We start from the raw sequence: 144,179 nt of genomic DNA on the forward strand, positions 1-144,179 counted from the left end.
CGGCTTGTGTAGATTTCAGAAATAATTTATACATGTTTTCTACCATAAATGATGATAAATATGTAGGACAGAAAAGGCCCCACCACTTTTTAAAATAGTGCCGTAAATGGCTTAAAATGGCTAAAAAAGTTGCAAATTTATGTGCAAAGTACCGCTTGTGCAAATAATTATGACTTTCTTTTATACAAAACTGGTGTACAGCTTAGATAAATCCCTCCCCCCCCCCCCCCCCCCCCCTCAAGGGCTAGACTGCCATTCTGGGCCAGATGGGCCGGTGATGGAGTGGGCTGCCTCAGGCTAGGCCGATATATGCAGGGCTTGGGTTCCAGATGTTTTGCTCAGGGCCTAAATATAGTGGACACTGCACAACTATATTGCCATATTCAGAAAGGCGATACAGTTGAATAGTGTGGTTGGACATGCAAACCAATGGTTTCCAGTTTCCTTTCAGTTTTATTGGCCACAGGCCACTAGACAATCAACATCATCATGACCAGATGGTGGGGACACTACAGTGGGGGCATTATAACTACTGAGGGCACTACAGGGTGACTTATAACTACTGGGGGCACTACAGGGGCATTATAACTACTGAGGGCACTATAGATGGGTCTTATTACTACTGGGTGCTTAAGATCGGGCCTTATGGAGGGACTTTGTTCCTACTAGGTGCACTTTAGGGTGCTTTATCAATACTGGGGAATTATTATCACTGGGGGTTCTGCGGGGGCATCATTATTGGCCACAATATGCAGGGCACTACCACTAATTGGGGCATTCTCAAGGAGCGTTATCACTGTAGGAAGCACTATTACTAATGAGGGCACTCTGGGAGAGAATTATAATTGGTGGGACTTTCGAAAGCATTATTAGTATGTGTGGGACAATCTCTATGGTTCTGTGATTGCTTCAGTGTCGTTTCTGGGGCCATTGTGAAGTACAACAAGGACAGCATTGGGGTGACAATGTTGTGGCACCAGAAGAGGGAGGAGGATGGAAAAGTGAGGAAACTAAAATGTCTGTGTGACAAACTCTGCAGAGACGAGACATGGCTGAAAGATGTTATCTTAGCAGTTTGTTCCCAATGGAGAAGATGAGGAAAGAGAACATCTACCTTAGAGGAGACATCACTGGATGTAATAGGAATGTGGTACTGTATTCTCCTGTATGTTTGGTAGTACTGAATACAATGTACACAACGGCGCACAAACACTCACCACACAGTAAGTGAGCCTGTCTGTTTTAAAATGGCTGGGCTGAATTTCAGTCACAGTCCAGCCCTGCCCCCCAAAAATTATTTTCAAAAAACGACTATTTTTTTAATCAAGTTTTTATGTTAAAAATAAAATCCCAGCTGATATTCCCACTATTTGAATAGCATTTCAGCAGGAATTATACTGTACAGAGGCATATGTGTAATGTGTGGTTTCTATGCAATTTTCAGTACTGGAAAAAAAAACGCACAACATTGCCACATAAAATATACACTGCCCGGGGGCGTATGAGAGCAAATAGCTGGAGGTTTCTGACATTTCTTTTTCTTCATCAAGCACTGACTTCTTCATAAGAAATAAGAGGGAGCTAAAGATGCTGTAGGACAAGCATAATTCAACTCTGAGCAAGAACCATGTATTAATTACCATGTGAACGCAACAAAACTCCCTCAGTTGTTTTGGGAAGTGTTTTTTTATCAGGTGTTTGGCTCTAAATACAAGACACCTATATATACAGTGGATATAAAAAGTCCACATGCCCCTGTTAAAATGTCAGGTTTATGTGTGTGCTTTAAAAAAAATAGACAAAGATAAATAATTTCAGAACTTTTTCCACCTTTAATGTGACCTATATACTGTACAACTCAATTAAAAAACAAACTGAAATCTTTTGGGTGGAGGGAAGAAAACTTAAAAAACTAAAATAATGTGGTTGCATAAGTGTGCACACCCTCTTATAACTGGGGATGTAGCTGTGTTCAGAATTAAGCAATCACATTCAAAAACATCCAAGCCAGGCTACATTTTGCAAAAACACATCTGAAGTCTCCCAAAAGCATGTGGGGAAAGGTGTTATAGTCTGATAAAACCAAGGTTGAACTTTTTGGCCATAATTCCAAAAGATATGTTTGGGGCAAAAATATCACTGCACATCACCAAAATAACACCATACCCACAGTGAAGCATGGTGGTGGCAGCATCATGCCAAGGGGCTGTTGTTCTTCTGTTGGAACTGGGGTCTTAGTTAAGCTAGAGGGAATTATGAACAGTTCCAAATACCAGTTAATATTGGCACAAAACCTTCAGGCTTCTGCTAGAAAGCTGAACATGAAGAGGAACTTCATCTTTCAGCATGACAACAACCCAAAGCATACATCCAAATGAACAAAAGAATGGCTTCACCAGAAGAAGATTAAAGTTTTGGAATGGCCCAGCCAGAGCCCAGACCTGAATCCCATTGAAAATCTGTGGGGTGATCTGAAGAGGGCTGTGCAAAGGAGATGCCCTCGCAATCTGACAGATTTGGAGTGTTTTTGCAAAGAAGAGTGGGCAAATCTTGCCAAGTCAAAATGTGCCATGCTGAAAGACTCATACCCAAAAAGACTGAGTGCTGTAATAAAATCAAAAGATGCTTCAACAAAGGCCTCATGCACACGGCCGTTTTTTTTTTGCGGTCCGCAAAAACGGTTTCCGTTGTTCCGTGATCCGTGTCCGTTTATTTCTTCCGTGGGTCTTCCTTGATTTTTGGAGGATCCACGGACATGAAAAATGAAAAAAAAAATCTAAGTCAAGTTTGCCTTTGAAATGATAGGAAAAAACGGACACGGATCACGGACGCGGATGACAATCTTGTGTGCAGCCGTGATTTTTCACGGACCCATTGACTTGAATGGGTCCGTGAACCGTTGTCTGTGAAAAAAATAGGACAGGTCCTATTTTTTTCACGGACTGGAAACACTGATCACGGACGCGGATTCCAAATGGAGCATTTTCCGATTTTTCCACGGACCCATTGAAAGTCAATGGGTCAGCGAAAAAAAAAACAGAACAACGGCCGCGGATGCACACAACGGTCATGTGCATGAGGCCAAAGTATTAGTTTAAGGGTGTGCACACTTATGCAACCATATTATTTTATTTTTATATTTTTTCTTCCCTCCACCTAAAAGATTTCAGTTTGTTTTTCAATTGAGTTGTACAGATTATAGGTCACATTAAAGGTGGAAAAAGTTCTGAAATGATTTATCTTTGTCTCATTTTTTTACATCACAGAAACCTGACATTTTAAGAGGGGTGTGTAGACTTTTTATATCCACTGTATATTATCCTTGTGTGAACTGTAGTTGGATCAGAGATACTTCTACTCAAATACATTTTTAGTACTGGGTTTAAGAAACTTGCTTCTAATTATGTAATTATACATTCCAAAAAGAAAGGTAGCTTTTATTTTTTAAGTGAGTAACATTTTGGAATTTTTTTTTATTTTTTTTTAAATTCACCTTTGCTCTCCTCCCGGCATACATATGTGAGTCCTGTAGACGCATGGATTAGCCGAACTGATAGCATTGTTTTTCACATTGTCAGTCGTACATAATATTAACTTTAATCAAATACACTGTATTAACATAGCAAGCGAAATAATCCTAGTTTCTGACACTAAATATATTCAGTTACCTAAAACTAATCATAAAATTTCAGGTGAACTCTTACATATGGTACTCTAAAATGACCTACCTCTCCTTATGTCTATTGACCTAAAATGAATCCAGGGAAAGTAGGATCCAGCTATAAACTGCTCTAATTAAAAAACGACATTGGAAAGATGGGTTGCACCCTAGCATTAGTAACATTTATAATCAATATTGTGGTTTGCAGGATTCTGTTGCATTATCGCATTGCCGATCAGCTGTGGTGAGCACTGCAGCCTCTTCCTAGGCCAGTGATGTCACGTTCATCAGTCACGTGGGCTAGACGCAGCTCAGTCCCATTCAAGTACCAAGTACAGGCTTGTTTGGTATGCTGTGAGGAGACTCACCTCTTCAAACAGCCAGACTCCCACCAGATACTGATGACCTATGCGAGGATAGGCCATCAATATTGTACTCATGGAAAAAACCCCTTTAAGAAAGGGGTGATCTCCCATTCAATGGGAGAATGGCTACAAAGAGCATCCACAAGTCCATGCAATATATGGTCAGCCCATTGATTTCAATGAAAACTGTGAAAGGCGAGGTCCAGATGTGGCAGAATTTGCACTGCAATTTACATGTACAATAACTGTGGGCAGGGGCAGACTGGCCATAGACCCTACAGGGAAACTTCCTGGTGGGCTGATGTCCCATGGGCCACCTGAGCCCTACTCACGGCCGGCCAGTGGCAGTTTTAGGGATGCATTTTGTGATGTACTGTTGTATGTGCCAAAATATAATATTGCTGGACCTGTCTACTTGTTTTGGCCCTGCCTTCTGTCCGTTTGGACCTGACTACAAAATGGGGCCACTTTAATTTAATTTTTTTCCAGGGCCACTTTAAGTTCCCACTCTGCTCCTGCCTGTAGGTGGGGTTTTATCAATAATAATAATCTTGATTGGTATAGCGCCAATATAGTCCAAAGCACTGTAAAACTATCAGACATTGCAGAGTAAGTAATGAATCAATTCAAACAACAGGAATGAGGACCCTGCTCGCAAGAGCCTACAATCCATGAGGAATTAAGGTGACACAGGAGAAAAAAGAGGTTGTTTTGTACAACAGGTCCGGCCATCTGGTTTAAAGAACAAGATAGTAACCATAAAGCTCCATTAGCCAGTCAGCAGCCAGAATCTGTGAGGGAGATATATCAAACTGGTGTAGTTGCCCATAGCAACCAATCAGATTCCGCCTTTCATTTTTCACAGCTCCTTTGGAGTATGAAAGGTGGAATCTGATTGGCTGCTATGGGCAACTAAGCCAGTTTTTCACTTTGCACCTCTTCTCCCCCTTTGTGTTTTGGTAATGGCCAACATTTACTAAGGTCCTTGTGCCAGAATTCTAAGGCCTCTTTCACACGAGCGTGGCGTGTGAGGGCCCGATAAGATGCGGGTGCGTTGCGGTAAAATGACGCGTGAGTCAAAGCGTTTTAATGCGTTTTGCACGCGCGTGAGAAAAATCGCCATATTTGGTACTCAGACCCAAACCCGGACTTCATCACTGAAGTTCAGGTTTGGGTTAGGTGTTCTGTAGATTTTATTATTTTCCCTTATAACATGGTTATAAGGGAAAATAATAACATTCTTAATACAGAATGCAAAGTAAATTAGGGATGGAGGGGTTAAAAAAAAATAAAAAAAAAATAAATAAAGTTAACTTACCTGCTCCAGAGCTGCCAGTCTCTGTTCTATCTTCAGGACCTGGCAGAAGACCTGTGGTAACGTCACTGTGCTCATCACATGGTCTAATCACATGGTTCATCACCACTGTGAGGGACCATGTGATTGGACCATATGATGTGATGTCACCACAGATCCTTAGCCGGCAGCTCAACATTACAGAAGAAGACAGAGATCTGCAACTACGCGGACTCGGTGAGTTAATTTTTATTTTTTTTATCCCCTCCATCACTATTTTACTTTGCATTCTGTATTCAGAATGCTATTATTTTCCCTTATAACCATGTTATAAGGGAAAATAATACAGATCGGGTCCCCAGCCCGATCGTCTCCTAGCAACCATGCGTGAAAATCACACCACATCCGCACTTGCTTGCGGATGCTTGCGATTTTCACGCGGCCCCATTTACTTCTATGGTGCCTATCGTGAAAAACTCAGAATATAGAACATGCTGCGATTTTCACGCAACGCACAAGTGATGCGTGAAAATCACAGCTCATGTGCACAGCCCCATAGAAATGAAGGGGTCCAGATTCAGTGCGGGTGCAATGCGTTCACATCACGCATTGCACCCGCGCGGAATACTCGCCCATGTTAAAGGGGCCTAAGTTGTGGCTCCCTTTTGGCACAAATTGGTTTTAGACAAATGTATTACTGATATGTACCAAAAAAAGAAAGGAGGCATGGTTCTGTTGAGTCGTAAAACATGCCAGATTTATTACTGGCATCACACGGCAAGCACCATTATGAAAAAGTTGCACATTTTGTGACTGCCTAGTCTAAGCTTACACTGTTAGACAGCATTCAGAATTGTGGGTCAGTATCGAGCGTATAAAAGTAATTCAGGGTAAACCTTAACAGTCTTAATTTGCTCCAGATTTATCACACTGGCTGATGCTGGATAATAAATCTGGAGCACCTATAGATTGTCTAGTCTAACTGTATACCACCTATGTGTTGGATTCATTCTACTTCAAAAATGTTAATTTTTGGCGCACAGTGACACATTTAAGCCACATCCCTTTCACATTAAACAATGCCTCCTTTCCGCTAAACCACACCCCCTGTTTTGAGGAAGGTGTAAAAAGGTTAGAAAATTGTCTAAAACACTTGATAAATGCAGGACAAAGCATGTAATAGCACAATAAACTGGCACATTTTTTATAGTAAATCTGCTCCTACGTTTTTTAAACCCCACATAGTGCACATAGTTGAAGTAATCAGAGCAGAACTATGAGCATGTTGCCGGCTGCCAAATCTGATAGGAAGCCATGTCCCATGCATGTGATTGAGGTTTTCGCAAACATGTTTGCATGCTGCGGAAAATTTACGCCACCTAAATAAGTAGAATGTTACCTATTTCAGTTGGAAACGCCAAAGATTAGTTTAATTGAATGACAGTGCTAATCCAAATGTGAATCTGCTGCAAACCTTCAACACATCTGTGGCAGAAATGTGAGTGTCAGCTATGTTTTTTGCAGTGAATTTTAACCCCTACATGTATGGCAGATATCAGGTCTTTAGACACCTGGTGGCGAACTCCGTGATCGAAGACAACTCCTAAGATGCCATGGTTATTTGCAAGATAGTGGGAGCCATCCAGATACTATGGCACCCCGGGGCCTTCTGAAGGCTCTGAGGTCTGCCATGGCAAAGTTAATATCAAGCCCTGCTTGTGGCAGGGCTTAATAGAAACGTAGCAATTTTCCCATAGACTGCAATGGTAAATCATTGTAGTCCATGAGAAGGGAGAAAAGACCCCAGGGGTGCGGAAAGTGAGAGGGGGCAGTGCCCACCCAATGTGTCCACGAATAGCACCCCCGAGAAATAACTCGGCACAAGCTCCCGAGTACAATGGCAGAACAACAAAAGAAAAAAAAAAAGAAAAGGAAAAAAGAAAAAAAAAAAAGGAGCCCAAAGTGCCAAATGGTAAATGATGTAAATATAGAATTATATTATAATGTAGCAAAACAAAATTAAAATTACAATTACATGCATGTGATGCCGGAGGACAGGGAACAAAAAAGGAACAGGGAAGGAAAAAACGGCGCCACCCTGGGAAGAACACACCGGTCAAAGATTCGTGAATGCATGGGATCAGCAGGGATGTATATGGTATAATAACCCGCCCTCAGATCACATGTATATATATGTAATAAATGGTGAGTCACTAGCAAACTGCAGAGAACCAAATACAAACATGAAAAAAATATGGGACAAGAGGCTGCGAGTTGAAAACAAAATGAGCAGCAAGCCACACTGGGTGTAAGACTGAGAGGTCAGTAAACATCCAGGTAATGGAAATAAAGGAGGGTTAACATGCAGAGGAGACTCACCTAAAAAGGACCGGGAGTGTGACAACCAGGATGGCTCTACCCCAACGCGCGTTTCGGCGTGCCTTCGTCAGGGGGTAACGCCATCACTGTGAATCAAATGCTTTAAAGTCTCTCTGAGCCAATCAGGAGCCAGTACTTACTTGTCCCCAGGTGCATATGCTAATCGGCGCGCGAACACTGCAGCGCAAACACATCCGGCTACCCCGCGGCCGTTACATATTTGAACGTTTTTTTTCCTTCCCTGTTCCTTTTTTGTTCCCTGTCCTCCGGCATCACATGCATGTAATTGTAATTTTAATTTTGTTTTACATTGTAGTCCATGGTACAACCAAACAGATAATCGGATGTTAAAGTAAAATAAATGTAAGGCTACTTTCACATATGCGATTTCCTTTCTGGGTTTGCGATTCGGCAAAGGATCTCAAAACCGGAGAAAAATGCTTCAGTTTGATTTAATACAAGCGGCTGCATCCATTCCTTTCGGATGTGGTTGTATTAAACCGAAAGTGAACAAACGGATCTGGCATCATTGACTTGCATTGTTTTATTGACGGATCCAGCTTGTTCAGTTTCACAAACCGGATACAAACCCGCTGTTTGCTGCAGTTTTGCGTCCAGTAACAGAATGCAACAAACTGGAATGGAATGAATTCCGTTCTGGTTTGTTCAGTTTTGTCCCCATTGACAATGAATGGGGACAAAACTGAAGCGTTTTCCTGGATCTCAAAACCGCATAGGAAATTGCATATGTGAAAGTGGCCAAAAATAGTCAAATCACCCCCTTTCCCCATTTTACAAATAACAAATAAACAATTAAAAATAAAGATCATTGGTATCACCGTGTCTGAAAATGCCTGAACTTAAAAAAAAAAAAAAAAAAATTCCGTATGGTGAATAGCGTAATATAAAAACTATTTGCCATTTTTGGTCGTCTCACTTCCCCCAAAAAATTAATAAAAAGTGATCAAAAAGTCTTAAGGTGCACTCACATGCTGCAGATTTTGTTACAGAAATTTTCATGACTGAAAATCAGATCGATTTACCTAAATGGGGCTTGCAGAAATCCATTGCTTGCTGCCCCCCAAAAAATGAAGTAAAGACAAAAGGAGTATAAATTGACAATGAAAAAACAAAAAATGGCTGCATCAGGAAGGAGCTAATACATTATTGTAATGTACCCTACCAAATAATACAAAGAAGAGTTAAATGAGATTTTTCATTTCAAAGTCGTAAAACATGCATATATTAAAATGATAAATGTGGCTTCTATGTTTCGAATGCTTCTGCAGAAGTAAATACTTTATTTTTGTGTTCTTTTATATAATATGTGCTAACTGTAGTAAGAGTGCAGCCCATGGACCCATCTGGGGTGTCTTCTTCTCCGCTCCTGACTATGGTCGGTGCACAGAGCGTCACTCTTGTAGGTGTAAAGTGCTGCTGGTGTCTGCTGTCCTGGGCTATGGAGGAGGAGGAGGAGGAGGACTGCTGTGTGATGGGCGGTGTTATTCTTTGCATAGCTTCAGCATCTCTCATAAAATTTTCACAACACAAACAGAGCCTATCAGATTTCATCTTCTGATTTTTCCATGAGCTCTTCTTCTCAGTAACATCAAGCCTTCTTCAGTTCACAACCAAAGCAAGTTCTTTGTTGGGCTCAGTATCTCTTATCAAACTTGGCTGCAGCTGTTCCAAGCATTCATGTGCTGAAGACTGAAGGGAATTGTCTTCTGTCTGCAAGCTGATGGTGACAATGAATGGGTCGGAAGAAATCCATCAGTTTGGCTTTATAGTGGATACAATCTCCTCGAGCCAGGTAAGAATTAAGGGACATTGTTACCATGTATAGAAGTATTTGCTGTTTTAGTATTTGCTACGCTCATTATTTGTGTAGAACCAACATATTCCACAGCACTGCGCCCATCATAATCTTTACAATGTCTCAAAGCTCATGATGAATGTTCCTAAGGCTATGACCACACTGTCAGGTTTCTGCATGCAGTTTGGGGAGCAAAAACCAGGAGTGAATCCAAAAAAGTGGAGAAGTAGTATATGTCCTTTATACTTTCTCTCCTGATTTTGGCTTCTAAAACTGCATCAGGAAACATGACTATATGGCCGTACCCTAACGTTGTAGATTGATAGGAACCATTCACAGTTGTACAAAAACCAGACCCTTGCCACACCCTGCTTAAATGGCAACAATTTGAAGCATTGTGGGTTTGTTAGCAAACAAAAGTCTTAGCTATTAATTTCACAGAAAGTCAGGGTACAGGAAGGGCATATAAAATCTGTGCAGATGTTGCCCGTAGTTAGATTTGAACCCAGGACCACAGAGATATGCCTCAAGTCACCTGTGGCAATTTTTACGAGCCTGATTCATAAATTGGCCCCCTCCTCATGTAATCTTTCTCTCGCTTCCAGGTGAGCTCACAATCTAATAAGCTGATGCCATTTACTTGGCGGACAGAATACCACTTGTTGAAATCCAACATGCCCGACCCTTCTCTCCCTCAACCTCTGCCATGGGATGAAAGTCAGGAGGCCCCCATACACACTAGATGGTTGGCTGATCCAGACGAAAATAGCAATTATAGCCAACATACTTCTAATGTGTGTGGGCGCCATGAACATAAAATAATTGTCATCTTTCAATACTCAATGTACATATACATACTCGGCTCGGGCAAGCATGTGTGTTGTGAAAAGGAGAGGGAAGAAAAGACAATGCCCCTTATGGTGGACATCTTGTTCATTTTTACTCCGGTCTTTGAGTTCCCCATGTGCTTCTGCGCATAATTTATTACAAGGCGTGCATCCCGTCGTAAATTAGTTAGATCTACAGCAATCCGTGTGCTTGGAGTGAAAAATTACTCCGCTCCCTGAGTGTAGTTATTCACCAACATTTATGCCTGTTTCCAGACGTAAATGTTAGTAAATTTGCCAGGCCGTTTTTCCGGCCCCTGCCACCCTGCCACTCCCAAGTGGCAAGGACTACATAAAAATGCAACAAGCTATTGTTGCACTGTCGTTATAAGTGGCAATAAGGTCTTAAGGGATGATGGTGATTGTGGTTGCATATCACGGGCACAATGTGAGCTAAGTACTGCACAGAGAACGGGATCTTTGTACGAACTGAGGGGATCTCTGTGCCAAGTGTCACATCATCCTGAGTCTTGAAATCACTGATAACAAGTTGTTTGTCCACAGGGCTAATGCTTGCAGTAGCAGGGCACTTTAGCCGCATTATTTTCACTTCTCAGAAATAATACTTGCATGCGATTTCTAAATTGCACACACTGCTATAATATGTTGCCTAGCCAACACACTTGGTTAGTACTCTAGCAGCAATGCTTGGGATTATTTTTTCTACTGGTGTTGTTTCGGTTGACAGATACCATCACACATGTGCTCATACATCCTGGATCATCGGCTCTCCAGCTTGTCTGACAGCTGGTAACTCTCTGCTTCCAGTTCACTCACTGCTAGGAAAGAAATGTTATAAAGGTATATACACTGAACAAAAATAGAAACGCAACACTTTCGGTTTTGCTCCCATTTTGCATGAGCTGAACTCAAAGATCTGAAACATTTTCTACATACACAAAAGACAACCCATTACTCTCAAATATTGTTCACAAATCTGTCTAAATCTGTGTTTTAGAACGCACTTCTCCTTTGCTGAGATCATCCATCCCACCTCACAGGTGTGACATATCAAGGTGCTGATTAGACAGCATGAATATTGCACAGGTGTGCCTTAGACTGCCCACAATAAAAGTCCACTCTGAAATGTGTACAGTTTTGCCTTACTGGGGGGGGGGGGGGTCAGAAAACCAGTCAGTATCTGGTGTGGCCACCCTTTGCCTCACACAGTGCAACACATCTCCGTTGCATAGAGTTGATCAGGTTGTTGATTGTGGCCTGTGGAATGTTGGTCCACTCCTCTTCAATAGCTGCGCGAAGTTGCAGAATATTGGCAGATACTGGAAAACGGGGTCGTATACGCCGATCTAGAGTATTCCAAACATGCCCAATGGGTGACATGTCCGGTGAGTATGTGGGCCATGTAAGAACTGGGATGTTTTCAGCTTCCACGAATTGTGTACAGATCCTTGCAATATGGGGCCGTGCATTATCATGCTGCAGCATGAGGTGATGGTCGTGGATAAATGGCACAACAATGGGCCTCAGGATCTCGTCACGGTATCTCTGTGCATTCAAAATGCCATCACTAAAATACACCTGTGTTCGTTGTCCATAACAAAAAACTGCCCATACCATAACCCCACTGCCACCATGGGCCACTCGATCCACAACGTTGACGTCAGCAAACTTCTTACCCACACATGCTGTCTGCCATGTGCCCTGAACAGTGAAAACTGGGACTCATCCGTGAACAGAACGCCTTTCCAACGTGCCAGACGCCATCGAATGTGAACATTTGCCCACTCAAGTCAGTTATAACGATAAACTGCAGTCAGGTCCAGACCCCGATGAGGACGACGAGCATGCAGATGAGCTTCCCTGATATGGTTTCTGACAGTTTGTGCAGAAATTCTTTGGTTATGCAAATGGATTGTTGCTGCAGCTGTCCGGGTGGCTGGTCTCAGACGATCATGGAGGTGAACATGCTGGATGTGGAGGTCCTTGGCTGCTGTGGTTACACATGGTCTGCAGTTGTGAGGCCGGTTGGATGTACTGCCAAATTCTCTGAAACACCATTGGAGACGGCTTATGGTAGAGAAATGAACATTCATTGCGCGGGCAACAGCTCTGGTAGACATTCCTGCAGTCTGCATGCCAATTGCATGCTCCCTCAAACGTTGCAACATCTGTGGCATTGTGCTGTGTGATCAAACTGCACATTTCAGAGTGGTCTTTTATTGTGGGAAAACCTTAACACCTGTGCAATATTCATGCTGTCTAATCGGCACCTTGATATGCCACACCTGTGAGGTGGGATGGATTATCTCGGCAAAGGAGAAGTGCTCACTAGCACAGATTTAGACAGATATGCGAACAATATTTAAGAGTAGAAGAGTAAGATTGAGGCGGCTCTCTATTGACAAAAGGATGGAGTAGGTGCTCTATCCAAACAAGGCGTACCCAACGCTTGTGGTGAGGAAATATAAGTGAAAGTAGAGGGATGGCACTCAACACCTGAGGTGTATGGAAAAATAGTGTTTAATAAAGAATAGCTGATGTTAAAAATATATTAAATATAATGGCTGTATATGTACATAATTAGATAAGTAAGTACATGATGGTAATAGAGATTAAAAGATAAAAAACACAAATATAAAAAATACAATAAAAAATATGAGTGAAAAATATTTTTCTTTTAATCTCTATTACCATCATGTACTTACTTATCTAATTATGTACATATACAGCCATTATATTTAATATATTTTTAACATCAGCTATTCTTTATTAAACACTATTTTTCCATACACCTCAGGTGTTGAGTGCCAATATTTAAGAGTAGCAGGTCTTTTGTGTATGTAGAAAATGTTTCAGATCTTTGAGTTCAGCTCATGCAAAATGGGAGCAAAACCGAAAGGGTTGCGTTTATATTTTTGTTCAGTGTATATATACCTCTTGAAAGTTTACTTTTGAAAGTGATGTTCTACTTTTGTATCCAACATGCGAGGTAAAAAAAGCTGGGGCACGAAATGACACCTTAGCATAGTAGTCAAGACCTGTACTACTATAGCACTACCAAGCCTGCAAAACGAATGTATTAACATTTAGCCCCTTGTACACACAACGTAAAAGTTTTGCAAACAACCAAAACAGATGTGTATTGTTGTGGTGCAAAATACTGGAGTTTAAAGGGAGTCTGTCGGTAGTTTTGAACCTGCTAAACTTCCAATTGCACTAGGTAGAGGCTGGGGAAGGCAGGACAAATATAACTTTTCAGGAGCTTTTATGGTCAGGAGTAATGACAAATTGAACTTGTATTCTGCCAGATTTTGCTCCTGCAAGTGCACTGGAGGTGGATCTTTACTAGGAAATGTTTAACGCATTGAGCTGTTTCACAGCCGCATCCCTCTGTTCTGAGTGACATCTGTAGTGGCCTCCTCGTTGGATGCTATATCTGTCAGAGCAGACAGGCTGTGAAGCAGCTCAATGCAGAAAACACTTCCAAGTAGAGTTCTATCTTCAGGGAACTTACAGGAGCAGAATCTGGCAGAATAAAAGTTCATATTCACACTACTCCTGATGAAAATGCCAATGTTTTTCCTGCTCTCCCCAGCCCCTACCTAGTGTGAACAATGCCTAAGTCACATGTTGTTTGGTACAGACTTTTACTGATACAATATTTGGGGCACATTTATTAAGACCGGTGTTTTAGATGCTGTTCTTAATAACCTCTATACCTGGCGGTGGATTCGCCGAAGATGCGCTGCCCTCTACATCATTTCGGTCGATCCGCTGCCTAAAACAGACATAGAAAATGATGAATGAGACCGGCCTACTGGCCCGTCCCCTTCCCTGCCACCCACTTATTTAAACCTTGCGCGAGCAGGAAGAAGTCGCAAATTGCGGCGCAAAGATCCTTTGCGCTGCAATCTGCACCCGAAATTCGCCTAATTTAGGTGTATTTATGTTTGATAAATTACCTCCTATGTGTTTGAGCATAAGTGCATTTTTATTTTGCTCATTATTATTATTAGCTATCATTATTATTACTCATGCTATATAATGTGCCTTGTGCCATTGGACATTATTAAAAAAAATATATAGCCAAAAGAAAATATTAACACAGAATTCAAGAAGTTCTGTGAATGTCAAGTGTGAGAAGCCATTTTCACTTTGAAACACATGCGTCACATGGAAGATATTATGACATGTGAAGAGCAGAAATGTAATGCCAATCATGGCAAAGCCTTGTAAGACTGGCCATACTTTAGGAATGTACAGATTCTGCACAATTTCCCCTTCATGGTTGCTCTGTGAAGGTTGACATTAGTGATGGCCTTGCAGTTCGCCCGGCGGTCGGTTTGCGGCGAACTTTGCTCGTTCGCGATTCGCCGACCATGCGAACATATGGCGATATTCACTCCCGCCATATTCTTTTACATTGTGAAGAACTTTGACCCATGACACATCCATTAGGTGGTACAGGACAGACTATTAAGACAGTTCAGCACATGGACATACCCCCTATCTTATAAGTAGACCCGATCTGGCCGCAATTTTACATTCAGTCTTTTGTCAGTGTAGGGAGAGGTTGCTGTGTGGAGCAGGGACAGATTAGTAGGGACAAAAATCTATCAAATAGGTCCAAAAAAGTCCTTTTAAGGACTGGTATAGGTGTGCTATCGATAGGTGTGCAGTACACTTACTTATCATATACTTTCTAACATAAAAAGCATATTAGGCCCCTTTCACATGGGCGAGCTTTCCGCACGGGTGCAATGCGTGAAGTGAACGCATTGCACCCGCACTGAATCCGGACCCATTCATTTCTATGGGGCTGTGCACATGAGCAGTGATTTTCACGCATCGCTTGTGCGTTGCATGAAAATCGCAGCATGCTCTATTTTTCCACGCAACGCAGGCCCCATAGAAGTGAATGGGACTGCGTGAAAATCGCAAGCATCCGCAATCAAGTGCGGATGCGGTGGGATTTTCACTCACGGTTGCTAGAAGACGATCAGGATAGAGACCCAATCATTATTATTTTCCCTTATAACATGGTTATAAGGGAAAATAATAGCATTCTGAATACAGAATACATAGTACAATAGCGCTGGAGGGGTTAAATATATTTTTTTTAACTCACCTTAATCCACTTGCTCGCGCAGCCCGGCATCTCTTCTGTCTTCTGTGCTGTGTGCAGGAAAAGGACCTGTGGTGACATCACTCCGGTCATCACATGATCCATCACAATGGTAAAAGACCATGTGATGGACCATGTGATGACCGGAGTGATGTCACCACAGGTCATTTTCCTGCACACAGCACAGAAGACAGACAGAAGAGATGCCGGCTGTGCGAGCAAGTGGACTAAGGTGAGTTAAATATTTTTTTATTTTTTTAACCCCTCCAGCCCTATCGTACTATGTAGTCTGTATTTTATTATTTTCCCTTATAACCATGTTATAAGGGAAAATAATACAATCTACAGAACACCGATCCCAAGCCCGAACTTCTGTGAAGAAGTTCGGGTTTGGGTAGCAAACATGCCGATTTTTTTCACGCGAGTGCAAAACGCATTACAATGTTTTGCACTTGCGTGGAAAAATCGTGCATGTTCCCGCAATGCCCGTCTGAAAGAGGCCTTATAGTGGATTTGTATTGTGCAGCAGTGGTGAGCGGTTCTGCAGCGATACAGAGGGGCAAATGCAATTAGAAAAAATTATTATAACTGGTGTGATATACCAGTCGCCCCCCCCAAAAAAACTGATAGAAGCAGGGGTGTTATATACCAATAATATACTTCCTATATAGTGCATTTGGGTACAGCAGCATTTGTTTGCGGTTTTACTGCTACACACAGTGACAAACGGTATTGGAAAAAATAATTATAACTGATGTGATATACCAGTCGCCCCCCAAAAAAAACTGATAGAAGCGGGGTGTTATATACCAATAATATACTTTCTATATAGTGCATTTAGGTAGAGCAGCATTTGTTTGCGGTTTTACTGCTACACACAGTGACAAACGGTATTGGAAAAAATAATTATAACTGGTGTGATATACCAGTTGCCCCCCCCCCAAAAAAACTGATTGAAGCGGGGTGTTATATACCAATAATATACTTATTGGTATATGACACTTGATGTTCGTCCATCACTAGTTGACATCTTGGATGGCTGTGCCATAAGTTAAAACCACAAATCACTGATTTAGCTCTCTCGCTATCTATGGCCTAGTCTGTCGACATGAACGACTTTTTAACTACAGCACCTTGCAAAGACTGAAAAAAATCCAACACAGCAGACCAAACTTTCCTCTGATAATTGCCAACAGTCAGATGTGGTTGTTCAGGTCACAAAAAGATACAGAAAATGGTTAAAACTGGCCTTTTAAGCCATCTAAATTCTCTAGTTAGGCCAACATAGGGTTCTAATATTTGACTGAGTGAAACCCGACCTATAGCTATGTTCACATATACGTTAGAGCCTGCATCATAAATTCTTGGACACCACAACTGAACCTTAAATCATTAAGGGTCCGTTGGCATATGGATGGTATCTGTTGTACAATTGATCTGCCAGTGTGTGCCAGTTTCCATTAAAAGTGGAAACCACAATGCAGATGTTACCAACGTCCAAAGGCGCCTTTACATGGGATGAGTAAAGGGAACGAATCATCGTATGTTTTCTCCCTAATTGGGTGAGAGCATCTGCTGCCCAGAAACAATGAATCTGTATAGGGACAAGCAGTCGCCGTAGCTATCGCTCATCTAGAGGGGATCATTCCTGCATGTAAATTCCAGGTGTGAATTCAGTCTAATGGTTTAATTCACGTAATTTCAAAATCCTATTCATTCTGTGATTAAAAGGGTTTTCAGAACAATATCTGTTTGGCGGGGGTCCGACAGCTGAGACTCCTGCTGATCAGCTGTTTGAGAAGCCATCAGCGCTTGCAGTAGCGCCGTGGCCATCTCGCAGCTTTGCCTAGGCCATGTGACATCACGTTCATCGATCACATGGCCTAGGCGCAGCTCGGCCCCATTGAGGATAGCTCATCAGTTAAAAAAATCCCTTTAAACATCATTACCGTAGGCAGCTTTCAGTTAGAAAATCTGAATTCAAACAAGCAATTGAATCCATCAAGCTCAATAAATTATACATTTCCATGAATATGCATTTGGTTAGACCTTTCTTATTCTCCTTGACAGTTCTGCGTTTTTTGACCTCATGAAAAATGTATGTATTTGTGTATGCATTCCGGGGGAATTATTTGTGAATGCTTCATATGCAAAATTAGAATCTCTCACAAAACAGGTTTTCTCATATAAAGTTGGTTTCTCCTTGAATCTACATCTAGTTATAACTATAGCATCGGTCATGAGCGGAGACCTCCACCTTTCCCCACAATATTAAGGAGCTATGGTGCTTAGTGAGGTAACTCAAGTCGCTGGGCTCCGGTTGGAGTTTTCCGTAAGTCCTCTTCTCTGTAACATTGCTTCTTCAGTAGCACCATTGCTTTTATACACTCTGTACATTAATATCAATGGCACTAAAGAGGTGGTTGTCAGATCTCGTTGTCTTTGGAAACCGTATTCTTCAAGCTGAGATACCAGTTCTTTAAAAGCTTCATTCATTTTCTAGTCATATCATACAAGCTTGAAAAGTAGTCATTGAGCTCACAGACTTTTTGCAAAGAATGGCTATGTTTGAGATACTGAAGTATGAAAATGCCCCATCAGTAAAGTGAAGCAGGCCATGCAGTATTTGCCAGTGTAGTGCCTCGCCCTACAGTGAGCTTCGTGTTGGCATTTCTCCTACATAGACATTAGAGCCACTTATGTTGCTAAAGAGGCTAAGGAGTGCTTCTCCCTGGCTAAGATGGCACAATGAGAGGTAGGTAATGCGTTAGCAGTCATGAACATTTATTTTATCACCCCCTGTCATTCACTAGCTAGGTTTTATTGGGGCATCTTACAGATTTAAAGGGGTCTGCTTTGTCATTTACTTCTTAAGCCTAAATGCACACGACCGTATGTGTTTTGCGGTCCACAAATTGGGGATCCACAAAAAAAAATAAAAAAATGACGTCCGTATGGCATCATTTTTTTTTTTTTGGCGGATCCATTGTAACAAGGCCTATCCTTGTCTGCAAAACGGACAATAATAGGACATGTTCTATATTTTTTTTTGCAGGGCTACGGAACGGAGAAATGGATGCGGACAGCACACGGAGTGCTGTCCGCATCTTTTGCGGACCCATTGAAGTGAATGGGTCCGCACCAGAGCCTCAAAAAATGTGACTCGGATGCGGAACCAAACCACGTTCGTGTGCATGTAGGCTAAGGCACATTGACATTGGACTATTATCCGGAACGAACATTCACACGAATGCTTGTACCCAATAATTGCCCCTTGTAAAGGTGCTGCCTATCATCAAGGGAATTCATTGTTTATGCGGACACCTAAAGGCCCCTTTACATGGACAGATGCATTTGCTCGTTCATCAGGTGATCACCGGCAAGTTTTACATAGGACAACCGGGAACAAGCGTTTATACCAATGCTCATCCCCGATAATGGGCATTGCAGAAATCCAGAAATGTTCTTTCCACCAAAACAAGCCCCTTTAGGCCTCTTTCACACTACCGTATGGCTATTTCAGTGTTTTGCGGTCCGTTTTTTACGGATACGTTGTTCCGTTTTTGTTTCCATTGTGTTTCCGTTTCCGTTCCGTTTTCCGTATGGCATATACAGTATACAGTAATTACATAGAAAAAATTGGGCTGGGCATAACATTTTCAATAGATGGTTCAGAAAAAACGAAACAGATACGGAAGACATACGGATGCATTTCGGTATGTGTTCCGTTCTTTTTGCGGACCCATTGACTTGAATGGCAGGCAATAAAAGGACATGTTCTATCTTTCAAAGGAACGGAAATACGGAAACGGAATGCATACGGAGTACATTCCGGTTTTTTTTGCGGGACCATTGAAATGAATGGTTCCGTATATGGAACGCAAAAAACGGCCCGCAAAACGGAACCAAAAAACGGTAGTGGGAAAGAGGCCTTAGATGAATGGAACTGATTTTCAATCACAGACATTTTCTGCAACAGAATCTGCCATGTTTGAAGCCTCCATATATCACAATTTCTGGGCAGCAGATAATACTGTGTAAATAGGGATCTGCTACCTAAAAAACAATAACTCTGTATAAGTAGCCATGGCTCATCCCTAATACAGTGGAGGTGTCAGCGCTTACCTCCTCTGATGAACAAGCAATTATCAGGAAGGAATAGTTACTCCCCAATAATTGCCTGCTCAGTTGGCGTGTGTAAATGCACCTTTACTCTAAACCAGGCGTGGCCAACCTGCGGCTCTCCGGCTGTTGTAAAACTACAACTCCCACCATGCCCTGCTGTAGGCTGATAGCTGTAGACTGTCCGGGCATGATGGGAGTTGTAGTTTTGCAACAGCTGGAGAGCCTCAGATTGTCCATCCCTGCTAATATCTTATCCCTCTGATCTGATGGTTACACAGCAGATTCTGCAATTTGCAAGTAGTCAGTTTTTCTGTTCTGTAGCCGGTCTTGACCTAAAGCTTATGGTAACCTGGGCCATCGAGTGCAAATAAATGTTATGAAAGGCGTCCGATGGCTGCTTTACATCTCATGTGTAAGGCCCGTTGTAGTGTCCTCCTAATATCAATACATGTATATATTGTAAGAATACATATGCTGCTAACCTGTGTACATGTTACAAGGAGAATGGCGGTCATGACATTACTAACCATTATAAAAAGCTCATGGGTTGGGTTTTGATCCTGTCTTCCTGCCATTGATCGTTCCAGCATATACTGATGTTATTTTCCTCATTAATATTTAAAGTCTGCGTTGTCCTGGGAGAAATGAAATGTGCGTGCATGGAGTTTTGGCATCGAACCCTTTAACCCTTCTTCCTTCTGAATCTCAGTGGTCTTGATGAAAAGTCTAAGTTTAATACACATTAAACCTACTTCATTGTGTATATATAAGGGGACGAAATGTCACCTTTATGCCATGCAGCACCAGTAGCTGACAGAGATTGCAGGTGTAATTTATGACAGTTTTCTGGCTGTTTAGGAGGAATTTGTGCCTTGTTCATCTAATTCTTATTTTGAAACTAATTTTAGAGGTGCTTTGCTCTGTTTTGAGGGGTAACGTGTGAATTTTTATTGCATTGAAAGAGATAGCGATGTGACTTTTTTTCCAGTCAATTGTGCACTTTTTTCATGTGCAAACCAGTGAGACAAGTCTTAGTGAATATGAACCTGTCTTACTAGAAAACAACCACTAGAGGTCAGACTTAAACAAAAATTAAAGGGGTTGTCCAGGTTCAGAGCTGAACCTGGACAGCCCTCCATTTTCACACCAGCAGCCCCCCTGACATGAGCATCGGAGCAGTTCATGCTCCGATGCTCTCCATTGCCCTGCGCTAAATCGCGCAGGGCAAAGGCATTTTTCAGAGTTCCGGTGACGTACCGGGCTCTCCATGGGGCTGACAGGAACCCCGGTGACGTCACCGGCACTGATGGGCGGGATTTGGCTCTGCCCTAGCCAGTAAAACGGCTAGGGCAGAACTAAAGCCCGCCCCTCAGAGCCGGTGACGTCACCGAACACACTGCTGGGCGGAAGTTACCGCCCGGCAGTGTGTTATTGAAAACACAAGAGCCTGTGCCCTGCGCGATCTAGCGCAGGGCACTGGAGCGCATCGGAGCATGAGATGCTCCGATGCTAGGCTCAGGGGGGCTGCCGGGGTGAAAATAAGGGTATGTCCGGGTTCAGCTCTGAACCCGGACAACCCCTTTAAGTTTTTTTATTATGGGATCATACATTTGAGGCAATTCAAAGCCAGGCATTTCGTATAAGCCAGTCTTTTTTTACTCCTAAAAAAGGCAAGCTTAATAAATGTGCTAAAATCTGCCACTGATTCTGCAGTGGAAACGGGTGTTTACAACTACTAAATCCACATTCAAAACCCTGAAATTCATCATTGACTTCCTCATTTAATACAAAATGCTTGAGGCTGGTTTCGCACAGAGTATTCCGGGAATGGATTTTGTCTTAGATTCCGCGCCAAAAACGCAAGCAGAGCTTCACCATTGATTTCATTCGGGATTCTGCATGTTAAGGCCACCAGCACATGTTGCGGAACAGATTCCTGTGCAGAAAAAACTCAGCATATTACAGTACCAGCAAATTGTATGAGATTACACAAATCTCATGTACATGTTGCATATTTATTCCATGTGGAAATTAATCTGCCATGCGTATTTCAAAATCTGCAGTATGCCAATTATGTTGCAGTTTTCGCTGTGGATTTCTCCCTTTTAAATGGAAGGTTGAGATCTGTGACAAAACCGCATCAAATCCGCGCCAGAAACCGCTATTAGACATTGCAGATTTTGGTACAGATATGCTGCAGAAACGCACATAAATCCACACAGAAATTCATGCCGATCCTATGTGCGTTCACCTGCACCCGTTTATCCTGCATGCGCTTTCAAAAACTGCATCGCGGAAAAAAGAAGAGTCTTGTCCATTCTTGACGCAGATTCCGAGTCCAGAATTCCCATTTAAAATGGGAAGGAGTGAAGATGATCGCTGAAAACGCGCCAAAAACTGCAGATTCTGCAACAGGTTTTTTCAGCTCACAAAATCCTCTGTATGGAGTTAGCCTGAGAAGAGACATGTTACTTCTTTGAAGCAGATTGATTATGGATTCCATAGAAGTCCATGGGGAAGCAGAAAAACCTCAACCAAAAACTCCTCTAAAACAACCACAAAATTAGAAACCTGCAGCCAAAAATGACTTGATTTCAGCTACTGATCTGCTACTGTTTTTTATGCTGCGGATTTTAGCCGTGTGAACATACCCTAAAAATGCTGCTAAAAAATGCTTCAAGAACAAAAAAAATCCTATATGTGAAACCAGTCTTTAGGGCTCGTTCACATGACCGTGTGAAGCCCGTGCCTGTATTGCGGACCACATTTGCGGATCTGCAATACACGGGTCCCGTCCCGTGGCCATTCCGCATCACGGATGCGGACCAATTCATTTCAATGGGTCCGCAAATCCGGAGATGCGGAACGGAACCACGAACGGAACACTACAGAAGCACTACGGAGTGCTTTCTGAGGTTCCATTCCGTGCTTCCGCACTGCAAAAAGATAGAGCTTGCTCTATCTTTTTGCGGAACAGACGGATCGCGGACCCATTCAAGTGAATGGGGCCGCAATCCCTATGCGGTTGCCACACGGCAGGTGCCTGTGCTTAGCAGATCGCAATTTGCGGTCCACAGCACGGGCACGGGCTTCACGCGGTCGTGTGAACAAGCCCTTACACTGTGGATTTCTGTGCTGCAAATCCACAGAGATGTACAATACCAGCAAAGTGGATGACATTTTAAGATATCTCATCCACATGCTGCGGAAAAGCGCAAACGGACCTGCGGTACGGATTTAAAATCTGCAGCATGTCAATTTATTCCACCACTAATGTTATCCTTTGCAATGCACAATGCAAATCTATGGCAAAATCCTCACCCCATGTGGCCGTACCCAATATTCTGAAGTAATAAAGCAATTAGAAACCAAAGGTACAATTTGAATGTTTATAATACTGAACTCAAAGAGCAATTTTGGTAAAAACCTTGTTTTAAGCATCGGAATGTCCTGACGGCAGGGTCACCCCTTGACCATATTCACACCCTTTGTCTATCGTTAGAGCTTGATTCCATTCAGTGAACATTTTCTCACATTGATTACCAATGGGAAAGTTGTTCTGTGAATAGGACATGAGCAGATGCCTTCCATCCCCCACTCACATAGCCTCTAAGCTCCAAAGGGTTACAATCTCAAAAATCTGCTCCTACCAGAGGAGATATCCTTATATAAATATATAGTGCAGTGCACATAATTAAGAAAGGCTCAAACATACACGGAATATTGTAATGAGGTCACAAAGGGAAGAACAAACAACCTGCACGGCAGCCGCCCATCTAAGTAAACAGCGTGTCTGTGTCTATCCGGTACTGGCAGGGGAAAAGTGCGCTGCGTGCAACTAAGTATATCCCAATGCTAATACAGCGCCAAGTCATTCAATCTGCAGCACTAACACTAGGGCCAATTTTGTAAAAGATTAATCAGGGTGTCTTCACACAAACATTCTTCTGCAAAAAATACGGATGACGTCCGTGTGCATTCCGTTTTTTGCGGAACAGAACAGCTGGCCCCTGATAGAACAGTCCTATCCTTGTTTGTTATGCGGACAATAATAGGACATGTTCTATCTTTGAATGGAACGGAAAAATGGAAATACGGAAACGGAAGGCATACGGAAAACGTGCAAGAGGCCTCAAATTAATGGAACTGATTTTCAGTCCAACCAATTTGTGCAACATAATATGCCGTATGTGAAGGCACCCTTAGACCGTCATTATGAGTGAAAGCTGGAATATCCCCATGCAAACTCTATGTAGATATTCCCCTTAGAGCTCATGCACACGAACGTGTGCCGGCCGGGCCCATGCCGCGGACCGCAAAGTTGCTGTATTGAAAACAAGCACTTTTTCTAGCGCAGGCCTCTGCTTTCCATAGAGATCCATGGCACAGGGCCACCAGAGAGGCAGCAGTGGGTTCACTATATGAAGGTAAGTATCTACACAGCCTAAGGACTGACAACGATACATAGATGGCTTGTCTAAATACCACCTGGAATGTGCTATTCCTGCTTATAGCCCATGGCTCTATGGCTATGGTAACAATATCATTCATTATGGATTTGGAAAAGCCGATCCATTTGTCTTAAACATTATTAGGCCTCATGCATCCGCGGCCGTTGTTCAGTTTTTTTCCGCTGACCCATTGACTTTCAATGGGTCCGTGTAAAAATCGGAAAATGCTCCCTTTGGCATCCGCGTCCGTGATCTGTGTTTTCAGTCCGTGAAAAAAATATGACCTGTCCTATTTTTTTCACGGACAACGGTTCACAGACCCATTCAAGTCAATGGGTTCGTGAAAAATCACGGCTGCACACAAGATTGTCATCCGCGTCCGTGATCCGTGTCCGTTTTTTCCTATCATTTCAAAGGCAAACTTGACTTAGATTTTTTTTTTTCATTTTTCATGTCCGTGGATCCTCCTAAAATCAAGGAAGACCTATGGAAGAAAAAATGGACATTGATCACGGAACAACGGAAAACGTTTTTGCGGACCACAAAAAAAAACTTCCGTGTGCATGAAGCCTAAGGCCCCTTTCACACGGGCGAGTTTTCCGTGCGGGTGCGATGCGTGCGGTGAACGCATTGCACCCGCACTGAATCCTGACCCATTCATTTCTATGGGGCTGTGCACACGAGCGGTGATTTTCACGCATCACTTATGCGTTGCGTGAAAATCGCAGCATGCTCCTCTTTGTGCGTTTTTCACGTAACGCAGGCCCTATAGAAATGAATGGGGTTGCGTGAAAATCGCAAGCATCCGCAAGCAAGTGCGGATGCGGTGCGATTTTCACGCATGGGTTCTAGGTGACAGTCTATTCACTGTATTATTTTCCCTTATAACATGGTTATAAGGGAAAATAATAGAATTCTGAATACAGAATGCATAGTATAATAGGGCTGGAAGGGTTAAAAATAATAAAAAAGTTAACTCACCTTCTCCTCTTGTTAGCGTAGATCCCGGTCTGTTCTTTAGCTGTGGCTGAAGGACCTTTGATGACGTCAGATCACATGCTCCATCACCATGGTGATGGACCATGTGATTGGAGCATGTGATCTGACATCACCTCAGGTCATTCAGTCCACAGCTAAAGAACAGACCGGCATCTGCGCTAAGAAGAGGAGAAGGTGAGTTAACTTTTTTATTATTTTTAACCCTTCCAGCACTATTATACTAAGCATTCTGTATTCAGAATGCTATTATTTTCCCTTATAACCATGTTATAAGGGAAAATAATACAGTCTTCAGAACATCAATCCCAGACCCGAACTTCTGTGAAGAAGTTCGGGTTTGGGTACCAAACATGCGTGATTTTTCTCACGCGAGTGCAAAACGCATGACAATGTTTTGCACTCGCGCGGAAAAATCGCGCATTTTCCCGCAACGCACCCGCCTCTTATCTGGGCAAAAAACATGACGCCCGTGTGAAAGAGGCCTAAGGCCTCCTGCACACGAACGTTTTTTTACACGGTCCGCAAAAACGGGGTCCGTAGGTCCGTGATCCGTGCCCGTTTTTTCTTCCGTGGGTCTTCCGTGATTTTTGGAGGATCCACGGACATGAAAAATGAAAAAAAAATCTAAGTCAAGTTTGCCATTGAAATGATAGGAAAAAACGGACACGGATCACGGACACGGATCACGGACACGGATGACACTCTTGTGTGCATCCGTGATTTTCACGGACCCATTGACTTGAATGGGCCCGTGAACCGTTGGCCGTGAAAAAAATAGGACAGGTCATATTTTTTTCACGGCCAGGAAACACGGCTCACGGATGCGGCTGCCAAACGGTGCAGTTTCCGATTTTTCCACGGACCCATTGAAAGTCAATGGGTCCGCAAAAAAAACGGAAAACGGCACAACGGCCACGGGTGCACACAACGGTCGTGTGCATGAGGCCTTAGACAGAGATCATGTTTGCAGATAGTATGGGCTCATGGACACATGCCAGTTTTGTTGCTTTTTTTACATAATAAAAAACAGATTTTGCAAAAGTTGTGTGAATAAGGCCTTATTAAAAACTAGTAACATCTATAACCAGTAGAACTTCCTCTGTATTAAATATCATAGCAAGATAGTTTCATAGATTCTTAGTATGTGCACTGTCTGGTTGCTCTCATAATAAAAACATGTAGGGTAATTACTGGAATTTGGGCAAAGCTTTTTTTTTTCAAATATCCTTTTTTATTGAAGCAGATAAGTCAGATATCATATCGCAAATACAATTACAGTGACAGTAATCCTGCAAGATACAAAAATTTCATATTTATTACACTGCAATCTGTATACAGTCAAAGCTTTTTGTTGATTGCACATGGCATTCATATCATGAAGGGGCATCTGTCAGCAGATGTGTACCCATGAAACTGGCTGACCTGTTACATGTGCACTCGGCAGCTGAAGACATCTGTGTTGGTCCCATGTTCATATGTGCCCGCATTGCTGAGAAAAATTATGTTTTACTATATGCAAATGGGCCTCTAGGAGCAACGGGGGCGTTGTCGTTACACCTGGAGGCTCTACTTTCTCTGCAACTGCTTACTTTGATTGACAGATGCTCTTTAAAGGAAGGTTAATATTGTGTGCCTGTGGTGCTGTGCATTGTCCTTGAATAGGTGGAATGGAACAAAGCATTAGGCCTCATGCACACGACCATGTGTACCATCCATGAGCTATCCACATTTTTTGCAGACAGCACACTGATCCATTCATTTCTATGGGTTCATGCACACTTCCATATTTTTTGCTGATTCATGTGGCCGTCCCACAAGGTTTAGAATGGAATAGAATACATGTCTTATTCTGGTCCATATTGCAGACAAGAATAGTCCTTTCTGTTGATGGGAGTGAGAAAAATGCAGAATGCATGTTTCGGATCCATTTTTTACGGACTGAAGTGCTGACATTGCCATATGCATGAAGACCTTGACCCCTTAGTTACCACTAGAGATGAGAGAATTTTGAAAAGCTGATTCGCCGAATTTTACAAAAAAATTTGCTTCGTGACGATTAACTTTTTTTGTAAGTATACATCACCACGCACTGGATTTCGGCCGAGATCTTCAATCAAGATGGCAGCTGGCAGCCGTCGGGAGCAAATGAAGGAGGCAAGTATGAATTTTGTAGTTTTTTTCACGATTTCAGGTTAAATCAATTCGCTAACATGAAGCACGAGGAAATTCAGCTTCGAGGCGAATCGAATTTATCCTAAAATTCGGATCGAATTCCACTTTACACTGCGGATGACACACACGGCATCCACTCGTGTGAAATAGCCCTAAGGGGTTAGAGCAGGAGCGCGGCTCTCATGTGAAAGTCAAGCCCTGGTCTCCGCTGCACTGGGGAGCATGCTCGCACGACACTAGTCACCAGCAACCTAGGGAGACATTTATTAAGACTGGTGTTTTACATGCCCTGGTGGTGTCAGATCTGACCAGATCTGAGCCATAATTGAAATGTATGCCTAGCAAGGTACTTGCATAGATTTCCTCAAAAAAGTGCCAGACTGCAGAACACCTACCCCTTGGCAAGGGGGATTGCTGAAAGAGGGTGCTCTGGGGAACAGTTGCGGGCCTGTTTGGTGTGGCCCGCCTTCTCCCTTTTGCCACCCCACTGCCTCTTCTAGCCTGTTGCGGTGCTGCGGATCCCTCCCCCTCTGTACTACTTGCCACCTTCCGAGGTTGGGTCAGGGATTTCATTGTCCACCATCTCCTTTTCCACTTCCTCACTCTGGTCATCCTCCTGACTTGTTGACCTAACATGAACCTAATTTATTGGCAACTGTGTCTCATCCTCATCATCAACCTCTTGAGACACTAATTGCCGTTGACTTATTGCCAACTGTGTCTCATCATCATCATCCACCTCGTGAAACACTAATTGTCGTTCCCCACCGTCATCTTCTTGTGACTGTGGATTCTCAAAAGTTTGGGAATCAGGGCACAATATCTCCCCCTCTCCCCATGTCCCTCTTCCAGCGGACGAATGGCGATGAAAAGAGCTCCTCGGAATATCCGAGTGTGGGATCACTTGTTTGCCAAGGCTCTCCATGGTAGGAGGAAGGAGAATCAGGGTGAGGATTCTGTTGACCAGACTCATGGCTACTGAGACTGGACTTTTTGGAAGACAGGGTGGTGCTTAACCAACTGGAAGCATTATCTGCTGCAATCCAACTGACCATCTGGTCGCACTGATCTGACTTCGAGAGTGGTGTCCTGCGCTGCCCTACAAACTGGGACATGAAGCTAGGTATCGTGGATGAGTGTGTTTCTTGTGCTCTGGCAGCAGGCACAGTTTCACCGCGCCCAGGGCCACAGCCTCTGCGTGCACCATCAGCAGCACGGCCACTTCCCCATCCCTTACTGCTCGCCTTACGCATGGTATATATGCTTGCAAGTATGTCACACGTACAGTACCGCAGGTTTTGTAAGTGTATGCACCAATAAAGTACAGGGAGGGCCATTTATATGAAGATACGAGATGTGCAGCACCTGAAACTACGGATACTGGAAGCCTGTGCTAGCATTTCTCCTGCGGTGTTGCTATCAGTGTGTGAAGAGTGGGAGAAGAGGGTTGCATTGACAATCCAACACAATGGGCAGCACATTGAACACATTTTATAAGTGGTCAGAAACGTGTAAATAACTCATGAAAGAATAAAGTTACGTTAAAACCAAGCACAGCATTGTTTTTCTTGTGAAATTCCCAATAAGTTTGATGTGTCACATGACCATCTTCCGATTGTGTAAACAAAAGTTGGATTCAAAATAGCCTGCCATGGTCACCACCCATCTTGAAAAGTTTCCCCCTCACATATACTAATGTGCCACAAACAGGAAGTTAATATCACCAACCATTCCCATTTTATTAAGGTGTATCCATATAAATGGCCCACCCTGTACACAGAATGTCACAGATATTTTTTAGTATGCGCTCACATTAAATAGGAGGTATATCGCAAGTAATGTCGCTGTCACCAGCGGCTAAGGGCTCTTTCACACCTGCGTTATAGTCTTCCGGCATAGAGTTCCGTCGTCGGGGCTCTATGCCGGAAGAATACTGATCAGGATTATCCTAATGCATTCTGAATGGACAGTCCGTCCTTCAGGATGCATCAGGATGTCTTCCGTTCCGGAACAGAACGTTTTTTGGCCGCAGCAAATAGCGCAGCATGCTGCGCTTTTTGCTCCGGCCAAAAATCCGGAACACTTGCCGCAAGGCCGGATCCGGAATGAATGCCCATTGAAAGGCATTGATCCGGCCTTAAGCTAAACGTCGTTTCGGCGCATTGCCGGATGCGACGTTTAGCTTTTTCTCAATGGTTACCATGGCTGCCGGGACGCTAAAGTCCTGGCAGCCATGGTAAACTGTAGTTGGGAGCGGGGAGAAGCATACTTACCATCCGTGCGGCTCCCGGGGCGCTCCAGAGTGACGTCAGGGCGCCCCAGGCGCATGGATGACGTGATCGCATGGATCACATGATCCATGCGCATGGGGCGCTCTGACGTCATTCTGGAGCGCCCCGGGAGCCGCACGGATGGTAAGTATGCTGCTCCCCCGCTCCCCACTACTACTATGGCAACCAGGACTTTAATAGCGTCCTGGCTGCCATAGTAACACTGAAAGCATTTTGAAGACGGATCCGTCTTCAAATGCTTTCAGTACACTTGCGTTTTTCCGGATCCGGCGTGTAATTCCGGCAAGTGGAGTACACGCCGGATCCGGACAACGCAAGTGTGAAAGAGGCCTAATAAAAAATTACACTGAATTAATGTCACTGATATTTCAGATACGCAAACGATATACAGGAGATGTAGAGCAAGTAATGTAACTGTCCGCAGCGGACACCGTGTACAGAAAAAGTACACTGGATGTCACAGATATTTTTAGGCTGCGCACACGTTACACAGGAGATGCAGCGCAGATAATGTCGCTGTCTGCAGCAGCCAAACAATTGCAAGCTATTTAGTGCAGGTTGCGCTAAAAATATATATTGCTGCCAGATACAACAATAGTCCTTAAAAGGACTTTTGGGTCTCTAACAAGTTTTTTCAATAAATATATTAGTATTTCACTCCCTACATTATCTGTCCCATCTTCAGCACAGCATATAGCACCCGATGACGCGTTCCGGCCAGCCAATCACTGTAATACCAGTAGCTAACATGGCTATGGCTTTACAGTGAATGGCAGTACTTACCTAAACGTTTATTGGCTGAAACGTGTGGGAAGGAGATTCGAGCATCGCGCTTGAGCACACGTGGTATTCGGCCGAACACCGCGATGCTCAAGTAAAATTAGTGTTCAGCTGAGTATACTCACCCGACACTAGTCACCGGCAACCTAGGGAGACATTTATTAAGACTGGTGTTTTACATGCCCTGGTGGTGTCAGATCTCAGCAGATCTGTGCCATAATTGAAATGTATGCCTAGCAAGGTACGTGCATAGATTTCTGGTATAATTTACACTTTCTTAAATTATAACAAATGTGTTGGGCAATCTAGGCCTGGCCTGCTCTGCCCACTCCCCCCACTGTGCAGCCCAATATTTTCAAAAGTTGGAGGGCAGCGCATTCTGCTAAAAAAAGTTGCAAATTTTTCTGCGAGTGGGGGTTGTGCAAAAATGTACAACCTTTTGGCGCCATAAAAGTGGCATTTGATAAATGTGCCATGGGAGAAACATTGACGGTCATGCTGTAATTTGACTATGATCCACTTTGTACCCTAGCCTGATTGTATGATCACACTGAGAGTATAAGTGCAAACTCTTCATAATAATTCCATGCGCTTTCCAAACTGCTGTGGTTTTTCGTGTGAATTTTAAAAATTACAACCAGAAATGAATATGTTGCTTTTTTCAGTCCACACATGGAGAAAAAAACACTCCATATGAACTACACTAAAGATTTCCATTGAAAATGATTGGAGGTGAAATTCTGCACGGATTTTCGTGTGGGAAATGCGAAATCAACATGGAAAATCCACCATGTGAAGTGGCCTAAGGATGTGTGTACAAATCTTATTGGTTGTGATTTCTTTTACATTCTAGTAAAGAAAAGGCTGCGATTTTGTTGCCATTGTGAAATTTACTGCAAAAAAAAAGTTTATAATTGCATTATTCTGAGAAATGATCTGATATAATTGAAATAACCTACTTTACAAGCAACAGAAATTCAGATAATACATTCAAATGCCTTTAATGCTCCCCAGCAGGTACCATCTGTGTAATACAGACCGTTTATAACACCCTGGATTTGGTGAATGGAAGTCACATATGCTGTCACTTTTCCCACCAGATGTATGCATAAAAATGAATGCCATTCACAGCGTACTGCTCATGGTACCTACAGTGGGAAATTTAGATTTTCCTGGCACCACCCAGCTCTATTATTGGAGTTGCCCTTTAAAGAGTATTGGTGGCAAGGCCTCTTGGTAACGTCTGCAATAAGCTGTGGGCTATGTGCTAATTATGACACATATTTACATGGCACATTTACAATGGTTCCTACATTATTTGTCTATAGTTGTCACTATATAGATCAATGTATATTGCATATCACAGCTTATACCTATGTGTTGGGTGAGGAGTAGAGTTTTACTTGGCCCTGTGCATTGATTTGGTAATGGTAATCGATTGGTTGCTAAATATCCATATTTAACATACAGTATCTGATTTATGCTTATCAAAGAGCCCTGTGTGGGTCAAAACTTAGTGACTTTGATGGATGTGTTATAAATATGATTTTTTTTTTGCTGCACAGATATTGTCACTTCTACATACAGTCCACAGAAAGGAAGATTGTATGTGTTCCTATATTAAATGCCCCATCAAATGGTTTAGTCATTAACCCTTTCACTGCCAGGGGTATTTGGACATTTTGCACCTCTGGTAGCCAGGGCAATTTTTGCAGTTTTGACATGTATAAATAAAACCTAAATTACAAAATAATAAAACATACTGACCCTGATTCCTAAATATTTTTTAAGAAACAGATACCCGGCGCATTGTCAAAATGCTACTAAGCACTTTGTACACACAGACACCTTCATGCACCTTTGTGTTAAAGTGTAATTTTTCATAAAAATTGCATAAAAGTTGATGTTAGTGGGTAAAACTGTAACCCAAGCAGAAAGTTAAATTCGCCACACCGCTTAAAGATAAACGTTCAACATGTTAGATTCATACATATCACTGCTAGGGCTCATGCACACAAACTTATTTTTTGTCCGTTCTGTTTTTGCGGCCTGTATGTGGAACCATTCATTTTAATGGGACTGCAAAAAAAGGGAAATGACTCAGTGTGCATTCTGTGTCCATATGTCCTCATGTCACCTCATCCTGTAGTTTCCAAAACGAGGTTACATTTTGGGAGTTTCTACTGTAGGGGTGCATCAAGGGATCTTCTGAAGCGACATGGCAACTTAAAATTATCCCAGCGACATCTGCTTTCCAAAATCCGTATGGTGCTCCTTCTCTTCTGCACCCTGGCTTGTGCCCATACAGCAATTTATGACCACATATGGGGTGTTTCTGTAAACTACAGAATCAGGTTAATAAATATTAAGTTTTGTTAATCTGTTAGCTGTTAACCCTTGCTGTGTTACAGGAGAAATAAACTAAAATGGAAAATATTGAAGTTTCACCTCCATTTTCCTTTCATTCTTGTGGAACATCTAAAGGGTTAACAAAGTTTTTAAAATCAGTTTTGAACAACTTAAAGGGTGTAGTTTCTAAAATGGGGTAATTTATGGGTGGTTTCTACTATGTAAGCCCCACAAAGAGACTTTATAACTGAACTTGTCCTTAAAAAAGTGGGTTTTAAAAATGTTCTTAAAAATTTTAAGAATTGCTTCTGGACCTATTTTAAAGCTGAGATTTTCAGCTTCAATATCTGGGGGCATTACACAGCCTGCAATCCAGCCATCAGTAACAAGGAAGTACGAGGTACCTCTTTGGCTACTGAATTGCTACTCTGCAAAGACATATGACATACATCTTTGGCAGGGAAAGGGTTAAAGATAGAAATGCCTAATTAAAGTCCACTCGAAATCTGCATCTATGAATCAAAACAGCTCTATACGAGTGGCTCCCTTCTGAAGGACCCAAGCCGTCCTTGTGTACATTTACCTGAATGGGCTCCATATATTACTAGTTTAGTTTCTGGAGGACTCAAGCCATCCTTGTGCTACATGGACAGCTATTTATCTGAATGGGCACCATGTAATACTACTTTTACAGTTTTCCACAAAAATTATAGTAAATTCGTTGGCGTCCTCCTCATGCTAAACACCACTCACTTTTTAAAAAGACCCATGAAGCGCTTAAAAATAACAGTCATAACATTTTTAACCATTTTTAAACCAGATCATAGGTGCCCATGAAGTGAACAGCGTCAACTGTGCGCTCGTTAAAGGGAACCTGTCATCAACTTTATGCTGCCCATACTAACGGAAGAATAAAGTAGAGACAGGTGAGCGGTCTGTCATTTATAAGTAAAAAATAAGTGGTTGCCGAGAACCAACATCACAATCATTGCAGACTGGGCCTGGAAAAGAGTCAAATCTACCTGAGAGGAGTTCTGGTTATTCATGACTTCCTGCTCTCCCGTCATCCTGCTGATGACTGACAGTCTTCTACCTAGTTTTCTCACTTTTTTCTAGAGAGACCTGCCAATCATCAGCAGATGGGCAGGAGAGCAGGAGATTATGAATAACCAGGACTCTTCTCAGGTAGATTTGACTCTTTTCAAGGCCTGGGCTGCAGTGATTATGATGCTGATTCTCGGTAACCACTTACTTTTAGCTGATGAGTGACACACCGCTGAAATCAGCATTTCTGTCACTAATTTTTGCTGCCCTCAGTGAGGTCAGCATAGAGTTGATGACAGGTTCCCTTTAATGGGCCCTGGAACTTTTGTCAGCATCATCTAACCAATATTTACCATTACAGATATGTTTGCCTTTGGACCATCAGTTTATGAGTCAAATACCAAATAAGCTGAAGCTGGCCAGACACATTCAGTACATGTTGACCGACAGCTATCTCCACCAACTCCCCCATTCACTTACACGTTTGGTTTGATCCAGTGTAGATATGTTATCAATGAGAGAGAAGAGAAGGCCATGGTCAGACATATTTATTTCCTGGAGAACAAAAGTAATGAGAGAAAATATTCACTTTGCCCCATCCTTCTCTAGGAGAGTTGGCAGCTCCCCATACACATTAGACCGTTCTTGGTGGGTTCGGTCGACAATACACTAATGTGTTTGAGGGTCTTAAGGCAGGTTCACAATGGGTATTTGTGTGGTACCTTGCATTTTTTAGCTAGTGCTGATTGAATGGGAAAATATCAAGGAATTGCTGATAATCCATATGGATACCATTGCCGAAAACAAACTTATTATATACTAGCACCAGAAAGATGGTAAATAAGGAAGTTATGATCTGCCTGCACTGCGCATGCCAAGAATACCGGGGGCATGGGTTCTGCTGGTCACTGTGGTTCTAGAAAGCCAGCAGTACTATATAGCGGCCACATATGCACATACTCCATCGCTGCATTTCCTATCTGTAAGTGGGTGCTCATGAGTTCACATGAGTCCACAGACTAGAGGAGGCTGTCATGATGATAAGTTTTCCTTAATGGCTGGGAATGACATCATGTTCACAGTCGAGCAGTTAATGTCTGTTCCCTGCCTCCATATTTTCCGAGTGATTCGTTCCTCTTTCTGTTCCATTCCTCAGTGAAAGAACCCTATGTTAAGGAACTTTCACTTCCTCTTCTCAAAGACGTCATATGAAAAACAAAATTTACTTAGAAACTGCCCATAGTCTTACTGTGTATCATCCGTCTTTATGTTTATGTGACAAAACAGGAATAAATGACACGATTACCGTGTTTGTTACTATAGAGTAATACAGCAGAGGCGGCATCAGAGGCTATGCTTTGCTTTCAACCTCCCTTTAAAGGGAATATTTAACCTATAATTTGTATTTTTTTGCCAGTTTAAACCAAATAGTGACAAATATCCTTTTTATCTAATCAGTTTTTTTACTTTATGATTGTGGATTTTTTATTTTTATTCTATTTCTTATACATGATTAGGGGGCAGCCATCTTGCCTGAGCTGTAGAGATATGCTTTACAGCAGCCACCATATACACAATGAACTGGAGCGGACATGGACTTCCATGGGAAAGCTTTCTAGGCATGCTCTGTGACCTGTGCAGAGGTCAGGAGGGAGTAAATAAGCTGTGATATCACCTATTGTGAATGGTGGATCCTGTAATATCTATGTATAGGTGATGTCTGTCATTGTAATCCTTTCTGTGATAATGAGGTGACTACTGAAAAGCGGCACCTATTATTAGGTTTAGTGGCTGGTGTGAAGAATTTTAGTATTCTTTTTAATATAATGTCATGGAGAATTAAATACAATATCCCCCATTAAAAATCTTTTAAAATACATTTAACATAAAAGCTTGATTCAAACAATACGTCATTATCTAATAACATATTCCCTTTAAGTTAAGGGACATGGATTGTTTCAGCCATTATTTATTTTGCAACCCAGAATAATTTTAAAGTACCGCAATTTAAAAAAAAAGAAAAGAAAAGTTGAAAAATGCCACTTGCATAAGTCTTCACCACACGTGGTGAGTGCGGTGACGTCAGCGCAAGTCCTTCTGAATGAAGATAGAAGATCCTTCTATCTTCATTCAGCAGGACCTGCGCTGACGTCACCGCTCTCACCACGTGGTGAGCGTGATTGCGTCATCAAAGGTCCTTTTGCAGGTCCTGAAACAAGAAGAAAGAAGACGATGCCGGCTGCGCGATCAAGTGGATGAGGTGAGTTAATTATTATTATTTTTTTAACCCTCAATTGACATTATACTTGGCATTCTGTATTAGGAATGCTATTATTTTCCCTTATAACAATGTTATAAGGGAAAATAATAAAATCTACACAGCACGGAACCCAAACCTGAACTTCAGTGAAGAAGTTCGGGTCTGGGTACCACATTCAGTTTTTATCACGCACGTGCAAAAGGCATTGCACTCGCGCAGAAAAAACTGAACAACGCAACGTAAAACTGACTGAAATTGCATGCGCACTCGCGCAGGTTTTAAGCCTTGCCTCATTAGATATTGTCATAAACTGCAGTAGTATCTTATTGCAAGGTGTAAGGAATCAAATGATCACATGATCGCAAGTCCCTTAAGAGTGTTAAAAATAAAATCAATATTTTTTTTTTATTGCAAATGCCATTCAACCTCCTTTCCCCATTTTAAACATAAAAAAGAGCTTCATAGAAATAAATATCTGTAAGTTATGGCGATGCAAAAAACTTTTTGTATTACAGTGTAATGAAAACTATATAAATTTGATATCGCTGTAATTGTACTGATTGTACTGACCTACAGAATAAAGGTATAGGGTCAGTTTTTTCAAGTAAACTCCGTAAGGAAAAAAAAACATAAAACAATGGCAAAATTAAATTATTCCTAATTCTACTCCATTAATAATTTGTTCCAGCTTCCCAGTATTAAAGAAAGTACAACTTGTCTTCCTATGGCTCATATGTGAACAGAAAATTCAAAAAGTTATGTTTTTGGAAGGTAGGGAGGAAAAAACAAAAACAAGCAATTTTTTATAGTTTACAGCACAAACCGGTTAAGACTAAATCTGGACCTTTGACATTGAAGACCAAAAACTATTCTAAGGAAATATGAAGTTATAGACATGACTAACTATCAAAACTAAATGTGTCCATACACATTAGACGAACCTCGACCCAATCCGCTAGATCTCAATCCAATTAAAAGTTGGACAATTGCAGTTCAAAGGTGTCATCTAAGCGATCTGAAGAGCCAGCTCTGCCTGTAAGTGCGCAAACAGTCAGTCATCGCAAGGGAAGGGATTGCCTCAAAAATATATTCTACATTTTTCAAACCAGCACCTGACCCTGAATATTTTTGTAACTGAATGTAATTATACATTTAGTATTGCACTTGTTATTCAATAAAATGTATTTGCACAATATTTCTCTGTCCACCTCAGTAACATCACTGAGGTGGTCACACATGCTCAGTTCCATCCCACAACTGTCACCACCCTTATTTACTGCTAGAAGCTGTGACAGTTACAGAGAGAGAGAGCTGCAGCTGAAAGGACATGTCCCATAAACGGCCATCTTGAAATAAATGAAGCAGATGAATTGGAGCAATGAATGTGGAGATCTCTGGATCCATGGGAGGTACAGGGCTGGTTCTAGCTTTGATAGGATGAGATTGTCATGGGCTATATGATGTATGATCTTTATTTGTTTTACATTAATCATGGGAAAACCCTTTTCAAAGCTGATAATGCAGCAAATGTGGGTTCTGCCAAAGACTAGTCTAAGGTGATGAATCCCGACGATTCTCTTGGCTTACAATTGCTGCATTATATAGCTCCAAATCAATAATACATATTGTATAAAGAGCTTGTTACCTGCACTATGTGTCAATAGCCAGCCTGTCTACTGCCTCATCATACACCAGTTGCTGCCATTTTCCAGTTAATGGAATGAAATCTAATTGTTTGCTTTTTACTGTACGATCAGAAGTACACAGCTAATGGAAATGATTCCTTCGATCACGCTAAATTACCAGATGTACAGCCTTTTCTGGAACTTTCTCTCTACAGATCACTTTAGATGAAGCCACAAAATCCCAGGAAGGCTTTACCGCAGTGTAATATTTTATGGATTGATCAATAATTTGTGAGGCAATTATTATCATGTTAACTAAACGCGAGTGTGAACCAGAGTACAAGGACAACTTATTTCAAGTTGAGTATAAGGGCTCCAGCACATATTGTAGCAATGTTGTGTGCATGTACCCTGTGGCACAAGGGGTGGCTACGGGTCAGTAGGCACTCCATGCGGGAAAATGATCATTCCCTTTATGCGTCTTTTTGGCGTAGTAAAACTTTTCAATGCATTTGTGTCTTTTCTAGACCCAATCAGCATTTTATGTGAGCCTCACCGAATCTGCCAAAAGATGGGCGTGGCGAGGGTGGAGCAAGGGCATTGCCAGGGCAGGGCCATGGGCCCGGGATAATGCATCTTAATTTACGCCAAAAAGGTTTATGGCCAGTCTAAGGTTTATGGCTTGAGGTGAGGAATGAGGAGAGCAGGTCAGTGTTTCTAACTTGACTGTGATATCACATCACAAAAGCCATTGGAAGAGTTAAGAAAACATTTCTTACCATTGTTTATTTAACTCATGTGGTTCACATGTAGGTTTTTTATGGTTTTTGTTTGCATTTGTGACTTTTTGGTGCATATTTATTACATCTGTGGGAAATATGAAACGCAGGAGACACGATTGCTTTTTTTTATTGCTATTGGTGTTTTTGTTAATTATGTGGTCTTTTTGTCTTCTTTTAAAAAAACTTAGCATGCTGGAGCTCTTGGTGTTTTTTTCAATCGTTTTCATATCACCTTTTCTATAGGGGAAAACGCCATGAAGAAAAGGCTCAACTAAAATGCAGCAACAACACAGGTGTCCAAAAACAAAACACATGGTGATTTTTTACAGTCCAAAAAAACACCATTGCAAATTTGTGTGTGTAGAGTCCCTAAGGCCTGGTTCACACCTGAGCGTTTTACAGCGCGTTCCTACGCGCTGTAAAACGCTCAACAGGCGAAAACCCATGTTTCCCTATGGGCATGGTTCTCACCTGCGCGTTTTACAGCGCGTACAAACGTGCTGTAAAGCGCCCTACGCCAAAAGAAGTACAGGAGCTTCTTTGGGGCGCATTGACGCGCGTTCTGTACATAAACACCTCTGTTTTTCATTGGACGCCTCTTTGGTCAATCGCAAGAACGCGCGTACGACGCGCGTTTCCTATTTCCAAAAATGTCCGACAAAAACGCGCGTAAAACACGCTTATTAAATACGCTCAAGTGTGAACCAGGCCCTAGTGTCAAGACGAGGATTGCTACATTATGTATAGGTGACTGTTATTTGAATATCCTGTTTCAACTAGTGAAATATAACACCCATTTTTCCTGCTTCCAGCACAACTTCTGCTTGTGTTTATGCCTACATCCCAGCTCTTGACAGGTGCCATTGTAATGAGATAATTCATGTTATTCACTTCACCGGTCAGTAGTTTTAGGCGAAGGTTCCACGTACAGATTTTCTGATGCATTATTTTAAGCTAAACCCAGATGTGGATCTGTCACGGGAAATACGGGGAAGGAAAGACAACCAAAGGGAACCACAACTAAACAACAACAGACTAGGCCCCAAACCTAGGTAATAAAAAGGTCACCTCCTAGCAATCCCTGACACTCTCCCTAAGCTGCTAACAACATGTGCAAATCTCAATGGTAGAAATGCACATGCACCGGAACCTGAGACTGCTGAAACACTGCACCAAACCCTCAGCTTAGGAAACAGGGAAAGAGGCAACTGGCTCCTTCCAAACTGAAGGAGCTAGTGTTTCCCTGAGCACTCCACAGAAGAGCTATCAGCCGCAAGGAAACAAGTGAGAGGCGGAACATATAAAGAGCCACCTGACTGATAATGAGCAGCATCTGCGAAGGGGTGGAAACCTGTCAGCAACAATGAAAACAAGAGATCTGTGAAATAGACTCCTGATTTTTCCGTCTATTTGAACTTCTAAGATCTCTCCCAGGGCCGGCGTTGACAGGATAATAAAGGGGGAGTAGGTATAAAGGACAGATACTATATTTCCAGTTTTTTGAAAGCACTACTGGTTTTGGCTCTAAATAATGCATCAGAAAACCCGAACATGGAAACTTAGCCTTAAAGGAGTTATCCAGCCTTTACTAAGTGATGACCTATCCCCAAGATAGGCCACCAGTAGCTGATTGGCGGGGGTCCAACACCCTGCACCTCCACTGATCTACTACTAGGTTGACAGTGTTGTGCCATTCTGATGCCAGATTCCAATGCTACACCCGAACAGCTGATCAGTGTATGTTTTAGTACTTGGTGGAGACATGTTTGGATTATCATTCTCCACTCAAAGTTAGCTTATTTTAAGTGTCTAACTGCTGGATCATTCATTTACAAGCTGGTATCTGTAAAGGAATAGAGCAGCATGTGTTCAATTCCCCCACAGAGCCACCACACGTGACCCTGTAAGACATGCTGGATCCTCCAGAGAAAGGCGTCCTTTGTAGATGCCCTAATAGGGTACTCCAGAAAACATCTTTCTAGCATATTGGCCATACACGCCATAAACATGTGGTATTGGGATTCCAAAGAGCCAAAGAAAGGATGTCACTATTTTTGGTACCAAAGTGGGCCCATTCCATTAAATGCGTTTGCAGGATCAGTGAGGTTCTCAGTGGTCAGACTTCCACCTATTACTTCATTATGACATTCCTATCAGCTTTCATTATGAGATCCCATTAATGTTTCATTAAATAGTGCGTCTGGGCCGTGTTAACATATCCGTATAGGGACAACCTCATCCCTGTCTTTATTTTACTTTCCAGAGGGATTGCTTTGTTCAGGCGATGAGAACGCTCATTCCTGATCATTGCCCATTGTAAATATGACAGCAATCGGCAGAGAGTCGAGCAAATGCTTGTCTGGTGATCCGATCTTTTAAGCGATCATACTGTAAAAATGATTGCTGGTTAGCAGCACATCTTACCTGTGTAAACCAGCTGTTTGCTTACAACAATATGCAAACTGAATGGGGACAAACAATCGTACTAACGATCATTCATCCCCCATTTCAGTATGCTTCGGCTCATTAAAGGGTCCTTTAAGTCCTAAATGATTTGTCATATCATCGATTTGCCCTCGTTCTAGGACAGTCTAAAAGGAACCTACCAAAGATGACTGGACTGGTGAGGAGTGGAGCTGCCCATTCATGCATGTGGTAGTATTATGTTCCCAGGAGCACTGAGCAGTATGTAATTACATGCTGCAGTAGCACACTTCGTAGATCGTTTGAACTTATGAGCAGTATTATATGTCAGAACACCTTATATATTATTAATTATACAGGTTTTTTTTTGTGATTCAGTATACACTATATTAACATAAAATGAAAAATCCTAAGCTAAGCAGTTTACATGCCTGAAACATATAGTGGCATCACCATCCTCAGTGATAGCTGCTAGTCATGGTCTTCATAAACTGCAGTTCAAGCAGAAACCGTAGTGTAGATGGATGCCGTCAAAATGTCAAATGCTCTAAACCGCGCTTCAACAGCAATATTGTAAGCAAATTGTGGTGGTGGTTCAGATCTAGAGCTGGACATACACATTACAGTAAAGTCAACAGATTGTACCGTAATTGGACTATTGCCCGTTCTCAAGTACATGAGCACAGCCTTTTTGTTCAGTTGTAGGGGAAATATCAAATAGTAAGTAGCAAAAGATTGCTCACAATTAGCCAACAGCACCATGAACATACCATTAAGAAGGCATCAATCTCAAAAGCTCCCCCCAGTGGCGGCTGCAGGCAGTGAGAACTTCAGAGATGTGCCAAGTTTTAAAGAAAAAAAAAATCCTATCGACAGAAAGGGGAATACCTGCTGGGACTCCCACTGATCCCAAGAATGGGGGTCTCAACCCCCATCCTGATGGAGCAACAGGTTGAGGTCACTTCCTATGTGTCATGGAACCATGAACCAGACGTACAACAGAGATGAGTGGAAATAAGAAGGCTTTATTGGAAATCAAGCCGTAGCAAAAGTCCAAACGGATGGCTAAACCGAAGCAGGGTCTTGCGTAGACAGAGGTCAGGAACCAGGAGGGTGGTCAGACGAAGCCAGGATCAGGAACCAACGGGGTAGTCAGACGAAGCCAGGACCAGGAACCAACGGGGTAGTCAGACGAAGCCAGGATCAGGAACCAACGGGGTAGTCAGACGAGGCCAGGATCAGGAACCAGAAGCAGCAGCAGTCTTAGAAGCATGTGAACACAGGAGGACCAAGCAAGGAACTGAAGCCACAGACCTTCTATATATATGAGCTAGGCATCCAGCTCCTCCCAGTGGGAAGGAGAAGCCGCAGGGTGGGAGGCTACAAGAAACCCAGAAACCAAGATGGCCGCCAGAACATGTCAAACGAAGGTAAGACCATGACACTATGGGACTGCTGCACATAGCTGAGGATAGGGGATAATCTTAAAATTTGGCAGCACCCCTTTAAGGCCTCATGCACACAACCGTATGTATTTTGCGGTCCACAAAAAATACGGATGATGTCTGTGTGCATTCCGTATTTAGCGGAACGGAACAGCTGGCCCCTAGTAGAACAGTACTATCCTTGTCCGTAATGAGGAAAATAATAGGACGTGTTCTATCTTTTTGCGAAACAGAAATATGGACATACAGAAATGGATGCCGAATTCCGTTTTTCTTGTGGGCCCATTGAAATGAATGGTTCCGTATACGGTCCGCAAAAATAAAACCTGAACGGACACGTAAAGAAAATACATTTCTGTGCATGAGCCCTAAACTCTTTGAGGCGAATTGACTAAGACTGGCATTTCATATGCTGTCTTTAGTCCGAAGTGCGCTGGAGTAAGATGCAACCTTAAATAAATGTATCACATCTTTGCCTGTCTGTGCGCTGGAGGATGAGCTCCACACCAGTTATGAGCTGGCATAGATTTGTGCTAGAATTTACACTGGTTCCTGGCGTAACCTAGGCCAAGTTCACACTTCAGTTATTTGATCAGTTATTTCCATCAGTTACTGTGAGCCAAAACCAGTAGTGAAGCCTTCAGAGATCAGGTATAATGGAAAAATGTGCTCCTGTTCTACGTTTTTGACCCAAACCTGGTTTTGGCTCACTATAATGGAAATAGCTGATCAAATAACGGAAGAGCGAACTTGGCCTTATAGTAAATGTGTTGATCCGCGAGAGGTCACGGCCCTCCTGCTAAGCCACCCCCACTTTTCAGTGGCAAGAGTGGAAGTTGCACGTTTTTGTGGAACGAAGGCTTGTGTCAAAAACCACCATTTTTGTATGCCAACCTTTCCACTTGATGATTATTGATGCTTCTTGCGATTGTCAGCGTACCATGTGGCCGAGCAAAACCGCCGTAGAATCACTGCTGATTCTCTGCAAGTACAGGAGAAGCATATGCCTTTTAGTTGTCTTCTTACTGTTACACTAGTTTCACACTAGCAGTGAGAGATCCAGTAGGTTGTTCCAAGAACCGGCTTTCGTATACCGTCGGGCAATGCTGGATCCAGAGTGCTCTGGCACGGAACAGCCTGTGGGACCTCTTACCGCTACTGTGAAACTAGTCTAAGGCTCCATTCACACGTCCGTAACGTGTTTTGCGGATCGGTGGACAACGGCAATCTTCGTTCCGCATTTTGCGAACCGCACATCGCCGACACTAATAGAATATGCCTATTCTTGTCCGCAATTGCGGACAAGAATAGGACATGTTCTATTTTTTTCAGGAACGGAATTGCGGACCGGGAAGTGTGGGTTCGCAATTCCGTATCATTTTTTAGAAATGAATGGGTCCGCAATTCCGTTCCACAAAAGGGGGCCTTAGAGTTAGGCATCTTTCACACATAAGTGACTCACAGACACGTGCTGTCCATGGATCGCTCATATTTCTACAGACTTTGAGTCCATTCATACATCTGTGTGTGTTTTGCGGATCCACGAAACATGGACACCGGCAATGTGCTTTCCCGCATTTTGCGGACCACACATCGCCGGCACTTAATAGAAAATGCCTAATCTTGTCCGCAATTGCGGACAAGAATAGTATATGAACTATTTTTTTCGGGATCGGAATTGCGAACCGGAAGTGTGGGTCCGCATTTCCGGTTCCGGGCAGCACATCGTGCGGCCCCATAGAAATGAATGGGTTGCAATTCCGTTCCGCATTGTGGACGTGTGAATGGAGCCTTTAACGTGTGTATTCACACAGCAGTGGTTTTCCACCATGGAAGCATGCCCTATTTTTGTTCATGATTATGGACCCCTCACACATATCATAGTTTATGGGTCGGTGAAAACCATGGACACATCATGGATGCCAACCGTGTTTGATCCATGGTTTTCACAGATTCTTGCTAAGAGATGGTCTAGAAATTAATTTTCAGCCTAGCAGTGTCCATACAGATGACACATGGAGGGCAAAAAACGAACACATGGACCAAACATGGATTCATTACGAACATCTTCACAGAGAAACCACCGACCATCTTGTCACAGATATCATCACGGATACAGAAGTGTGAAAGAGGCCTTATGGGTTCATGCTCTGATATTTCTGATAGGAGGGGGGAAAATGACAAAACTAATCAACAGGATGACAACATTTCTGGTATTTTACATTAACATATAATGATATACTTCTATAATTAGAGACATGATCAGCAATGTGGAGTGTATCGGGGGAAATAAGGATTGGGCATGCTGGATTTCAGCATGTTAACCCTTGCTCCCTATAGGCTGATGTGACAAGTACCAGCTGCGTATCCCTCTCTACCTTATCCAACATGCCAGTCTGATCCAGGCATACATGTCTATAGGGGAGGTGGGGGATCGCTGTCAGCTATTTTATGTGCAGTGATGTACAGACAAGCAGCCTTCTTACATTTGTAAAAGGTAACCCCACCCAAAATAACCCCCCTCTGCTTTGATTACCATTAAGAATGAATGAATGAGACCTACCATACTGCCAAAGGAATTCTATACTATCAGGTGTGACACCCATGTGCTTTGTTATGAAGTTGTCACAACCCCCCCCCCCCCCCTGCTAACATTACTGAACAGTGATCTAGTCATGTATCAGGATCTTCATAAATAGCCTCAAACCTGTGAGGGTTTGGCCCACCAAAAAGTGGCTAAAACAAACACAACGCAACAGCACTCTGCAAACCCAAATAATAAAGTAGATACAATAGTGCCGCACTCACTATAGACAATGCACATTGCACTAATGCTACATCTTGTATTGAAGTTGAAGTCTGCTTTCCCTGCATTTATTGGAGGCCATTTGGCACCAGGAGAGGTAAAATATAGAGTGAGATCAGCATGCATATGGAACCTGCATTCTTTGAATTTAATGGAGGCCATTGTGGCACCAAAAGAGGTATAATATAGTGTGGGATCAGCATGCATGTGGAACCTGCATTCCCTGAATTTAATGGAGGCCAGTATAGTAACAGAGGAGGTAGCATTTAGTGTAGGTTCCTGTCCTAAAGAGATCGCCTTGCCGTTGGTGGACAGGCACAAATAGTTTTGTACAAAATGTGTTTGCCAAGAATCTCACATAATGTAGTATTAGCGCATTGTCTGTAGTGAGTGCGGCACTAATGTATTTACTTTATTATTGGTGTTTGCAGAGTGCTGTTGCATTGTGTTTATTTTTGCTTTTGTGCTTGCCATGGAAACGTGCACCTGCACACTGGGATGTACTGACTAACCCTCATTTTTTCTTTGCAACCAAAAAGTGGCTATACATATGATTCAGCCGAATGTTTCTTCATCCAGCAGCTGTCTCTCCCAATCTCCTAAGACTATGCATGCACGTATTGTCAATGGGAGAGATGTAAAAGCTGCGCCAGACACCCCTAGTGGGCGGCTTATTTCCTCCAGAACAAAGTGATTGAGCATGTTGAATGCAACATGTTCAACCCTTCTCTCCCTTGACATCTGATGTGTATGGCCAGTGTAACATGGGGGCTGGCAAAGTACTGGAGGGGGTTTATATCTCACCCAGAATGCCCAGATGGGTGATGTAAAAGAATCCAAGAAAGCTGGGTGGTTTCAGCAAAGTGGAGTTTGGTGAGACACTTTTCGTTAAAGAGTTTTATGGGCCTGTATTATATGTAGGTAGGTTGGTAGATGGACCTGTCATTCCCTACCCCACTCCAGTAAAACATGTTCTCCAGCCGGAGGTAATCCCAGGTGTACATGCTGGGCTTATTACTGGGGCGATAAATACAGGGCTGAAGTGCTCATTCAGGGTCAGAGCCTGAAAGCTGGTTGACCTGGTGCCTGTATGAAGCCTGATCTCCTTGAGTTTGATGAAATTACCTAGGTGAGGTGCCGACATGGGCCAGGTATTTTCTTTTGTGGTTTATGAGGCAATGTCTGTGGAGTACTGGAAGTGACTGCTGAACATTGATGCCACTGGGTCAGTTGGACCAGAATAAACCATTGTTTGGACCTTTAGACGGCGGAATCCAGTGAAATCTGTCACATGCCGACCCTACCCCCCCACGGACCCGCGACACCAGCTAAGCATCAAAAGATCCTCTGGTGTGGTTCTGATGCAGTAATAGGATCCTATGGTCCAGCAGAAAACAACCAATGTAGGTTGCACATCTTGCGGTTTGGTCACCAGTAAACAACCAGGCTGGCCATAAACCATAGATAGCTGTCCGCCAAATACTTGGTCATCCGAGTGTGCATGTGTTCTCACCATCCGAGTGTGCATAGGTTCTCACCATCCGAGTGTGCGTGTGTTCTCACCACCCGAGTGTGCGTGTGTTCTCACCACCCGAGTGTGCGTGTGTTCTCACCATCCGAGTGTGCGTGCGTTCTCACCACCCGAGTGTGCGTGCGTTCTCACCACCCGAGTGTGCGTGCGTTCTCACCACCCGAGTGTGCGTGCGTTCTCACCACCCGAGTGTGCGTGCGTTCTCACCACCCGAGTGTGCGTGCGTTCTCACCATCCGAGTGTGCGTGCGTTCTCACCACCCGAGTGTGCGTGCGTTCTCACCACCCGAGTGTGCGTGCGTTCTCACCACCCGAGTGTGCGTGCATTCTCACCATCCGAGTGTGCGTGCGTTCTCACCACCCGAGTGTGCGTGCGTTCTCACCACCCGAGTGTGCGTGCGTTCTCACCACCCGAGTGTGCGTGCGTTCTCACCACCGAGTGTGCGTGCGTTCTCACCATCCGAGTGTGCGTGCGTTCTCACCATCCGAGTGTGCGTGCGTTCTCACCATCCGAGTGTGCGTGCGTTCTCACCATCCGAGTGTGCGTGCGTTCTCACCATCCGAGTGTGCGTGCGTTCTCACCATCCGAGTGTGCGTGCGTTCTCACCACCCGAGTGTGCGTGCGTTCTCACCATCCGAGTGTGCGTGCGTTCTCACCATCCGAGTGTGCGTGAGTTCTCACCATCCGAGTGTGCGTGCGTTCTCACCATCCGAGTGTGCGTGCGTTCTCACCATCCGAGTGTGCGTGCGTTCTCACCACCCGAGTGTGCGTGCGTTCTCACCATCCGAGTGTGCGTGCGTTCTCACCATCCGAGTGTGCGTGAGTTCTCACCATCCGAGTGTGCGTGCGTTCTCACCATCCGAGTGTGCGTGCGTTCTCACCATCCGAGTGTGCTTGCGTTCTCACCATCCGAGTGTGCTTGCGTTCTCACCATCCGAGTGTGCTTGCGTTCTCACCATCCGAGTGTGCATGCGTTCTCACCATCCGAGTGTGCGTGCGTTCTCACCACCCGAGTGTGCGTGCGTTCTCACCATCCGAGTGTGCGTGCGTTCTCACCATCCGAGTGTGCATGCGTTCTCACCATCCGAGTGTGCATGTGTTCTCACTGGTAGCTTATAAATAGGCGGACTCTGGATGCAAGAACTAAGTGGACTCCATTGCCGTACTTACAACATTGTTCTTGGAAGATATAGGGTGTTTAAGCCCCGTCCAGAAAACACCCCAAACATGGCAGGGCCACCCACTTATCAGCATGGCTGAGATAAGCCCCATTCATTTTTGGCCCGGGACAGTTCAAATTTGCTGAGACCGTCTTTGAAAATGAGGGACTGTTGGCAACTATGCATTGCTTGGGTCTGATGACCTGTCCTCACATAGGTTGATGCTGTATTACACTGGCTGATATTACGACTGATGAACGCTCGTTAGCGATGATCTGGCAGTGTAATACTGCGCGTTCATCGTGCAATTCTGGTTTTTAAGCATGCTTAAAAACCAGCGCTTGCCGGCGGCAGATCACGGTGTCTAATAGAGACCTGCCGCTGGCAAACCACTGGACAGTATGGAGACGAGCGACGCCGTAGTGACCGCTTCTCCCCATGCTGTCATGTGACCTGGCATTTTACGAGACAAAATAGCATAGCGTGAATTTTTGGACAAAATATGTGACGGAGGCGGCACAGCTCTGCCGGCTACTTGGTGATTTTGGCCACCACAGCTGTCATGCGATCAAAGGTCACAGTGTCATACGCATGGACAGGGTTGAGCACAACTGCGACCGTAAAACACGAATCGCATAAAATCCAACATTACTGGATTTTTTTTGCGATTCACGTATTGTGTTTGCAGCAAACGTGCGGGTGGTGTTGCCCTCCATCCATTCCTATGGCAGCTCTGCCACTTTGGTCGACCACCAAAATCACTAATAGAGCAGAGGAGTCACATGACTAAATGTATAGGTCAAGTCTATGGTGCCTAATAGCTTGGTGATAGGTGTAAAGAATATATTCGGCGGATTAGTGTGATTACTGAAGGCTGGGTAAATTTCAGTGAGTATGATGAGAGTTGTAGTTCTAAGTCTCTGACAAATCCCCACTGCACAGTCTGCGATGGTATGGTCTCATTACGCAGCATCTCCTTGCTCTCCCCCCGCCCTACTGGCAATTGGGATAACCCGGAGAGATATAGGAGAACCGTTACAGTCCCCCAGCTGAGAGAATATTAGAAAATCCCGCCCAATCCACGAGGCCTTTAGGAACGCCCCCTTATCGGATCATCCAATAGCAATATTTCCATTCAGCAGTCCACGCCTTCTATGTAGATGAGCGAAGGATCCGGGCAGAGTCAGACACTGGTCAGTCAGAGACAGAGACTAGAGTGCGAGTCTCGGTGCAGAAGCGTGTGCTTTACGTGCGCTCCTCTATTGTTGAGTCACTGAACAATTCGAACACGGGGCTCTGGAAGTTCTTGGTCGCGCCCCGTTCTGTCTCTGGGGCTGAACGTGTGGTGACCGCTCCGAGGATGGAGATCCAGCCGGTGCCGGAAGCGGGAGACAGCCAGGTGCGTGACTGAGGAGCGAGATAGGTACCGTATGTGAGGAGCGCGCAGCCCTGTGAGGCTCGGCGGGTCACGTGACTGCACGGAGGGCTCGTCCGGTGTGAGGGATGCGGCTGCACAGTGTGTACTGCGTGTGCGTCTCCTGTCAGCTGGGGCAGCAGCATTTCATCCTGTGTGTGTATATGTGTGTGTGTGTGTATATATATATATATATATATATAATATTTTATCCTAACTACAGGTGTCACATTAATGTTTGGTGGTTAGTTCATGTCTTACATCTCTTTATACTGGTAACATGGGGGGGGATAATGTGCATTGGGCCCTATAGGAGTATTGGGGTAAGTTGTACAGTGGCCAAATGACAAACTGCCATTTGTTGTGTGTAGTGTGCCGCCTTGTGATGATTATGCAGTTTTTGTGTATTGGGTTTTCGCCGTCCTCACTGCAGGTACTGGTCCAGCTCCACCCATACATGCAGCACCATCAGCTGCAGGAAAACCAGGGGCGTCTCCTGGAGCCGGCAGCATCTCGTGTGACATCGGGCGAGCGTGCACATCCCTGTCCAGTAGTGCTCCGGTGTGGACCGCTTCCTATTCTTACACCGGTGCCCATGGTCCCACCTGCCCCTCCATGTTCCCCACACAGGATTGTACAGTCATAGAGACATCATGTGTGCCGCCTCCATGCAGGTGGCAAGGCTGAAGCCCATGTGTAGTGGATGGTCACACCTGGCAGGTTTCTTTGGAAGAAATTTCTGCAATTGAAAATCTTTCTTCTGTCTAAATGGACTTGTTTCTACAGCGCACGCCTCCTTCAGATGAATGGAACAGGACCAATCTGCCATGTTCCTATAGGGCAGTGATGGTGAACCTTTTAGAGACCGAGTGCCCAAACTGTAACCCAAAACCCACTTATTTATCACAAAGTGCCAACACAGCAATTTACCCTGAGTACTACAGTCCAATATAGTAAATCCTCCATGTACTTTATCATTTAGATATAATAGCCTGCCTACATTCAATGCGCTGCCCGTGCTGTTCAAAGTGCGCCCTGCACTGATGAATGGCAGGAAGAGTCTAACCATAGACTTTTTCAAGGGCGTGGGTGCCCACAGAGAGGGCTCTGAGTGCCGCCTCTGGCACCCGTGCCATAGGTTCGCCATCACTGCTTTAGGGTATGTTCACCTGTGCTACAGTAATCTTGCTGCATTCAGCATTAAAAGCTTTTTTTTCTGATATGTGAATCAGCTGTTTGGTGCACTGAGGTTTTATATGCAAACCCTTACTGGCAGACTCCCGGCTACATGCACACGTTCAGGATTCGTGTGCGCAGAATCCGCACTGAAATCCGCAGGTGTTCGCAGGCAAATCCGTGTGGTCAATCCACATCAATTGGTGCGGATTTGTGTGTGGATTTTCCACATGCGGATTTTACTAAGTGAATGGAGAAAATCCGGTCAGGAAAAATAAAATAAATCGACATGCTGCAGATTTTAAAATCAACACCGCAGGTAAAAATCAGTGCAGAAAAAAATCTGCATTGTGTGCATTGAGAATTAAAATTCTCCTAGAATACAATGTACAAGACCTACGGTGCGGATTTTCCGCGCTCAATCCTGATTGTGTGCATTTAGTACTTGGATAACAACGCCTGTCTTAGACCTACTGTCTGACTCCAGCACACCAAAGATTCCTCCAAGATCCTCAAACCCCGACACCCCAGTGCCCACGTCCCTGCGTGCAGTTTGGTGGTCGTACATCTTGTTGTGCATTGTCCCGGACTGATGCGCCTCTCCCCCTTCTCATAGGGCTGTGATTCTTGTGGTAACTCAGTACATATCCGGTACTTACCCTTTGTTACCATGTTCCTCGTGTCACCTGTGATCTTCACACCCGATCAGATCCCTTAGGCTCCATTCACACGTCCGCAATTGTGGTCCACATCCGTTCCGCAATTGTGCATTTCTATGGGGGTGCCGGCCGGGTGTATTGCGGATCCGCAATGCACTACGGATGTGTGAATGGACCCTTATCATAGTCCCCCCTGCACCTCTTACTAAGCAGAAGCTATGACTGAAGGTTTCCATCTGGGACATTCATGGTGTATCGCTAGGCTATGGCCACCGCTGGCACCTGCTCCGATCTCCACAGCCGGCCCCTGAGGTGAAGGAGAGTGCACCTGGTATGTGTGGTGTGCTCTCCTTTATGGCGATAACGACAGGTCCCAGGGGTCGCCCCCGTCTGACTCCCACTGTATGTTTAAGTGTAATGTCGTATACAGACCAGATCTGGTGCTCTTTTATCCTGTATATTCGGGCATTGTCTGAACTTGCTGGTAAGGGTACTTTTAAACTTGCGGCAGAGGATTCCAGCAGGCAGTTCCGTCGCTGGAATTGCCTACCGGATCTGTCAAAACGCATGCAAACTGATGGCATTTGTCAGACGGATCAGGATCCTGATCCGTATGACAATTGTATTGAAATGCCGGATCCGTCTCTCCGGGGTCATCTGTGAAAATGGATCTGGCTTTTTTTTTTTTTTTTTTTTTTGCGGTCTGAGCATGTGCAGAATGGAAGGACGGATCCGTTTTGCCAGAACACTCGGGGCCGGATCCGGCATTAATGCATTTCAGTGGGAATAAATGCCGAATCCTGTGTTCCGGAATTCTGGCTGGAGATAAAACCGTAGCATGCTGCGGTATTATCTCTGTCCTAAGAAGGCAAAAAGACTGAACTGATGCATCCTGAACAGATTGCTCTCCATTCAGAATGCATTAGGATAAAACTGATCAGTTCTTTTCCGGTATTGAGCCCCTGTGATGGAACAGAAAAGAAAAACGCTAGTGTGAAAGTACACTAAGGCCAAATTTATGTTGGCGGTGGAGACTGCTGGAGTTCACGGTGTCTGACGTAGCTGGATCCCCATTTGTTATAAAAAGATCCCTACAGGACAAAATGGCAGCGTGTTCCATCTTCATTTGTTCTTCACGCAGAACTGGTCCATTCAATGGGTTCGTGAACCCCCCACCCCCACCCACATAGACGGCACCTGTGCACAGTCCTTCTTCTCTGATGGTTGCTGTTCAGTGTTTTTTATATATATTTTTTTTACGTGAAAAATACATGAAAAAATGATGACATCACAGTGTGTACAATATTTGCAGAAAACGCTGAAAAATAAGGGAAAATGTCAGGTTTTTTTTTTTCACTGCCAGAGCTCTTGCATATCACTCGTGTGAAAGCGGCCTTCCCATCTCATTAAACAGAAGTGACGTAGAAAACTAAAAAAGTTCTCCAGACGTGTACTTTTCGGAGGTTTTTCAGCAACTACAGTTACCAGTCATTGACAGAAGGATGTGTTAAAGCTGGAAGAGTGGAGCTTGGGTGCAATGAGAGCAATGGTGACGCCCTCATTGCACTAAAGGTTCTAACTTGTATTCAGAAAAAGTATCAACGCGGGAATGGAGCTGCAGATCAGCAAAAGAAAATCATTGTTAGGGCTCATGTTTTGCGGTCGGTTTTTCATGGATTTGTTCCATATCTTATCAGTATTTTTGCTGATCCATACTGTAGAAACGCTATGCCCAGCTCATGTGTTTGGTGATTAAGGGTACTTTCACACTAGCGTTATTCTTTTCTGACATAGAGTTCGGTCCTAGGGGCAGTTTTATCCCCATGCATTCAGAATGGAGAGCAATCCGTTCAGGATGTCTTCAGTTCAGTCACTGAATGGCGTTTTGGATGGAGAAAATACCGTATTCTCTGTCCAAAATTCCGGATCCGGCATTAATTTACATACAAATGTATTAGTGCAGACCGGTAGAAAATGTAAAAAATAGAGACTGATCTGATCTTGCAATGCATTTGTAAGGCCTAGTTCACACGAACGTGTTTTTTTTTTTGCAAGTGTACTGGCCGTTTTTTGTGTTCCGTATACGGAACCATTCATTTCAATGGTTCTGCAAAAAAAAACGGAATGTACTCCGTATGCATTCCATTTCTGTTCCGTTGAAAGATAGAACATGTCCTATATTTGGCCGCAAATCACGTTCCGTGGATCCGCATAAAAAAACAGAACACATACGGAAATGCATCCGTATGTCTTCCGTATCCGTTCCGGTTTTTTTTTGGAACCATTTATTGAAAATGTTATGCCCAGCCCAATTTTTTCTATGTAATTACTGTATACTGTACATGGCATACGGAAAGGAAACAAACACAATGGAACTCAAAAACAGAACAACGGATCCGTGAAAAACGGACCGCAAAAAACTATAAAAGCCATACGTTCGTGTGAACTAGGCCTAAGACTGATCCGTCTACAAATGCTGTCCGTTTGCATGCCAGATCCGGCGACGGAACTGCTTGCCGGATCACTCTGCCGTAAGTGTGAAAGTAGCCTTATAAGTTACTGTTTCTGATCTGCAAAAAATCAGATCCCGTACGGATATGTTTTGTGGAATAACGGAACGGAAGAGGACTTAAATAAAAAACTAAAAAAAACTCAGATGCCGAACGGATCCGTCAAAAACGGTCGTGTGCATGAGCCCTAATAGTGCATGCACTAATTTTTTTGCGGAACAGAATTACGGAAACTGAGTGCACACGGAGTACCTTCCGTTGTCTTTGCGGACCCGTTGAAGTGAATAGTTCCGCATACGGACTAGGGGTGGGCGATATGGCCTAAAATCTATATTGCGATATAATTTTAAGCATGTGCGATATATATTGCGATATATTGTTTTCTATATTGGGGGGGTGTTTAAATTTTATTTTTTACTTTTTATTTATTAACTATTGGCCTCCTTAAGGGCTAGAACCCTTGTCATATTCACCCTAATAGAGCTCTATTAGGGTGAATAGGACTTTACACTCTCCCTGCTGCCCTGTGCATAGTGCACACAACAGCAGGGAGCTGACCATGGCGGCAGCCTCTGATCTGCCCCCTCTGGTAACGCAAACCCCCCCCCTCCCCAGTATTAATCATTGGTGGCAGTGGCCACAGGGTCCCCCTCCTCCCCCCCATCATTGGTGGCAGTTTGCAGTTCCGATCGGAGCCCCAGCAGTGTAATGCTGGGGCTCCGATCGGTTACCATGGCAGCCAGGAGTCACGCTGCTGAAGTCCTGGCTGCCATGGTATGTTAGTGAGCAGAGAGCAGCGCATTATACTCACGTGCGCTGTGGCCGGCGGTCGCTCCTTCTTCTCATAGGTCTGTGCGGCGCATTGCTAATGCTGTAAGCATTAGCTATCCGCCGCACAGACAGAAGGAGCGACCGCCGGCCACAGCGCACGTGAGTATAATGCGCTGCTCTCTGCTCACTAACATACCATGGCAGCCAGGACTTCAGCAGCGTGACTCCTGGCTGCCATGGTAACCGATCGGAGCCCCAGCATTACACTGCTGGGGCTCCGATCGGAACTGCAAACTGCCACCAATGATGGGGGGGAGGAGGGGGACCCTGAGGGATATGGCCGGCACATTCATTGGTAGTGCAGTGGCCACAGTCCCTCCCCTCCTCCTCCTACTCTGTCCTCATTGGTGTTCAGCGGCAGCCGCGCACAGTGGGGAGGGAGAGACTCCCTCCTCCTCCCTCCGCTGTGCCGGCCGGCTCAGAACATGGTGCGCGCGATCATATCGCGGTCCGGCGATATAGGCGATATGGCGAAAATCCATATCGTGGCCCAAATTCATATTGCATATCGCCTATACCGCCCACCCCTAATACGGACCACAAAAAAAGGAACTGAAGCAGAAAGAAAATACGTTTGTGTGCCTGAGCCCTTTTAATCGGGTGACCCACAGCTATCTGTCTGTGCATAGAGCTGAAAGGGAGGTCTCTTGTGACAGATTATCTTTTAAATAAATCTGAGCGAGTAAGGGCCAGTTCACACTAAACACGCTTTAAAAAATCAGCACGGAATCTGAATGTTTTCAGCGTGACAAAAATGCCTTTTTTTTTTTTTTTTTATACCAAGGGTGTTCACTTCAGTACAAAGCTGCGATTTCAGCTTGAGGTTTTTGATGTGGATTTGTGCCAAAAATTGAGGATGGGGCTGTTTTGTTCACGTGTTAAATAAAAAAAAAAGTGCGGCTTCTCATTGAAATGAATGGGATGCTATTTTGAGGCGTTTTTGGAGCGGATTTTGAGGCAGAAATACTCCAAAAACTCAGTGTTACAGTTTAGTAACGGTCTCCATACAGGGAATATAATCATTTTGCACTTTGTGCTGTTACTGCTTTTTCCGCCTTAGGCTGGGGCTACACGGAGGCACTTGTCGCATAACAAGAAGGGTACATGTGACTTTTTTTTTTTTTTTGTTTTTGTAATGATAGTCAATGGATTGGATTTTTGTGCGGTTGCAGCACGACACCATTGACTATACAATTTTTTTTTAAGAGCTGTTTCGGTTATTCCACGTAATCTTCATGTTTCTTGGTGCACTGAATCCGAAAATGACCTCCATTTTATCATAGGACATCACGTTTACTGACAATTTAGGTAACTATTTTTAAATAAGGCAATACTTCAAAATAAATGGAAATGGACTTATAAATTTTTTTTTTTTTTTTTTATGAATCCTTTTTTGAACTGAAATGAGCTCATCTACACGCTAAACCCGATTCTTCTTCCCTGTGAGGCTCCTCTTGGTGCATTTCCACTTGTGAGTAGCATCTGGAATGTCTCTCTGAAGCATCCAACAGTAGCCTGCCATCATTGTAATGCTCCATTTCCCCTGGTATCTCCATCTCTTTAATGTCTTGGTGGAATTGTTCACCTTGTTCCTCACTCGCAGCTTCCACATTTTCAGGAAAGTAGTCAAGGTGGGACTGGAGGAAATGCACTTTCAAACTCATCAGGCAACCTAAAGCTTGAAATGCTTTCAGCATTCGTCCGATCTTTTTGTAGTGAGGAACTTTTTTTTTTTTTTTTTTTATTGCCTAAAAATTTCTGTACGACTTTAAATGCAATCCACCCTTTGTCAATACCATGACGGAGCCTCAAAAACTCTTGATCAACTATAAGCCTTTTAATGTCTGGTCCAACAAACACGCCTTCCTTCAATTTTGCCTCCGACAAGCCTGGAAACTTGGTGACCAAGTATTTGAAGCATTCTCGATCTCTTGGAAGTGATTTTACGAATTGCTTCATCAATCCCAATTTTATGTGGAGAGATGGTAGAAGAACTTTATGGGAAGGTACCAAAGTTTCTCGGAGGAATTTTTTTTTTCAGTGACTGTTAGCACCCTGGGCTGCCAACTCTTCTTGGTCCAGTGATTTTTCTCGACTGTCCCATAGACACAGAAAACAAGGGTATTTGGTATACCCAGCTTGTTGCCCGAGCAGCAGGCACAATACCTTCAAGTCCCCACATACTTGCCAACCATGGTCTTCATATTTAAAGGGGTTCAGCACTTTGGCTGTTCAGGCATTCTGGGAGTTGTAGTTTTGCAGCTGGAGGGCCGCAGGTTGACATGCCTGGTTTAAACTGATCTATCCTCTGGATAGATCATCAGCTTCTGATCGGTGGGGGTCCGACACCTGGGACTCCCGCCGATCAGCTGTTTGAGAAGGCAGTGGTGCTCGCAGCTTTCTCACTGTTTACCGCTGGCCCAGTGACGTCACGACTAGTATCACTGGCCTGGGCGGGACTAAGCTCTGTTCACTCCTGGAGCACCGCTGCCTTCTCAAACAGCTGATCGGTGGGGGTCCCAGGTGTCAGACCCCCACCGTTCAGAAGCGGATGATCTATCCAGAAGATGGATCATCAGTTAAAAACAAAGTGCAGAACCCCTTTAAGTTTACGAAGAACCAATTCCAAGTTCTTGTAGGTTTCCTTCAAGTGTACGGAATGACCTACAAGTATGGAAGTGTAAAAACCACCGTTGTGGAGTAAAACTGCTTTGAGACTTTTTGAAGAATCTATAAAAATACGCCATTGCTCTGAATCATATTGGATTTAAAATTGACCCATCAGACCTTCGACATCTATGCAATAAAGCAACTTGTCTTCCTGGGCAAAGTAAGGAACAAACTCCTTTTCACAATGTCTGAACCATGAAGCTGACACTCCTGGCAACAATATATTCCTGCTTTTCAGCCTGGATCAGAGTAACTCGGGGGCATTTTTGGGAAGATTCAAGTCTCTTACCAAATCTTTCATCTCCTCCTGAGAAAACAATTTTGCTCTTGTATTATCTTCAAAGTCAGATTCTTCAGGAAAGATTAACCCCTTCTACCATTAGAAGCACAGACTCGGGGCTGAGGCTTACACATACAACATGCTGCTGAGTATCCCAGTAGTCAGAAATGTCACTCGGAGCAGCACATGTATTCACCCCCCTTTCCAGGGGGGGGGGGGGGGGGGGGGGATTGTTTACCTGCAAATAACAACAAAGGGCCAAGAAGAGAACTAGGGAAATGAGGAAATATAATTATTTTTCCTCCTAGAACTTATGTATACTGTATATTGCTGACAATCAGATTTACAGTGCTATATTTTTATTTTTTGACATAACTTGTCAAAAAACGCCTTTAAGTTTTGTTTTTTTTGGCATTTTATTTCTTAAATGCACTTATGTGAATTAATAGTAATTTGGACTTAAAATTTTGTTAAACCCATAATATAAAAAATTGATAAATTTGAAGACCATTTTGCATTTTGTGGCAAATCTTGATGTCTAGGAGTTTTCAATATTTTTAATTTTTCAGCACACCAAAATACATGGAAATTAGATTAAAATAATCAAACAGCTTTTTAGTAGCAGACCTGTGCTATCATTACAAAAAATGTTGCAGTGTAGTTGTACCCTTAGCTCTGCTTTGTCAGGTAGCGGCATCAGGCGTCTGGTGTAGCTGAGATGAGCGCGTCGTCCGCTACAATCTGTGCTCCTTTACTTCTTTTCCCACAGAAATCTGGAACGAGCAGACAAAACTCTCCTTCCAAATGATTAACTGAGCTTTCTCCTAATTCGCTCAGCCGCATTGTAATTCACTGTGAGCCATGCATCTGTGTAATTAGGGGGGACAGATCCTTGTCCTGCAGCCACCAAATGTCACTTGCTCAGACCGCTGGGCATGCAGGCTCTATAGCGCCACCCATCAGGTGATCTTTTTCAGTATACTCCTGTTTTTCTAATGTGAAGGTGCCCATACACATTAAGCTGTTGTCGACTGAACCGTCACACAATCTAATGATTCTTCCCCAACAGATGATGTCTGAGGGAGAAGGACTGGGTCGGGTGCATTGAGTTTTCATACTTTTTTTCCTGGATGCATTTTCTGTAAGGCTTTTTACACCAGCTGGATCTCCACAAGGAGAACCTGTACCTTCCAAGAACCTCCTGTAAATTCAGAGTTAAGTGCTGCTATCCGTATGTCCGTTCCGTAGCCCCACAAAAAAAATAGAACATGTCCTATTCTCCGTTTTAGGCATTGTTACAATGGATCCGCAAAAAAAGATGGATGGCATACAGATGTCATCCGTATTTTTTGCGGAGTGCAACCACATATGGTCGTGTGCATGTAGCCTTAATGTAATAAGGTCACTTAGAACAATCCTATCAAAGTACACCTAGAGCCTCAGCCAAATAAAGCAAGGGCAGTTCTGTTTTCCTGGTCCACAGTCCCACACCAGATGCCGCTAGATATAAAGTCAAGTCGGCCACTTTAAAGATTTTTTTTATTCTCAGAGTTAGATATTGGTGGCCAATCCTCGGGATAGGTTATCAGTGGTCTGCCACTCCCATAGATCAGCTATTTGAAGAGGCTGGGGTGCTCCAGTGAGTACCACAGCCTGTTCTTAAGCTAGTGATGTCAATTCTCATTGGTCACATGGCCTATTTGAAGATCAGTCCCATTCAAGTGAATGGGTTTGGGCTGCAGTACCAAGTACAGCCTCTATACATTGTACAGTGCTGTGGTTGGTATGTTGTGAGGAGGCTGCAGTGCTCACCAGAGTGCTGCAGCCTTGTCAAACAGCTGACTGGCACAAACTGGTGCCTTCTAAAACCGCTGATTGGCAGGGGTCCTGGGTATGGAACCCCCACCAATTAGATACTGATAACCTAGAGGATAGATCATGAGTTACATGATCTCTGAAAACCTGATTAACCTGTCTGGTTGGCTCTGAAAATGAATTGGACTCCTTGGTTTCATTTTATCTCAAGTCTAAAAGAAAAGGGTTGATGGTAAAAATCCAACCTGTTCTTCCCCTGACTAGATGTGGTTGGCAGCTCCCGTGCTAACTTAGTTCACTTTTATTGTCCAAAATTGCTCTGCTGCAGCAAAATGAGCCCCTCCGCGTTCAAGTCTATCGATCAGAGAAAATAGATGCGTCAGTGGAAGTTTCCAGCAAAGTACTGTGTATTAGCCTTGTGAGTCAATTCATCTGATCTTCCATAATCAGATGGTGGCAAACATCCCACACCCCAAAAAACTGGTGATGGTGGGGTAAGTCCATAAGTGTGACCCTGGCCGTACCCTGACTTTACAGGTGCACGATCTTTTCCCCACCCACGCTTGTGATCTCCACCTCCCACAGCTGGGTTTGTCTTCATAACCCACATCCACACTTGTGTAGGAATCCTCATTCATGGTGACGAGCTGGAGTGTCATTTAGTATACAAATGTTTTTAAAAAGATACTTTGGTTTCTTGTTACATACAAATGTTTCTTAAAGGGTCTCTCCGGGCTTTTAATATTGATGACCTAACCTCAGATCGGAGGGGGAAGGCACGCGCAGTGTGCATGTGCTGTCTTCCTGCCCTGCCATGTCTGTGCACATGCACACTGTGCGCGCCTTCCCTTCATACAGCTGTTCGGTGGGTGTTGGACCCCCACCGATCTGATATTGATGACTTGTCCTGAGGATAGGTCATCAATATTAAAAGCCAGAAGAACCCCTTTTAAAAGGACCTGCAATCTCCCCCGTCTGTTTGTTTTAGCAACTACTTTCATTCTCCATGTAATAGTTTTGTGGCATCTAGTCCTATGACTTTGATGTGCCATTATTCTATTCCTTCTAGAATGAATTGTTAGCAGCCTGCAGTGAAGGTCCAAAAAGGTGTTACTGTTTAGTATTCCCCCAACTTATGACACCCATCTGGACCTCAATTGCAAATTCATTCATGGCCTTGTCCTGACCAGATTGGCAAGTTCAGTTCACAATTTAAGTCTAAAGTACTCTAGTACACACTAAGGCCCTAAGAATGCCATGTGCTATGCTGGGCTTGATGGGACCTGCACTGCTGGAGGATGCATATAATTTATGCACAGACCTAGTCATTTTTGTGGTGGGACTGCCAGAGAGGTGAGCACAAGTACCCAATCCTGTGGGGTAGGGTCCCAGTGGTCAGACCCCTGCTGATGAAAAGTGTTTACCCTGGTCTGTAAATGGGGGATATGTGTTTGTAGTAGGACAACCCCTCTAACATGGCACCTTTCAGGGTTATTCGCATAGTAATCTAAGCTCACATACTAAAGGTTTGAACATGGGCGTAGATGGACTTTCCATTTAAAGGGGTTATTCAATGACAAATATAAATAAAGATCAAACATCCTACAGTACATGACAATCTCTAACAAAGCTAGGACCAGCCCTGTACCTTACATGGATCCAGATATCTCCCTATTCATTGCTTTGCTAGATTTATTCAAGCTGGCAGCTCAAGGGGAGTGTCTCAGCTCTGCCTATCACAGCTCAGGAGGCAGTTGAAGGATGAAACTGAGCATGTGCGACCATCTTGGTGAGCAGGAAAAAGAACAAAGAGAAAGTGGCGCTGTACAGATAACTTTTATTGAATAAACTAAGTGGCTATGCTAAATTTGATTACATGCAATTACATAAGTTTTCAGATCCAGGTGCTGGTTTGGAAACTAGAATATTTTTCGTGGGAAAACCCAGCCAGCCTCCACGACTAAATGGGCAGGACATAGTAGGCGCCCTGTGTCAAGTGTCCTGTAGAAAAGTGGCCTTTGTCCATAGAAACCAGTTTATTTTCTCTTGGCTCTTTGGTATGAGAATATTATATTTCATTCCCTATTTAGATACAGTATATTGCATTTCTCAGAGGTGATTTTAATTTTGGCATTTTTATATATATTTTTTTTCTCTAGGTTGCCATCAGAAATATTGAGCGGGAGCTCATATGTCCTGCCTGTAAGGAGTTGTACACACACCCACTGATTTTACCATGTCAGCACAGCATCTGTCACAAATGTGTGAAGGAGCTGCTCTTCATGACTTTGGAAGACTCCACAGACGTGAGTTCAGAAGCTTCAACACCTGGAAGCCCCCGGGTCCGCATCCAGTCACCCAGCATTGAAAGAATCGACAGACTTCTTAGATCAGGTTTGTTATAGGTTATCTGGATTTACCATCACTGGTTTATGGCCAGGCAGTGAGGGGTGCTGTACTAGAAGCACGTATGGGAATTCCCTTCCTTCTGGGATGTTTCACCCTTGTGAGAAAGTTCATTTAATGTTTGGCTGAACAAAAACTTCCATGTGAATTGCTTAATGACCAGGACATGGACACCTTTGCTGTGTATATTTTTAACTATATAAAAAAACTAAAAAAAGTTGTCTATTTTTTGATATTGCTGACCAATCTAGGATAAGCCATCAGTATTTGCTTAGCTCTTACATTGTAGGGCCATCCATTGTGTAGTGGACAGAGCTGGTAACTGGGACAGTGCTCCCATTCACTTCAATGGGAGCAGCACTGCAGTTAAAACTGCTTTCCACGACCTGGCGATTAGCTGTTTTGAGAAGACATCGGTGTTTCTTTGAGTGCTGTGGCCTTCTCACAGTTTACCAAGCACAGCGCCGTAAATTCTATAGCAGCTGTGCCTAGGCCAGTGATGGCGAACCTATGGCACAGGTGCCAGAGGCGGCACTCAGAGCCCTTTCTGTGGGCACCCACACCCTGGAAAAAGTCTATGGTGTACCAATATGCCCTAGACTTTTCCTGCCATTCATCAGCGCCGGGCGAACTATGAACAGCACAGGCAGCGCATTGAATGTAGGCAGGCTATTATTGCTGAATTATAAAGTACATGGAAGATATACTATATTGGACTGTAGTATTCAGGTTAAATTGCCGTTTTGGCACTTTGCGATAAATATGAGGGTTTTGGGTTACAGTTTGGGCACCTGGTCTGTAACAGGTTAGCCATCACTGGCCTAGGCCATGTGACTAACGAACATGCCATCAGTGGCCTAGGAAAAACTGATGAGACTGAGCGCCACTGCTTTCTCAGACAGCTGGTCAGCTGGGGTCCTGGGTGTCAGACCCCCACTGATCAGATACTGATGACCTGTCCTGAGAACAAGTCATCAGTATTAAAAACTCGGAAAACCCTTTTAACAGCTTTGTCCACTACACGAATGCTGGAGCTATGTTGTTCTGGTGCCAATTTCCAGCATCAGAGCTGAAGGTAAGCTGAGAGCCGCCATACATTTCTCCTGCAACAACCACTGCAGTTACATGTTCTATTACATAGTGTCCATTCAGATAAATGGCTCACCAACCAGAATGGGAACTGATCCTACAGGGCAGCCTTCTGATTTGAGCCATAAGGAGAGGGACGTTCGAACAGGAGATCCCTTCCATGATGTCATAATAATACAACCTTTTTGAAGGAGCTGTCTCAAAAACGCAATTCCTTTCGCTCCAAGTTTCAGGCTGCAATCTCTATGCTTTCATCCATTTTAGACTCCTGAAATCCAGTTTCAAGCCTGCTCTTAGTTTTAGACCTTTAGGCTAGATTCAAACGTCCGTATGTGTTTTGCATGACATCCGTATTTTATTTTATTTTTTTCTTTGCGGTTCCATTGTAACAATGCTTGTTTTTGTCCGCAAAACTGACAAGAATATATGTTCTAATTTTATTTTTGGGATAAGAAACGGATGCAGATGGCACATGGAGTGCTGTCTGCATTTTTATCGGGCCCTTTGAAATGAATGGGTCTGCATCCTATCTGCAAAAAAAACTAAACACAGACACGGAAACAAAATAAGTTTGTGTGAATGTAGCCTAATTCAGTGGCTTTGTCCCTGTTGGTAATATATCGTGAATGTGTGTGTGCTTTGTGTGTTCAGGATGCTACTGCCTTCACTCGCTCTTATGTATCAGCACAACTTCATTCTTAGGGCTCATGCACACGACTGTATGAGCGGGCCATATGTCCCGGAAGCGGCATACATTGTGCGCACAGAGTCATAGGTTATTATGATGCTGTGCACATCGGGCCGCCCGTGGGGCTATTGTCCCGCATGCATTATATCATATTGTCCCGCGGGCAGCCCGATGCGCACAGCATCATCGTAACCTATGACTCTGTGCGCTCCTGTATGCACGATGTATGCCGCTCTGAGGCATATGGACTGTATGTCTCAGAGGGCATACAGTCGCGTGCATGGGCCCTTATAAAGATTTCCCATTCTACAGCGTACTAAGGCTCTCCTCTCATTTGCACTTAGTCATTGATGCAGGAGACTCTGTGATTTTAGGTTTTCCCTCTCCTTACTGTGTGTGCTCGTTTCCACATCTACACTTTGCTGTGGTACAGCCTACATGTTGCGTCTAAAGACTTCTCCCAAATCTCCACAATCTGATCTGCCATGTTCAATCTCCTACCCTGCTGTTAATCTTAAAACCAAGAAAATGTTTAGTGTACAGTGCTGTGCTTGGTATAACATGAAGTGCTGCAGCTGATCATCCTTAGGCTAGGTCAGAAGTATTTGTGTTCACTTGTTTTTGTACAAACTTTGCATAAATCCATAGGTGGAAAAGTGAGCTTCTAGAAGGAGAAAAGGGCATTTTCCCTAAGATGTCTTAAGTTTAAAGGGGTATACACATCGACAACATTGATGACCTATCGCTAGAATATGCTGTCCATGTCAGATAGGTGCTGATTCCACCTCTGGGACTCTCTCCTATCTCTCTTGTGGTGTTCTCTTCATTTTGGGGGCACTGTTGTAGAGATGGGAGCTGGTTCTAGAGGTGATATGCCATCATTTTCTGAGTTGGGAGTACCCCTTTAATTTTATTCACCTGCAATATTGATTAATACAAAGTATGAGAAAAAGTTAGTGACCATTGAAGCCCCAAACTCATTTTAATGTATCCAGCAAAGAGCAATTATTATTTTTGCTGCTTTTGAATGATACTTAAATGGCATGAATGTGAACTTACTGCAACTACTGAAATGTCTTACTTTTATAAATGTTAATATTTTGCAGCATCACATCGGAGCTCTTTTGCACTAAGAATTAGAGGTGACATATTCTCTGGCTTTAATAGGCTCTGTGCTTCTTTGTGTATTGGCTTTACTCCTATTTTTCCGCGGTTTCATTCTGTTGGAGAGGTAGACCATAATGGAGCCACGACCTTCTGTCTATAAAATGCAAAGTGTGCTGGTGGACATGACGTGCCAGTTGTGTAATGGTGCGGATAGTTCTTTAAAGGGCTCGTCTCACCCCATATGTTTTGTGATTAATAATTAGTGAGAGAACCCCAAAATTTAACTTTTTTTTTCTTTTCTTTTTTTCTTTAACATACCTAACCGGTTCTTTAGGGTGTCTTGGACAGCCTGATTTAACAGATGATTGTCGGGGAAGTAAGCGTTCCTCCCCCGACGGTCGTCTGCTCACTGGTGGAGGTGACTGCTGCTATTACATGCAGCGATCTCCTTCTCAGTATAGGGGGGAGCGCTCGTTATACCATCGCTCTTCTCTATACTGAATCATTGTTTGCCGGCAGCAGATTGTGATTAGACACCACAATCTGCCGTCTGAAAAATATATTTTTTTTAATAAAAATGTTAAACCAGTCAAAGGATTTGGATCAGGCACTCGGCGGCAGAATTATACTGCCAGGTGATCGCTAATGAGCATTACTACAAACTCTCATTAGCGATCATTGCTGAAAAATCGGCAGGTGCAACACTGGCTTTAGTGTATTGCAATATCAAAAATCCAACTGTGCAAATTACAAGGGGATCCAAATGTGGGTATGTCACAAATGACGTTCTGTCTGAGGGGAAGAAGCTAGCTGGAGACTAACGCTAGGTTCACATCTGCACCTGAGGAGCCTCCATTACGGAAAAATAAAAACATACAGCGCCAGTATTCTGGAACAGAATACCGGAATCCTAGCCTAAGGCCCCTTTCACGAGCAAGTTTTCTGTATGGGTGCAATGTGTGAATTGAATGCATAGCACCCATGGTGACATCTGACCCATTAATTTGAAAATTGCAGCATGTTCTACAGGTCCTTCTAAAAAAATTAGCATATTGTGATAAAGTTCATTATTTTCTGTAATGTACTGATAAACATTATACTTTCATATATTTTAGATTCATTACACACCAACTGAAGTAGTTCAAGCCTTTTATTGTTTTAATATTGATGATTTTGGCATACAGCTCATGAAAATCCAAATTTCCTATCTCAAAAAATTAGCATATTTCATCCGACCAATAAAAGAAAAGTGTCAACCTTCAAATAATTATGTTCCGTTATGCACTCAATACTTGGTCGGGAATCCTTTTGCAGAAATGACTGCTTCAATGCGGCGTGGCATGGAGGCAATCAGCCTGTGGCACTGCTGAGGTGTTATGGAGGCCAAGGATGCTTCGATAGCGGCCTTAAGCTCATCCAGAGTGTTGGGTCTTGCGTCTCAGCTTTCTCTTCCCAATATCCCACAGATTCTCTATGGAGTTCAGGTCAGGAGAGTTGGCAGGCCAATTGAGCACAGCAATACCATGGTCAGTAAACCATTTACCAGTGGTTTTGGCACTGTGAGCAGGTGCCAGGTCGTGCTGAAAAATGTAATCTTCATCTCCATAAAGCTTTTCAGCAGGTGGAAGCATGAAGTGCTCCAAAATCCCCTGATAGCTAGCTGCATTGACCCTGCCCTTGATAAAACACAGTGGACCAACACCAGCAGCTGACATGGCACCCCAGACCATCACTGACTGTGGGTACTTGACACTGGACTTCAGGCATTTTGGCATTTCCCTCTCCCCAGTCTTCCTCCAGACTCTGGCACCTTGATTTCCGAATGATATGCAACAGTCCAGTGCTGCTTCTCTGTAGCCCAGGTCAGGCGCTTCTGCCGCTGTTTCTGGTTCAAAAGTGGCTTGACCTGGGGGATGCGGCACCTGTAGCCCATTTCCTGCACACGCCTGTACACGGTGGCTCTGGATGTTTATACTCCAGACTCGGTCCACTGCTTCCGCAGGTCCCCCAAGGTCTGGAATCGGTCCTTCTCCACAATCTTCCTCAGGGTCTGGTCACCTCTTCTCGTTGTGCAGCGTTTTCTGCCACACTTTTTTTCCTTCCCACTGAGGTGCCTTGATACAGCACTCTGGAAACGGTCTATTTGTTCAGAAATTTCTTTGTGTCTTACCCTTGCTTGAGGGTGTCAATGATGGCCTTCTGGACAGCAGTCAGGTTGGCAGTCTTACCCATGATTGCGGTTTTGAGTAATGAACCAGGCTGGGAGTTTTTAAAAGCCTCAGGAAACTTTTGCAGGTGTGTAGCGTTAATTACCGTATTTTTCGCCCATAAGACGCACTTTTTCTTCCCCCAAAATGGGGGAGAAATGCCCCTGCGTCTTATGGGGCGAATGCGTGGAGTTTTACATCGCTGGCAGCGATGTATCAGTGAGCGGGGACTCGGGGAGGGACTGGGAGGAGCTGGGGGCCGGCAATAGCGGCGGGGCGGTGCAGTCAGTATAGTATAGCACCGCCCCGCCACTCCGGTATACTAATTTGAGAAATCATATTGAAGTAATAGTTATTAAACATGCCCCCCAACTGCTATTCCTACCTTCCCTCCTAATCGCTGCTGTAGAATTCAGGCCAGGCGGGCGGCAGCGTAACTCGTTTCACGTGCCTGCGCCGCCTACTTTATGAATGAAGTAGGGGGCGCAGGCAAGTGATGTCAGTGAGACGCGCCGGCCTGATTTCTACAGCAGCGATTAGGATGAAAGGTAGTAATAGGAGTTGGGGGGCATGTTTAATAAATATTAATTCAATATGACAACTTATATTTTGGGCGGGGGGGCGGGGGGTTCGACTGTTCGGATTGCGATCTGTGGATGGCACTGTTATGGGCTGGGGGGGTCTGTGCATGGCACTGTTATGGGCTGGGGGGTCTGTGGATGGCACATATATAACAGTGCCACCCACAGACCCCCCCCCCCAGCCCATAACGGTGCCATCCACGGATCCCCCCTGTAACAGTGTCAGCCACAGACCCCCCCCCCCCCCCCTGTAACAGTGCAAGCCACAGATCTCCCCCCCCCCCCCATAACAGTGTCAGTCATCCACAGATCCCCCCCCCCATAACAGTGTCAGTCATCCACAGATCCCCCCCCCCATAACAGTGTCAGTCATCCACAGATCCCCCCCCCATAACAGTGTCAGTCATCCACAGATCCCCCCCATAACAGTGTCAGTCATCCACAGATCCCCCCCCCCCCATAACAGTGTCCGTCATCCACAGATCCCCCCCCCCCCCCCCATAACAGTGTCCGTCATCCACAGATCCCCAGTAATAGTGCCATCCACAGACCACCATTAGTTCCAAACCCACAGCACACCTTTTGGTTAAAAATGTTTTTTTTCTTATTTTCCTCCCCAAAAACCTAGGTGCGTCTTATGGGCCGGTGCGTCTTATAGGGCGAAAAATACGGTAGTTGATTCAGATGATTAGGTTAATAGCTCGTTTAGAGAACCTTTTCATGATATGCTAATTTTTTTTTCATGCACGTGAAAAACGCATCAAAACTGAACGCAATTGCTGGCAACTTTTATTTATTTTTTAAATTCTGTCCGCTGCTGCGGTCTATGGTCTGATTAGCGGGGGTGTCGGACCCTCGCCGATCTGACATTGACCTATTCTGAGGATGGTTCATCAATAGTAAAAGTTCGGGCAACCTCTTTAACAGATCCGGACACAATTCATATAGTTCGTGTGAAAGGGGCCTAAATGTGCACCCTGATTGCCAGATGGGTCATCAGTGCTGAAGGTGCCACATTGCTCCTATCACATGAACGCCCATGAGTGTGTGCAGTAGTGGGCATATTAACTGGGCTGGACAATCCTTTTAACTATAGATATACATTGGTATAATCTATGTATCTGAAATCCAGTCACTTTAAATGTTGAGTCCAAATAATATTTTTCTTGGGACTTGTCAAGGGAAGCATATGTGCAAATATTGTATAGATTTTCAGTATGCCCACAGATGGTAATGGAGACTTGCATTTAGCTAATCCACGTTGGGACGGCCAGGCTGTATCTGTCCTAATTCAATCCTTCTGTTTGATCCCCAAGTGGACTCCTGTGGGGAGAACGATGTGAGCTGGTGGTTTATGGTACTCTCTGTGGATGCAGCTTTCATTTCGAAAAGGCTTCAGCAAAAATGAGAGCTGAAAGCTGACTGGCTGCTATGGCCAATGGCCCCACTTTTCCTTAGCACCTTCTAGTTTATAGGAAAGAGATTTTAAAGTGATTCCCACCTTGTGAAAACCATTTATTCAATAAATACAATACATTTTATTCCTTGGCCAGCATTGGAAAGCTGGGGTGCACTGAGGGTATTACCTGTGAATGCTGCCACCTCTTTCCACAAGACAAGCATCTCAGCAGGCTTAACCCTACCACAGTAGGCCTGGATCAATAAGGTTGATTCTAGATACAGCGCACTCATTCGTGTGATGTCTTCACCCGCACAGCACCCTAACTGAGGGGTGTGTATGTTTTTTCACATTAAAAACCATGTTCATCAGTGGTTTCACACATCATACGCCATATTGGCTGTTTTTTGAAGCTGCAGTGCGAGTAAAGTCCAATCTGCCTCATCACATGAGCAGCCAGTGATGTCAACATGGTTTTTAATGTGAAGGCTTTCCTTCATTACTAGCTCAAAAAACTAATGTATGTGACATCCAAAAACATGCTCTGACTAATATCATGTAGGTACGTCTTTTCCCGAACACTCCTATTGTCAGAATTGCTTTCTTAATGAAGGTCTGTAAGAATGTCATCGCATCCTATCATTTACTGAATTGTCTTATATCCTAATTCATGTTACTTCCAACAGAATGAAAGTCTGCAGCTGTATTGCAGTGACTGGTGAAGTCTTTACTGTCTGCTCCACCTTTCCATACTTCATTTTGGTCTATGCATGTGTTTTATGTGTGGTTTATATATATATATATATATATATATATATATATATATATATATATATATATATATATATATATATATATATATATATATATATATATATATTTATATTTATATTTATTTTTTATTTTTTTTCCTTGAATTGTTCTGCAGTTGTTTCCATGTAGATTGTCAGGAACCGTGTTCATTGTTTTTTTGTTTTGTTTTTTCCCTGAATCGTTTTAAACCCTATATTAATGAGAAATGTTGACTAATTTGCTGTGAACATTTTTAAAAAATAGTTTGCAGAAGGGAAATGGTCCTATATAACTGCTCAGCCCAGAAAGTTGTAAACCTTCTTGGGGTTTAGTCACGTTGGCAAAATCATGGCAATTATGTGGTTGAAAGCAGACATGAAACAGAAAAAAAAAAAATCCAGTCGCTCCCAGATACATCCACATCTACAAAGAGGAGTTGCCACAATTAATATTCTGTGTATTATCCTGAAATCTCATACTGCTTAGAAGATTAAAATCGAGGAAAAGATGAGGCGCCATTATCAGGATGTAGGCCACAGACCTTTTACTGCTATTGGAGCACACAGTGCAATGTATGTTATACAGTGTCTGGATTGCTCTCTGCCCCTTGTACTTTTATTGCTGTTGGACTGCTGCAATCTTGTTTTTGTCTGGCAAGCAGTTTTTATAGTTGTTTGACTCATTTTTGCTTCTGCATGATATGAGATCCATGAAGATTGCAACATGTTGACTCTCCTCATCGTTGTAGGTGTGGCTGGAATCACACAGTTTTGTATCCAGAGTGAGCATAGAGGAGAAAGACAGACATACGGTATCCATCCACATACCGTACTTTGGGGATTATGTGCGGAAAAAGTCATACTACAGTGCAAGCAAAGAGAATGAAACTTGACATCTTGTTTACTCTTAATTTTTTTTTTTTTTTTTTTTTTTTTTTTTTTTTTTTACGCTGTGCGGATTTAGAAACTTGCAGCAGGTGAATTGTTTTTTTTTGTGTGCAGATTTTACCCCATGCATTGCAACAAAAACTGCAAGTAACAGATTTTGGTGCTGAAATACAGAGAAATCTGCAGGAAAATCCCTGTGGAATTTCTCTTTTGACACCGGCACTGATGTGTAGGTACACTTGTGGTGAATTCAGACATGTTGAACTTGTCTGTGTTCTGGCTGGGAAACATGGATTAGCGGTTAAACGGGCTGCACGCCATTGGCATCTGTGTGATGTCTGTCCTCTCCCAAACCCATTCACTTGAGGGAATGTGTCTTATGAAAAAATCCTTGAATAAGCAGAAAACCCCAAAGACAATGGCGGGACTACAATTTTATTTTTCAATTTCGCCCCACAAAGGGGCTTTTAAAGGGAACCTGTCACCTGGATTTTGTGTATAGGGCTGAGGACATGGGTTGCTAGATGGCCGCTAGCACATCCGCAATATCCAGTCCCCATAGCTCTGTGTGCTTTTATTGTGTAAAAAATAAAATAAACTATTTGATACATATGCAAATTAACCTGAGATGAGTCCTGTCCCTGACTCATCTCACGTACAGGACTCATCTCAGGTTAATTTGCATATGGATCAAATCTGTTTTTTATTACACAATAAAAGCACACAGAGCTATGGGGACTGGATGTTGCAGATGTGCTAGCGGCCATCTAGCAACCCATGTCCTCGGCTCTATACACAAAATCCTGGTGACAGGTTTCCTTTAATACAAGATGGCAAAGCTTGTTCTGCAAAAAAACAAGCTCTCATACGGGTATGTAAGTGAAAAAGTTGTGACTGTTTTGAAACGAGGAGGAAGAAGCAAAAACTGGACTGGTCCTGAAGAGGTTTTTCAACACTGCTCTACCATTTTATTTAGGGCTTATGCACACAGCTGTATTTTTATTTTATTTTTTTCCGCACCTGATCCGCATTTTTTCTGTGGATCGGATACAGACCCGTTTATTTCAAAGGGGCCTCAAAAGCTGTCCGTTCCGTGGCCCCTTCTCCGCCTCTTGTCCCTACTGCCATCTACACGCATGTCACCACTGAGGCCATTGATTGGTTATTTGGCCGGCAGCTGTGGCACACATTTAGACAGAATGTCACACCAAGTCTGGTGGTGACTGAAGGTGAAGGTTACATTGCATTGACAGGTGAATTGTGTTGTATGATGTCTTGGGCATCTCCATATAGACTGCTGGTCAGATAGGCAATCTCCACCCCAATTCTGCGCATGTATAAAATGCGATCCCATGAGACTGCCTGTCCATTGCCGTGGTGGAGGCGCAACATAGAAGAAAAGGGAGGGGAGACTCTAGGTGCAATAGCACTGCCCTCTTTGCACCTACGGGGTAACTTGCATATTATAAAGTCTTTTTTCTTCTGCATACTGGAGAAACATGGAGATGCCAGAGATATCATGGGACTCTGCTTACATGTGTGGATGGACATCTGCCAACCGTTTGACATTAAGGTATGTGGTGACAGATGCCATTTAAACCCTGCTTGTCCATATGAAAAAGGGGTTTCTTGTCACGGAGAACTCCTTTTTTAACTCTTTACTCTTTCTAGAATAGGTATCTAGTGGGCGGTCCTCATCGGTGATTGACAGCTATCTCTGTATGCCCAGTTATACAGGGCAGGTTGTGTATTACTCAGTAGAGCTGCTCACTGGTTCCCACTATATCTCCTCTCAATCTGTCCAACTCCTTTGACTCTACAATATGCCTCCTACAGCTTAGACTGTGTTCAATGTGACAAGTTCCTTCTTTTGGGAATAGGCCTTTCTTGTGGGTTTGTACTGAAGCCTCTTTAATAAGGGCTCAACAACACAAACATTGACACACAAAGGTCTGCAGGGTTTGGTTCTGACATGAATATTCTCTTGTACCTTTTGAAGTTGGCACCTGTGTCCCCTCCCAGTAAATAGCCTTTGAAGACATCTCAGGGCAAGCCTTTTAGAGCTGGGTGATGACAGCAGCGGCACAGAACGTTACGGGAAGAGACGTTTTGTCTGTCTGCTGCAGTCGCCTTGGATATTCTTGTCCAGCATCAAGCAGGAGGAATCCAAGGAATTCTACACATTTGTTTGGCTTTTGGCTTGGACCATTCACCCAGGGTGGCAAATTAGACCTGTCTTGGACTACAAAGTGTGAGGACAGCTGATCCCAACTGCATCAGTCATTGAGAAGATGCTGTTATACTGCCAGACCCGAGTTTCTTGTGTTATATTTATATACAAAGATGGCCTTCTCGAAGAAAAAGTAATCTGTGAAGACCATTTTTCAATGTAATTTTGCGTGGGTATATCCAGTTTTACTGTAAATCAGTTGTACCAATTGATAATTAAGTGTCACTAATTGTTTCGGATACTTTAGAACAGTGATGGTGAATCTTTTACAGACAGAGTGCCCAAACTGCAACCCAAAACCCACTTATTTATCGCAAAGTGCCAACATGGAATTTAACCTGGATACTGCAGTCCAATATAGTATCTTCCATATACTTTATCATTTAGCTATAATAGCCTGCCTACATTCACTGCGCTGCCTGTGCTGTTCATAGTGCGCCCTGCGCTGATGAATGGCAGGAAATGTCTAAAGCATATTGTACACCATATACTTTTTCCAGGGTGCAGGTGCCCACAGAGGTCTCTGGGTGTCACCTCTGGCACCCGTGCCATAGGTTCGCCATCACTGCTTTAGACTATTGCGTACATTGGTCTAGACTAGGGATGAATGAACCCGAACTTTACAGGTTCAGTGTTCGGGTAGTGTAGGGATTCCTTTTTAACCGAATTCATAGACGGAATGCAAAACGAAAGCCTTTACGAGGCATTCCATTTTGATCCATCATAATAGAAGTCTATGATCAAGCATAATGGATCCATCTGGTTTCCATTATTCAGGACTTTGTTTTCCATCCTGCATAACAAACTATATGGATCTGTTATGCTTGGCCATAGATTTCTATTGTGATAAATCAAAAAGGACTGGCTCTTTCCCACGACGGTATGCCCTCCAAGATGCACTGTCCGCCCACGGCCGTGGGCAAGAGACCTTAAAGGCATTTAACTCTGTTGCAAAAGAAAGTGAAGTTTGATAGGATGCTGTCTACACACACCTTCTCTGAAAGTAAATGGTTCCTTGACCTGTTCCCTAGCCCTTTGAGCCTGATGTCCTTGTTGGCATCAAGGACAAGTGGTGAGCCCTCGCCAAAGCTTGGGGTAAACTGTCCTCCTCCTAGGCTGCCAATTAAGTATTCATAAAAGACTACATTTGGTTCCCCTGAAAAGGCTGGTTGGATTCTAGCGGGGTGCAACTTTACTTCCTGACAGCTGTGTGTGGGTTTGACCTTTTTGCAGTCCGACACTGGCACACTATACACCAGACGCTGGTGTTGGCTCCTTGCTGGTGTAGATTTCTTTTTCTGGTAGACTGACCTACTAAAGATGCTCTAAAATTGATGCCTGCGCCTCTTAATTTTGGCACATCATGCACCAGCTTTTTATCTTTTTTATAAAGACTGGCATAACAAATGTCAATATTAATAAATTCAGTACACCCCAATAACACACTTAGCCGGCCCATTCAACTAACTTTGCACCACCGTGTTTGGGCACCTTTACTAAACAAAGGGTTGAGAAAGCACTTGCTGCCTAAACCCCGTGGCTCTCTCAAACATACTTGGCACATAAGAAGGCACAGTCCTACAGCCCTGTCCAGCTCAAGAGACAGGCAGAGGGATTGCAATGGATCTATTTTGATAGGACGGAAACGGGAATGTTTTACCTGTGGACAACTTCCCTTTTTAATGTAATATACATATTTAAATATAACAGATGAAATATCCTTAAAATGTACTTTTACATTGTGAATGGTTATTCCTGCTCTAGTTTAATTAAATCTGCATATGTTTGTCAAATATCTAATGCAGGTTCAGGAATGGAATTCCCTATACAAGTTTGTGTTCTTCATTATTTCTGCAGACCTCACTCACACAATTTACTTGCCCTTTGACTTTTCTGGAATGGTCAAGCACAGGTGGACGGCAGTTGGTCTTGTGGATAATTGCATGCAGTCTGTACTTCTTTCCAATGCAAAATTAGACAAACGGGGCATTTTAAGTAATCAGATCTTTTACTTTAACGTTTTGTTATGTTGTGGCCTTGTGCTATATATATATAATTTTTATTTTTCCTCCATGCTTCTGCACACAATACTTCATAATGAGAAAGTGAAAACAAAATTTTAGACAGTTTTGAAAATTTTATTAAAAAGGGAAATCTAAACCTTTGCAAGTAATCAGACCCTTTTGCTATGACACTTGAAATTTAGCTCTGGGGGCCTCCTAATTTTTGTTGACCATCTTGTGTATCTGCACCTATTTTAATGTTATTTCCCCTGTGATAAACTGCTCTCTATATAAGGTCTCACAGCTGGCAATGCATATTGGCGCAAAAAGCAAGCCATGAGGAGGAAAGAACCTAGAAGAACCCACAGAGCTAAGTTACAAATCTGGAGAAGGGCACAGAAAATGTCTGCTATACTGAAAGTTCCCAAGAGCACAGTGGTCTCCATAATTCTTACATGGAAGAAGTTTTGAGCAACCAGAACTCTTCCTAAAGCCTGCCGCCCCACCTAAGTAATTGGCGAGAAGACCCTTAGTAAGAGGTGACCGACATCCCAATGGTCACTCTGGCTGAGCTCCAGAGAACCTCTGTGCAGATGGGAGAAACTTCCAGAAGATCAGCCATCACTGCAGCACTCCACTAATCTGGGCTTTATGGCAGAGTAGCCAGAATAAAGTCCACTCCCCCTGTCAGCATTTTACATGCGGCAGGTGCCATTGCCCGCGGCATGTAAAGTGGTAAACAGCCCGCATTGGCACTCCTGCCGCTCCGGGCTGTTGGACCAGGGCCGCGGCACTCATGTGAGAGCCGGGTGCCTGCTGCACAGGGGACCCGTGCAGCGCTTAGACTGGGCCGCTGTATAAAAGCGGCAGCCCAGCCTAAGGCCCCTTAGTGACTGCAGTAAAAAGGTGTATGGGTGGTCACTAAGGGGTTAAGGACAACTCTGAATATCCTTGAGTGGCCCAGTCAGAGCCCTGACTAATCTCTGGAGAGACTTGAAATGGCTGTCCACCAACAGTCGCCATCCAGCCTGACAGAGCTTTATAGGATGTGCAGAGAAGAATGGCAAAAAATGTACAGATCTTGTGGCATCGTATCCACTGGACTGGAGGCTGGAATAGCAGAGTCTGAAAACCTTGCATTGATGCAAGTATTAGGTTTTCATTTTCAATAAATTGGCAAAGATTTTGAACATTTGTTTTCATTTTGTCATTATGGGCTATTGAGTGAAGAATTATTTTATTTTTAACTCTAGGCCACGAAATGTAAATAAGTCTGAAGACTTTCTGAATGCACTGTATATTCCTTTGTGTTCTTTAATTCTCTTAACTGACCAAATTGTTATCTTTGTAGGATCTAAGCGCAATTCTTTAACTCCCAGAATTACTTCATTGTCATGTCCCGGCTGTTTGCGTGATGTGGACCTTGGAGAGCGAGGCATTAACGGCCTTTTTCGGAACTTTACTTTGGAGACTATAGTAGAGCGCTACAGACAGGCAGCGCGGGCTGCCACTGCCATCATGTGTGACTTTTGCAAACCTCCAGTCCAAGAATCCACAAAAAGCTGCATGGATTGCAGTGCCAGCTTCTGCAACGAGTGCTTCAAGATTAACCATCCATGGGGAACTATCAAAGCCCAGCATGAGTATGGGCCACCTACATCCAGCTTCAGACCTAAAGTGAGTTATCAGCTTCTATCCTCTTTAATTTCTCTTTATTTTAATATATATATAGATAGTATGGCTGGGGTCACATAGCATTATATTGATCTATTATGCTATGTAACCTGGAATGTATTGGATGACACTGACATAATGCTGCCAGTGTTCTCCAATACATTCCAGAACCGTAAGGGTTACATAGTATCATAGATCAATATAATGCTATGTGACCCCGGCAGTGCTGGGGGGGTTAGGCCAGGAGCTGCGCGGCAGACTCGCAACGTGACACGCGCTTGTCTGGAAGAGGCCTAAGAAGGTCATTCAAAGGATTGGACTATAGGATATTGGATGATTGAAGTCATGGACTGCTTATTATCAGCAGTATTATCGCCTGAAAAAAACTCGTAAGTTTCTGTGGGTGCTGTATTACGGAGCGGCCCCCTCTCTGCCAGGCTGTTTGGCAGACAGCTGCTGATTGACAAGGCTCTCCTCCCAATGAATTACCAGTCTTTCCGAAAAGGACCAAAGTGTACACTGCACCTTTTGTAACTACCAAAACGTCTTCTGAAGATAACTGGCCATATAGTACGGTAAAGGTGCTGTTTATTAACGGCTGTATCGACTATTGTGCAGCAATCAGTTGGGTATCGGAGGCAACCGGGTACCCTAAAGAGAAGGGAGAGATTTAGTAGTTTCCTCCCATGAGGAACACTGTCTATACTTTTTTATTTATTATAGGACAATAGCGCTATAGAGCCTATTCTTGGGATAGGTTGGATTGTTCCAGCACTTTCATGGTTAAAAGAACCTGTTGTCACAAAATGCAGTTGTCAGGCGGCATGTAATAGAGCAGGAGGAGGTTTAGTAAAACTTGTCATTTTATACATTTATATCTCAGCTTTTTCTCACTTCATTGTTCACATGGAGGTGGTATCGATGATAGAAGTCTGTGTAAGGGCTCTTAGACGAGCGTGTCCTGATATACATGCCCGCGTGGGAGTGCGATTTCTTGTTCCGTACACTGCTCATTTCACGGGACCGCACAGCATTATAATGATTTACACTGCTGTGCGTCTGTCAGACCTTGCTTCTACATGTGATCCTATGAAAGGAGCGAAGTCTGTAGTGGAGGATCACGCTGACACACGGATATGGTTTGCGCACTAGACACGCTTGTCTGAAAGATGCCATAGTGTGTTTTCAAAGATGGCGGTTAATACAAAATAGCAGGGATTTGGGCTACTTTCACACTGGGGTTTTGGTTTCAGTTTGTGAGATCCGTTCAGGGCTCTCACAAGCGGTCCAAAACGGATCCGTTTGCATTCTAATGCATTCTGAATTGAAAAGGATCCGCTCAGAATGCTTCAGTTTGCCTCCGTTCCGCTCTGGAGGCGGACACCAAAACGCTGCTTGCACTTGTCAGTGAAAACTGATCTGTCGCCATTGACTTATTGTGTCAGGACGGATCAGTTTTCACTGACACAATAGAAAATGGATCCTATTGACTTTCAATGGTGGTCAAGATGGATCCGTTTTGGCAATGTTAAAGCTAATACAAACTGATCCGTTGTGAACGGATGCAGACCGTTGTATTATCGGTGCAGATTTGTCTGTGCAGATCTGCGCTAACATCTAGTTTCTGCTGCATCGGGGTGCATCGCAGGTTTCTTTTGGACCACCTTTTGTGTACACATAGGATGAACTATCAGCAGTACTTGATCATCAGTGCTGTTTTTATTCTACAAATGCTCAAGTAAACTTAATAGTATTAAGATGAAAGAAGTTGAGAATGAAGTGCTTTTTTAATATGTGATTTGAATTGTCCTTGGCTGCATTTGTCCAGCCGGGAGCCTTGGTGAGGAGGCGCACAGGGCACTGCCGGCACATTCTGAGGCCACTGCGTGTAATGTCTCTGCTGACTGTTACTTGGCAACATAACATAACAGCCTGGACTGAAACTGAGGAGACCGTAGTGGGGAAGGGCACAGGAGGCGCACGTACAAGTGTCTGCCTCACATTCACCATGACATTAGTGCAGCTAGTAATAGGCATTATTAAAGGGAACCTGTCGTCAACTTGATGCTGACATCACTGAGGGCAGTATAAAGTAGTGACAGAAATGCTGATGTCAGCGATGTGTCACTCATGAGCTATAGGTAAGTGGTTGCCGAGAACCAGCATCATAATCATTGCAGCACAGGCCTTAAAGAGTCAAATCTACCTGAGAAGAGTCATGGTTATTCATAATCTCCTGCCCTCTGCCCATCTGCTGATTGGCCGTTCTCTACTAGAAAGAACTACGAAGGAGAGAAGGCATTCATGAATAACCAGGACTCTTCTCAGGTGGCCGTGACTTTTCCAGGCCCAGTCTGCAATGATTGTGATGTTGGTTCTCGGCAACCACTTACTATTAACTTGACAGACCGCTTGACAGACCGCTTGACAGACCGCTGAAATCAATTAACTTGTCTCTACTTTATTCTGCTGTTAGTAAGAGCAGCATAACGGTGATGACAGGTGCTGTCATCTATCTAAGACAGATTAATATGAATAATTCATGTTTCCCTGCTTGCCAGTGCTGGAGGGGTCTGTCCATCGGTGGCCTCCATTTATTTACACTGTGGAGTGCCATGGGAACTAGTGCATCCCCAGTGTTGGGGCTCATGCACACGACCGTTTTGCGGTCTGTTTTTCACGGATCCTTTGTTCCGTATCTGATTTTTATTTATTTTTTTATTTTTTTTTTCCCTGATTTTAAGTTTTCTTCCGTTATGTTATTCCACAAAACATAGCCATATTGTTTCTGTATGTGATCCGTTTTTTGCGGATTAGAAACAGTAACTTATTAACCATCAAACATATGGGCTCGGCATAGCATTTGTACAGTATGGATCCGCAAGATACAGATGACATACGGATGTGTTCTGTGTGCGTTCCGTATTTTTTGCAGACCCATTGTCTTGAATGGGGTCTCGGACTGTCATTTACAGACAATAATAGGACATGCACTACTTTTTTGCGAAATGGAGTACCTCCTGTTTTTTTTTTTTTTTTTTTTTTGCGGACCCAATGAAGTGAATGGTTCCGCATACGGTCTGCAAAAAAAAAAAAAAGGAACGGAAGCAGAAAGAAAAATGTGTTTGTGCATGAGCCCTAAGGGTCAATTCACACGTCCATATGTTTTGCGGTCTCCAAATTGCGGATCCACAAAGCACAGACACCGGCCATGTGTGTTAAGAATTTTGATGACCACACATGGCCGACACTATGGTAGAAATGCCTAGCCTTGTTCATGACTGCAGACAAGAATAGTACATGCTCTTTCTTTTTTGCAGGGCCGGAGAACAGAAGTGCGCATCTTATGGCAGGCACCGGGCGGTGGTGATCAGAACTATACATAACGTACCGGTATGTCATGGGTCCTTAAGGACTCGGGAAACATGCCGTACCGGTACGTCATAAGTCCTTAAGGGGTTAAAGGGAACCCGTCATCAACTTTATGCTGATCTCGCTGAGGGCAGTATAAAGTAGTGACAGAAATGCAGATGTTAGCGGTGTGTCATTCATGAGCCATAAGTGGTTGCTGAGAACTAGCATCATAATCTTTGCAGCACAGGCCTTGAAAAGATTCAGATCTACCTGAGAGGAGTCCTGGTTATTCATGACTTCCTGCTCCCCTGCCCACCTGCTGATGACTGACAGTCTTCTACCTAGTTTTCTCCCTTTCTCTCTAGGAGAGACCTGACAGTCATCAGCAGATGGGCGAGAGAGCAGGAGATTATGAATACCCATGACTCTTCTCAGGTAGATTTGACTCTTTTCAAGGCCTGGGCCGCAATAATTATGATGCTGGTTCTCGGCAACCACTTCCTTTTAGCTCATGAGTGACACCGCTGATAAAAGCATTGCCGTCAGTACTTTATACTGCCCTCAGCGAGGTCAGCATAAAGTTGATGACGGGTTCCCTTTTAAAGAGAAATGTTCAGTAGGTTTTCCTCAACTAAACCACCAGAAACACTTTATTCAGCTTATTGTAGCTGTACATTTTTATATGGGTGGACTACAGTACCCAGAAAGATTATTTGGTTTAGAGCAGGAATGCTCAACCTGCGGCCCTCCAGCTGTTGCAAAACTTAAACCCCCAGCATGCCCTAATAACTGTTTTCTGTCCAGGCATGCTGAGAGTTGTAGTTTTGCAACAGGTGGAGGGCTGCAGGTTGGGTGTCCCTGATTTAGAGGAAACATCACTGAGGGGAGATCTAATTACTATGTATAAATATATCAGGGGTCAGTACAGAGATCTCTCCCATCATCTATTTATCCCCAGGACAGTGACTGTGACGAGGGGACATCCTCTGCGTCTGGAGAAAAAGTTTGTACACAAACATAGAAGAGGATTCTTTACAGTAAGTGCAGTGAGACTGTGGAGCTCTCTGCCTGAGGAAGTTGACGAATCATCAATATCAAGAAACTGGAGAACCCCTAACAATCTGAATAACATGTTGGTGGTTTAGTAGAGGAAAACCAAGTGACAGGTTCCCTTTAAAATGGGCTGATGCACATCTATGACTTTTACACTTCACCTCGACCATCTGAAATATCTTAATAACTTACTAGCCGTTGATCTAAAAGAAACTGATTTGAGCTCAATTCATCATCATTCTTAAAAAGCAAAGTGCTGATGTAGCTTTAGCATATGGCACATTATATTTTCATTGGTGTGGATGTGAAGTCACTGCCAGTTGTTGGGATATTAGGTTTCCATGTGAATAAAGCCCCATCTGTCTTCTGAGGATTAATATGTACAGTATATGGTTTAATCACTGAGCCGGTGATTCTGTAGAGGTCACTTATACCCAAGCTTCCTTTTCCTTTTCAGATCCCTTTCATTAAAGATGCAGCTCCTTAGGCTTTTTTTTTTTTTCTTCTCTTTAATGGCGCTTTAATTACTCCTTGGTGGGTCTAGTGATTGAGTACAGAACCAGAGCACAGGACTGCCTTACACATCTGCAGGTCCTTGATGCAATTCTGGTTGTATAGAAGGATTTACTGGTCTATGAAGGTATAAAATACTTACAAGCTCTGGTAACATGGATGATGAGGTGTGCTGTCTAATGACCGTACCTCTGTGTAACTAATGTGCAATATGTGGATCTAGTCCTCAAGGCTGCAGCATGTTGTAAGGCAACTAGTAAAATCTATATCATATATACTGTGTTCTATGGAATAAGGTATAAGGCTTGCCCTTTTCCTTTCCAGCCCTGCAGACAGATACGTTCTGCAGACAGATACTTAAAGTACTGCTAATTTTAGAAGGGTTTCCGTTGAGGCTTGAGACATGTATGATGAGTAATGTAGTGTTGTTGAACCTTATATGGGTTCTTTAGTCACCAGAAGGTCTTCTGTGTGTGTGTATGTTTTATATATAATATATTTTTTCTTTCTCTTTTTATATGTAAACCCTTTGCCTTATGTCATGCTATTAGCAGTGAACCAGTAGTTTTCAAATATTAAATGGTCAAATTGAAGTCTTCAAGGGACTGCAAGAATGGGGCATGGGCAGTTTGACTACGCCTGCATCCAATCGCTGGCTCCAGTGTAGACCGAATCTCCTTGTATAATGTGACCATTTGTCATGACATAAGGGTAACTGGTTACTGACATGGCCAGTGATTGGCTGCAAGAGATGTCAAACCAGATGTTTAGGGCACTTTCAGACGACCCCGCCGCGTTTTGCGGTACGCTAATTGCAGATCTGCAGAACTTGAATGCCACCTGTGTACATTCTGCAATTGGCGAAACAGACAAGCATAGGACATGCTCTTTTTTTTTTCTGCGGGGCTGTGGAATGGAACAACTGATGCAGACAGCACATGGTGTGCTGTCTGCATCATTTGCGGCCCCATTGAAATATAATGGGTCTGCACCCATTCCTTAAAATTGCGGAACGGATGCTGACCCATTCATACGGTCATGTGAAGGAGCCCAGCAGAGCATCACAGGCTGGGAGGAGGAGCAGGGAGCCGGCGCTGGAAAGCGATTTGAGTAAGCTTCCCTTTACAGGTCCAGACAAGTTGCCCCTCCCCCAAGTTTTTTTTGGGCACTCTATATTGATGGCCTATCCACAAGATGGACCATGAGTATCTGATCATTGAAAGTCTGCAGTAGCTCTGTCCATTGTATAGTGTTGCTCCCATCCACTTCAGTAGGAACATTGCTGCAGTAGCCCGCTCCACCTACTACACAGCCAGAGCTACTGCAGAACACGATTGGTGGGAGTGTAGTGTTTTGGACCCCACTGATCACATATTGATGACTTACCATCAGGATAGACATCAATATAAAAGTGGACAAGCCCTTTAAGTCAGCCAGGAAGAGGCAGCAAGCCACATATTGTACCTGTGCCAATTTGTGCCATGTTTTAGAAACCCGCATCTCTTTAATGTTGCTGGTTATTTTTGAATGATTTCTTTTCTACCCCAACCACCCCCTTCCCGCCCAATCAGGCTTTGCTTGTGTGGAAATGAACAGAAAGCGTCTGACTTCTTAAAACATCTACAGGTCCGTCTAAAAAAATTAGCATATTGTGATAAAGTTCATTATTTTCTGTAATGTACTGATAAACATTAGACTTTCATATATTTTAGATTCATTACACACCAACTGAAGTAGTTCAAGCCTTTTATTGTTTTAATATTGATGATTTTGGCATACAGCTCATGAAAACCCAAATTTCCTATCTCAAAAAATTAGCATATTTCATCCGACCAATAAAAGAAAAGTGTTTTAAATACAAAAAAAGTCAACCTTCAAATTATGTTCAGTTATGCACTCAATACTTGGTCGGGAATCCTTTTGCAGAAATGACTGCTTCAATGCGGCGTGGCATGGAGGCAATCAGCCTGTGGCACTGCTGAGGTGTTATGGAGGCCAAGGATGCTTCGATAGCGGCCTTAAGCTCATCCAGAGTGTTGGGTCTTGCGTCTCAACTTTCTCTTCCCAATATCCCACAGATTCTCTATGGGGTTCAGGTCAGGAGAGTTGGCAGGCCAATTGAGCACAGTAATACCATGGTCAGTAAACCATTTACCAGTGGTTTTGGCACTGTGAGCAGGTGCCAGGTCGTGCTGAAAAATGAAATCTTCATCTCCATAAAGCTTTTCAGCAGATGGAAGCATGAAGTGCTCCAAAATCTCCTGATAGCTAGCTGCATTGACCCTGCCCTTGATAAAACACAGTGGACCAACACCAGCAGCTGACATGGCACCCCAGACCATCACTGACTGTGGGTACTTGACACTGGACTTCAGGCATTTTGGCATTACCCTCTCCCCAGTCTTCCTCCAGACTCTGGCACCTTGATTTCCAAATGACATGCACAATTTGCTTTCATCCGAAAAAAGTACTTTGGACCACTGAGCAACAGTCCAGTGCTGCTTCTCTGTAGCCCAGGTCAGACGCTTCTGCCGCTGTTTCTGGTTCAAAAGTGGCTTGACCTGGGGAATGCGGCACCTGTAGCCCATTGCCTGTACACGCCTGTACACGGTGGCTCTGGATGTTTCTACTCCAGACTCAGTCCACTGCTTCCGCAGGTCCCCCAAGGTCTGGAATCAGTCCTTCTCCACAATCTTCCTCAGGGTCCGGTCACCTCTTCTCGTTGTGCAGCGTTTTCTGCCACACTTTTTCCTTCCCACAGACTTCCCACTGAGGTGCCTTGATACAGCACTCTGGGAACAGCCTATTCCTTCAGAAATTTCTTTGTGTCTTACCCTCTTGCTTGAGGGTGTCAATGATGGCCTTCTGGACAGCAGTCAGGTCGGCAGTCTTACCCATGATTGCGGTTTTGAGTAACGAACCAGGCTGGGAGTTTTTAAAAGCTTCAGGAATCTTTTGCAGGTATTTAGAGTTAATTAGTTGATTCAGATGATTAGGTTAATAGCTCATTTAGAGAACCTTTTCATGATATGCTAATTTTTTGAGATAGGAATTTTGGGTTTTCATGAGCTGTATGCCCAAATCATCAATATTAAAACAATAAAAGGCTTGAACTACTTCAGTTGGTGTGTAATGAATCTAAAATATATGAAAGTCTAATATTTATCAGAACATTACAGAAAATAATGAACTTTATCACAATATGCTAATTTTTTTTAGAAGGACCTGTATGTATATTGGGCTTCTACTAATACGAGTCATCTGAATTGCCCCTTGTGTTGGTAAAAGCGATCTGTTAGGCTCTGTTCACATCTGTTTTTCTGCTTTGCGATGTCATGAGTGCAGAACAATGAAAACTACAGACACAATGGATCCGAATGAATGGAACGGGAGCCCTTGTGTTTTTGCCATGTTTGACATTTTGCTTGACATAATAGTTCTGCACGTGGTGCTCTTCTGTCAGTCAGAGCCTACAACACTGATGAGAATACCACCTTAACATAGTCTACCTGGCGCACTCCTTTTCCACCACCTGTTGAATACATGGACCCCTTTAAGTAGGTAGCAGACTTGCAGTGCCTTCTATACTGTATAATGTGTGATGGTACCTGCACCAGATGGTAAGTTATGGTAGTGATCATGAGAAGCTTGTTTAATGGTGTCTAACAGAAGCAGAATATTTCTTTGTGAACAGGGTACACTGTCTGTGTATGCTCACGATATGCTGTATTTCCAGGTGCTCATGTGTCCTGAACACGAGACGGAGAAGGTGAATATGTATTGTGAAATCTGCAGGAGACCGGTTTGTCATTTGTGTAAACTGGCAGGTGCACATGCAAACCACAGAGTGACCACAATGAGCAACGCCTACAAAACTCTGAAGGTAAGCCTGGCAACGTGGTGGCAGTGGAGGTGAATCCACGAAGACTGTGAACTGACAATAACATAAGACTCCATATTCAGTGATGTAATGTTGACAGGCCCTTAGTGCTGTGACTTGTGGAAAGAGTGTATGACCTATACATCAGTACTCGGGGAGTGGTTTCTGGAACGAAAAACCTTTCTCAAAGTAGGTGTAGACACCTTCCCCTCTAGCCTTCCCTGTGTGCTTGTGAAGAACTATTACTTATGAGCTTGACATACTAAGCACTACACTGTAAGCAAGGCTCTAGATGAGGAAAAAGAAAATGTGGCTCCTACATTTTACACTAAAGAGCTAGGTGTAGGAAGAGGAAGCTGCAGAAACGGCACTGCACTTTGGTTGTGTACTGCAGCTCAGATCCATGAATACCACTCCCAACCTATCGAAGTGTGTAGTACTGGTTTTGGAGTAAAGCAGCCAGCCATGTTTTTCAAATACTAGGAAACCTTTTCAACCCTGCTGCATAGACATTTGAAACCTAACATTTTGGCTGCCTCTTGCTGCCACTAGAGGGAGCTTACGGTTTTATTATGGACCTCAGTTTTGTAAGTGTAAGCTCTTAAACACCCTCTAGTGGCAGGTGTCGGCGGAAAGTACATAGAACATGTTTCTAGTAAACCCTTCTGTCAGACAGACTGTCCACAGTCCGCTGTACCAGTTGCTGTTAGTCATTCTGAATTTTAATAGAAATACTTCCAGAATTTTACATTATAATATTTATTTATTTTTTTGGCATCCTAAGATTTTAAAGTGCCACAGGTGCCCAAATATATATTTGATTTTTGCTCTTTGGTCTTATGTCCTGGTAAGAAGTGGTCAGATAACCAATACTTGAAATGGCACTATAGAGCCAGTTTCACCTGAGCATTTTTAGTTTGGCAAACACTCTGTGATGGCGCGACTTCCTGGACTGAACACTGCTCCTGTCCTCAAACTTGGAGCATCTTAATGACTGGCAGTTCCTGTCTCACCACAGGTCTATTGTACAGTATTATGTGAGTACATTACCACCCACAGTCGGACCGGAAATCACAGCATCATAACTGACGCTCCGACTTCAGTCGGAGTACTGCTTGGTCCCGAAAATTGCACGTAGTATGTTTCCTGGACCCAACACAATCATGTAAAGCTGACCTAAGGATGCATGACCATTGATTTAAAGCAGGGATGCTCAACCTGCGGCCCTCTAGCTGTTCTAAAACTACAACTCCCACCATGCCCTTCTGTAGGCTGTCCGGGAATGATGGGAGTTGTAGTTTTGCAACAGCTGGAGAGCCACAGGTTGAGCATGCCTGATTTAAAGGAGGAATCAGCAAAATAGATGCCTATTGCAGGGCCAAAGGGAATGGTTCATGACGCATGGGTTCTCATTTCAGAGTTCTTTATGATCCGGTCTTGGGCTCTAAGGCATAACAACTCTACAACTCTAAAATGTACTTCAGGGGCTCTTGCACACTGCTTTATTTTTCTTCAGTGTGCGATGTCTTTAAATTTATTTTTTTATTTTATTTTTTTCCTCTCTTCATGGATGGCACACTATACGGCCATGAACACGCGTGTGTGTGTGTGTATGTGTGTGTGTGTATGTGTGTATGTGTATATGTATATATATATATATATATATATATATATATATATATATATATATATATATATATGCTAGGAGTAGCCCTTTCTATTGATGGACGTGAGGAAAAAGGTGCGCACATGGAAGGTATCTGATGCAGTGGTTTCCAAACTTAGTAATGTGGATTTCCATAAGGAATCTTGATGAACACTCGGCAATGATCTTCATTTTTTGTCCTCCACAGGAGAAGCTTACAAAGGGAATCGGTTATCTTATCAGCAAAGAAAGTCAAGTGAAGACACAGATAACAGAACTGGAGATTTTAATAAGAAGAACTGAGGTATGCGCTGTAGGAATGGATTTATTTAATAGGTTTTCTGGAATAAATAATTATATAATAGAACTGTTCAGTTGCTTCTCTGTGAAATTGAGCTTGTGCTGTTTTCCACTTCAGGGCTTGGATAACCTCTCTAACATTCATGATCATAGTCTGCTTTGACTTTTAGCATTACTGCCTTTACTATAGCAGCAGTGATGTAACCATTAACCTTTTCACTACCCTAGACCTGGGAGACCTGCTCAGTTAAGCAGGCTATTGTCGGTAAGGAAGCGTTCTTCCTGACAATCGCCTGCTCGTCAGTGAAAGAGACCACTGAATTTACTTGCAGAGATCTCCTCCACAGTATGCGGAGGAAGGATCACTAATGCCATCGTAAACCCCTGTATTCCTACACAAGATGGGTATTTGACCAATTCCCTCGTTCGTCCCCATAGTCATTGTTTGTCGGCAGCAGATTGTTTCGGATGACCCGATCCGCTGCCTGCAAATGATTGTGATGACCACATGAACGATCCTGTCACCCAATGAACCACTGTTTTGCTTGTTCATCGGGTAATCGGCGGTACCTTTTACAATGGAAGATCGTTGCTAAAGAGTGTTTTGCAGGAACGCTTGTCAGCAATAATCTGCCTGATGTTCAGGTAATGTAAGGGGGCTGCATGTAAAATAAAGATTATCCTCCCAATAAGATTATTGCAGTCATTGATTTAAATATGAGCAGGTGTAGATGGCAGGTATACTGGCAGAAGGAGGCTTACAAACTGTTTTTGCTTATGGGCCCTCAATTTTCTGTGTTGGCCCTTGATAATCCTCATTTCTGACTGTTCGTGCACCAACTAGGCTGTATCTAACTCCCAACTAGCATGTGTGTAGTTTAATTTCCCACCACGCTTTCGGTGATTTGTGGTTTTAGTGACTGTTTGGGAATTGTACGGAAAGTTAAAATTCTATATTATAAAATTTATTTATATTTATGGGTTGGAAAGCTTTTTTTTTTTTTTTTTTTTTTTTTTAATAAATGTACTGTATATATTACTTCTGCAATCATACTTTTATCTTTTAGACCAATGGTGATCAAGCCGTAGAAGAGGCTACGTACAACTTTGATAAATTGTTTAATATCTTGGAGGACAGGAAGGCGTTTGTGCTGCAGTCTATAAAGAGTTCCCAGTCTTCTAGATTAGAAAAGCTGCAGAGTCAGTTGGATGAATATCAGGGCCTTTTGGAGAATAATGGACTTGTGGGGTATGCACAAGAAGTCTTGAAGGAAACGGATCATTCTTGTTTTGTGCAAACTGCCAAGCAGCTACACACCAGGTAGTTATTTTCTTTTACACATTTTATACAAAATGTTAGTGAATAGCCGCTTTCAGACGAGCGAGTTGCATACTGCCGACTCGCAACGTGTCTACTGCAGCTCCCGTCCTGAACTTCCAGCACTGCCGGGGTTGCATAGCATTATATTGATTTTTTTATTATGCTATATAGCCCTTCGAGGTCTGGAATGTATTGGATAACACTGACCGCATTGGGTCAGTGTTATCCAATGCATTCCAGAACTGTAAGGGTTACATAGCATCATAAATCATTATAATGCTATGCGACCCCGGCAGTGCGGAGGGGTCAGGACAGGAGTTGTCTTATACTCGTACTGCAAGTCTACAGTATGCAACTTTCTCGTCTGAAAGCGGCCAATTTTACGGGGCTGATGGTCTGGTCCCACCCGCATGGTGGTTTTTAAAAAGTCCCAAAATGGGGTCTTGTGACTGTTTTACGCCAAAAAATGGTGTAACCTTCTGAGTAAATGGGCCCCAGTGTTTTTTCCAGATAGCAACTGTACCTGTGTCTCTTATTCATAGCCCATGGTACAGTACTATACTGCCATAATACTGACTGACTACTGCTTGTGTAAGCTCACACAAAATAATTATAATTGACTGTGCTTTATCAAATCAGGTTTCCGATAGAGAACCTTTCAATGATCTGTCCTCTTGAAGCGAACCTATTGGGATATTCATTCTGCACTAACCATGGGCAACGGGAAATCCTGACTTGTTCCATTTACAGAAAGCTTCATTTTGCATTTAGATGCGCTGTTATTTTTGAGAGAAAACTGGTTAGAAAAGAGCTGGGCACAGGGAAAAGTCACCCCACTTTACTCGACATGTTTGAGTCTAGAGGGTAGGTGCCCAGCAGACACTCGCGGTGCAGTGTGAAATGTGGCTTTCTGAATGGGGGAGCCTCACTATTTCATGATGTCCGTAGTAAGGGCAGTAAGAATTGGCTGACTGTTACCTTTTTAAATAATTATATAGGCCTTTCCTCTAATAAAGGCAGAATGAAGGCGGCTCTAGATCGTTCCTGGATGACTGTTGTTGTTGGTCTCTTTTGCGCACTTTATACAGTCACATAGTTGATTGTATTTAGAACTATTTCTATATTACAATGATTTTCCCACAGTTGGAGAATGTCAGCCGTTCTGTCATGTATGTATATATTATATGACATGGATTTATGTTTTGCAGGATCCAGAAAGCTTCTGAGTCTTTGAAAACCTTCCGCCCGGCTGCAGATTCCAGCTTTGAAGACTATTTTGTTGATGTCTCCAAGGAAGAAAGTTTATTGACTGACCTGTCCTTCTCCAAAGGTAAATCTTCTGAGTTTCCGAGAGAAGCTTTTAACTAAAGGTTGCGTCTGGAAGCTATATGCCATTATATTTTTAAGATGCATGCAGCTATAGTAAGAAATGTCTGCATGGCTTGCCCTCACAGGCAAGCATCTTCTTTGCACGACGTTTAGCTGCGAACATTTTGGAGGACATAACGAGGATTCTATGAAACATGGCACAAATGAGCACCAAGCTGTGATGAGGCTATTCTGAAAGAGATGAGGAATACATGCTTGTTCTGCTCTCTGCTCCTTGAGGAATGCAGAGGGGTCCTGGAGTGGTGAGCCAGCTGCTTCTGACACTGTAGCATCCTCTCTTCTGAGCAATCGTAATTACAGTAATACTGTCCTACTTTCTCTGGCTGTGTTCACACGTTGCGTGTTTCACTCGATTCCTATAATTGCAGCAAAAACTGCTACATTTTTTATGAAGTTTTTGTACAATCATAGGAAAAACAATGCAACATTACCGCAAGGTGTGAATACAGCCCAAGAGAGTGAGACGGCATTGGTTTAATTGTACTTCCTTAGCATGGAGTCTGAGAAACCGTTAAGGCCCCATGCACACGGCCGTGTTTCACAGCCGTGTGCGGGCCGTGGAACCGCGGCCTGGATCCCTCCTGTGAGCTGGAGCGCACGGCGTCACTGGTTGCTATGACGCCGTGCGCTCCCTGCCTCCGGCACAGTACAGCAATACACTGGTATAGATCATACCAGTGTATTACTGTATTGCGGCGGCAGCAGGGAGCGCACGGCGTCATAGCAACCAGTGACGCCGTGCGCTCCAGCTCACAGGAGGGATCCAGGCCGCGGTTCCACGGCCCGCACACGGCTGTGAAACACGGCCGTGTGCATGGGGCCTAAGACGCTGGTTCACCAGAACTGAAATCTTTCCACATACAGAAAGCCGAGATGGGGGCAAGGCGGAGCCTGTGTGACCACCATGGCCATTTTCTGAGGTGGACACAGAAAGGCTTTTCAATGGAATCAGCAGGTTGCACAAATTTAATGTAATTCCTGGAATGTCTTGCATTTAGACTCCTTAAAAATGCTTAAATATCAAGTATGTGTTTAATTGCGAGATGGTTTAACTAGAGATGAGCGAATTGAAGTTGACTAAGTGAAATTTGATGCGAATTTCAGAAAAAAATTGATTCGCTCCGAATTTCCTCACTCTTCGTGGTAACCAATCGCATTTTTTTCCTAAAATTGCTGCTGCACGTGTGGGGACATGGAGCGAGGAACTCTGGGAAAGCGGGATCACCCATAATGCCATGCATGCAGCCAGCCCAGTGATGTCAGCCCTATAAATGGCCTCAGCCATCTTGGATTCTGCCATTTTACAGTGTACTTGGTACAGGGAGAGATGTTAGCAGGCACTAGGGACAGTGCTAGGAAAGACTTCATTGTGCAAAAAAAAACTATTTACAAGTTCAGGGAAAGATTATTCAAGGTGTAGGGAAAGGGAGGAATCCCTTCACAGGGTTCAGTAGGAAAGGTTACAGCCTGGGTAATGGGAACAATCCTATTACACCTTGCAGCACTGACTGGGGATTCAATTTGCCATTATACAGCTCTGTAATTTCAGCAAACCGTTCTCATTAGGGTGTAAGTGCTGTTTGATATAGGCATTAACAGGGTTTATTACAAGGAAATATTTCTTATTTCTCGTGCGTGGCATTGGGGGACACAGCACCATGGGTATATGCCCAGCTGCCACTAGGAGGCTGACACTAGAAACAAAAAAGTGTTGGCTCCACCCAGGTGGGCTATACCCCTCTGCTAGAGCCAGAACAACTCAGTCTAGTTCTAGTGTCCGTAGGAGGCAGACATGACCTGCTAGCAGGTCCTTTTTCTGCTAATTTTTTATCTTTTATTTTTATTTTTATTTCTTTTAATTTTTTCCTCTACAGGTAGCAGGGGCGGCTCCATCGTGTTCCACCTTAGTTGTCCCCCTGCGGGCGCGTACTCGGTACCTTGCAGCCACCCAGTCCCCAACGTGACCTGCTTCCGCAGTGGATTCCGGCGGACCCACGGTTTCCGTGTTGAGTCCGCCGAGGGGGTGGTCATGCTGCGCCTGAACTAATCGGAGGGTGAGTATGTGCTTCAGCCCCAACCCCCTCCCCCACCCCCCCACCTCCACTTAGTAAGCTGGGCCTTTGGGGGGGGGCACTTCTCCTTCTTGGGGTCTCCCCCGCTCTCCTCTCAGGGGGGTCGCCATTCTGGAGCCTTTTTTAATGGTGTCGGCCCCTTTAAGACGGCCGGTTTCGGCCCTCGCTCTCCCTACCTCGGTGGCTGTGTCCCCTCCTCTGCCTTCCCTCGGCGCTGGCTGTTTGTTAGCCGCTTCCGCCTCCTGCGCTGGCGGGCGGGGGCCTGCCGGCGGCGGCGCTTTTCTCCTCCGGCGGCACCCTGGCATACTAGAGGCCGCGGCTTTTGCCTGGCTAGGCCGCGGTCACGTGGGCGGGCGTCGTCTCCGCCTCCTGGGCTTCCCGGGCTTCCTCTCTGCCTCTCCCCTTGTGGGCGTTCCTCCGGAGGCCTCTCTTCTTTCCGCCCAATCCTGCGCCAGCGCGGGCTGCTAGGGGGGCGGTTCTTCTGCCGGACGCTCTCTCTCTCTCTTCTGCCTGAGCTGTGCGGCCGCGTGCGTCCTCACTCTGTGCGCTCCGGATCCTCCAGCTTCGGTTTTTTCTGGGACACAGCACCATTGGTCGTGGTAGGCAGCCTCTGGCTGACTCCTTCCTCTTCTTTTCAGGTTCCACCACCGAGAGGCCATCATGTCTTCCTCTGGTCAGGCCCCCACTCCCCCTGCCGCCATTTCCACTCATTACGCCTGCTCTGTGTGTAGCAGGAAGTTCCCATGCGGCCAGCCTACGTCCCTCTGTGTGCAGTGCCTCACCCCCGGGCCCGCCCAGTCCGCTCCTGCGGCCTCCACCTTGTCGGTTCTCCCGGAATGGGCTGCTACCCTGTCCCAGGCCATAGGTAGCCTTGCTAGCCTCTCCCAATCCCTGGCGCAGTCTCTGGACAGTCTCCCTGCCCAGATTGCGGCCGCCTCTGGCAGGGCCTCTACCGCTGGTGATACGCCTGGCGACAGTTCCCAGCCTCGCTCCGGCTCTCGGTCCCGCAAACGACCACGTACGGTCTCGGCTGGGTCTCACTCCTCCTCAGTTTCCCCGGATCACTCCCCGGCTAGGTCTGAGTCCGGTGAGATTTCTTCTTCAGCCGCTTCCGCCGCTCCTGGGGACTCCTCCGCTTCAGATTCTGAATCTGAGCGGTGTTCGGCGATGTCGGCAGCAGTGCAGGATCTCATCAGAGCCGTGCGGGACGCACTCCACGTGCAGGATGTCCCCTCGTCCTCCTCCATGGAGGCAGTGTCCTTCCGACGCTCTAAGCGGTCCACTGTGGTTTTTCCCAATCACGAGGATCTGGACGCTCTCCTTGCCAGGGAATGGCGTCACCCTGATCGGCGCCTTCATCTCACCAAGGCTTCTGATGTTCCTTATCCTTTCTCTGAGGATTCGGTCAATCTCTGGACGATGCCCCCCCTGGTGGATCCTCAGGTCGCTCGTCTGGCGAAGGCTACTACGCTTCCCCTGGCTGATGCGGCTTCCTTGTCGGATCCCGCTGATAAACGGGTCGACTCCTTGGCCAAGTCCGTTTTCATCGCAGCGGGCGCCGCCATCCGTCCTGCGTTTGCCGCCTCTTGGGTCGCCAAGGCATGCGCCGTTTGGGCAAAGCAGCTTCTCCGTGCTTTACCTGCTGACTCTGAGCAGGGGGACTTGGCAGTGCTTGCCTCCCAGATCTATCAGGCCTCCAAGTTTCTTTGTGACGCCTCTATGGAATCGGCTCGCCGCTCTGGGCGCGCGGCCGCCAACTCTGTGGCTATCCGCCGCACCATCTGGCTTCGTTCCTGGGCGGCGGACGCCGCCTCTAAGAAGGCTCTTATCTCTCTTCCCTTTCTTGGTGGAAAGCTCTTTGGGAAACGCTTAGAGGAGCTCATCTCCGAGGCCACTGGAGGTAAGAGTTCTCTTCTTCCTCAGAATCAGCCTCGCCGCCGTCGTTTCCCCGGATCGTCCTCCCGGACGCAGTCCTTTCGGTCCTTTCGGGCCCCTCCTGCCCGATCTGACAAGAAGCCTTCCAGGCCTTCCTTCAAGTCCAGGCCCTCTTGGCACGCCAAACCCAAGCCCGCTCGTCCCCAGCCCACTAAGCCTCCTTCAGCATGACTCGATCCCCGTCATGGTGGGAGGGCGCCTGCTCGTCTTTCGGGATGTTTGGCGGGCAAACGTAGAAGACGCTTGGGTTCTCGAGGTGGTCTCTTCGGGGTACAAAATCGAATTCACCGACCTCCCACCCAGTCGGTTCTTCTTGACGTCCCCCCCCATGTCTCCCGCCCGGGCAGACAGTTTTTTTCAGGCCATTCATTCCCTGCGCGCTCTGGGGGTCATCGTTCCGGTTCCAGAGTCAGAACGTTTTCGTCCCAATTCCACTCTCGGGACCTGCAGATGTTCATCCTGTCCAGGTGGGACAAGTCCCCGGAGGGTCTCGAGCGCCTCGTTCGTCTCCCTCCTCAGGTTTGTCTGGATCTCTCCTGGTGGTTGCTTCCCCGGACGGTGTCCCTGGGCCGGTCCTTCCTCCCCCCCAGTTGGCGCGTGATCACGACCGATGCCAGCCTCTCGGGATGGGGAGCGGTGTTCGAGTCCCTTACGGTTCAGGGTCTGTGGTCTGTTCAGGAATCTTCCCTGCAGATCAACGTTCTCGAACTCAGGGCGATTTTCTTAGCACTGTCGCACTGGACTTCCCGTCTGCGCGGCCTCCCGATCCGGATTCAAACGGACAACTCCACCGCCGTGGCTTATCTGAATCATCAGGGGGGCACCAGGAGCGTGATGGCCCTGCGAGAGGCCTCTCAGATCCTGCGATGGGCGGAGGAACACGTTCCCGTTCTCTCCGCCGTCCACATTCCCGGGGTCCACAATTGGGCGGCAGACTTTCTCAGTCGTCAGCTCGTCGACCCGGGCGAATGGTCTCTCCACCCGGAAGTGTTTCATCAACTGTGTCTCCGGTGGGGAGTTCCGGACGTGGATCTCTTCGCGTCTCGCCTGAATCACAGACTTCCGCGCTATGTTGCGCGGTCCAGGGATCCGCAAGCTCTTGCGGTCGATGCCCTGGTTCTGCCTTGGTCCCAGTTCGACCTTCTGTATCTCTTTCCGCCCATCCCTCTTCTGCCTCGAGTGCTCAAGCGTCTCAAGGCGGCCCGGGTGCCGGCGATTCTGGTGGCCCCAGATTGGCCCCGCAGGGCGTGGTACGCAGATCTCGTGTTCCTGCTCGCCGACGTTCCATGGCGTCTTCCCCTGCGTCGCGATCTCCTTTCGCAGGGCCCTCTGTTCCACCCGAATTTACCGCAGCTTCGTTTGACGGCGTGGCTGTTGAGACCGCGATCCTGAAGGCCCGTGGTCTCTCGGACTCTGTCGTTCAGACGATGCTTCGCGCTCGGAAGCCCCAGTCGGCCCGTATTTACTATCGGACCTGGAGGGCGTATTTTGCTTGGTGCGAGTCCGCACGTTCTCGTCCTCTCCTTTTTTCGGTCCCTAATATTCTGGCCTTTCTTCAGGCTGGTTTTGATAAGGGGCTTCGCCTGGCTTCTCTCAGGGGGCAGATTTCTGCCCTTTCGGTCCTTTTTCAACGTTCTGTGGCCACGCGGGCTCAGGTTAAGACTTTTCTGCAGGGTGTCGCTCGCCGAGCCCCTCCTTTTCGTCCTCCGGTGGAGCCGTGGGACCTGAATCTTGTTCTTGATGCTCTTCAGTCCTCTCCCTTTGAGCCCTTGGCAGACATCTCTCTGTCGTTTGTGTCATTTAAGGTTGCCTTCCTTGTGGCTATCACCTCTATCCGTCGGGTTTCCGAACTGGCGGCGCTTTCCTGCCGGTCGCCTTTTCTGGTGTTCCATCGGGACAAGGTCGTTTTGCGTCCCGTTCCTTCTTTTCTCCCTAAGGTTGTCACCCCGTTTCACATCAATGAGGAGATTATCCTTCCTTCCTTCTGCCCTAATCCTTCTCACCCTCGGGAGAAGTCTCTCCATTGCCTGGATGTTGTTCGGGCTCTCCGCTGGTACCTTCGCCTCACGGAACCCTTCCGTCGTTCGGATTCTCTTTTCCTGGTTCCGGCGGGTCCTCGTAAAGGTCTGCCTGCCTCCAAGGCCACCATCTCTCGCTGGGTTCGGTCGGCTGTCAAGGAGGCCTACGCCGCGAAGGGTCGCGCTCCCCCTTCCAGGTTGACCGCTCATTCGACTAGGGCAGTCGGAGCTTCCTGGGCGGTGCGTCATCAGGCTTCGGCTGCCCAGCTTTGCCGGGCCGCCACCTGGGCGTCAGTTCACACTTTTGCCAAATTCTACCACATTCATTCCCTGGCTTCTGCTGATGCCAGCCTGGGGCGTAAGGTTCTGCAGGCAGCGGTGCTTTAGGTTGCCGTCTGGCGATCTTCTTCCCTCCCTCAGGGACTGCTTTGGGACGTCCCATGGTGCTGTGTCCCCCAATGCCACGCACGAGAAAAATGGATTTTTTGTACTCACCGTAAAATCCTTTTCTCGTAGTAGGCATTGGGGGACACAGATCCCTCCCTTTCCTTGGAGCATCTGTTCTTGTTCGTGGTTCCGGCGTTTGCTTGTGGTTGTCGGGTTCCCCAGTTCAAGACTTGTTGGCACTCCGTTTCTTTTTGGTTCAGGTGTGGCGTTCCTACTGCTTTTGGTACTGACTGAGTTGTTCTGGCTCTAGCAGAGGGGTATAGCCCACCTGGGTGGAGCCAACACTTTTTTGTTTCTAGTGTCAGCCTCCTAGTGGCAGCTGGGCATATACCCATGGTGCTGTGTCCCCCAATGCCTACTACGAGAAAAGGATTTTACGGTGAGTACAAAAAATCCATTTTTGCCCTTGTGCAGTGCAGTTTATATGTTCAGCATTTTTTGGCTTGAATTAGTGGGGGAAAAAGGACTTATAAGACTTCATGTGGTGAAGTGCGAAAATTACAGCCCTTTCAGGTGTGTATTAGTGGCACAAAAAACATTTTTTTTTATTTGCCATTCAGCGGTGAAGTTGTGTTCTAAAGCGTTTTGTGTCATGTATAAGTGGAAAATAAATAAGAGTCTATTTGTTGGTCAGTGGTGCAGTTATTTATGTTCTAAAGCCCCTTTTTTTTGCATGTATTAGTGGCACAAAAAAAGTGTTTGCCGTTGTGTGGTGAAGTAAGAAAATTACAGACTTTTTGGGGTGTTAATTTTTTTTATTTATTTGATCTAACAGTATGTCAGACAGAAGTGCCAGACCGAGCACAGTGGCAGAGGACTAAATGTTTCTGGCACCGGTCGCAGCAGAGTAAGGGGGTGTGGCAGCAGGAGTCGCAGTGAGGCCTGAGCGTGCAGTGTCATCTAGTGGTCGTGTCTTGACAAGCACCCCAGAGTTTCTTAAATGGTTGGTTGAGTCGGTCATCCACTTCGTCCCGTGACAGCAGACACCCCAAGCCAAAAGTCGTGGGTTCGTCAGACACAACCCTGAGTTGGCATGGCCCAGGAGCAGGCCCTGTGCCCTCACCCGTCCTCAACCTGCCTCTGTCCTTTTCTGTGGGCTCAGCTCCACAATACAGAGAGGATGAGCTGGACTTCCGGTTCCGGCGCTGAGATGGAGGACATGGAGTAAGCTAGCTCCGTCCATCCCTCACCTAATTAGTGCTCCGGACGAGACATACCGGCGCAACAGGGGTCGGGGCAGCGATCCTGAACGGTGAACGCCCCAGAGAGCTCCGACAAGTGGCACATGGATAGCTATCTGCTCCGGAGCGGCAGAAAGGAGGTACGGAGCGGCGCGGCACAATCGGTTACCGACGCGCCTGACAAGATGGAGGGCCTTGAGCCTGCGTCCCCCTCGAGCGCAGTAGAAAGCGTCATAGGCGCTCTATCGAACTCGCAGCCTGAAGATTTTTCTGATCTGGCCAAAATTGACTACAAGTCACTGGCCATAGAAGTAGCCAGACATCTGGCACCAGATATTAAAGAGACACTATCCAAAACGCTGGCACTGTCCTTACAGCAGCTGCATGAAACGGTGGCGCAGCATGACACGTGCCTAGTGGATCTGGAACAGAGGTGTACATCGATAGAAGAGGAGAATTCCAAGTCTAATATGGCTATCCAAGAATTGCAGAAACACAACATTATCCTGAGGGATCGCCTCGAGGATTTAGAAAATCGTTCCAGGCGGAACAACTTGAGACTGCTCGGCTTATCGGAGGGGATTAAAGTACAGGCCCTTAAGGAGATATGCGAAATTGATCTACCAAGAGCTCTGGGGCTGGATGGAAAGCATAAAGTGGAGCGGGCACATAGGGTCGGCCCGCCTCCAGACCCTCGCAGTTCTCCTAATCAGGACAGTAATAGTTTATCACAGAGACCCCGTCCAGTAATTATGAGGTATCTGGACTATTGTGATAAAGAGGCGATTCTCAGGGCCTATAGAATCAGGAGAAGTCCATTGAAGATCAGAGGACAGACCATATTACTATTTGCAGACTACTCCGCACAAGTCGCTAAGCAAAGGAGGGAGTTCAGTAGCCTATGCTCTGCCTTATTTCGCCGACAAGTCAAATTCCAGTTACAATACCCGGCCACGCTGAGTGACCATGATGGATGGTACTACCGCTGTTTTCTATGACCCCTCTGTTGTGGCAGAGGCATTACAGGACTTACTGACCGCAGAGGACGTGAGGGACCTGGCGGGCCGAGAAGGTGCTAATTCCAGGCGGAGGGAAAGTCCAAATGGCCCGGAGGAGAAATACCTTCCTCAGAGAGAACGACACCGCAGAGGCGGGGAGCAGTCATCAGGAAGAGGTCGGATGTCTCGTGTAAATTAAGGACTGACTTTCGTCGGTCATGGTGGATTGCAGACCACGGCTCTCCCAGGGACATGGGACGATAAAGGCATAGTTATTACAGGTGCTAACATGTTTTAATATGTTTTAGTTAAAGTATGTTTATTGATGATGTGCAGGCCGTCAGTTTCACCGGATAGGTGACGTACTAGGATGTAATAACACGGCAGGGCAAGGGAGGTGAGGGATGGGGAGTTCCTTGCAGCTCAGAAAAAAGGGAGTCTCAATAACAGAAATAATAAGGTTGAGGAGCAGAGGTTGCCTAAAGAGAGGATGAGCTACTTGAGGACAGTCAGCAGCTATTGCCCAGCAAAGATCTGGAGGAGACATCCTCCGCTAGGCGGGCAAGTAGTGATGAGGAGATTGGCGTGGGAGCTGGTGTTGCGAGCGGTGAGGTTCCTGACCCAGAGACCGATGAGGAAGACATCAGTGACGTGCAGACGATACTCGATGTAGCTGATCGCACTTGGGAGCCGGGTGAATTGGGGGCTTCATCAGGAGAAGAGGGTGGCAGCTTGCCCGTGAGGCAGCGGTGGAGCCAGTAAGTCGCTAGGGTGGCCGGGAGTCAGCAGGATGGCGGCAGCAGTAGGAGGTCGATAGCCAAACGTGCCCGGAGTAGACCACCCGCTTCGCAGGAGCCTACCTGCCCCGAAAGTAGCAGTGCGCGGGTTCACGGAAGCAGTGGCGGTAGCAGTCAGTGCGCAGTGTTAGGGGTGAAATCACTAACTCAGTGGTGTGGAAGTGTTTTAAGCAGCCGGAGGATGTGAACATGGACATATGTACAGTCGTGGCCAAAAGTTTTGAGAATGACACAAATATTAGTTTTCACAAAGTTTGCTGCTAAACTGCTTTTAGATCTTTGTTTCAGTTGCTTATGTGTTGTAGTGAAATACAATTACACGCACTTCATACGTTTCAAAGGCTTTTATCGACAATTACATGACGTTTATTCAAAGAGTCCGTATTTGCAGTGTTGGCCCTTCTTTTTCAGGACCTCTGCAATTCGACTGTGCATGCTCTCAGTCAACTTCTGGGCCAATTCCTGACTGATGGCAACCCATTCTTTCATAATCACTTCTTGGAGTTTGTCAGAATTTGTGGGTTTTTGTTTGTCCACCCGCCTCTGGAGGATTGACCACAAGTTCTCAATGGGATTAAGATCTGGGGAGTTTCCAGGCCATGGACCCAAAATGTCAACGCTTTGGTCCCCGAGCCACTTAGTTATCACTTTTGGCTTATGGCACGGTGCTCCATTATGCTGGAAAATGCATTGTTCTTCACCAAACTGTTGTTGGATTGTTGGAAGAAGTTGCTGTTGGAGGGTGTTTTGGTACCATTCTTTATTCATGGCTGTGTTTTTGGGCAAAATTGTGAGTGAGACCACTCCCTTGGATGAAAAGCAACCCCACACATGAATGGTCTCCGGACAAACCTTTTTCCTGATGCCCCAAACAATCGGAAAGAGGCTTCATCAGAGAATATGACTTTGCCCCAGTCCTCAGCAGTCCATTCACCATATTTTCTGAAGATCAATCTTTCCCTGATGTTTTTTTGGGAGAGAAGTGGCTTCTTTGCTGCCCTTTTTGACACCAGGCCATCTTCCAAAAGTCTTCGCCTCACTGTGCGTGCAGATGCGCTCACACCTGCCTGCTGCCATTCCCGAGCAAGTTCTGCACTGGTGGCACTCCTATCCCGCAGCTGAATCCTCTTTAGGAGACTATCCTGGCACTTGCTGGACTTTCTTGGACGCCCTGAAGCCTTCTTAACAAGAAATTAACCTTTCCTTGAAGTTCTTGATGATCGTATAAATTGTTGATTGCGGTACAATCTTAGTAGCCAGAAGCCATTTTTATGCAACGCAATGATGGCTGCACACGTTTCTTTGCAGGTCACCATGGTTAACAATGGAAGAACAATGATTTCAAGCGTCACCCTCCTTTTAACAGGTCAAGTCTGCCATTTTAACCCAATCAGCCTGACATAATGATCTCCAGCCTTGAGCTCTTCAACATTCTCACCTGAGTTAACAAGACGATTACTGAAATGATCTCAGCAGGTCCTTTAATGACAGCAATGAAATGCAGTGGAAAGTTTTTTTTTTTTTGTTTTTTTTTGGATTAAGTTAATTTTTATGGCAAAGAAGGACTATGCAATTTATCTGATCACTCTTCATAACTTTCTGGAGTATATGCAAATTGCTATTATAAAAACTTAAGCAGCAACTTTTCCAATTTCCAATATTTGTGATTCTCAAAACTTTTGCTCACGACTGTAGAATCTGTGGGCAGAAGGTGAAGCGTGGCCAGGGTGCCACTGTTGGCACCACGGCCCTGCATCAACATATGCAGTGTCACCATAAAGTGGCTTGGGAGAACAGTGGCTCCGATGTGGTGGTCCAGCCTGCCGCAGCAACCTCTGCATCACCCATTGGCACACACCTGTTTTCAGGTCGCCAAGGCTCCACCACCTCATCCGAAGGGAACTGTCTGTCCTTCCCATCATCTGCTGATGCTCCTACACCTGTCATTCTGTCAGGGGGGAAATGGTTATTAAATAAAAAGTGTAAAAAAGCAAACTAAACACCAAAATATTACGTATGAATCGCCCCCTTTCCCAATTTCACATATAAAATATATAAACATATTGCATCGCAAAAAGTCCAAACTATTAAAATATTTAAAAAAATCCATGCGGTGAACGCCGGAACAGAAAAAATAAACTGCGCGATTCGCAAATTTTGTGCGGAATGCACATGCCTTTTTTTGGTTTTATTTTTTTCCGCATGGTATAGAGTATCGCAATACTTTTTTTTTATGGTATCTAAATCGAATAAAAAACTTGGTATTGCAACAACTGTTGGCCCTGTGACTTCCCAAATAAGTGTATGCAGAGATTCGAAGAGCGACGCCTGTCATCTGCATGTCATACAGACTCGCAGTATTTCACTACCACAGCAGACGCCCTATGTGTGTTACTGCAAGGCACAGTGTTCTACACCACTGCATTGTTTTAATCTTACAACTGTTGTAAAGCAGCACATGCTTTATATCCATCACAACAATAGTACACCAATGATTTTTTTTTTTTTTTTTCTAGTCTGACTCAAGATCCCTGATGGTAATGAATGTGGCCCATATTAGTAATTGGTTTCTGTAATATGTGGAAATGCGTTTTTTTTTTTTTTTTTTTTTTTTCATGAATATAATCAGAATTGTTACTTTTTATTCTTTCTGTCCCATATATTAACTTTTGCCTCTCTATATACTTAGCTCTAGATGTACCTGAAATTAATATGGATCAGAGCAAGGTATATAACAGTGCAAAGATTAGTTGGACTCATCCCAACGATTCCGGGCTTGCGGATAGCTATATTCTTGAGTACCGGAAGCTTGACAAAAATGAAGATCCTTCATGGAATGAAATCGAAGCGGCAAGTACTAGTAAAATCATCCCTGATCTAGACCTCAACAGCTCCTACTGTTTCCGGGTACAGAGCCTTAAGGGCTCGATGTGCAGCTCCCATAGCAAAGAAGTCATTCTCCAGACGCCCCCTGCCCCAGGTAACCCATGAGGTGTTTTTTTTTTTTTTTTTTTTTTTTAAAGCAAAGCCTAGGTATACAGAAGTATTGTACGGTAGCGTATTAAAGATTTTAATCAAAAACTTCTTCCTGTAGGAGATGATTTAGTTATTTATTGTAGTGCACGTCTGGATGTGGCTTCACATTTATGAAGAACCCCTTTCTGGGCGATCTTTTGGGGCATGTGGATGTCAAAGGAGATCCTCTGTTCAGTACCCTGATCTATTTGGCTAGGGCTACACTGACATTTTTTTTGTAGCAGGACTGATTTTTGACTGTTGAACTACAGCTGCAGCCCAAATGTTTTCAGTTCTTGTGGATTGCATCTGTTGTTCAATAGTTAGGCCCCTTTCACACAAGCGAGTTTTCCACGCGGGTGCAATGCGTGATGTGAACATTGCACCCACACTGAATCCTGACCCGTTCATCTCAATGGGTCTGTGTACATGAGCGTTTTCTTTCACGCATCAGTTCTGCGTTGCATGAGAATCGCATCATGTTCTATATTGTGTTTTTCACGCAGCCCTGGCCCCATAGAAGTGAATAGGGATTCAGTGAAAAATGCATTGCATCCGGAAGTAAGTGCACCTGCAATACGTTTTTCACTTATGGTTGCTAGGAGAGGTTTGTAAACCTTCAGTGTTTTATCATGCGCGTGGAAAAACTAATCAAAACGCATTGCACCCACGCTGAAAGAACTGAACGCAATCACAGGCAAACTGACTCAACTTGCTGTCAAAATGGTGCGAGTTTCCTTGAACGCATTCGGATAAAATCCGTCACGCTCGTTTTGAAAGGTGCCTTAAAATCAATCAGTGTAGCCCAGGCAGCAAAGATCTGAACTACAATAAAGAATAAAATAAATTTTTGGGTAATCTGGCTCTGTCCTATGGTGTTTGGATGACCTTTTAATTTGAAAGGCCAGAATTTAAATTCCGACGTGCGGCCATCTCTGACCCAGAAGCGTGTGCTTCTGGGTTGTAGCACTCTGATACCGTGGTCACATTTGACCACAGCATCTTGTCTGAGGAGTTAAATGTCCCCGGTCGGCATAACCGCTGATCCTGGACATTAGCTGCTGGTGTCTGTTGTATGAAACTGCAGCCATCCGGTGGCTATAGCGCTTGCTCTGCTCTGGAACGGGTACCATCTTTAAAGACCCGTCATCCACTGTACATGTACGGCGGATGTCGGGAAGGGGTTAAATGGTGCTGTTACAAGTACAGCGTTAACCAGCAAAATAGCAAGCCTTTATACAGGTATGTGAATGGAAAAATAAAGTTCAGGCTCTGGAAAGGTCAGGATTAAAAAATGGGGAAATATCCCAGTAATGAAGTGATTAAATAGCAATGTAAATGTAGCAATTCTGATGCCTGGTCCTATATGGTGACCCCATCCATATTAGGTTTGAGGCAAATATGTATTACATGTGGAAATCTATCACGTCTCAGTATGACCTTACATAAGAATTAGGAAGAAATGTTGGATTTTGCTGTTTAATACAGTATTAGTCTTTCTCTTCATGGGATGCTTTTCTTCTGTGATAAATGTTTACCTTGAAACAAGCGCAGCAGAAATGATTTTCTGGCCTGCTTCTCTTTCCTAAACCTGTATGCTTTGTGACCGGCCCATTTCTCTGCTTTTCTTGCAGTGTTTAGCTTTCTGTTTGATGAGAAGTGTGGATTTAACAAGGAGCATCTCATGCTTAACAGCAAAAAGAACATTGTGGAAAGTGTAGCTGGCCATTCCCTGCTGCTCGGGGCAGAGCGCGTTCAAGTAGGATGTTACACGTGCCTCGATTACATTATTGGTGATGCTGGCATCACAAAGGGCAGGCATTTCTGGGCTTTCTCTGTCGAATCCTACTCCTACATGGTGAAAGTTGGAGTTGCATCGGATATCAAGCTGCAAGAATGGCTCCATAACCCTCGTGACATTAGTAGTCCAAGGTAACATAGAAGACCGTGTCAAATGCTAATTTTTTTTATTTATTTATTTTAGCCAATTGATTCTTTTAGCATCGATTTGATGGTCATTCAAAAATTATTTTAAGCTTTTTGTTTTATGGGTATTAAAGGGAACCTGTCTCCATGAAAATGCAATGTAAGCTGCAGGCAGCATGTTTATAGAGCAGGAGGAGCAGAGCAGAGTGATAGTTTTATGGGAAAAGATTCATTAAAACTTAATTTATTCATTTATATCCCTGCTTATTCCAGGCTTTAAGTTAAGGAGACGATCCTATCAGTGATGGCAGCCTTCCCTCTGACTGTGTATACAGAGAACTGTCATCACTGATAGGACGTCTCCTGGACTTCAAACCTCGGAGCAGAAATGTAAATGAATGAAATACAAATACTGCATCTTTCCCATAAAACTATACATCAATCTGCTCAGCTCCTCCTGCTCTAACATGCTGCCTGCATCACAGCTTATCTGCTCCCTCCTGACCTCTGCACTGGTCAGAGTATGAGCTGTGTTAGTAGTCAATTTAAGGAGAAATAAACTTGATAGTATAGATAGTTGACACATCAATTAGTAACCCTACTTAGATGGTAAATATTAATACTTAAAGATAAAGATAGAAATGAGGTTTTTCATATTTCTAAGTATTTACCATCTATCTAAGTAGGGTTACTGTAGGTTAACTATAGCCATAGGTACGGGGACAGGGTATCTCTACCAGCTGGGGATATCCCTGGGCTTAGGTTCCTAGGGGGTATTTAGAGGGAGGGGAGTGACTCTCCCTGGATGTCCCTATTTCCTGTCTGCCGATATAAACACCTAATCACCTGTATGACTATAGGTTTTATTCCTATTTAGTATTTTTTTTTTTATTGGTTTTTGTGGTATCCTAATCACAGTAGTAGTTAAAAAGACTTAACCAATCTTTTGTTAGGTCATGATCACCATATGAGCAGCTTTCTGCTCCATTTACCCAATAATTTATAATAGAAGTATCGTTTTTATGAACATTCTATATTCTTCTTTATAGTGTTAGTCAGCCTCATCTGCAGGTCTATCAGAAAGGAAACCTTTCTTCCTGACAACCGCCTGCTCGTCAGTGAAGGAGGCCGCTGCTATTACATGCACTGATCACCTCCACAGTATCGGGATCACTAATTCCATAGCCCGTCCCCATACAGAATTATTTGCCAGCAGCAGAGCGTGATGATATAACAATTTTTTTGCCTGCATAAAAAAAAAAATGCGATTGGGGATGAACGTTTGCTCGTTCATAAAAATGGTTATTGGGCGGCTCCACCGGGTATCAGTGGTTTGAGGTGCAGCTGCTATGATTCACCCAGTCAATAATAAGAAATCTTGAAAAATATAATAGCAGGCACTCTCTGATTTGGAGTCATATAATGCTTAAAATAATGGACACAGATAATGAAGTATTATCTATGTATTGGATATATCATTAGTAAAATCGCAGGATAAAAATATGCAAATAATTAGTATGACAATATAAAACTAATAAATAAAATGAATATAAGCAATCTCAAATGGAAAAGGAAGAAGGTCTAGGTGTCCAATAATTAGCAGAAAAGTAGTGTACAAAATACTATGTACCCGGTGGAACTGTCCAATAACTAATTTCAAGCAAACGTTCATCCCCAATCGCATTATTTTTTTTTTTATGCAGGCAAAAAAAATTATATAATCACGCTCTGCTGCTGGCAAATAACTCTGTATGTAAATCACTCTAGCACATAGACCTTTCATTGAGGAAAGTGATATAATCTCGATTGACAAATATTTGGGTTGTAGCTGATCCGAATTTATAGTTTCAATCGCAAACATTAGTAGATACTAGTATAAAGATTAAAATGTTTGCTTAAAAATACAGAGAACCCTCCTGTAGATTAATGCCGTGTCAAAGGGAGTCTGTCAGAGAACTTGCGTGCAGGGTGAAAGTTTTTGGGTAGTTTGTGCCTTCAGCAACTTTAAAATCGCTTTCCCCCCCCCCCCCCCCCCCCCCCCTTACGTAGCTCTTTCAGTTGTAGATCGATTATAGCCTTACCCGGACTAGGCCTCGGCATCCTACGTGGAGTCTGGTAGTGCGCTTCGCCTGGATTAGAGGGTGCAAATATCCTACACATGTGACCGGGATGTAGTTGAACCAGGAAAAGGGCAAAGGCAGTGACTCGATCCAATCGCTGTTTATATGAACTTTCATGTTGGAGCGCTCAGATTATTTTTGCTAAAATCCAAATTAGTTCCAACTCAAGTCGAGGTGATAGTCCCCAAAACTTGCTAGTTCATCTGGAAATCGGCGTCATTTTTTCACAGCCGATCACTAACGAACGTTCCTACGAATGCTTGTTAGCTATTATCTGGCTGACCCTCTGCGGGTCTAATGCAGTCCCATTAAAAACTAGAAAACTCTCCCATAAAAATCTGTGAGGTCCCTGCTTGTCCATTTTGACTATGTCCCATGGTGGCTGCTGTAAAGCAGATCTAGAAATGCTGTTAAAGGGCATCTGTCAGCAGATTTGTCCCTATGACACTGGCTGACCTGTTACATGTGCACTTGGCAGCTGAAGGCATCTGTGTTGGCCACGTGTTCACAATTACACTCCCTGTCAAAGTGCAGAGAGAGCAGAGCCTCTAGGTGTAATGGTAACGACCCCATTGCTCCTAGAGGCTCATTTACATATATTAAAACATAATTTTTCTCAGTAATGCGGCACATCTGAACATGGGACCAACACAGATGTCTTCAGCTGCTAAGTGTCCATGTAACAGGTCAGCCAGTGTCATAGGTACAAATCTGCTGACAGACGCCTTTGAGTATCAGCTCAGAAAAGATGGCCACCCCCATAATAACGTTCAGGAAATAGAATTAAAAAAACATTGCAATCTGCAAATTGCAGCTCTACGGAACGTGGATACCGGCAGTGTACATTCCGCATTATGTGGAATAGCATGTCTCGCCCTTTCTTAGAAATGCTTATTCTTGTCTGCAAATGTACAAGAATAGGGTATTTTCTATTTATTTTTATTTTTGTGGGGCCGTTGAACGGGCAAACGGATGTTAACGGCGCACTGTGTGGTGTCTGCTTCTTTTGCGGGCCCATTAAAATAAGTAGGTTCACATTCGATCTGCAAAAAATGTGGATCGGATGTGGACCAAAAATACGGTCGTGAGAATGCCCCCTTGCAGACAGATTGCAGAGGAGCAAACTGCAAAAAAAATATGCCAGATGCAATTTATATAATGGACAGTATGTGTATATATATATGTGTGTGTGTGTATGTATGTATGTATGTGTATATATATATATATATATATTTACTGCTAGTCTACTTTTTCTAAAAGATTACTTGAAACTGCAGGTACACTTTGATCTTGATTACCCTTTTTAGGATAAGTACCCTGGCACCCTCCTTGATAGGCTGTGATAAGCAACCTCTTAATTGTATACATGGCACAGCTCTGTACACTATAGCTGCTGTGCCTGGTATTGCAGCGTAATCCCATTCACATGTGACTGAGCTGCATGAAGGCCACGTGACTGATAAATAACGGCTTACCCAAGTGTTACGGCCCCTTCAAACAGCTGAGCAGCGAGGTGCTGAGTTGGACAACCCCCCCCCCCCCCCCCCCCCCCCCCCCCTCAGCGGTCTGATACTGATCAATATTTAAAGTGGGTGTCCGGATACTCCCCTAACTAAGATGTTTGAATGATGGGTTGCGTGCTTGTTCGAGCACTGCGTCCTCTTCAGTGAGCTGCATGCATTCTATAGTGTGGTGGCCGTGAAAGATGATTACAACTTTTTTGTCCTATTCACTTTAATGGGAAAGAAAGCTGTAATTACCATACGCTGATGCTAAAAAGTATATGGAATGAAGGTGCATACTGAAGGGGACAAAGTGCTTGGACAGGTGTCACGACCCTCTTCAAACATGGGGTGCTAGGAAGATAGGTCATAAATATAATGAACGCAGGCTACCACTTTAGGTACAAACAAATAAAAAAATGGTGTGGTGATAAACAGGCGGAAGTGCTCAAACCCATATGCAGTTGTGCACTTGTGGCCTGTTGCTAATTGCGATCCCTAGCAAAAAATGCATACAGTGGAGGATGCCAGCAGCGGACCACAATAAACATTCTACACAAGATGGCCATTATGTGGATGTGATGACCAATATAGCAATATAATTGCAAAGACAGGTGCACTCTGTGGACTTACTAACCCCCATACTGATGTTAATATTGAGAGATTGGCCAACATATCTTACTGTGGAGGACATGTCTGAGCCCGAGCTACTTGAGAAACCTCCTCCACAGTAGGATATGTTGGCTAATCTCTGAATTTTAATATCAGTATGAGGGTTAGTAAGACCGCCGAGTGCACCTGTCTTTGCAAATATTATGCCCCTTTAGGTACCAGAAAATCTATAAAATTTGTGGGCCATCATATTTTATATCCATGAGGGGAGGTGGGTCTTGCTCTCAACTACAGCTCTGGTGAACACTACATGCATAGCTCCGTACTTTTTAGTAGTGGCTGTCCCTGGTATTGCCGTTTTATCCCATGCCAGGGCTAAGCTGCAATCCAGCCGGTACTAAAAGTACTGATCACCTGTGCCTGGTAAACCAAGCTGTTGTGGCACCTTTAAATGGCTGACTGGGAGGTGCCACCAATGTTTGATCGACAACTGCTATTGATGCAACTGAAGACTACTATTTACAGATGGTGACAGCATGTTCTTAATAGTGGAAGCGTTTATGCCCTTTATGTATCTGTGTTCTTTTCCAGATATGATCAAGACAGTGGTCATGACAGTGGAAGTGAAGATGTTGCCTTTGACTCATCGCAGCCTTTCACCTTGGCTACCATAGGAATGAGAAAGTTTTTCATCCCCAAGGCATCTAATATTTCCACCACTTGTGGAGAGCGTGTCCTCCCTCTCCCGTCCCGCATAGGCATTTGTCTGGACTATGAAAAAGGCATAGTGGGGTTCTACGATGCCAACACCATGAGATGTCTCTATGAGAGAGAAGTGGACTGCATCGGGACAATGTATCCAGCCTTTGCATTGATGGGCGGTGGAGCAGTTAGTTTGGAGGAAGTATTTACTGCAAAACACTTGGATTATTCTAACGAAATATAATGACTGAGAAACCAATTGTCATTCATTTATTATGCAGCCGTTTTCTCAGACGCAAAGGTTATACTTGGTGCATTGTGCGCACCTCATGCTGATCATTTTAAATGTCATTCTACTGTCTGTGTTTTACTTGAAAGCCTCTGGAATAGGCCTTCAAACCCGGTATATATGTTTCTTAGGCCTCTTTCACATGAGCGTGACGGATTGGCTCTGGATGCTTTCAGGCTGCGTTCAGTGACACTCGCACTATTTTGCAAATTCAGTCAGTTTTGTCTGCAATTGCGTTCAGTTTTTTCCATGCAGGTGCAATGCGTTTTGATGCATTTTGCACGCGCTTGATAAACTGATCTCTTAGCAACCATCCGTGAATAACGCACTGCATCCGCACCTGCTTGAATATAGAACATGCTGCATTTGACGCAATGCAGAACTGATGCGTGAAAAAAACCTCATGTACACAGACCCATTAAAATGAATGGGTAAGGATTCAGTGCTGGTGCTATGTGTTCACATTGCACCTGCGTGGGAAACTCGCTTGTGTGAAAGAGACCTTAGTGTTTGTCCCTTTTAAAAATGACTCCCCTTAAAGGGCGCTTTTTCTAAGAATGAAATATCAGATTTTAATATCTTGAATAGATTTGATTCTAGAATATTTTACATGAACTATTGAAAAAAATGCTCTTAATGGGAACCATTTTCAAGTGTCTGTAGCCAATATTGCATGTTTTATTATATATAATCTATATGTGCATTCAGAAGATGCGCCCTCATCGACAGAAGGGGTTTTCTATGTATTTGCTGGTGGGGATCTGGAGGTACGATGAATGTGTTGTATTTATTTCACAGTTTTTAGTGTGGAGGGAATTACTGACTTGAACGCTATTCACTAGAATGTTTCCAGCAACGCACTGTCTTGTTTTATATTCTATTTATGATGTGAATGTCTTTTATGTAGAATTAGTCACTGAACACCATCCTATCACTGTACTTACAAAATAGGATATATGTTCTACTCGGTTAGATCCACAAAGCTACCCTTTAAGTAAAGGGGCTATATTTCTTTACATTGAATATTGGGCCCCATCTTACAAGTCGCATTTTGTCAAAGTAAAAGGCTTTTAAGGTTGAGTACAAAACTGTGAATAATGTAGTTTCCTGAGGTGTAAATGAGAACTACTGAAGTTTGAGGTTGCCATTGTGGTTCAGGAAAAACCTTACCTCGATGAGGATGGGCACCTGGCTGCAATAGCGCATTTTCTGATCGGATACAGTGCCTTTCATAGCATTTTCCAAATGACAGATTGGAGAGATGTGGACATGTAGTAAAGCTTACAATAACCACAGGGTTGTCACATTTCTTGTAACACCTTGAAATGCATGATTGCAATGGGCAACATCTTCAGCCAGTCTCTCTAACATTGAAAGGATAGTCATCTATTTGGTTCCTGTGGGACACTAGTTGATTTTTCCTTTCCTTTGCACTACGTTACAAACAAGCCTTAATACATCCCAATGGTTGCCTTGGTTGTTCTCTAAAACTACATGTGAACTCCTTGTAGGGGTATTTAACACTAACCTTTTTGGCCTTTTTATGTTTTAAGCCAGACACAGACTAGCAAGTTCAATGTGAGAAACTCGCTGCGTGTGGAGGTGCGAATTCCCGTTCTGACCTCTGCTCCTCTGACAGGATCGCACAGCATTATCATGATTTTGGCAGTATTTGCGGACCCATTCACTTCAGTGGGGCCGCAAAAGAAGCGGACAGCACCTCCATGGGCTGTCCGCATCCGTTGCTCAGTTTTGTGGTCCGCAAAAAAAAAAAAAAACGGACAAGAATAGGCAGTTATATTAATGGCTGTCCGCTCCGTTCGTGTGCATGAGGACTTACTCTTATAAATCATTATAACGCTGTGTGATCCTGTCGGGAGCAGAGGTCAGAACAGAAAATGGCACCGCCACACGCAGCGAGTTTCCCTCCCTGAAATTGCTCATCTGTCTGGCCTTAGCTCTGTTTTCACTCTTGTGCACTGATCTACACTCTTATTCCACATATTACTGTATAATTGTTCACATTGTTTATTACTAGGATTAAAGTAAAGTGATTAAATGGATTTGTGAATGCTGACTTGCACGGAAGCTGTACACAACCAAACCTCACACGCAATGTATGGGTTGGATGTCTGCATTGCCAGCTAACTGTTAAATGCATGTAGTTGGGGTAGCTGATTTCCTTGGTTAAAGGCACTTTATAGCATAGGTTTTTCTGTGTACTATGCAACAGTAGACGTGCAATTATGCTGCTAGACTTATTTGGGTACTATTGTAAAGGAATAATATATACATTATGTAGCTCTTGATTTCCTCAAGAGAGCTTTTACTGTTAAGACCTCTGAGAAAGAAATAAAACAAAATTTCTCGTGTTTTTAAGTAAAGTATTAAAAACTGCTTTTTTTAAGTGTATTGTCTCGCTCATTTATAACGTTATTGTGCCAGTTTTGCGAGTGTCAGAAAGCTGTCATTTTGATAAATACACAGCAGAGTTCTCGCCAATCAGATTGACATCCTGGTAATTTATTATGAGACTGTACAATTGTCTTGTCCCCATGTGTAGAGGTGCAATGCTTTTATGTAGCTGTTTTTGTGTCTGTGTTCTTTAGGCTTTAATTGGGTTTCTGGTAAAAGATGCTATCGGAATGAAAAAGTAAACACTTTTCTCAAAAAATGGGTGGTTAGAGTGAACACCTGAGCCATATTCACTGACCAAGGTCCAACAGTAAAATTTCATTTCATTACAGTGTATTAAAGAATTAAAAAAATGATACTAATATTGATGCACCAACACCATAAAATACCTCCAAAAGGGGGCCAGCCTGGACAGACCTTCAGTGACACAGCCAAGAAAGTGGTAGTGTTCTGTGACGAAATAGCATGAATAGTTTTATCATGAATTGCTGTGGTCTCTCGGTACAGATGATCACGTCACCAGCCTGCCAGCCAATGATTTTTAAAATCTCAAATCGGAAGCCATCTAACACATTATATTTGTAAATATGTGTTAAATGGCTTCCCTGCTCCTCTGCTGGTCCTTTTCGTCGGTTGGTCTCAGCAGAGGAGCAGACTTCACAGTGAGTACACCAAACACTTCACTTAGCCCCAGATCACCCCCCAGCACCCCAATTAACCCCTTGATCACCCCATGATCGCCCCTGTCAATAACCTAGTGAAAGGAAAAAAGTGATCAGTGTAAACTGTCACTTTTTTTTTTTCCACTGGTATTGACTGTTAGATTTTAGGGATAGTTTAGGCCCCTTGGTTAGGTAGTTTAGCGATCATTTTAGCGCCCACCGCACCGGACTGCAGTCACTTATTCGCTGATTAACGTATCACTAATCAGCTTTTGTACTTTTATAATATCTGTAAGTGATCAAAACTGATCAGTCAGATCTATAATAGTATTAGTGTCACCTTAGTTCGCCCTCCACCCAAAACGCATTTTTTGCCCGATCAAGCCTGATCGGTCGCCCACACATGCGTTCACCCACGCCTGCCCCGCCGCAGTGACAAAAAAATTATTTTTTTTGATCACTGCACATTCACTTTACAAGTGCTGCGGAGATGAAGAAAAAAAAAAAAAATCAGTTTTGATATTTTTTTTTTCTCAACCGCAGCGGCCTCCGGTACTTCGCTAGCCTCCCATTTGTAAGACAGGCTTGCTTTTTTTCTTGGGTAGTCTCAGGGAATGCCCCTAAATTTAATAGCCCAAATGTCAAATAGGGGGTATTCTTCTGAAGAGGCCTACAGGCTTCTGACCTAGTCGGATGAGGAATGGGAACTCTCATATAATGAATCTAGCGGGTCAGAACATGAACCTGTAGAAAGCAGTGGTAGTCTGACCCAAAGTTCGGACGAGGAGGTTGAGGTCCCTGATGCCACCACAGGTTGCGCAGGATCCGCTTCAAGGGCAGCAGAGTGGGGCTGGCGCTGACAGATTACGTGGTGAGGCATACACCAGCAGCGCAGCCCTCCCTGGACCTAGTACCAGCACTGCTGTACAACATGGTGAAGTGGCGAGCACCAGAACGGCAGTTGAAGCTGGTACGGTGGCACGTGCAGTAGTTACCCCGTCGCAGCCACTGCACAGACGTGCCCGTAGACCCCCTAGAATCCCTGAGGTGCTGGCAAATCCTGATTGGCAGTCCCCAACTTCAGTCGCACCATTAGTTATTATTATTTATTATTTAAGCGCCATTCATTCCATAGCGCTGTACATATAAGGGGTGCACATACATAATACAGACAATTGCACTAATCATAAACAAAATGAGTTACAAACTGGTACAGAAGGAGAGAGGGCCCTGCCCGTGAGGGCTTACAATCTACATGGTATGGGAGAAGGACACAGTAGGTGCGGGTTAAGTTGGTCATGGCGGTATAGAGGCAGCAGGGTCACTGGTTGTAGGCTTGTCTGAAGAGGTGGGTTTTCAGGTTTCTTTTGAAGGATTCCACTGTAGGTGAGAGTCTGATATGTTGGGGTAGCGAGTTCCAGAGTATGGGGGATGCACGGGAGAAATCCTGGAGTCGATTGTGGGAAGAGGCAATAAGAGGAGAGGAGAGAAGGAGGTCTTGTGAGGATCGGAGAGTGCGTGTGGGGGTGTATCGGGAAATTAGCTCAGAGATGTAGGGAGGGGACAGGTTATGGACGGCCTTGTATGTATTTGTAAGTACTTTGAAGTGAATTCGTTGGGCAATGGGGAGCCAGTGAAGTGATTGGCAAAGGGGAGAGGCAGAGGAATAATAGGGTGAGAGGTGGATTAGTCGGGCAGCAGAGTTGAGGATAGATTGGAGGGGTGCGAGAGTGCTAGATGGAAGGCCACAGAGGAGAATGTTGCAGTAGTCTAGGCGGGAGATAATGAGGGCATGTACAAGTATTTTCGCAGATTCAAAGTTAAGGAAAGCGCGGATGCGGGAGATGTTTTTGAGTTGGAGACGGCAGGTGGTGGAAAGGGCTTGGATGTGCGGTCGGAAGGAAAGGGCAGAATCCAAGATCACTCCAAGGCAGCGGGCTTTGTTGACTGGGGATAATGTGCAGCCATTGATCGTGATAGATAGGTCTGTTGGGGGGGTTGAACAAGATGGGGGAAAGATTATGAATTCTGTCTTATCCATGTTAAGTTTAAGAAAGCGAGAGGCGAAGAAGGATGATATAGAAGATAGACATTGTGGGATTTTAGATAGTAAGGTGGTGATGTCTGGACCAGAGAGGTAGATTTGTGTGTCATCAGCGTAGGAGTGATACTGAAAGCCATAGGACTCTATGAGCTGTGCCAGGCCAAAAGTGTAGATAGAGAAGAGCAGGGGTCCTAGGACAGAGCCTTGCGGGACACCAACAGAGAGGGAATGAGACGAGGAGGTGGTGCGGGAGTGGGAGACGCTGAATGTCCGGTCTGTGAGGTATGATGTGATCCAGGAGAGGGCCAGGTCAGTGATGCCAAGAGATGAGAGTTTGCAACAGTAGGGAGTGGTCAACAGTGTCGAAGGCAGAGGACAGGTCAAGGAGAAGGATGACAGAGTATTGTTTCTTGGTTTTGGCTGTGAGTAGGTCATTGGTGACTTTGGTAAGGGCAGTCTTGGTCGAGTGGTGGAGACGGAAGCCAGATTGTAGGCGGTCAAAGAGGGAGCAGGAGGAGAGGTGGGAGGACAGTTCTGAATGGACATGTTGTTCAAGTAGCTTTGAGGCATACGGAAGAAGTGATATGGGGCGATAACTGGACAAGGAAGATGGGTCAAGTGAAGGTTTTTTGAGGATGGGTGTAATGGTAGCATGTTTAAAAGCAGAGGGGAAGACACCAGAGTTTAGTGATAGGTTGAAGAGATGAGTTAGGGCTGGGATAAACACTGCAGTGAGGTTAGGGATGAGGTGGGATGGGATTGGGTCAAGTGCACAGGTGGTCAGATGAGATTTGGAGAGTAGAGTGGAGAGTTTACCTTCTGTAATGGTAGAGAAGTGGGTTTTGGGAGAAGAGGACCGAGCAGTTGTGTAGAGGGTCTGTGGGGACTGTGTAGTAAAGCTTTCTCTGATGTGGACTATCTTTTGTTTGAAATATTTGGCAAAGTCCTCAGCTGAGAAGAGAGGAGAGGGTGGGGGCGCTGGGGGACGGAGAAGGGAATTAAAAGTGCTAAAAAGTTGTTTAGGGCTGTGGGACAGGGAAGATATGAGAGATGAGAAGTAAGCCTGTTTTGCATCAGCGAGTGAGGATTTGAATATGAGGAGGGATTGCTTGTATGCGGTGAAATGATCTTTAGAATGGGATTTCTTCCATTGCCGCTCAGCAGCCCTGGAAGCTTGTCTGAGTTTTTTGGTCAGGTTGGTGTGCCAGGGTTGTCTGTTGATTTTCCGGATTTTGTTGTGTGTGAGGGGGGCAACAGTGTCCAGAGCTGTACTTAATGTGGTGTTATATAGGGTGGTAGCAGCTTCTGGGTCTGGTAAAAGAGGGGTCATAGTTCCCCCTTTCACCGCCCAGTCTGGAGTTCGGTTTGAGACAGCTCAGATCGGTTCGGCCCTGGGATTTTTTGAGCGGTTCTTGACTGCGGAGCTCTTGGAATTTATATCCGCCAACCCGGGAAGCTTTTATGCCCAGCCTTTCCGGGGGAAACAAGTCCAAGTTTCTGAATTAAAAAAAAAAAAAATCTGGGCCTTCAACATGGGTCTAACCAAAAAGCATGAATTGTGGTCATATTGGTCCACGAACCCAATTCATCACATGCCCATGTTCTCTGCTGCTATGTCCAGGGCACGATTTTGAGGCCATCCTGCGTTTCCTGCACTTTAGCGACAACACCACCTCCCGTCCCAGAGGGCACCCAGCTGTTGACCGGCTCCACAAAATTCGGCCCCTCATAGACCACTTCAACCAGAAATTTGCAGATTTGTATACCCCTGAGCAAAATATCTGCGTAGACGAGTCCCTAATACATCCCAAGCAAGCGCGCCTGGTATGGGGTCAAATTGTATAAGCCAGGCATGTCCAAACTGCAGCCTTCCAGCTGTTGCAAAACTACAACTCCCAGCATGCCTGGATAACTTACAGCTATTAGGGCATGCTGGGAGTTGTAGTTTTGCAACAGCTGGAGGGTCGCAGTTTGGACATGCCTGGACATCAGCTCTGTGAAAGGGCCACAGGCTATAGCTACAAATTTCGGATCTATGCCCCTCTGTGTCCACGACTATAATTTGCTCATGGGAGGGGTGGACTTCAATGACCAGATGTTGTCTCCGTATTTAGTTTCCCGACGCACCAGACGCTGGTATAAGAAGTCTGTATATTTAATTCAATTGGCTCTGTATAATAGTTTTGTTCTCTACAGTAAGGCTGGGAGAACAGGATCCTTCCTCAAATTTCAAGAAGAGATCATAGAGAACCTCCTGTATCCAGGAGGTTCCGTGGCCCCATCTACCAGTGTAGTTAGCCGTCTACACGAGCGACATTTCCCCAATGTCGTTCCTGGTACCTCAACCCGAAAAAGATGTCGTGTCTGTAGCAGGAGTGGAATAAGGCGTGACACCCGCTATTTCTGTCCTGACTGTCCTGACCACCCTGCCCTATGCTTTGGAGAGTGTTTCCGGAAGTACCACACACAGGTACACTTAGCATAGGGATCACATCTCACAGGACAGGGCTATTAGGGCCCATTCACACACAGCTGCTGCAAACCTCTCCTTTCACCTGGGACAAAGTGCATAACGCACTTCGCCACATCTCTGGGCGATTTGCACATTGTCCCGTGGAGAAGGAGAGGTTTGTTCTATAAAGGTAAAAAAAAAAAAAACAGTAAGCAAAAAAGTTTATGTTCAGTTTCAAAAGTTAAATAAAGTTTATATGTTCTGTTCTAAAGTTATTATAAAGTTAATAAAATTTATTGCGTTGCGGCCTGGTTTTTTCTTTTTTGTTTAGTTTTTTTTTTTTACCTTCCAGGTGGACCAACCGGTCGACTAGCTGCAGCACTGATGTGCATTCTGATAGAAGCATTGTGCTGCTGTCAGATTACACAAAAGTCGGTGTATGCGGCGCTGCAAGACAAGATTTCTCCTCTGCAGTAAAAGATACGTTTGCCGAGGCATACGAGCTGAGGAGGCGGCGGTGTTCATATGCTTTGGCAAACACTTTGTATATATAAAAAAAATAAAAAAATACCGGCAATGATTTATTCATCCACATCGCTTGATGTGAATGGAGACATCGGGTTTGCCAGGGCATACGCGCTAAGTGGATATGGATGTTGGGCGGAGCTCCTATGTCCTGGCAGATGCCTTTCCCCCCCTTTTTTTTTTTTTTTTTTTGCCGAGATTTTTTTCATCCACATTGATCGATGCGAATGAAGAAATCTGTGCCGTTAATTTTTTTTTTTCAGCCCAGAGGCTGAACGGAAATAAAAAAATCTCATTACCTGTATGCTCAATATAGCTCTGTGAAAGGGCCACAGGCTATACCCACAAATTTCGGATCTATGAGGGAAAAGATCAGACCCTGGAGTCGGTCGGTTGCCCTGACTACCTGGGGAGCAGTGGGAAGACAGTCTGGGACTTGGTGTCACCCTTATTCGGCAAGGGGTACCATCTTTATGTGGACAATTTCTACACAAGTGAGGGGCATGGCGAGTTCCTCGAATTTTTTATTTTTTTTCGCAAGTTTTTCGCAAGTTAGTGGAATATGAGACTTTGTAAGAAAAAAAAATAATAATAATTTTCCGCTAACTTGTGACAAAAAATAAAAAGTTCTATGAACTCGCCATGCCCCTCACGGAATACCTTGGGGTGTCTACTTTACTTTCCGAAATGGGGTCATTTGTCGCGTAGTTATACTGCCCTGGCAATTTAGGGGCCCAAATGTGTGAGAAGTACTTTGCAATCAAAATGTGTAAAAAATGGCCTGCGAAATCCGAAAGGTGCACTTTGGAATATGTGCCCCTTTGCCCACCTTGGCTGCAAAAAAGTGTCACACATGTGGTATCGCCGTACTCAGGAGAAGTTGGGGAATGTGTTTTGGGGTGTCATTTTACATATACCCATGCTGGGTGAGATAAATATCTTGGTCAAATGCCAACTTTGTATAAAAAAATTGGAAAAGTTGTCTTTTGCCAAGATATTTCTCTCACCCAGCATGGTTATATGTAAAATGACACCCCAAAACACATTCCCCAACTTCTCCTGAGTACGGCGATACCAGATGTGTGACACTTTTTTGCAGCCTAGGTGGGCAAAGGGACCCACATTCCAAAGTGCACCTTTCGGATTTCACCGGTCATTTTTTACAGATTTTGATTGCAAACTACTTCTCACACATATGGGCCCCTAAATTGCCAGGGCAGTATAACTACGTCACAAGTGACCCCATTTCGGAAAGAAGACACCCCAAGGTATTCCGTGAGGGGCATGGCGAGTTCCTAGAATTTTTTATTTTTTGTCGCAAGTTAGTGGAATATGAGACTTTGTAAGAAAAAAATAAAAATAATCATCATTTTTCACTAACTTGTGACAAAAAATGTTCTATGAACTCACTATGCCCATAAGCGAATACCTTAGGGTGTCTACTTTCCGAAATGGGGTCATTTGTGGGGGTTTTCTACTGTCTGGGCATTGTAGAACCTCAGGAAACATGACAGGTGCTCAGAAAGTCAGAGCTGCTTCAAAAAGCGGAAATTCACATTTTTGTACCATAGTTTGTAAACGCTATAACTTTTACCCAAACCATTTTTTTCCCCCCAAACTTTTTTTTTATCAAAGACATGTAGAACAATAAATTTAGTGAAAAATTTATATATGGATGTTGTTGTTTTTTGCAAAATTTTACAGCTGAAAGTGAAAAATGTCATTTTTTTTGCAAAAAAATCGTTACATTTCGATTAATAACAAAAAAAAGTTAAAATGTCACCAGCAATGAAATACCACCAAATGAAAGCTCTATTAGTGAGAAGAAAAGGAGGTAAAATTCATTTGGGTGGTAAGTTGCATGACCGAGCGATAAACGGTGAAAGTAGTGGAGTGCAGAAGTGTAAAAAGTGGCCTGGTCATTAAGGGGGTTTCAGCTAGCGGGGTTGAAGTGGTTAATGAAAACAACGAATAAACTGAAACAGGCTGTTTTTCAGCTGATCAAAAGTTTAGGACCACACCTCCCAAAAAAAAAAAAAAACCTAATCCCCCCCCCCCCCCCCCCCCCCCCAAAACAGAAATCCAACTTCCAAACTTGAACTCAGTAATGAGTAGCTCCGCCGTTATTGTTTATCACTTCCAAAATTTGTTTCGGCATGCTTGATGCAAGCGTTTCCATGAGGTGAGTGGGAACATTTCTCCAAGTGGTGAAGACGGCCACATGAAGGCCATCTACTGTCTGGAACTGTTGTCCATTTTTGTAAACTTCCCTTGCCATCCATCCCCAAAGGTTCTCAATTTGATTTAGATCAGAGGAACACACAGGATGGGCCAAAAGAGTGATGTTATTCTCCTGGACGAAGTCTCTTGTCCTGCAGGCATTGTGTACTGTAGCGTTGTCCTGTTGAAAAACCCAGTTGTTACCACACAGACGAGGGCCCTCAGTCATGAGGAATGCTCTCTGCAACATCTGGACATAGCCAGCGGCCGTTTGATGCCTCTGCCAGGGGCGTAACTATCAGGGAAGCAGTTGCTTCGGGGCACCGAGCTTAGAAGGGGCCCGGGAGCAGTAGCAGGGGTGTTATCTATCTTCTATCTAATATACTGTATATGTGTGTGTGTATATATATATATATATATATATATATATATATATATATGAAAAAAAAGAAAGTCCAGCGGGAGCACCAGCCTGAAGAGTGGGTGCAAAATCCAAAAGGGGGCAACGGCAATCCCCAATAATATAATTGAGAGAACAGGACTGCACTCCAAGTTGTGATGAAAACAAAGTAGTTTTATTCACCCATGTTATGGCATATCTTTGCGACGTTTCAGCTCTTGCGAGCCTTTCTCAAGCATAGAGTAAGTGAAAGTGAGCACATATAAAGCATTACAAAAAGTGTTACACCCATCAGGGTGTGGTTACAATCAACCAAATTACAGACATGTGTTGCAATTATAAAGTGCATGTTTGACATAAGAACGTATTTCACTAGTTACATCGTATCAGGATATAATTCCTTTTTATACAAAATAACCCATATCCAAAACTAGTGTTCCAATTAGAATCATAAAATGGTGAAAACATACTGAATAGGGATCCCAGGAATGAAACTCAGAAAGCCATGGAGCCCACATATACCATCACGTATCTCGGGCGTCTCAATCTCCTCAATGCGCATGCCCAGAGTGACGACATCGTGTGGATCACAGTGTAAGAATGGTGCGCATGCGTTCTAGCGAGTAACATCTCGCCGCACCATCTTGGTTCATGGAAGGTTGCCATAAGTATCCGTTCTGTGTCCCTCATATAGAGGGTAACTAAACAGAGTATATGTTCAAGGCCATAGCTATAGAACGGAATTCATAAGGAACAGGGCCGGCCTTTGGGGTGTGCGGGCTGTGCGGCCGCACAGGGCGCCATAGCAACAGGGGCGCCGGGCGGCCGACAGCCCGCAATGTAATATGGGCAGGCGAGGCGGCACTTATGTTTTCCCACGGGGCGGGCGGGCCCCCGCCCCCTCCATCTCCCCCTCCCCTGTATTCAGCAGGGGGCGCACGTTGCGGTTTAAAAAAAAAAAACTTCGGGCGGCTGGCGGCGCCCCTCATTCTGCGCCGCCTGAGTGGCTGAGGCTGAGTGCCTGCCTGCGCCTGCTGTGTGCTGTTAGTGTAGCGTGGCCGAGCTCTGTTCGATCCGCGGTACAGGAGCTTTTGTTTCCTGTACCCGGCCGGACTGACAGGAAGTGCTCACTTAGTGTGCACTTCCTGTCAGTCCGGCCGGGTACAGGAAACAAATGCTCCTGTACCGCGGATCGAACAGAGCTCGGCCACGCTACACTAGAGGTGGAAAAGAGAGTGGGAGGGGGGAGGAAATAATGACAGTGATAGGAGGGGGGGGGGGAGAAATAATGACAGTGATAGGGGGGGGGGGAGAAATAATGACAGTGATAGGGGGGGGGGGGAGAAATAATGACAGTGATAGGGGGGGGGGGGGAGAAATAATGACAGTGATAGGGGGGGGAGAAATAATGAGAGTGAGGGGGGGGGGAGAAATAATGAGAGTGATGGGGGGGGGAGAAATAATGAGAGTGATGGGGGGGAGAAATAATGAGAGTGATGGGGGGGGGGAGAAATAATGAGAGTGATGGGGGGGGGGAGAAATAATGAGAGTGATGGGGGGGGGAGAAATAATGAGAGTGATGGGGGGGGGAGAAATAATAAGAGTGATGGGGGGGGGGGAGAAATAATGAGAGTGATGGGGGGGGGGGAAATAATGAGAGTGATGGGGGGGGGAGAATAATGAGAGTGATGGGGGGGAGAATAATGAGAGTGATGGGGGGAATAATGAGAGTGATGGGGGGAGAATAATGAGAGTGATGGGGGGGAGAATAATGAGAGTGATGGGGGGGAAAAATAAAGAGTGAGGGCGGGGGGGGGGGAATTATGAGAGTGATTGGGGGAGAATAATGAGAGTGATGGGGGGGAGAATAATGAGTGATGGCGGAGGGGGGGAAATAATAAGAGTGATTGGGGGGGGGGGGGAATAATGAGAGTGACAATGGAGTCCCCAGAGCCAGACTGCAGCCAGAGTCCAGATCATCTTATTGTCCTGGTGGTAAGTAGACAATGCAATATGTTTATTATTTAATTGTTTAGTTATTAATACTACATTGGAAACTAATTTTCTCAGCTGGACACCAGCCAACACTGCGCATGCGCTGGGAGCCTCACCAGCGGTTAGGGTAGGGAAAAAGCACTGGCCCGTACGTAAATTTTTCCCTTCCCTAACCGCTGGTGAGGCTCCCGGTGCATGCGCAGTGTCGGCCGGTGTTCAGCTGAAAACATCCATCCGATCACTGCGCATTGGCCCATAGTTTTTCCCTACCCTAACCGCCGGCGAGGCTCCTGGCGCATGCGCTGCTGTGAAATTTCCCTAACCTGTCGTTGTGCGCCTGCGCGATGCTGCACACCTCCTCACGTCATGTCCGGTGCGACCGGAAGTGACGAGGGTAGGGAAATCTCACGAACTAGGGAAGTATAACATTACACCGGCCTTTGGGGTGTGAGGGCTGGTAACTACTTGGTTGGATAGTCAGCCAGCCTATGCCATGATGCCAGCAACAAGCATTTTTTTTTTTTTTTGGGGGGGGGGGGGGGCGCCACAAGGTTAGCTCGCACAGGGCGCCTGAACACCTAAGGCCGGCCCTGATAAGGAATGTATAACAGGCCGCAGCAGGGATCTCCTACAGGTACCAGCTTCAGGACCCAACTCTCGGGAGGGACACCGGACCATGGGGTCGTGTACGTCGGACGGGGAACATCTCCATGCACCCCGCCGACCTACCCGGCCCTCTTGCTGGAAAAAAGCGGTCTATGAGGGGTAATCCCTCACTCATACAAAAAGCAACATCACAATGAGATGTTATAATGTGTCTGGAGCAGCGCATAGACGATAGGACGCTGTAATTGGTACTGGGCTGCATCGCTTCCAATGAGTCAAAGTCCAGGGATCCGTATCCATCGTTGTGTGAGTTAAAAATTCTAAAAGGCAAGGGAAAATATATTAGTTTCCAAATTACAATACTGTCAGGTTTGCAATTGCATATAATACTTTCACAATTCTCCTGCACTATTACATACGTGGGGAAAGTATATCACATACATGCGTGGAAAGGAAGGGCGAGCAACAAATCGACAGACCCCCTATCTGAATTCTACATTTAATCCTCTGGGGTGCAAGCTGTCCAAATCATAAATCCACCGCAATTCTCTTTTCTTGAGAATTGCTAGGCGGTCTCCGCCTCTCCTAGGGAGCTCAACATGGTCCAGTATCCAGCATCTCAGATCCCACTCGGAATGCCCAAGGGACGTAAAGTGCCTGGATACTGGTAAATCAGCAGCTTTTTTTCTTATTGAGTTCCTATGGTTATTCAGTCTTAGTTTTAATTCTGTGGACGTTTCACCAATATATATCAAGTTACATGGGCATGCTAGCACATAAATAACATAGGAAGATGAACAATTTAGGTGAAATTTAATGGGATATTCTTTATGTGTAGTGGGATGGATAAAGGATCTAGATTTGCATATATAGCGACAATTGACACAATTGAGACATGGATAACAACCATGTCCCGATTTGGTCAATGTTCGCTGTATGCTGATTTTTTTAGGGCCTACGTCCGCTCTAACCAAGTGGTCCTTGATATTTTTCCTTTTTCGATATGATAAGAGGGGAGGAGAATTAAGTTCAGGTACGTCTTTTATGGACCTACTGAGGATGCTCCAATTGTCCTTTATGATACGTCCCATCTCCACACTGCACTCAGAATATGTGGACATGAAAGGTATCCTGCGGATCTTCTGTAGGTTAGAGATCGTTTTTTTGGGGCTATTGTGCAGAATCTCATTTTTCTGGGCCTCTAGCAATCGGTGGGGATAACCCCGTTTCCTAAATTTGCCTACCATCATATCCAATGTGGATACTAGCTCAGTCTGTTGAGATACTATGCGTTTAGCACGTAGAAACTGTGAGTGCGGAAGGTGTTTGATTAGACTACGGGGGGTGACTACTTTCGTATCGTAAAGTGGTATTCCTGTCAGTTGGTATGTCAAGCCAACTGACAGGTGTGTTTGGGGTCATTGTCCTGTTGAAAAATAAATGATGGTCCAACTAAACACAAACCGGATGGAATAGCATGCCGCTGCAAGATGCTGTGGTAGCCATGCTGGTTCTGTATGCATTTAATTTTGAATAAATCCCCAACAGTGTCACCAGCAAAGCACCCCCACACCATCACACCTCCTCTTCCATGCTTCACGGTGGGAACCAGGCATGTAATGATGGCCACTTGTTTTTCTTTACTTAGCAGTTTTTTTCTTGCCATAATACAAATTCTAACAGTCTATTCAGTAGGACTATCAGCTGTGTATCCACCTGACTTCTCCACAACGCAACTGATGGTCCCAACCCCATTTATAAGGCAAGAAATACCACTTATTAAACCTGACAGGGCACACCTGTGAAGTGAAGACCATTTCAGGTGACTACCTCTTGAAGCTCATCAAGGGAATGCCAAGAGTGTGCAAAGCAGTAATCAAAGCAAAAGGTGGCTACTTTGAAGAACCTAGAATATGACATATTTTCAGTTGTTTCACACTTTTTTGTTGTGTATATTTATGTATATAATTCTACATGTGTTAATTCATAGTTTTGATGCCTTCAGTGTGAATCTACAATTTTCATAGTCATGAAAATAAATAAAACTCTTTGAATGAGAAGGTGTGTACAAACTTTTGGTCTGTATATACATATATATATATATATATATATATATATATATATATGTGTGTTTATGGAGAGGGAAAGCCCTATAAAGGACCTGCCTCTCTCCCCTTCAAGAAACCTATGGTTGTGAGTAAAACCATTTACATTAACAACATAACGTGCAGCACAGGAAAAGTCTTGGAAATATGAGGGTGAGCAGGCTCGGACTGGCCCACAGACAGGGGCGGACTGGGCCGGGGGGCAATTGCCCCCCGGGCCTCCCTGGTTTGCTGTCCCGGCCGGCCGGCCGGGCCGGAATAAACAGCCACTTTATGGCAGGGAGACGGGGAGCAGGGGAGGCGTGTTGCCGGCAGCCTATCAGACAGGCCGCCGGACCGGCGCAGGCGGCGCGATGACGTCATCGGTGCAATGACGTCATCGCGCCACCTGCGCCGGTCCTGCGGCCTAACTGAGCCACTGCGCTGCCGTAAAGTGATTGCATCTGTGCTGGCTGGAGGCGGGACCGGAGTATTCCAGAGAAGCAGGGAGGTAAGTATAAGTCTGACTGACATTTTTTATTTTATTTATTTATTTCTGTCCCTATCTGGCTACTACTGGGCTGGCACTTTATGAGGGGGTGGGGGGCAGGGGGGCACAGGGGCACAATCTGGCTAGTGGCTACTCCTGGCACATTATAGGGCCCCCCCCTAATCTGGCTACTGGGCTGGCACTTTATGATGGGGGTGGGGGGCAGGGGGGCACAATCTGGCTAGTGGCTACTCCTGGCACATTATAGGGCCCCCCCTAATCTGGCTACTACTGGGCTGGCACTTTATGAGGGGGGTGGGGGGCACAGGGGCACAATCTGGCTAGTAGCTACTCCTGGCACATTATAGGGCCCCCCCCTATCTGGCTACTGGGCTGGCACTTTATGAGGGGGTGGGGGGCACAATCTGGCTAGTGGCTACTGGTACATTATGGCACATTATGGGGGACCTATGGCTACTGGCAGATTATAGGGGGGGCTATGGCTACTGGCAGATTATAGGGGGGGCTATGGCTACTGGCAGATTATAGGGGGGCCTATGGCTACTGGCACATTATGGGGGACCTATGGCTACTGGCACATTATGGGGGACCTATAGCTACTGGCAGATTATAGGGGGGGCTATGGCTACTGGCAGATTATAGGGGGGGGCTATGGCTACTGGCAGATTATAGGGGGGGCTATGGCTACTGGCAGATTATAGGGGGGGCCTATAGCTACTGGCACATTATAGGGGGCTATTGGCTACTAGCACATTATAGGGGGCACTATGGGGACATTAGCTCAATTGGGGACATTACAAGGGGGTATTTTTTGCACTATTATAAGGAGAATTATTTCTACTGGGGGGGGGGGGGGGGCATTATGGTGGGCTTTATTACTCCCCCATGGTCTGAGTCCCCTAGTAGCAGCACCATCCTCTCTCTGCTCTGCTATCCCTCTGCCTCTTCTCCAAATCCTTATTATGACATTTTTCTCATTAGGATAAAACACATCAGCTCCGCCGAACCCCCGGCCAAAGTGTGGAGGTGTCTGAGATCCCCAAGGGTCAAGCCAAGTAATTGTAAGTTTTCATATGAAATATGTTTGTTATACACATATAGCCTACACTGTGCCCCACAATATACAGTTTCTCGGCGACCGATATATCGGAGCATTCCTAGTTTATTTTGTTTTCCTGTGTTGGAATTTACATGGCTGACGAAAGTGGCAAGGGGGGGGGGGGGGGGGTGGGTCAGGAGGAGGCATGGGAAAGCAGGAGGGGGGCTCAGTGGGCCTCTGGGTGTTACTTGCCCCCTGGGCCAAAAGTTGCCAGTCAGCCCCTGCCCACAGAGGTACAGGTGAATCCCCCGATGGGCCCCTAGTCTCCCACCCCTGCACAAGTGGGACATAACACAGTAGACTTACTGCACTACATACATGAATTCAATGTACAGCTCCTCAACCAGCCTATGTTCATATAAAAAAACATGATAGATTATTAAAGAAACTCCCCAATTTATTATGATAGACACAATGAGAGCTGCGATGACTTCTAGGTATAGAGGAAAGCTGCCAGTGTCCTCTTTTCCCCAGGACATACCTTCTCAGAGTTGCTGCAGCGATCCCCATATTCAATCATCTGCTAGCATCTTGCTGCTGTGTGAGCAGGTGATATTTGAATGTATCCATATGGAGGGCCCTAGGCAACCCAGTCCGACACTGAGGGTGAGGGTGTAATAGCAGCCGTTACCAATGTGGTGTACTCTGAATGGGCGCCAAGTAATAATTTTCAATATGGTGGAAATATCTGGCTTTCTGCAGGGTCCGCTGGTGATTTCAGCTGATTTTCATTGCTTTCAACAGCCCCACACACATAAATTATCTGATCAGAAAACTTGCGGTTCAACGCGGGCATCCTCCACCGTATGCATTTTGCTGGGGATCGCCATTAGCAACGGGCCACAAGTGCAGGATTTGCTCCCCTGTATATATGCACGACTGCATGTGGGTTTGAGCACCTCCTGCTAATGCCACCTTGTCTTTTTTGGTTTGTATATATAGATTCCTGGAGGTGTATAAACTCCAATTTAAATGTGCCTGTTTTCCACCTACAGGCCACATTTAGGTGCACCTGTGAGGCCTGGGCCATATCAGTCAGTCTTGAGTGGGACTCGCAGACTCCTCCCTCCTCCCATTGCAAGCATGGCTACATGCTGGAGGTAACTGGTGAGCTGTTTGTGAGTCGGCCTCATGCTCCTGTAATTTGCCCACTGGCTCCTGGTATTGACCCTGTAAACAAATGGATCTAGTTGCATCCGTTATGCACATTTGGCATCCGTTTGAGCCATTTCTACCTGAGATCCGTTTTTTAGACAGAAAGAAAACTCCTGTATGCAGTACTTTTTTCTGTCTGATAGAACAGATCTCAGAAATGGCTCAAACGGATGCCAAATGTGCATAACGGATACAAGAGGATCCATTTGACACATCAGAAGAACGGAAATGTAAACTCTCCCTAATTATATTTGTTTTGAGTACTTTTTTTTAGCATTTTTCTTGTAATTATGGTAACAGACCTTTTATTGGCATTATATAGTGTGTATAGCTGTAATATTGTGAAAGGCAGGAGCGTACCTATAGTGGAAGCAGGAGACGCAGCTACTGCGGGGCCTGAACGCAAAAGGGGCTCACCTGAGATGAGGACTAAATTGTAAAAGGGCCCCCACAATAGTATTATATACAGTGACATGATATGCAGTATATGTGTGGGAAACGGACGAAGTCGCAGCCGGGCCTGGTCTGAATGAGTGATTTTGACTAGCTGCAGGACTGGGGCTTGCATGGGGGGGGGTTTGAAGAAGTTGCCCATGAGGGAGGGGGGGGGGGCCCATTCAATAATTTGGTGTGGGGCCCAGTCAGTTCTAGTTACGCCACTGGCCTCTGCACTTCCTGAAGCTCCATTATTCCAATGAAGGAAAAAGCACCCCAGACCATTATGGCACATAAAATTTTTCTCATCAGAGAATAAAACTTTCTTCCACCTTTGAATGTCCCATGTTTGGTGCTCTTTTGCAAAGTCCAAAAGAGCAGTTCTGTGGCGTTCAAGGAGACGAGGTCTTTGAAGAAGTTTTTTGTTTTTGAAGCCCTTCAGTCTCAGATGCCGTCTGATGGTTATGGGGCTGCAGTCAGCACCAGTAAGAGCCTTAATTTGACGGACAGCCAATTGGATCCTCCGACTCAGTGCTGATGAAATATTTTTGGGTCTTTCACTTGACTTTTTTGTTCCATAACCCTCAGGATCATTTAAGAAATTCCAAATGACTGTCTTACCACGTCCCACCTCAGCAGCGATGGCGCACTGTGAGAGACCCTGCTTATGCAGTTCAACAACCGGACCACGTTCAAAAAGGGAGAGTTTTTTTGCCTTTGCCATCACAACATGTGACTACCTGACAGAAAATGACAATGAATCCACATCTTTGCACAGATTTGGTCTTTTAAAGGCATGTGGTCCTAAAATTTGGATCAGCTGAAAAACAGCCTGTTTCAGTTTAATCATTATTTTCACTTAATTGAATGCTCAAAAAATGTTTTGTCTCACTCCCATTTCTTCTTGCTGCACGTCGAAGCTCTACTTGGAACCTTGTTAAGATCCAACAATGTAAAATATGATTTTTTGCCATTTTTTAAGTGGTCTTAAACTTTTGGTCAGGACTGTATATTCAGTGTTTTTTACGCAGCCCTGGTATTTGTGTGAAAAATCATCCCAATGCAATGCGCTTTTCACTGATGGTTACTAGGAGATGTAGATGGTTATTCTTCAATTATTTTTTTTCTTCACGCACTGAACGCAGTCGCAGAAAAAACTTATTGAACTCAAGTGCAAAACCATCAGTTTTTTCCTGAACGGATACTGACACAATCTGTATCGCTTCTGTGGCCCTAAAGGGATTTTCTTAGGCTCCAAATATTGATGTTAACCTATGCTCCACCAATTAAAGTGTAGTCTGACAATGCAGGATTACTGCAGCTCAGCTCCAGTTCAAGACATAACAGTGCAGGACAGATTTATATCCACTGGAAGAATACTGTGCAGGTTCCTAAAATGACTGCAAGCACTGGTCTTGAAAACTGTAAGGAGTTTTTAGAGAAAGTGTAATAGAAAATTGTATAACTTTTTTTATATTTCAAAGAATAATATTTATTTGCGGAAATCGGAATTGCCCTTTAAAATATAATATGCAAACCATGTACATGTTAATATTAAAAGCTAGTAATAAGGTCAAGAAATTTTTTGAAAAGAGTAAATTTAAAAGGAATAAATAAATCAAAATCTATAATACAGTGACTTGCACACTACGATATGATTGTGTTAGGGCCTATACTGCATCTCTGTGTGCCTCTGATTTCTTATAAAGGAACACAGATTTTTTTTTCTCTTTGGATTCATACATAAAACTGTGGCATGATCCAACTTGTGCAGTGTTGTGCAGGTCTTCTTCCTTGAAGCATTGCTGCTAGAGGAGAGTAAGGTGAGGGGGTCTCCACTTTGTTTGTTGTTGTCGTCCCTGTGGATGTGTCCCTTTTAACTCTGTGTGTTTTTTCCTCTCCCGCTGAATACCGGTTTTGACCTTTGTGTTGTTAATGTCTGGCGTATGTAGTGTTGCTGCCAAACCGGCTATTACCACTGGTCACCGGCTTGCCGGAGGAAGTGTCTGGCATCAGCTTGGGCCCATGAAAGGTCTGATGCAGATATGCGGGAAGTGTGATGGCACTGAACATTGCAGAGGCATTGCTGCATCAGGGGGAACTAATAGGAGGGCATATTAAGTGGAGAAAGAATAGAGTGAGTTAGATTGTGGATGACAGCATGTAGTGTCAGAGATACCTACTACATGTGCCCCGGAGCAGCAGGCCTATGTGCAGCCACCGGGAGGCAAGCTGGTAGGCTGATGGCAGAGACTGAAGTACATTGGGAGTCACTCCTGATCATCTTGGACTGAGAGTAAACCTAGGGATAGTCGATGTGAAAAATGGCCTACTGTAGGGTCTAGTACTCCACGTGTAGTAAAGTGAATGGATTGGTGGGTAAAAGGGGGACTATGACAAGAATACTATTCCTCTGCATATGCACCACAGTGAAACAATCAAGAGTTAACATTGAGATCTGCAAATATCCTGCATTCTGTGTTCAAGGTTATCGTCATATTATTGCTGCAGTTTCTTTTATTGCAATACAAGCATTGAAAAGTATTACTACATTTTTCTTAGTTCCAAACATCTACCCTTTTCCCTTCCACCAACAACCATCTGGACCTGTAGGTGAGAGACCTCATAACATAAAAAATCAGAAACAATAAGAAAAACAGAAACTTTATGAACATAAGTCTAAGTTGGGATATTACATTTTTTCCCATTCCCAGTAGCTTATTGTACCATGGCATCCACTCTATACTGAGAATTTTTGAGTGGTACTCCACCCAAATAAGTTATTAGTATCTAGTCAGAGAGAAAGGAGAAGCAATTTAAACGTCACCCAAACTTTGACAATTATTTTATTAGGGTGATAATTTTTTTGTGTCATCTTCCAGAATACATAAAACAGGAAAATGGTGCTGGCATGCATTTTTAGATAGCTCTTCTGACTCCTCATATTACTGAATAGGAAAAGGGGAGACGGCAGCTTATCTCCCCCAAGTGAACAATAGGCTTGGGCATGCTACAATTCAACAGCCCTATGCTTCTTCAGGACATCCCCACATAAATGAGATGGTTTACGGGTCCAGCCAATGTGAAAGTGTATGAGTGCCTTAAATTGCACTCCATCTATTCTCTACACACTCGAACACATCCTGCCAATTCACCCTACTGGAAAAAAAAAAAAAAGAACGCCAGGAAAACTTAAAAGGGTTTTTATGGGGTTTTAATATTGACGTCATATCCACAGAACAGGTCATCAATTTCAGATCGGCTGGGGGTCCGACAGCCGACACCTCAACGACCAGCTGATGGAAGGGAAGGCACGATCCGTTCGAGGGCAGCCTTCCCTTCATTGTTTACCTGCTCGCTGTCGACATTGCAGCGGTGGACAGGTGTAATTACAAGCCGTCCCATTCACTTTAATGGGATAGCGCTTTCCTATTCAAGTGTATAGGAAGTAGCCATCCCATAGAACTGAATGGGACGGCTTGTAATTACACTGTTTAACGCCGTGATGTCAACAGTGAGCAGGTAAACAGTAAAGGGAAGGCTGCGCTCGCACAGATTGTGGCCTTCCCTTCAACCAGATGATCAAAGGGGGTGCCGGATGTCAGACCCCCGCTGAGCTGATATTGATGACCTGTCCTGAGGATAGGTCATCAATATTAATATCCCGGAAAACCCTTTTAATAGGAATCAGTCCCCACAATGCTGGGCTATAATCTACAGTAATATATAAGTAGTACTGTACATAAGTGCAGATCACCATTTTTTATTTCCCCACTGCCCCCATCCCCCCACTGTCAGCGCTCAAAGCTGCGCTGAAATACAGAGTCTGGACTGCTGTGCTGTCCTAACATAGGAGAGGACTCCTGTATACATGCACACCAGTCCTGGCAATGTATTTCAGTGCAGCTGTAAACGCTGACAGCAGGGAAACAGGGGTCAGCAGGAAAATGCTAAATAGTGATCTGGACTACTTATCTGCATTGCTACTTATATAATAAAGCAGATAATAGTCCAATATGGTCGTGTAATAGAAAAAGCTCACCACTCTGTGTAGGGCAATATGGTGGCTGAAAGAGAAGCAGTCTGGATTCAAACGTCCGTGTCATGATTCCCCCGGCAACAGCGTCTTGCAGGCCGGCCCTTACCGACGTCGGAGCCCTGCGCCAATGAGGATGTGTGCTGGGGCTCCCGAGCATCAGAACGTGGTTCCACCTACTGGTCATAGTTATTATTGCAGACTCCACAGGCTTTGACTTCTGGATTGGACTTTTGATCACAGTTTTGGTTTCTGACGTTCTGGTATTGTATTTGACCTACTGGTTCTGACTCTTTGGCGTGTTTTGGTTTTCTCATTTGCCTCTGGTGTAATGTCTGGCTTTTGACCCTTTTTCTGTATGACTGCTCTTATTGTGTTTGTGCGTCTGTTTGTCCCTGTTTGTGTGCCGCCGTTCACATATTGCAGTATAGGGACTGTCGTCCAGTTGTGGGTCACTGGCCAGGGTTCTGGAGCAAGTAGGTAGGGATAGTGGGTCCAGGCAGTTTAGGGCTGCACTATCCCTGTTTCGGTAGTTGTTATCCTGACAGTCTGGCTCCGGTGTATGTAATCAGGATACTAAAGGAAAAAGAGAACAAAGCTTTTAAGATCCGCAACTTTAATTTGAAATCCGTAAAAAGCAAAAGGATGCATTGTTAAAAGTCCATAATATCTTACGCGTTTCACCCAGAAGTGTGCTTAAAGGGATTCTGTCACCAGGTTTCACCCCCTCCAGGTAAAAATATGGTTATGTTCAGGGAGCTTTAACCATTCCTAATGTGGTCTTATAATTGTAATCTGTAGGCTCATTTTGCTAAAAATATGCTATTACTAACCTGTCATTAATAAAAATAAGGTGCCCAAGGGGATGTAAATGGCTCCAAGCTGCCGCCTGCACCCTCTGCCTTTCGTGCCCAGCGCCGCCTCATATTATTCTTTAACGCCTCCTGCTCTCTCTCCCTCCCTCCCTCCTCCTCCTTCTGTAAGATTGCTGTGACGCCTCCTGCTCTCTCTCCCTCTCTCCTCCTCCTGCTGCTGTAAGATTGCTGTGACGCCTCCAGCTCTCCCTCCCTCCCCCCTCCTCCTGCTGTAACATCGCAATGTTACAGCAGGAGGAGGGGGGAGGGAGGGAGAGCTGGAGGCGTCACAGCAATCTTACAGCAGGAGGAGGAGGGAGGGGAGGGAGAGAGAGAGCAGGAGGCGTCACAGAAGATTATGAGGCGGCGCTGGGCACGAACGGCAGCGGGTGCGGGCGGCAGCTTGGAGCCATTTACATCCCCTTGGGCACCTTATTTTTATGAATGACAGGTTAGTAATAGCGTTTTTTTTAGCAAAATGAGCCTACAGATTACATTTATAAGACTACATTAGGAATGGTTAAAGCTCCCTGAACATAACCATATTTTTATCTGGAGGGGGTGAAACCTGGTGACAGAATCCTATTAATCATAGCATATGGATACGACAGGCAGACCGTGATTTTAAAAGTACAATGGACCAATCACAAAAACCTCATGATATGTATGCAAATATAAGGTGAAAATAGATCAATTATACAAGCTGCATATCTAGCATTATTAATTCCTAATAAAAATCAGATAATTTGTCCAATTGAATCTCATAGGATGTCGGGTACTTAAAATATAAATCCAAGAAGCCTCTCTTGTAAATGGTGAACGCTGCCAGTTCCCACCTCTATCAGGTTTGTTAACTCTCTCAATACTGCAGAATAAGTAGCCTCTACTCATATATCCCACATAATCTCATTTTACCAGATGTAGAGGATATTTTGAGATCCTTTGTCACCTTCTTATGTTTGATGGGGTCTTCTTTATTCAAATTGAAGGGACACCTGTGGGTTACGTTAGCAAATTTTTTCATGTCATTCTGGGAGTATAAATATATTTTTGCTGCGTGCAATCCTTTTGGGAATGCTACTGTATAGTGCGGTACCGACACTATATTGTTTACATGCTATTATTTGACGTTGTGATGTGATGCCCGTACCATCACTTTTACATCAGTCAGGAAAATAAAATATGCTTTCTGGATTTGACCCTAACCGGAGATGAAGCGAGTGGATTTATTCACACTTCAATATACAGAAAGCTGCAGGCAGACAATACCATTCTATATTATTACTGTTTATTTATTTGAAAGCGCCATTAATTTCATGGTGCTGTACATCAAGAGGGGATTACACATATGTAATATAACAAATACAAATGCAATACAAGAAACTAGTAACAGACTGGTAAAGAGGGACAGAGAACACTGCCCACAACAGCTTATAATTCTATAAGGGAAATGGCAAGAACACAGGAGGTGAGGGTAAAAGCTGCTCATCTGGCTGTGCATTGGCAGCATGCATATTGCGGGTGGTAGGCTTTCCTGAGGAGGTGTGTTTTCAGATTACTTTTGAAGGTTCAGATGTTGAGGAATACTCTGATGTTTTGGGGTAATAAGTTCCAGAGAACGGGAAAGGCATGTGAGAAATCTTGTAGTCAATTGTGTGAAGAACCTCAAGTCATCCCCAACGCACTAAAGTAGCAATGGTAGCAGAGCTTATGAGAATAAAAAGTAAGTGCTCAGTTGAATCTAATTTTGAGAATGAAATTTTTTAAACTTCAAATAGATTGAAGAAACAAGGCTATAAACACTGGATGCTCAATAGGGATAAATATATTGTCAAACAGAAATCTAGACAGTCCCTTCTTTTTAATGCAAATAAATTACGTATGCTCAGGAACGCACTAAATTGTGTTTTTCATAGCATACAGTAATCAATTCAAACACATTAATAGTATTTTTGATAAATACCCATATTATATCAGAATGAGAAACTTTGTTCTATTCTTAATGAAGGATGCATGTGTTGCAAAAAGAGGTAAAAGTTTGGGTAATATTTTGTCAGCCAGCCAGTTCAAAACTATATCATCCACAAAAAACATGGTAGTCTAATAAAGGATTTTTTTCCGTGTGGAGGCAGTCGATGCAATGCATGTCAATTTGCTAAATATACTGCATATACAGTACAGACCAAAAGTTTGGACACACCTTCTCATTCAAAGAGTTTTCTTTATTTTCATGACTATGAAAATTGTAGATTCACACTGAAGGCATCAAAACTATGAATTAACACATGTGGAATTATATACATAACAAAAAAGTGTGAAACAACTGAAAATATGTCATATTCTAGGTTCTTCAAAGTAGCCACCTTTTGCTTTGATTACTGCTTTGCACACTCTTGGCATTCTCTTGATGAGCTTCAAGAGGTAGTCACCTGAAATGGTTTTCACTTCACAGGTGTGTCCTGTCAGGTTTAATAAGTGGGATTTCTTGCCTTATAAATAGGGTTGGGACCATCAGTTGCGTTGTGGAGAAGTCAGGTGGGTACACAGCTGATAGTCCTACTGAATAGACTGTTAGCTGCTTTTTTCTTGCCATAATACAAATTCTAAGTAAAGAAAAACGAGTGGCCATCATTACTTTAAGAAATGAAGGTCAGTCAGTCCGAAATATTGGGAAAACTTTGAAAGTGTCCCCAAGTGCAGTCACAAAAACCATCAAGCGCTACAAGGAAACTAGCTCACATGCGGACCGCCCCAGGAAAGGAAGACCAAGAGTCACCTCTGCTGCGGAGGATAAGTTCATCCGAGTCACCAGCCTCAGAAATCGCAGGTTAACAGCAGCTCAGATTAGAGACCAGGTCAATGCCACACAGAGTTCTAGCAGCAGACACATCTCTAGAACAACTGTTAAGAGGAGACTGTGTGAATCGGGCCTTCATGGTAGAATATCTGCTAGGAAACCACTGCAAAGGACAGGACACAATCAGAAGAGACTTGTTTGGGCTAAAGAACACAAGGAATGGACATTAGACCAGTGGAAATCTGTGCTTTGGTCGGATGAGTCCAAATTTGAGATCTTTGGTTCCAACCACCGTGTCTTTGTGCGACTCAGAAAAGGTGAACGGATGAATTCTACATGCCTGGTTCTCACCGTGAAGCATGGAGGAGGAGATGTGATAGTGTGGGGGTGCTTTGCTGGTGACACTGTTGGGGATTTATTCAAAATTGAAGGCATACTGAACCAGCATGGCTACCACAGCATCTTGCAGCGGCATGCTATTCCATCCGGTTTGCGTTCAGTTGGACTATCATTTATTTTTCAACAGGACAATGACCCCAAACACACCTCCAGGCTGTGTAAGGGCTATTTGCCCACGAAGGAGAGTGATGGGGTTCTGCGCCAGATGACCTGGCCTCCACAGTCACCGGACCTGAACCCAATCGAGATGGTTTGGGGTGAGCTGGACCGCAGAGTGAAGGCAAATGGGCCAACAAGTGCTAAGCATCTCTGGGAACTCCTTCAAGACTGTTGGAAGACCATTTCAGGTGACTACCTCTTGAAGCTCATCAAGAGAATGCCAAGAGTGTGCAAAGCAGTAATCAAAGCATAAGGTAGCTACTTTGAAGAACCTAGAATATGAAATATTTTCAGTTGTTTCACACTTTTTTGTTATGTATATAATTCCACATGTGTTAATTCATAGTTTTGATGCCTTCAATGTGAATCTACAATTTTCATAGTCATGAAAATAAAGAAAACTCTTTGAATGAGAAGGTGTGTCCAAACTTTTGGTCTGTACTGTATATATATTATCATCACAAAGCAAAACAACATTTGAGATAAAATCTTTCATTTTAGTACCACAAATGCTGCATATATCATTGAATGTACTAAATGTAATCTTTCATATGTGGGATGTACTACAAGGAAAGTGAAGAACCGCACAGTTGTGCATATTGGATATATTAATAAAAACAATCCAATGCTTTGGGAGCTGCCAAACATTTTGTAGAACAGTATGAAGGCCCTTTTTTTTTTCTATTCAGCGGTATTGAGAGAGTTAACAAACCTGATATAAGTGGGAACTGGCGGCTTTCACAAACAAGAGAGGCTTTTTGGATTCATATTTTATACCCGTCATCCTATGGGATTAAGTTGGAGAAATCATCTGAAGCATTTTTATTAGGAATTAATAATGCTAATTATATATACAACTTGTATAATTGATTTATTTTCACTTTATATTTGCATACATATCATGAGGTCCTGTTGTTTGTGTGTTGGTCCATTGTACTTTTAAAATCATAGTTTGTCCATCGTATCCATATAGTATGATTAAGGACACTTCTGTGCGAAACACGTAAGCGATATTATGGACTTTTAATCCTGCCCCCTTTTGCCTTTGATGGATTTCAAATAAAAGTTGTGGATCTTAGAAACTTTGGATTCTTTTTCCTTTTGTATCCTAGTAGTCCAAAATCGTGGTGACATATTCTCTTTAATTTGATTGAGCTGAGATTGAAAACCATAAACTGCCAGTGGTGCTTGGTCAATGATCACACAACTAGGTTGGTGCACCCTTTATTTCAGGTTCTGCAGCAGGGTATATGTTGAGGCTGGGTCACATTAAGACTGGGTGGTACCTCTCATACTGTGATACAGACTGCCAGTCTGGCATGGTAACAGTCATACAGAGTCTTTATATCCTCCTGTGGTATGTAATTTCAAGCTCTTTCAACTTAGACCCACAGTTCAGATAAGCTGATTGTTGGCTGGTGTGCATGGGAGATCAGTCGCCCCATCTAGTCCCAGACATTCTTGATTGAGGAGAGATCTTGTGATTGAGCTGGCCAGTGGAGATAGTGAATACACTGAAGTGTATGTTCTATAGTTTGGGCAACGTGTTGTCTTGTTGGGACAGCACATAGTAAAAAAAAAAAGCAGCAGGACTGGACTGGTTCAACAATCTCCTGGACATACCAAAATTTGGTCAGTGTTTCCTACTCACCATGACATCTGGTGTTGGCCTTAGGTGTCTAGCACTATGCATGATGACAGTAGCTGCTCTCCAGCTCTACTATGAGCACTGATGCGGCCATCATTAGTACCAAGGCAGAACCTACTTTCATCACTAAACACTTGTTTGCCATTGATGCCTCTAATGGGCTCTCTGGCAGCACCAGTGCAGGCACTCAAGGCGACTATGAAAAGTTAGTGGCAAATGAACTAGTGGAGTGTGTAAATGCAGTACTGCTTCAAGTAGCCAGTTTTTTTATGATCAGTCACTGTAGGGCCCCTATAGAACCAATTTGTAAAGCTATGTCTGTCCTTTGAGATAAAGCAGCTCTTTTTACATGGCAATCTTGGTTTGTAGCTGTCTGTCTTGACTGCCCAGAGTCCTTTCTATGTGTGTGAATGACCACTGTCGACACCACTGATGCAGTTGAGAAACAACTTGTCCAACTCTTTCTGAGATTTAATGGATGGACCATTCAGCTTCTTGAAGTCCCACTATTCAGCGTTTTTCAAAGTCTGTTAAATGCACAAAGGGTGCGCACCTTCATCTAGTAGGCAGAGTGAACACTTCTACAACAATACCCAATCAACAGCCCCGTATGGGAGAAGATGAACAACAGTGATGTCAGACAAAAAAGTCTGGGGAGCATCATGTAAAGTAAGGATCTTGGAACTTTGATCACTACATGTAACACCCTCCAGTATTGCTATATTCTAAAATAGACTTTTTATATTAACTCCTTCTAGGTGTCCTTTTTCATTTTCCAGTGGTGTAATTTGAAAATTTGAAAAGATGGAGGATTGGAGCGGCAGTGCTGGATCAGAGGGGGTTTGAACCAATGAGAATAACTTATTTTACAATTTTAACCCTTTTTTTAAACTTGCAGAGCCCATTTAGGGACTGCTCAGGAAGGTAGTGCCACTGTTGAATAAAGGCCATTCAACTGCAATGTCTGTGTCATTTTGAGGAACCCCTTTCACACGTACATGAGTGAATGTTACAGCCCATAGAGGGAAATGGATGTAAAATGTATTCTTTTTTTAATGTCACCTTTGCAAATTGTGTGCGTGCAGTTTAAAGCATTTTTCCAGAGTTTTCTATAGTGAAGCCTATGGAGAAAAACATTAGAAAAATGTAATTTCCCAAATGTCATAATGATATTTAATACAATATGTTACTGACCAATTGCTACTAACAGAACACAAGCCAAAACAATGTGTGTATATACATTGCTATATTTCAATATAGACTTTTAACTAAAGCCATCCCACCACCCCACCACATAAAAACTAATAATAAAAAGAAACTGCAGCAAAAATCACTGCAGAACATATTGCCAAATACCACTGGTAAACCGGGTCCTTAGCACCTATCAGACTGTGTTCACACACGATAGGTAGTTTAGCGATAAGACCCATGCCACACTGAGATACCTTGATGGGGTGCGCAGGGCTCTGATATGTTCCTGACCGAAAGATATTGGCTAAAGTCTCAGCTTTTAACATCAGCGTGAGGGTCTAGCCAGTATGGTCAGTCGCATATTATTGTGGTGCACCTTTTTTCAGTAATATAGGGGTAAACCAGTTTTTGTCTTCTCACCTGGTTATGCACATCCTCTTCCTTCTGCCTTCATTTTTGGGTACTTGCCCTGGTACTCATTCTAGCTATACATACTGCCCTTCATTAAGGGCTTCTGGTATCTCATGACCAAGACAATTTGATGATCATTTGGGAAGCAAGATTTGTATAGCTACCGGGAAGGCAACAAGTTTGGTCTTTTTCTATTGTTTGTCTATTATAAAAGTTAACCAGCATGCAAATGAATAAGCTGGAAGAGGTAGCAACTGGAAAAAAGGCAATTCTGTGGGTTAAAGGGGGTTTCTCACTTCAGCAAATGTCATTTGCAACATGCTAGATATGACCACCGGCAAGTTAACTTTTCCACCAACCCTTTGTCTCATCTTACTTTGCACCTTCTTTGTTGCACTCTTAGATTTTGGTGCATCTAGCAGTTAAAAACTATACCAGCTCCAAGGTGGTCTAAAAATATGCTTCAAAATTCTGTTACTGAAGCCCTGTAGCATGTCTTGCCTTCACATTGTCTTACAAAAAAAAAAAAAAACACTTAAAAATCACAGCTTTAGGCACATTTAACAATCCAAATACATACAGTACTTGTCATTAGTGTGAAACTAAATAAAAATGGTATTCAATATATGAGAGAGAATCTAAATCGCACATCCTCATACTATGCTTTTGATATAACGACTGTTTAAAACTACAGCAAGATAAAACATGGCTCTACAGCACTATTGTCAATCTATTGCTATGCACTATTAGGAGGCATTAGTATACAGTTTGATCAAAGAGAATAGGCCCACTTACCACGACAAGGTTACCTCTTCAAGTGGGGACCTACTCTAACCGTAGTGCGGCACTGTGCGGCGACCACCGCGCCCCCACACCGCTCCAGCAGGCAATGGGACCCAGCAGCCACACAGCGGCAAAGCAGTTTGTTTGGGAAACGGAAAAAGAGCCATTGCGCAAGCGTAAAATCAGCTCACTGACCCATCACCTGCTCAGTGTATCTGATGAGCTTGGAAAGCAGAGCTTCACTTGGACAGCAGACGTATGCATCTGTACAGGCATGGAATTGTGTACTTCTGGGGCGTATAGTCAGTGGAATGAATGGTCCAAAAAAAATAATGCCCATATGCAGTGGGAACCTAACCTTTGGGTATATTCATAGGTGCTATATGGATGCTTCAATGTGGATCTTATTTTACTGATCTCTGCATAGATTGTTACCCATTATAAATGCATTTTGCTCCAGGTGGCTTTAACTCCTTGATCTGTAGAACTCTACATACTGGCAAAGCGACAAGCATATTTTACCCATGGACTTGCTTACTTGAACTTAATTAGTGCAATTTTAATTTTGTTTTGTGTGTGTGTGAAGGTTAAGGATGTCTTTGCAGGGTGGGTGTTGCTTTTCTTGATTTTATATCAATAAATGTTTAATAAAAAATATGCAATTTAAAAAGAGAGCGATGCTGAAATTCAGCACTTCTATGAACATCAAATGCATCTTGAGCAGAATTTTCAGAATTTGGTCCCTATGATCTTGGATATATTTTCGTTGGAAATGACTTGTCATCAAATAACTGGCTAGACAAACACATTTACTGCTTCATTGATATTGCTTTGGAGGATCCATTATAATTCAAATGTAGGCTCTGTGCTAGATGTACATCTATAAATTTAATCAGTGACTGTAAATGATATACCGTACTTGTTTTTTGGCTACAGAAGAAAATATCACTTTGGATACCACTTTGAAAGATTGCATCTCATAGATGTGCAGACTTTATATTATCTTTATTAGATCTCAATTTTTAAGGAAAACAATTCTTCAAGTAATGTGCACAGCCGGGAAATTTACAGCCACTGTAGTGGCTGTAATTACATTTTTGAGAAGTAATTATTTTTTTTACTGGTTCCTCCTAGCCTGTAGCCATGTCATAAATAACTGCTATAGTTTTTTCTTTATACATAGCAATTCATGCGAAGGTGGGTCTTTGGCTCAAATTCTTTTTTATTGCTGAAATTATTCAATGAGGGCCCTATGGCCAGGATGAACATCGGGTATTATATGTGTGACACTATACATTATTTTAAATTAACAGTAATTTCAGGATTGGGGCTGAATTCTATAACATTTTCTAAGGATAGATCATCAGTATCAGATCTGTGGGGGTCCAACTCCTGGCACTCCCACAATCAGCTCTTTGAAGAGGCTGTGGTTCTCCAGCGAGCGCCGCAGCCTCCTTGCAGCTTACGAAGCACAACAGCGCCCATTGTATAGCAGCTGTGCTTGGTATTGCAAGTCAGCTCCATTCACTTGAATGGGACTGAGCTGTGCCTAGGTCATGTGACAGATGGCAGTGATGTCACTGGCTTAGGAAGAGGATGCAGCACTCACCGAAGGGCACAAATCTCTTCAAACAGATAATCACCAGGAGTTGTACCCCCACTGACCTGACACTGATGACCTATCCTGAAAGCTTGCAGCACTGGCAGCAACTCTGTTCTATCCCTAACATAGCCGCCAGGCACGGTACTGCCGGCATCTCACTGTGCTGGAGTGCAGCCAATCAGGAGTAATGCCAGGACGTCCAGTGTCATGATGTCACAGCCTATGTGATTTGGACATCTCATGTGATCAGTGGATAACCCTATTTAAATCACTGGATAACCCTATTTAAACAGGCAACTGCTGGCCACAGTTGCATGTGTTTAAGGTGTCTATTCCCATATACCCTGCAATTTTGCATTTGACATATGGATTTTTGGACTTCAGCGTGTTGTTATTACCCCTCTGCCTGACAATTTGGATCTGACAAGATTTCATGGGCAGGTCCACTCAACATCTCATATTCCCCTATGCCTTAACTTTCAAATAGACCTCCACCCAAGAAATGCCTACTTATCTGATGTCTGCTGCTTTTGTAGCACTACCATTCCTACACCCTGCTACTGTCTCTAATGCCTAACCAATGTGTGACACCACTATGCCTTTTGCTTCCAGGTCTGTTCGGAAAATGCTATGTAACTGTTATTTATTATATTTTATGCACTGTTCCTGGTTTACCAGCAGTTGGCAGTGTGTCTGGCAGTGAGCTATAGGTAGAATGGAACTAACCATTCCATTCTCTCCTCCTCCTTGGAGGAGTGGGCTTGCCCAGATCTTCCAAGGGGAGGCGTGTCTTGCCTGCTCAGAATGAGTTGGGAGTTGTAGAGTGTTGGTCCTAGCCAGAAGCTAGAGAAGTAGTACAGTACAGACCTGGCCTAGAAGACCAACAGGGAGCACTGCAGGCAATCCGCAGCCGAGTCAAGTCAGCCCTAACCCAGGGGTTGTAAGAGTTGCAACTGAGACCCGACAGTCTATGAAAGTCCGGTCAGAAGCCCACCTGGCACTGAGCCTGCCATGAGTGGCATGAAGCCCAGTTGAAAGAGGCCTTTACCAGATACCAGACCAGAGGGAGAGTTCAGCACAGCATTAATAGAGGAGAGAACCCAGTTCACCTGCCAGTGGTCCCTAATACCTGCTGGAGCCAAGAGCTTCTGTGATTCTGTATGAGCTGCTATGCAGCCTGACCTTGGAGCCCAATGTCATGTAGAAGCGCCGTGACACCCCTCATAGCCACACCGCCACTGGCATCCTAATCCTGGAACTAGTAGAGCCTCTGGGGATGGGCTCACCTGCACGCCACACTTTCTCACTCTCTTTATTTATGGTATAGATTGATTCTATATACAGTATTTCACAAAAGTGAGTACACCCCTCACATCTTTGTAAATATATTAGTCTATCTTTTCATGGGACAACACTGAAGATCTGACACTTTGATACAATGTAAAGTAGTCAGTGTACAGCTTGTATAACAGTGTAAATTTGGTGTGCCCTCAAAATAACTCAACACACAGCCATTCATGTCTAAACCACTGGCAACAAAAGTGAGTACACTCCAAATGTGAGGGTTGTACTCACTTTTGTGAGATACTGTACCCTCTAGAATATACTGATATACCAGCTGCCCAAGTATTTTGAAATCCTGACTTAATGCCAGTCCTGCCTCCTACCCAGTTCAGTTGGTGAATCAATAATGGGTTTATAAGAGTAGGCGAGTAGATTACTTTATCAACTTGGAATTAAAACCATCGAAATTTAAAAACAGATGTTATTAGCATTACAGCAAGAAGCTCATTTGAATCCAAATTAGATCTGATGGTGGATGGACAGGTATACAGGGAGTGCAGAATTATTAGGCAAGTTGTATTTTTGAGGATTAATTTTATTATTGAACAACAACCATGTTCTCAATGAACCCAAAAAACTCATTAATATCAAAGCTGAATATTTTTGGAAGTAGTTTTTAGTTTGTTTTTAGTTTTAGCTATTTTAGGGGGATATCTGTGTGTGCAGGTGACTATTACTGTGCATAATTATTAGGCAACTTAACAAAAAACAAATATATACCCATTTCAATTATTTATTTTTACCAGTAAAACCAATATAACATCTCAACATTCACAAATATACATTTCTGACATTCAAAAACAAAACAAAAACAAATCAGTTACCAATATAGCCACCTTTCTTTGCAAGGACACTCAAAAGCCTGCCATCCATGGATTCTGTCAGTGTTTTGATCTGTTCACCATCAACATTGCGTGCAGCAGCAACCACAGCCTCCCAGACACTGTTCAGAGAGGTGTACTGTTTTCCCTCCTTGTAAATCTCACATTTGATGATGGACCACAGGTTCTCAATGGGGTTCAGATCAGGTGAACAAGGAGGCCGTGTCATTAGATTTTCTTCTTTTATACCCTTTCTTGCCAGCCACGCTGTGGAGTACTTGGACGCGTGTGATGGAGCATTGTCCTGCATG

At 44.2% G+C, this 144,179-nt stretch overlaps 1 protein-coding gene across 2 annotated transcripts; it reads left to right on the forward strand.

Moving 5' to 3' along the window:
• The first annotated feature begins 9,291 nt into the window (after positions 1–9,291).
• On the forward strand, positions 9,292–109,529 carry TRIM36 (tripartite motif containing 36). Of its 2 annotated transcripts, none has more exons than XM_044275919.1 (10): positions 9,292–9,512; positions 61,247–61,481; positions 75,828–76,153; positions 84,807–84,953; positions 86,804–86,899; positions 87,963–88,216; positions 89,425–89,546; positions 101,743–102,033; positions 103,703–104,000; positions 108,820–109,529. In XM_044275919.1, exons 1-10 carry the CDS (start codon positions 9,441–9,443, stop codon positions 109,172–109,174), a joined length of 2,196 nt encoding a protein of 731 aa, XP_044131854.1. In that variant the 5' UTR covers positions 9,292–9,440; the 3' UTR covers positions 109,175–109,529. The 2 variants fall into 2 exon arrangements, with proteins under 2 accessions (XP_044131854.1, XP_044131855.1); XM_044275920.1 differs by lacking the exon at positions 9,292–9,512 and adding an exon at positions 48,923–49,131.
• Positions 109,530–144,179: the final 34,650 nt, after the last annotated feature.

This window comes from Bufo gargarizans, chromosome 1, assembly GCF_014858855.1.
Source record: "Bufo gargarizans isolate SCDJY-AF-19 chromosome 1, ASM1485885v1, whole genome shotgun sequence".
In the NCBI taxonomy this organism is placed as follows: Eukaryota; Metazoa; Chordata; class Amphibia; order Anura; family Bufonidae; genus Bufo; species Bufo gargarizans.

What these genes read in the sequence shown, in the direction of transcription:
- TRIM36 (XM_044275919.1), top strand. Translation starts at nt 9,441, where the DNA reads ATGGTGACAATGAATGGGTCGGAAGAAATCCATCAGTTTGGCTTTATA. An exon ending in ATACAATCTCCTCGAGCCAG is followed by an intron (nt 9,513 to 61,246) that starts GTAAGAATTAAG and finishes TTTTTTCTCTAG; the next exon opens with GTTGCCATCAGAAATATTGA. An exon ending in TGACCTGTCCTTCTCCAAAG is followed by an intron (nt 89,547 to 101,742) that starts GTAAATCTTCTG and finishes CTATATACTTAG; the next exon opens with CTCTAGATGTACCTGAAATT.